The following is a 142619-nucleotide window of genomic DNA, read 5'->3' as shown; positions in this document are numbered from 1 at the left end:
AACTTCCTGCTGAAAAGGCAGAATGCATTAGAAAGAAATTAGTGAAATTACAGTAGCTGGCAGAGGAAAGGAAGCAAAGCTTTCTGACACGGAAAGGAAATTAGAGCTGCAACTTAAGGACAAACTGAATGCTTCTGCCACAGTGGCTAACAGTAGATTAAGTGTCATTATTAAGTTTCAAAGTCAAAAACCCCACTGCCGTAACTGAGGCAATACATACTTAATTGGAAGTTACAGCCTTCGGGCATTAGGCAGCACCTGCCTGAGTCTGCGGGGCTAGTTTCTAGGGAAATTTTTCTTCACAGAACATTTGAATCTAAATCAAAGCAAAGGGACCAGCAGACACTCTGGGTAGTACTCAGACATGCCACTGAACACAAAACACGGTTTTCTTATGAGAAGTTTCCTTATCACAGAATTGTAGGGACTGGAAGGGACCTTCGGAGACCATCTAGTCCAACCCCCCTGCCAAAACAGGTTCACCCAGAGCAGGTTGAACAGGAACGTGTCCAGGCAGGTTTTGAATATCTCCAGAGAAGAAGACTCCACAACCTCTCTGCCCCTTGTCCTGTCACCTGGCACAACTGAGAAGAGCCTGGCCCCATCCTCTTGACACCCACTCTTTAGATATTTATAAGCATTGATAAGATCCCCTCTCAATCTTCTCTACGCTGAACAGAACAGGTCTTTCAGCTTTTCCTCATAAGAGAGGTGCTCTATTCCCTTGATCATCTTTGTAGCCCTCTGCTGGACTCTTTGCAGTAGTTATGCGTGAAAATGTTTAAATGAAGATGACTCCTATGCAACGAGTAGCAAAGGTGGCTTAAATCTGGCCTTTCTCCTGCTCTTTGCATTTTGTGTTCTCAAACATTTGCTACTGTAATATTTATCTGTTCAGATTTAGAGTGCACAGTTCCATCAGAGAGACAAATATAACTAAACCCCTCACCCCAAGAACATACACTGTCAATAGCGAAAATAAAACTCTTTCCATCATTAACAGACATTCAACTAATCACACAAAAGAGATTGATACTCCCTTAGATAGAAACATTTATGAAATACAGATGGTAACTGTTGAGTTTATTAAGGAACTGTTTTGTGGTTGGTGGTTTGTGTTGTGTTTTTTTTTTTTAAATAACCAACATGATACTTCCCCTCCAAATAAAAAAAGTACTAGAAAGAAAAACTCAGCAGAATACAAGAAGAGAAGAGATAGAGGGACAACTCTGGACTGTTCTGACTTAGCAAAGACCTGCAACAACAGATCTCCAAACCCAGCGCCAAAGAGCCGTCACGCTCCAGAGGGCAGGGCCAATTTATCCAGTGACCAAGATGGCAGAGAGAAGTCTCACAGCCCACGCATCCTTGCAAAAAGCTCAAGCTGATGCATCATCAGTTCAGCGAATTGGACGGTGCTAGCACGCCAGTGGTTTCAGTCTTCACAAGTCTCACATTTCATTACTCAGTGGTAATTAGGTTATTTTTCCATACAAAGCCAGTTTAAAGCCAGTGAGCACCATCTCTACCAGTACAGATTCCAGAGATTTCCATGATGTAGTGGTCCCTACCAGCCACTGCTGGGAAATGGGTCTGGACTGGCCAGAGTGCATGGAGTTGAGTGCTTTCTCCAGCCCAACTGATCAGGCCTCGTTCAGGGAAGAAGCAACCCATAAGACCACAATCACCAGTGAGCTTAAGAATTAAGATTTGTCCAATTTGTGTGTGCGCTCATGCCTCCGTAGGGTACCTGACTCGGTGAAGGAATGACCACAGTAATTGCAAGAGTAGGGCTTCTCTCCAGTATGGATGCGGTGATGGCGCTGGAGCGATGCCAGCCGGGTGAACGTCCCCCCACACTCCTCGCAATAGAAGGGACGTTCCCCAGAGTGAGTCTGCTGGTGTCTCTTCAGCCTGAGCAGCTGGACGAACGCCATGCCACATTCCTGACACTTATAGGGCTTGTCTGGCCGGTGGATCACCTTGTGTTTGGAAAGCAGGTTAGGCTTATCGAAACCTTTGCCACACGTTGGACAGGCAAAAGGTTTATAGTCATCTTCCTCAGACTTTTGGTTTTCTGCACAAGGCTGATCAGTATACTCAACAGTGTGTTGGTTACGATGCACTATCGACCACGGGTTCCTAGCCATGCCATTTCCCAAGATCACCATGGAGCGCTCTATCTTGTGCACATTGCGTAGGTGCCTCCAGACATCAGCTGTGCGAATGAAACCCTTGTCACACTCCGGACACTTGTGTGGCCTATCACTAGAATGAATAAGCTTGTGCATCCGCAAATTTGCTGCACGGAAGAACTCTTTGGCACAGACGGGACATCGGTATGAGTTTTCCACAAGATGATTTCGCTTATGTTCCTGCAGCTCACTCATACCCTGGAAAGAGGAACCACACTTCTTGCACCGATACGGCAAAGCTTCCTCACAGACAGGGTCCGGGTCCTCATCAAACACATCAGCAAGAACGGTACTTCCGTTACCGTCACATAGTCTTCTCCATGGCTTCTTGGACCGCTCAGAGGAACAGTGCTCTAAATTTTTACCTTCACACTGCAGGTCAAAGTTGGTACCAGAGGGAACAAATACCCCAGCTGTACTCTCACCTTGCTTCTGGTAGTAGGTCTCATAGGTTTCTTTGTCTTCACACTGCAACTCTGCAGGAAGCTCCTGCTTACTTGAAGGTCTAGCAGAGTTGCAATGAGGACTGCATGTCTGTGAGTAATTCATGTCTACCTCCTTCTGGAGGCTAGATGTGTGCCCCACTTTTCTGGAATAAGTGGTCTTTCTGGAATAATTTGAATGCTTCTCAGCTGTGTCACAAATGCTATTCTCAGAGTGCCAGTCCACACTCACATCCATCTTCTGAGGCATACACTGTGTTCATCTGCAGCTCATTGATGACGTGTATACCAAGAACTTCAGGTCTTTCATGGTGAGCCCCTCTCATTCTCAGCTCTCTTTACAGTTCTGATATTAACGTAAGATCACAGTGAAGATTTTTTTCCTGATTAAAAGAATAGGACAGACTATCAGTTATGCAATAGGAGAAACACAATCATCTGCTGTGATATATCTAGAAAATAGACAGCATACAAAATCCAGACAGACTACGTTTAATGACGTTAAATCCTCTATCATAACCCAGTCTTCACTACAAATATAAATTGATAAATAAGTGAAATTTTAAATCCACCTAAAGACGAGAAATCTTCAGAACTCTGGGGTGTAAATGCTTTAGGCAAAGTCCTACACTATAGCTGCCCCCACCACAGGTCTTTTTCCGAGGACTCATGCATAATCCTTGTTTTGATCTTGCTAAATGCAAACTAGGAGCATCAGTCACAAGGTGTTTTCTTTCAGAAACTAGTTAGATAACACAATGAGACCTAGAAACTGTGTCAGTCAAACAGCCAAATCCAGAAGCAACCTATAGACGGGGGATCCGGAGAGCTCAGGAGTGCCTTTGGCCTCCCATCTTGACCAGCATTATTGTAACTGTCTTGAGGATATTTGGGGTCCCTGTGCCGCTACCAGCCAGCACCATGCAAAGAGGAAACAGCTGTCCAGAAAGCTTACTAATCATCCTCCCAGGCTTCAAAGCACAGCTAGTCATCCTCCAGAGCTGGTCCACTGGAACAGCTTCAAATTCTCTGGGTAACCTCCCTTTGCAGACCAACCCCGCTAGCAGAAAATATAATAATTATATTCAAATAATAATAATAATATTAATAATAATAATAAAAAATCGTAATTGGTCAGAAATACCCGCCTGAGTCACAACCTTTCTTGTGAAGAAGCAGCTTTCATTTACTTCATGCCAAAGCGTGGATTCGCAAGAGGTTTTCTTCATTTGTCCCAGCAGCCCCTGTTGACAGCAGCTCCACGGGGAGCTTTCACTCACCTGGTTTAAACCTGCATTCACACTGAATTGCTACTCTAAGCTCAGAAATTGCATTTTTCCCATCCTGACGGATATCTTGGCTGCTCCTCTGACCCCCACCTTCTCCTTCACGCCTACTTTCATATTCCCTTTATTCCCGCTGTTTCTTCACTTCCTTTTGACTGCTTTTGTCTGGGTGAGACTTCTCTGAATATAAGCATGTAGATATATAAAAGCACACATACGTAAAAATGTACTTATTTCTGTATTTCCATGCATACATAAAGCTTGTCTATTTAGCTTCAGCAGGTTTAAACAGTTATAAAGGCACTAGTGCAACGTGCGTTAAGTGAAAGATCTTATTCACATCTCGGAAAGCCCAGCTTCGGTTCAGACACAAGCTGCGCTTTCTTCTGCCGTGATACAGCAAACAAGCCTGAATCAGTCTTCTTCGTTAGTCACTGCCTGGAACAGACTGGCTCAAGTCACACCCCCCCCCCAACTTCGGCCGTTCCCATCCATTTAATAACGCGTGCATGAGAACCGGGAACTCTTCCTCACCTCCCGCCAGGGGCTGCACCCCTCCAGCAGCGCACCGCCAGGAACTCATCTATTCCCTTTGTTGAAAGAAAAAAAACCCAAACTTTTCAGAGGAGGCTGGCACCGCTTGGCTTCAGAAAACTCCCCGACGACGACCCGTCCGCTTTCCACAAGGGGGGGGATATTTAAATCGCAATGTGGGCTGAAAAATAAAATAAAATAAAATAAAATAAAATAAAATAAAATAAAATAAAATAAAGATAATAAAGATTAAAAAGATTTATTATTCCCTCCCCGGGTACAACGAACCTCCAAACTTTTCCCCGTGGGAAAGTCCCACCCCGCAGCCGCCGGTGCCGCGCCCGCCCCGCCGCAGCGCGGACCGGCACCCCCCCCACCCCTCCCCCGGCGCTCCCCGCCCTACCTGCGGGTCTCCCGCGCCGCGGCCCTCGGCCCCGCCGCCACCGCGCAGCCCCTTGCGCCGGCGCGGAGGCCCCCGGCGGCGGCGGCGGCGCAATCGCAGCCCGGCGCGGCGAGGCCCGCAGCGGCCGGCGGCTGCCAGCAGCGGGGCGGGACCCGGGCAGCCCCTTCCCCTGCGCCGGCCCTCGCTCCGGCACCGCCGACCCGGGGGTGGATCGGGATGGGACCCCCACCACACCCATCCCGGCTCCTGCGCCCGGAGGGGTTGGGAGATGCGGAGGAACGTCCAGGTGGGTCAAGCCGAAAGCGAGCGGGCGCCCTTCATACAATCACGGAATGGTTCCGGTTGGAAGGGACCCTAAAGACCATCCAGTTCCACCCCCCGCCATGGGCAGGGACACCTCCCGCTAGACCAGGTTGCTTAAAGCCCCATCCAGCCTGGCCTTGAACACCTCCAGGGATGGGGCATCCACAGCTTCTTTGGACAACCTGTCCAGTGCCTCACCACCCTCACAGTAAAGAATTTCTTCCTAATATCTAACCTAAATCTCCCCTCTTTCAGTTTAAAACCGTTACCCCTTGTCCTATGGCTCCACTCCTCATAGAGTCCCTCCTCATCTTTCCTGTAGGCCCCCTTTAGGTACTGAAGGGCTGCTACAAGGTCTCCCCAGAGCCTTCTCTTCTCCGGGCTGAACAACCCCAACAGCAATTTGGAGCAGAAATTTCCACCATTTCTCTGCCGCCATTTCTGGAAGACTTCCCATTCTTCCGTGGCTCCGCAGCCCTCCCTCCTGTTCATGCTCCCTGTCAGCACATTTCATTCCCACGCATCCATTCCTACGTTCCCACCATTCTAACTTCAGCAGGAGCCACCCCAAGTCCAGTCCCCATTGGGAACCTCCCAACATCTTCTGTTCAACTACAGCCAGTGGTCCCTGACCCAGTCCCCTCAGTGCTCTGCACCTGTCCCCCCATTTTCCTACTGACCCATTCTGCCCTCCCTTCAGTTGGAGCTACTCCCCCCGTGTCATCTTGCCGAGATTGCTCCTGCTTTTAACGCTGCAGCCACACTGGACCGCTATCTTGCTGTCTTTTCTTAAGAAAACTCCTACAGGTCTTGGAGATGGGTTTCTACAATTAACAGCGAACACAGAACTGTCATTAAAAATGAACAAGAGCGTACATTGCCAGCATGCAAATAGGGTATATAAGAATGCTCCAAGTTCTACATTTTTGTGATCTCACAGACTCTCTCTAAAAATAAACATGGAACCAGAAACTACTCTGCTGGGAGCTGAGGGTGAGGAAGAGAAACGTACCTACTCCTTTCACACGGAAAAGCGAGCCACTTCTGAGAGCACAGTAAGTGGCAGTTCAGTTTCTTCAGATAAGGCAGTTAAAAAATAAACTAGCAGCGTTCCTTTAATGACAGTCCTTGAATCCATGAGAAACCCACAAGCTGCTTAGCATGGCAAGCCTTGCAGAGAAAGAACCATTGTTCCAACTCTCACAGACTAGCAAAAAAACTTCAGATTTTCATTATTTTTATTATCACTTTTCTGAACTTAAAAAATTCTGAGATGTTTCTGACTGCAATGCCGTAGCTGGGCAGCCTAGCGGCTTTCTTCCACCTAGATCCAAGACACACGGAACCACGTACCCCTCCCGTGTCTCTTATGGAAGACAAGCACGTGATCCTCCCCTCATCCATCAGTACTCTTAAGGAAAACTAGTAATATACAAGCACACACAGCACCAGTATCTCCACAGCCAAGTATGTTTGCACAGGGTGCAGATGATTGTGAGAGGATGTATGGAGAGAAGAGATGGATGAGTCCTTCTGGCCAAGTGGGCTGCGCAGCCTCACAGTGGCACTTCTGCAAAACCAGCACCAGAGGTTGGTGACAGTATAGACAAACCCACCCTAACTTAAGAGACTACCTGCACATAAAAGTTCTAGTTTCACATGTCAGTCTTACAAGCGTAGATGCCCAGGTGAGTCCAGCTGGTCCTGATCATATCCAACAACTGCACATCTCTTGTGACTTCAGCCTGATAGAATGGCTGCATTTCCTCTTTGTAGCTGCCAAGAAATAGTATAATGCCAGCAAACAATGGTCTTCCTCATACGGATCATGGAGGAAATGATCAAGGCATCTCCAGATGCTCCAGGTCCTCCTCCTCCTCAAAAAGCATCCATAAAATGATGCTTTCCTCATCCCCACTTATCGTTTCGTGAGGTTCCTCAGAGTGTTCAGAGGAAAAGTATTCTTGACACTGCAGGTCAGAGTTGGTGGACTGGTTGAATTACGCTTCTGGTAGTAGGTTTCAAAGGTCTCCTTCACACTGCACTTCTATATGGATTTCTTGTCAGACAAAGGTCTGGCAGGATGAACCCAGGACTGGAAGGTGGCAAGTAATCTTCCTCCACCTCCAGCAGCAGGCTGGCTTTGCAGTCCACCTTTTCTGAGGTTTGTCTGGAATCACCTGAGTGTTCCTCACCTCCGTGACAACTGTCATTAACAGAAACCAAGTCCATCTCCATCCTATGGTACCATATAGCGCTTACTTGTTAGTAATTGTGGGGACAGGCAGTACAAATTCCTGTCATCCCTCATGGTTGGCTTCTTTCACCTCAGCTTCCTTAGAAAAGAAACAAGAATTTAATTATCTGCCAGGCAAAGTTAGCATTTAAGATGTCAGTTTAATTGAAAATACTTTAGCAGTAATAAATAATGCAGTAGACTCCAAATAATGTCTCATGGGTTAGATCAAGGACCCAGGGCAACTCTGCTCAGTGCACCGTGTCTTCTGTTGTTGGTTCGTGATGAGACAGAAAATTGGGCTTCTAGGGCAAGGTAATAAAACCAGCATGTACACACCCCAACACTTAGACCAACAAAAGTGTCAACACACTCATAAAATTCATGAGCACAGTCCCAAAACTAACCTCTTGCTTTCAGTAATGAAGAACAGGCCACTCTACTCATGTTTCCCTTTTACCTTAAAATAAAAAAAAGAAAATTGGAAGTCTTGTCTCATACTGGTCTTCAGTCCACTATGATCTTCCAACAAATATACTTAGCTCTATCAAGCTTCACATATTTGAATTTTTCCTTCTAATACTGAGGTACTTAAAAGGTACTCTGCTTCTATTTTATATGTTGCATTTATAAGCACATAGTTTCGTTAAATTCTGTATTCTAAGCCTTTCCCTCAGCCTTGATGAGTTATTCCAGACACACAAAAAATAAGCTGTAATCCTCAAGGAGAAGGAGGCAGAAAAATAAGAGAAACTCCTATCTCTTTATAATATGTCATTCCTATTAAAATTACATTATTGGTGCTTTGTACCCATCCTATGTTTATATTTCCAACACACATATATGGATCCAAAATCCTTCTTTTTATTTATGTTACCTCACTTTTATGTGTTTTAAATGTGAAGAATCTGTCAGGACAGATGAGTATCTGTAATCTATTTGTCAGTTAGATCTGCTTTGGAGTAATTTAAAAAAAAATTTTTTTAAAGGATTAGACTCTACACTCCCATGTTTCCATTAAAATTCATTATACAGTGCAAACTTGCTTGCTGTCACAATGGGAGCTTAATATATTTTATGAAGGGTTTAAAATCATATCCCATCAAATTTGAATTTTTAATGGCCAGATAGGTTTCTCCCCTGACACCTGGCTATTTTGTTTTAGGACTGCCATAAACACTTTAAACATCTGAGAGCCTCAGACTGTTCTACAGAAAACACCCTCCCACCCACACACACAAGTTTTCTTCTAAGTAGGAGCTAAATTCAGAGAGACTTAACTGGTATTTGGCTGAAGCTTGAACTTGTAACTCCCCAGGGGAAAGATAGGCTACCTTCAGCACACTGAACTCTGGTGAAAGGCTAGCAATAGCCATTTACGGTTAGAAATATTGAATTTTGCAAGAACACCATTACAGCACCCAACAGCAAGTGTTCTCCTACCAAGCTGATTACACCCCATGCAACGTGCTTACAACCACAGAAGAGAGCAAGCAGCTCCAGTAGTCCCCTGCTCAGAGTGCGACTGAAAGAAGGTTCAGGATCTCTGGTGCTGCCCTCTCTCAGATCACCTGGAGCAAGGAATCGTTCCACCATCTCTAGCCAGCTCCAGCCTGTTATCGTAACATGCTTTTTTTTTCTGTAAAGCTTGCCAGGATCTTCTAGGTCTTTGGGTCCCGGTCAACTGGCATCTCACATACAAGAAGAAACGAGCACATTGAGAAAACAAGTCCTAACTACAGCAAAAGTCAAACACACTTAAAAAATCTAGAGTCAAGCTTTAAAGAACATGGAACAATCAACAGGAAGAAACTAAGCACAGACTGCAAAAAGCAGACTCGTCAAGTAATAGTTTTCTTTCTGGCTTGCTTTGATTTCTCAAACCTGCATTTTCCTTTGCACTTATTTGTACCGTATGAAGGCACGGACCCCGGTTGGAGAATTGTTTATTATAACAAACACGCAGCTTACATAGTACTAAGGATCTTCTTTCCCAACCAACCCGCCCTTGCAACACCCAACTGCCAGACGGGCGGAATTCCCCTCAATCGGTAGGGTCGTTAGGCGCTGTTTATGGGTCCGACCACCACCAGCGTTCCTGCTTCTTCTATTCCTTCCTCTGGCCTTGCTTCTTCCACAATCCTGTTCACCCGCACATATTGATCTATCCAAATTGCTATGCAAAACTATTGCCTGATTGTGCCAACACCCCCAGCCCAGCTGTTGACAGCTCAGTTCAGGTGCTGGACACGCCAGACTGTAAAGGAGTCTGCAAACCAACAACCCGACCCTTCTGGACCTTGCAGGACTGAAGGTGCAAGAACGTTCATACCCGATGGCTTTCTGCAATCACAGGCTGTGGCTTTAGAGGAGGTGTATCTGTTACTTGCACATGTAACTTACACACGCTTAGTTTTGAAAACTCACAAAATGGGTACACGAGCTTGGTAAGCAGTTAAAGGAGAAATCTCTACCTGCTAAATGGTTCTCTCGATACCCTTGAGCTGTACTCATTTGTTTCTTATTGCAACTCTTGGATTAACTCAGAAAAGCATTTGATAATCTATTCAAATAGCCATTCAGCATAAAGGAATTTTACTGGAGTACCTGGTGAGGCATGAGACACTTTTAGCGGTGCCCCAGGAAAAGATACACTCTCTGGGAATTACTTTTTTTAACTAAAAAGCAAACTGAGCGAGCAGCTCTTGCCTAAAACACGGTGCTTCACTGGAGCCACCCCAAAACCCCGCGAAGGGAGCTTCCCAGCCCTCTCCCCCAGGGAGAAGGCCGATGGGCGGGCGAGAAGCTCGCACTGTCAGGCCTAGTCTGACCTGACCTGACCTGACCTGGCCCTCCCCGCAGCAGCCCCCGCCGCCGGCAGTCCCTCACCCTGCGAGGCGGGGCTGGGCCGTTCGCTGCCCTCCGGCGGCGAACGGCCCCGGCCCCGGCCCCGGCCCCGCGGGCGGAGCGGCAGCCGCCGCGCCCCCCGCCCCGGCCGAGGCCACCGGCAACCCCGGCCCGGCCGCCATCTTGTGGCGAGGCCCTCTGTAGGGAGGGGTAAACACACACACACCCCAACCCGGCCTGACGGACAGCTCCCTCCACCAATCGGCGACCGCAGCCCGAATGGCGGCCCGGCGCAGCCCACCGCCGCCCCCGGGGGACCGAGGCCCGCCCCCTCCTCCGCCTCAAACCCTCCAGTGAACGGCACAGGCGGAGGCCGGCCCCCGCCACACCTCCAGAGACCGTCACACCCTCACGGGGCCGACAATCAGAGACCGGCCCCTGTCACACCCTCGTGGGGCCGACACTCAGAGAGCGGCCCCTGTCACACCGCCGGCGGGACTTTCATAGCTGGGGACTGACCCCTGTCACGCCTCCAGTGCGACTGGCACAGCTGGAGGCCAGCTCCCCTTTCTGTGAGTGACATACTCCTGTCACACCTCCAATGTCACTGCCACCACCAGGGACCTCCCCTGTCACACCTCCGATGTGACTGACGTCGCCAGGGTCCTCCCCTGTCACACCCCCATGTGTGACTGACACCGCCAGAGGCTGGCCCCTCTCACCCCCAGTAGAGGGAGTGACACAGGCGTGGACCAGCCCGTGTCACTCCCCCAGTGCGACTGACACCCAGACACCAGTCCCTGGTATTCCCACAGTTTGACTGATACAGCCAGACATCAGCCCCCATCATACCCCCAGTGTGACTGACATCTGGAGACCAGCTGTTGTCACACCCTCAGTAGGACGGACACAGGCACAGGACCCGCTGCTGTCACACCCCCGGTGTGACTGACACCGGCAGGGACTGCCCCTGTCACACCCCAAGTGTGACTGACACCGGGCAAGGACTGCCCCCTTCACACCCCCAGTGTTACTGACACAGCTGGGCACCGCCCCTGTCACTCCCTCAGTGTGACTGACACTGGCAGGGACCAGCCTCATCACACTCTTAGTGTGGCTGAGACTCTGAGACTGCCGTGCTGTCACACACACTTCTGTGACTGACACAGCCAGGGACCAACGCCTGCTCCAACCCCCAACATGCTGTGAGACCACCTGTCCCCTGACCCACACCCTCCCATGAGACTGACACAACCACCCACAGTGAGACTGACACTTGGGGACCAGGCCTTGTCACCCCTCCAAGCAGGACTGACAGCCAGAGTCCAGCTCCTCCTACAGCCCCTCAGTGTGGCTGACTCACCCGGAGACAGGGTCACCTTTCCACAACTACAGTCTGACTGACACCCAGGGCAACCCCCACATTGGCACCCTGTACACAGGCCCAGAAAACCTGATGGCAAAAGATACCAGCACACTTACTGCTCCCCCAGTATGCCTGATGGGAATCAGTCGCCTGTCACAGCCCCGCGTGGCAGTGATGTCCCCCATCCTGGCACAGCCGGCGAGCCCGGGCCACATCCCTCCGTGGGGCTGAGGAAGGCAGAGAGCAGCAGCCTCTGCTCACAGGGGCCTCGCCAGACACAAAAAAAACCCAACAGGAGATGGCACCACCGCACTCACAGGTGGAGCAGACTGTTCTGTAGGGTCCTTAGCCGTGGAAAACACCTTGTCAGAGCATAAAGGACCCCAAAAGTGTCTTATCTCTGTTATGTGTTCGAGCCCAACTGCTCAATCCCTCTCTGAAACACACCTGTGAGATGGGAAGGATATTTGTCTGCTGGAGGTCTTTAAAATAAACACTTAAATGCCCACAAATTCCTCAGCTGCCAGGTGAAAATCATCGACATGCAACTGTAACAGAGTAAGGGATGCTGAGGTGTGGTGTGACACAGCTCCTGTTCCTGCACCTCATCCCTATTTTATGCTGACAACCTGCATCCCAGCTTCTCAAGATTTCTCCCCCCCACCTCCCGCAAGAGTCTTCTGTAAGTTCAACAATTCCAGGGACAACTCGTTCCTAATCAAAAGTCACAGCATGTGGAAGACTGAACACTCTCCTGGGGACATCAGTTCCACCAGTTTATCAGTACAGCCTTCATCACTGCTGTCATACATGTCAACACAAAGGGTTTCACTTAAAATCTTCCGGCTGTACGTTAACACAGGTTTTTTGTTTTTTTTTAAACAATGCAGGATGTCTGGGTGCAGTGTGGAGCTCTGAGAGCAGAGGCCATGCCCCCAAGCCGGGGTCTGCCTACGCCTGGTGCACGCTGTGATTTATTCCCAAACCAGCCCACGGACAAGGGAAAAATGCCCGCACGAGAGAGCGTGAGCGCACAGTGTGTGTGAGCAATCCCCTAAATATACAGGCTACATGGGAGAAGCCTCCAGAGCCAGGACTCTCTGCTAAATCAAGTCAGGGGTATGATGCCTGTGCTATGCAGATGAGCTGTCATATTGTCTCCCACACAAGACCGTCTCCAAAGGAACCTACACCTACTGGAAATATCCTGCAGCATATGGACATTTATAGGTCAACCTGGAAAAAGGGAGATTAATGATTGTCCAAAAAAAGCAGGAACTCAAATAATTTTCCAAAGTAATTTTGGAAAACGCAGACATGGAATAGGCTGAATTACACATACCTGAGAGACATTAGAAAATGTCAGATCGCCTCTAAAATGCATTAGAAGAAAAAAAAAATGCTTCCAGCTCTCTTGTGCAAGAAGAGGATGCAGTATGTAAATAAGATTCCCTAATAAAAAAATAGCACTGGAATGACTTTGCAAATGTATTCTAACCCCCTGCTGTGAGGGGTACAGGGTCTGGGGTCTCACCCTAACAGCCAGAAATATCATCAGGCTGAGACTCCAACAGAAAAGCTTTACCTTCATTGCAGGAGCAACCGTGATGTACGGTAACTCCCGTACATCATGTACAACATGTACGGGTAACTCCCGTATGTTCCTCCCGTAACGATTTCAGAGCAAACCCAGAATGTTTGTTACCCTTCTTGAAATCGAGCTGGAAAAAAAAACCCCAAACTCCTGGTGCCAACTCTGTGACAACACGACATGTGTCTTGACAGCATACTGGCAGAGGATTTAAAAATGAAGAGCAACCAACAATGCAATGTTTGAGGTGCCGGGGGAGGAAGGGGACTGGCAGACCCCAAAGTCCGTTTGCATGTCCAGACTCTCAGAGCTCACCTCTGGCACGTACCTGCTGTATCTCCCAGTTGGATGCACCATCCTCGGTACATTTTTTCCAAAGCTTCAGCCTCTGAAAAGAGCTGAACCCTCTGTTGACTGACGCTTCTGCTGGAGAGGCTAAGATTTCTATAATTAGCATCAGAGAGAATTTGGGGAGGGAGCTGTCTTTTTTTCTCTTTTTTTTTTTTTTTTGGTAAATTTGGATGTTGCACATTTTAAAACAAAACGTTTTACTAAAAACATCAGCACATCAGTTCATAATTGCAGAGTAGGGAAGAGGAGCACGTCAGTAGTTGAAAAAACATTAAATTTGCAGGGAAGTGACTAAAGCGTTTGCACAGAAGGGGGCAAATGGAGATAAGACAGGCAGTCTGCTTGCATTCAGCTGTCGGGAAACTTGTGCAGCAGAGACTTACCCTTTATAAGAGAAGCAAGGGGAAAAAAAAAAAAAAGAAAAACTTCAGAAACACCTGCTCTCTCTTCTCTCCTATGTGTGCAAACTCTCCTTAGATGAATTATTGGACAACAGCTCAATCAGTGGGCACAGTTCCTTGCCAGCAAAACGGATATCTCTCACGTCTCCGCTGGGATCTGTGCCCCCACTTGCAGGACTGTGCTGGGAACCGCCTTCACAAAGGTCGCATCATTCAAAGGGGAGAAATTCTCTGCCCTGAATGTTTTGGTCACCGCTGGGATGACCAACATGTCTGTCTTCGCCCATTTGTATGAATGTCTTTTCATTTGGCTCCTTTTTTAGTTCTCATTGTCATAATCCTCAGGAAGAGTCAAGACTTAAAAGACCCTTGCCAATAGGCAGCTACTGAGCCCAGATTGTCCATTTTTTAGCTGCTGCAGTCTATTGTCTCCCAGGAAAGAGAAACTTGGAGTGGAGATGGTGATGTGGGACTAGGCACACTCAGGACAGAAGAGAAGCTTTGCCTTCAGCCCTGCAAACACTCCACAAGAGCCTTTCTCTGGCAGGGAGCTGAATCTGTGCTGTCCTGTGCATATGAGGTGGCCGTGGCAGTACTGGCAAGGTTCTTGCCAGCGTCATAACATTTTCAGGCTGAACTGCTCCAGCAAAATCCCTTTGCGCTGCCCACAGCTACCGACTGCATCAGAAAGACACCCAACTTATATTAAACCACACAAATATCCCAGCAACCCCCCTCTAACCTATGAGGCACAAAAGGTCTGGTTTGATTTGCATTTAGCAGCCTTCCTGACCTGAAGTATAGCAAGCAAAATATCATCTTCTTACACCGGGGAGGTATCACAGAACACTTACCTGAAATAGAGGCGTCTATTCTCCATCTGGTAGGAAAACAAGCTTAACATTTAAAACTGTCTGCAAGATGGGAGCAAATGAAGTCCTGAATGAGTGCAGAAGGGAACAGAATGTAATAAAACCAAGCAGGTAATCGCAGACAGATTATCTGGAGACACAGGCTAACGCCAAACAAACCAGGAGAGAGAGCTTAAAAATAACTGCTCCAGTGCAGAGCGAGGTAACAGGCAATCGCATTCTTGACATCTCTGTATTTGCTTTTTTGAAATGCTGCTGTTATCCAGATTAAAAAGCATCGCTTGCATGAATCCAGCTAACGTTATTCACATCATTTTACATAGACACACTCGATAAGTGCCTCTGTGACTTCACACAGAAAGTAACTTTACCTTACTTTACCTAAAGCGGTCCCCTTGCCAAGTAAAATACAAATTCTCCTACTTTTTTTTTTTTTCCCAAAAAACTGAAAGTTGAGGTAATGAATCAGAAAATGTAAAACGATCAGAAAACACCTAGAAAAAGAGGTTAAAATAGTTATTCTTGTTCAGTTGAAGACTCTATTGGTTATCTGTCCTAGATTTAATTAGTGAAAACCACAAAGATTGGATAGCTCAGCACAAAATTTCTGACCTGAGCCCATTTCATATTTGACAGGATAAGATACTGCTCCTTAGAAGAGCTAGCTGAACAACACCTACAAAGCGTGCATGCTGATGAGCTTTCAGAGGGGAAATGGCTTTACAAACCCAGCCCCAATTAGAGGAAACACATGTGAGAGCTTCAGCAAGTATGAGGAGTAATCAGGGTGCAGCCTGGGTGCCTTTGGGTACCCAGGACGGCCCCGGGGGTGCGATTCTCACTGCTGTATCCTTTTGGGTGACTTTTACACCAAAGGATCATAAATAACGCAGAGCAGCCAACACAATCAAAGCCATTGTCATAGGAAATAACTTTAAGATTCCCAAATCGCTTATAAGTACACGATACCCATATAAAAATTAATGACCCATTGACTGCAAACAGCAAAGTACAAGGCAAAAACAGATTTGTTGATATATCTATTTGCCATTTGCTGCCTGTCCTCACGCTAAAAGTGTTTCTGGTTATGGTTGCTGTTAATTGCTTTTTATCTAACAGTGGAGCTAAGAGGTTTCAGCTGAGATGAGGTTTCACAGTGTTAGGCAATTACACAAACATTCAGATGCACAAAAATTCCCTGGTTTGTAATCTGGGTAAGGCAGAACACAGTGAGTTATCTCAGGCCAAAAGAGAGGCTTCTGATCTGGAGGAAAAAAAAAAAAAAGTCTGTCTGACCCAGGAAGCATCAGGGAAGGTGAAAAAATGAATCACTGCCTCCTTGTGCTTCATCTGCTATAGCTCACAGATTAAAAATTCAGCCACGGTTGCCTGAATTTTAACTCATCTACAGGAACACACAGAAGCATCCTATTTTCAAACACACCACATCTTCTGAAGACATTCCTCCTAAGGAGGGCTTCCTTGTGTGGTGTCATTTTCTCCGACAGATCTGCTTTGGAAATTTCCTCTCGGGGCCCCTCCAAGTTGACAAGTGAATTCTCTGCATCAGAAATATTTGTTCAGAGGCTGCCAGGCTCATCAGTCACTTCCCCGAGAAGGAGGCGGTCCCGGGGGGGATTCTGCTCTTCCCCCTCCTATTGCCCCTGTAAAAAGGATGTTATGGAGGGGAAAATGACTACTGCCACATACCTGGCCACTTATCTCTTTGTGACACTTGCTTGTTTCTCTGTGTCAGGGCTAGGAGTAAGACTGCTGCCTGGCCTTGGTCCTCACCGCCAAACCACAAACACGCCAAAGGTGAGAGAGTAGCCTGGACTGCCCTGAGTAGGACTTCCAGCCCCTGCTCTGGGGGTTAGGAGGGATAAGACATCTCTGCTGACTGCCATCCACTGACACGGCCCTAATTATTTTAGATGTATCCAGGCAGAAGAGAAAAGCAAATATCCTCCTGCCCCCCTCAGCACGGGATTGTTTAGAACACACCTTTGGTCTGACGGTAATTCTTCATGGTCTGTACAAGTGATTTATGGCATCTCCATGTAGCATCATGCGTGGATGAGGAGAGGATGCCTGGATCTCAGGCAGCATCTAGATAGGTGGGTTACCAAAGTCCTCTGACAGCTCCTGATTTACTTAATGAAGAGCTCCTTCCTACAGCTCTGACTGCCGCTCCATCATTCATCATTAACAAAGCAGTTAGGTGTCTTATCTCTGAACAGAGAGATTTCTTGTGTACACATAAATCAGCTTCTCTCTAGCAAGAAAGCTCAGTTTTCACCTAGCCAGCTCTTTCTGAAAGCGAAGGCTCTGCCACAAGAAGGAAAAACACCTTCCCCTTTTCATTCTCGGACACGCTATATGACAGTCTTTTCTCTTTCAAATGTTATTTACTATTTTTCATGCCATGTTCACCAATTATTAAAATTATTTTGCTTAGACAGAGACAGGCAAAGTACAGCATAGATTCTTCTTGTCGTTTTTTGATCTCCTGTACTTTTTTCACACAAATGAAGATTTTATTTCGTCTCTTTGAAAGATGGCTAAGGACTCAGTTGTCATGATTATTCCACTTTTAAGCTGGTGCTGCTCTGCTACACATCTGAAACCAGATGAACCCAGTGGTGAACATGTCAGGTTTGGAAAGATGTCACAGGAGAAGAAGTGTTATTAGTTCATCCCACTAACAGAGGTATCATGATGGATTTTCAGCCTCAACTGTTACTGCTGTGTCTATGGTTTCTGAAGCCAAAAGATGAAGATTCATTAATTAACAAAGGAAGCTGGAAGATAATCTTGTGATTAAGTTATTGGCGTGGGACCTGGGAGAACTGTGTTGATTTCTCAGCCCTGGACTGGTTGCTATGTGATCTTATTCAAATCACTGCATGGAGATAAGCGCAAAATGTTGGTAGTGCCAGCTCCCCATAGGCTGCAGGCACTGTGGGCAGGGGCTGCCGCACATGGTATTTTTCATTATTACCAGCTGGAGCCTCTCAGTGCTGCTGTAAGACAAATAGAAACGATGTCTTACAGCACTCTTGCCCCCAACTCTAAATGTATTTTGCCTTCTGTAACTGGCCTTTGCTCAAGCTTGCTATTTTTCCAGAATCTCCTATGATTGACTAAATCTATCCTTTTAATGTTTTTCCCCCTTTCTTCTGTTTCCTAGTGAATGTCTTTACCTTCTGTCTGTTGCAAATGTGAACTGTTTTAATTAGGTGCTGTTGAAATGTCTTTTGCAGTTTGGCATCCTGTTTGGTTTCGCTCCTCTCGTTCTCTTTGCAGTTCTGTTTCTTCCCACATTGCTTATGTTTTCTTGTTTGTGGAAGCTCTTCTTTATATGCATAGTTTAACCATGCTGCACTTCAATTTCATCTCTAATAAGCATAAATAGGGAAAAGGGCAGCTGAAGCCCATCTCTCCAGATGCTCCTTAAATAGTCCTCTTTTTCTCTAGCATGTTCCTCAAATGTTATGGGTTTCCAGCTGAACTCACAGACAAAGCACTCGGCTCAGCTCAATGGATTTGTTGTATTTTTAATTATATTCTTAAATGACTTAATTCCTTCTACAACTTCAGAGACAATACTAAGCCTACACCTTGAACCAAGGTCTAGAACGGCAGGGAACTGCTCAAGAAATTCAACAAAAAACCAAAACCCCAGGGGTGGTGCTATTAAAGCCAGTTCCTCATCCCCTCCTTTTCCTGTCCCAGGGCTGAACTACTGGATTTTGGTTTTGCTTAGGTTGTCCTTATTGTGTCAGCAGCAAATCTACGTGGTCTCTTTTCCCCACAGAGATTCGCTACTCGTGTCTTGCCACTCCATCCTCAGTGCTCTCGTCTGTGGGCACTGCATATCGCAAGTCATTTTTCTATATTAACCAGATCGCTGTTGATCTAGTTACATCCAGCTTATCTGGGGAAGTCAGTAATTTCAATTAAGCTGTGTTATGCATTTACTTCTAGTTTTATAAGGGAAGACAGACTTTCCCTTTTATTCTTCCTGATCTCCAACAGCACTACTACAAAAATCATAAAAAATAGGGCTGAAGTGAACTGCAGAGGTCTGGTAGTTCACCTCTCCAACACAAGGGCATGGTCATCTATATCAAAATGTTCTCCAGAAAGAGACTTTTAACAGGCTCCACACACAATCCTTTCAGATGTAGCTTCTCTAATCTCTCCCACGAGCTGCTCCAGCATTTACCTTATACCTATCATGACCATGTTTTCTTTGCCTCCTCAGTCGTGTTCAAACTGCATCTGTTTTGCTATTGTTTAAGCCTACTACTTCTTCTCCCACCCAGAGCGTGTGTGACAAATGCAATTTTTACAAACGTGCAGTCTATTACCAGATCTCCCCGCTTACGTTCCCTCCCTTGGCTGCTGACCTGGGCCAGTTCCCTACAGAAGTGGCAGAGAGAATCACAGAATCTTCATGATTGGAAGGGACCTTTGAGATCATCGAGTCCAACCACACAAAAAAAACCCCAAAACAAAACAAAAACCAACAACAACAAAAAACCAACCAAACAAACAAAAAAACAAACAAAAAAAAAAACCCCAAAACACCACACACCATACCCACCCACAAACAGACACAAACCAACAATCTCAGGCACTAGAGCATGCCCCGAAGTGCCATGTCTACACGTTTCTTAAATACCTCCAGGGATGGCAACTCCACCACCTCCCTGGGCAAGTTGTTCCAGTGCCTGACCAGTCTCAGTAAAGTAATTCTTCCTAATACCTAATCTAAACCTCCCCTGCTGCAACTTCAGACCATTTCCTCTGGTCCTGTCATTATTCCCTTGGGAGAAGAGGCCAACACCCACCTCTCTACAACCTCCTTTCACGGAGTTGTAGAGGGCAATGAGGTCCCCCCTCAGCCTCCTCTTCTCCAAACTAAACATGCCCAGTTCCCTCAGCCTCTCCTCATAGGACTTGTTCTCTAGACCCCTCACCAGCTTGGTGGCTCTCCTCTGGACACGCTCCAGCAGCTCAATGTCCTTCTTGTAGTGAGAGGCCCAGAACTGAACACAGCACTCGAGGTGCAGCCTCACCAGGGCCGAGTACAGAGGCACCATCACTGCCCTACTCCTGCTGGCCACGCTATTCCTGATACAGGCCAGGATGCTGTTGGCCTTCTTGGCCACCTGGGCACACTGCTGGCTCATGTTAAGCCGGCTGTCCACCAATACCCCCAGAGCAAGCAATGCACCCACTGAGCAGCCTAGGGCTTGGCTGAAATCAACCCCACCAAAAAAAAAAAAAAAGGTGTTTGCGAAGTAAGGATTAGCAAGAGGAATTTTATGAGTAGTGGAAAAATTAATAGCGACACTTCTTAAAAATTCATTTTTCTGAGGTTTGACATAAGCCAGTCAGGCAATCGCCTCCTATCATGTTATCAGGGACAACTGCCTTGCTGCAATGAAATCATTTAGCCATGCGTGGAAGAAGAGAGGATTAGACAGAAGACAATTTGGTGTGTGATGAATGGGATTTACAGGCAAACCTGCACACCGCACAGTCGCTGCCCTGCCTCCATCCATGGGAGGGTGACAAATACGGAGCTGATCTCTGGGGCACTTTGTCCTGGTGCTGATGTTGGTCAAAAGGTGAACGACACCATCAGGCTCTCCTTTGTGCTTTGGGCTATAAACAAAACCTTTTGAAGGTGTTCTGGGATGGGATACTCGGCTTTCTCCTGATCTTGGGAAGTACATAGACTTATCCCTTCTTCCACACCTTCCTCGTGGGAGCACACCAGTGTGACTGTCCACAGCTAACTTGGTGCAGCAATTCCACCTCTGCAGTTAGGAGTTCTGTTTTAATGCTTTCTAGCACGGATAAATAAACTATTTTTTATTCTTGAGCCATAAATAAGCTAAATGAGGACACATCCTGTAGCTTTTCCCCCAGTGAACAGCACTTCATTCACTGATTGCTCCCAGCTCGACACCTCTTGAATTCGACTCCTGTCTGCTCTGAACTGCTTATTGGAGAAGCAGCAGCCATGCACTGCAAGCTGAGAGGTCTCTTCTGGGCCCACGGCGAAACCCCAGACCATTAAGAAGTGACCTTTCAGCTACAACGGATGAAATCTGTGCCCTAAAAATCAATTCCTTAAGCTGCATTTTTCAGGCTTCCTTTGGCCACTTTGGAGGATTCAAAGACTTCATCTGACTTGTGGCTTGAGTCCTTTTTTCCAAGCAATACACGTGTCTTTTTCAATTCAGGCTCCAGCCAGAGACGAGAGGGGCCAAACCACCAGGAAAGCCTCTGGGGTTGAGATGGCTCAGGCAGGAGCAAAAGACTTTTCAAGAAACCCTCCTCAGCACAGGTTCCTGCGCAAGTTTTCAAACCCAGCATTGAAGTGACCTCCAGAATTACCCAGCACGCTGTTTAACTAGTGCAGACTCTGACACATTATAGCTCATGCTTAATTGAAGTAGGAGAAGCCCTGCTTAACTTGGCTCTGACAGGCACTGTGACACTTTCTTTTTACAAGGGGAAGCCTCAAAGACGTTCGTGCCTGATAAGGTCTGACTGTTTCCACGGTTCAGATTTACAAAGGAAATAAGTAAAAATATCTACAGCTACTGGAGAAGAAAAGGAAGCCCTTTTGCTGTGTGGAATGGAAACCCTAGCTTCAAAATTAAGGCAGCTAAAATCACTTGTTGCTTTTCAAAATGCTAGCCAAACAGCTGCTGTTTGACATTTGTGTGTGCAAAGTTACTGTACAAAAAAAAGGAAGGAGAGACGTGTTTGGAAGCACAGCGGTAGCTGCATGCAGAAGAAAACACATGGCTCCTTCCAGCCCGGATTGTGTCATTTAACGCGCGTCTGGATGGCAGAGCTGAAGGCATCGCATCCGACGTGCTCGCTGGCTATCGAAAAAACGCTCGGGGTAAAGCAGGTCAGTGGTGGTAACGCCAACAGTGGCACCAACCCTGGCTGCACCGCTGGGCTGCACCAGTTTTTTGGCCATCTCATGCGCCTCCCATCAGTGCAGGAAAGCTCAGTAGAGGATGCTGTGCAATATGGATGCTTTTTTCCTGATCCTGGGTCGAAGCCAGGACTCCTCCAGCCCTCATGGCGGGTCTGTTCAGCATCACCGTGTCTGCAGCACCAACTTCACTGGTGACAGCGAAGACGCAAAGAGTGAGCTCCAGTCTGATGGAGGGCCTGATATGTTGCGCCGTGAGAAAATCAGCAGCCATGGCAGAGAGGAGAAGGATGCCAGGAGCATAAATATAACCATCAGGGAATCCATTACAGATGAAGATGACATAGTTAACTAAATTCAGGGTGGTACTGCAGATTAAGTGCATGCCACTAAGCCGATGAAAGCACAGCCTGTGTTTCAAGAGGGCCTCTCACTGCAGAGTCAGCAATCAGCTCATTTTTGCTGGTCAAGATAACGGTAATGGTGGGGCAGCAATGCCAGAGAGCAAGAAATACTCTGAGAAATGGTGACAGGGGATTTCAGGAGACCCTTAAAATAATGCTAAGACACTACAGCAGGAAAGAAGTGTAGATTAAGCTATAAAAGCTGACCTGTGGGATCAGGCCCGTTCTCCATCAGAGCAGAAAGTCCCATGATCGCCAAGATGTCCAGCTACAACGAAACAAGATTGATAGGCACTTAATTAGAATGACCGATGGGGGAAACAAGTAAAAGATGAAGCCATTTAAATGAATGGACAGCAAACCTCAGTGACCAGGGCCTCTAAACCTACACCCGAGAGAAAAAAGGTAGTGCTGATCTGGCAGCGGAAGAAAAGCCAAGAGGAAAGAGTGCTGGGTGCTCTGGACACACCGTGAGTTACAACGGTACCTGGAGTCAGGCTTCTCCTGCTGCTTGCTCCAGGGACGTCAGGTCTGTCCTCTGGGAATGGGAGGCTCGTCCTGGCCATGGCAGCAGGGTGAAGCTCTGGAGTTCTCCCCTCCCTTCAAAGTTATCCCCTGACTGCCAGCTAGAATCCAGACACTGCAAACTCCTTAGCTTATTCGCCTTCATCAATATTTTAATAGATATCGGTTTTTACTGTAAGAGACATCACTTCTTGTTAATTAGAGTGCTGGAATGGCACTGGCAGGCAGAATACCTTGGCTCCAAACAAACCCTGAGGGGAAAAGGGAAATATATTCCTAAGAACAACAATTGGAAAGAATCTAATTCAATAATAGATTTTGTTTGGTATCATTCTGGCACCAGCAGTCATCTTCCTGTTATTTTTAGGTTCTGATGACGCCAACAGGTTTTGTTTTTTTCTTTATGGGGTTTTATTGTTGCTGTTATGCAAAAAAAAACCCAAGGAGAAAATTTCCATAGTTTAATCACACTAAATGAAATTGCAATTATTTCTAGAATTTAAGACTTTGTACCTCTAGATCCCCAGCAAAATACATAGAAGTTTGCCTGAGTCCAGAGAAGAGGATAAGGACTTCATGGTTGGCTTTTGGGGAAGGATAGAGGGATGGGATGAGGACAGAAAGCAAATACATATTTACCTAGTGAGAGACTGACAGGGTTTTAGATGAAGTATATTACACAGTCCAAGAGGCAGAATTTGTGTTTATAAATACAAAACAAACATCAAAATCATCTTGTTTCATGTGACAGCCTCTTTCTTTGTGTTTTTCTTTCCAGGGGATTAGTCATGGAAGTATTTATTTGGGGATATTAGCTGCAGTAGCTATACAAACCAGGCACCAAATATTACGAATGCCTGGTCCAGTATTGTTTGTGCTTTTCACTAGGTCGTGAAATTCTTGATCCGTAAAAAAATGCGTGTTTTGAAGAGCTTTTCCCCATGATTTCCTTTGCTTTGTGCATCACGAAGACTTATTTTTTTTGCGTGCACTAAGTAAGTGGCTTGATAGCGGGGTGTGGATTGCAAAAGCAGACTAAGTCAGGAGGGGCTCCCGAGGAGAGTGAGGGTGAAAGGAAGCGTACCAGCATCAGCTGTGCGGCCCCGCACTTGGGGCGCTGTGATGGGGAAGAGGTGTACTTGTTGAACCCCCAAGCCCTTACCTTTATTCAGGAGCTGTCGCAGATAGACACCATCAAGTGACCACGACGGGGCCGTGCAATTCCTGAACCATGTTGCCTGACGCAGACACCCACTCACCTAGGTGCAAAGGGATGCTCACCTAGCTGTAAGCACAACCACAGCACAGCTCAGGGTCACAGTCCGGCTGAGATATCTCCATCCTCTTTCCAGTTACTCCAGATTTCTTATTCTTCAGTGGAAAAACCCCTCTTCGCGCATTTCACTACTGTGGAGGAGCAAGCAGGGAAGGGTTTCACTGAACAGACCCATCTCTTCCCAGCACTGCTTGGCCAAAGGAGAAGCAAGAGGGAAGCAAAGACCATCAGATGATTCCCTTGGAGATGCATGACCGATGGTGACAAATTCCAGACCACAAAAGGACATTATTGTTCCAGGGCTGGCCAAAATGAGAGTTAACCAAACCCTTACAAATGAGGGAATTTTTACTTAGGGACAGCAAGATTCATATCCCCTCATTGCATTTACTGCCAGGACTGAGGCATTTTCTGTTCTTGCTTGAGCACTTAGGATGAAGAGACTTTGGTTATAAAACTGCTTGGCTAAAATGAATAAGATGCAAACTATAAATTCACGTTTTCAAGAGTTTGTTCAGCTTAGATGTCACTTCTGCGCTCTGAGTTACACAAGATCCCGTATTTTTAAAGGGTTAATAACTGGGGAATTCTTTCTGGTTTGGGCTTTTTTTTCCCCGCTTTCTTTCTTTCTATTTTCTTTTTTTTTTATTTTTATTTTTACAATTACAAAAAGTATTTGCAAAACATTTTTTTTTCCCCAGATAGCTTCTGGCTGCTTTTAAGTTGAAATCTGGCAGTCGGCATGCATTTCTTATTCAATAATAGACACAGATTCTGCACTTTAAAACTAGTGGTGGGTACAGACCCAAGAGACTTTTTTTCTTTTCCTTCAAATCTGCATTAAAATCACACATGACTTTTTTTTTTTTTTTTTTGTCTTTAAAGCAAAAGCTACAACAGAAAACCCTAGGATGTGTATTAACAACAGCCAATTAGCCACATATTGCCTGGGCGGCTCTTGCAGATTTTTATCAATAATAAAGTCCTGAAAGCTAATGAATTTTACAGCGGGATGATTTAATATTGGGGAACCAGAGTACCTCAGATGCAAAACAGAAATGAGGATGTGTGGCTTTTTGTATTGCTTGGGCACTTGTCCAAAGCCAGCCCCCATCAGGCTTTACTGTTTACCAGTCGGTTGGGGTTTGGCGATGGGTGCCTGTGGGGTGAAGGATTTGGGAAAGGGATGCTCATTAGCATTGCTGGAGGGGAACCCCTTGGCTGATCCGCTCCCTGCAGGCTTTTGCATTCATCACCTCTTTCCCTGGAGGGAGGGACGTCAGAGAAGAGGGAAATGTGCATGTCTAAATTTTAACTTTGAAGTGAGGGAAATATGGCAGTTGTTTTTTCCTGGAGCTCCTTCTTATCCCTCCCTCCCCACCCCAAATATCTGTGCAAACTTTTTAAAACCTAGTTGGTTTGAATATGCACAGGCTTCTTAGAGTTTGCTCAGACCAGTGCCTTCGGGTAGCTTTTTGAAAAACATGAGAAATTAACATTTGAAAAGGTATTCCCACACACTCTTTGAGCAGGAAATGTGGCTTCCTTCTCCACCCACTTTATCACTAAGCAGCTTGGAGATAAATAACGGAGACTTTCATGGCCATTGTGGGTAAAAACCATCACCCGCGCTGGGATAATCTCTCAAGCGTGTCTTTGCTGAGCAGAGAAATTGGACGGGGAGCTGCACCTAAATATCCATGTATTGTCTCAGCCATTGCAGACAGTCGCCCACAGACCTCTGCTTAAAAGAGGCTGAAATGGGAAATGGAGTAAGTCAAGAAAACTACATCCAAAAATACTCACTTTTCAGCCAGTGCTGGCCCTGCCAGGTCTCTGCTGCTGGACACCGCACCAGCCATTGGCACTTGGTGAGGCTGGAGAAGATGCTTACGTTGCCGGTCTTTCTTTTATACGTCCTTGGGTCCAGACACACAACTGAGTTATTGGCAGCTTAAAGCTGCCTCCTGGCATCTGCATGGGCAGGTGGTGCCTGCCCTGGGCAGGACAGCTTGCTTTAAATCACTGTCCCTTAAGGCATCATCTCATGAACATGCTGAGCTTGGGTCTAGGACCTGATTAGTGTCCTTTCTCAGACTGCATGTCTTGTGCTGACAGATCAGCTTGCTTTGGGGGAGCACGGGGAAGGATCTAAAGGCCTTGGAGAAGGGACATATCTTGAGACACAAAGTTCAGGAAAGAATCATGAGAAAGCTTTATGGGTAAAAAGCTAACAAATATTTTAGGTCACCTACTGCACCAAACATGGACACAAAATTTAGACTGTTGGAGTGCAATATCTGTGAGCCAGAGCTCTCCTGAAGGGCACATTGCAATGCAGCCGTAACCAGGTAACTGTGAGCAGCACCTTCACAAAAAATGAAAGAAAAAACAGACCCAGTTTGCCATCCAGGCCTCAGTGTTTTCTTGCCCATTTTTGCATGTGCACCAATCTGCCAAGCCAGATGTACAAATGTGTTGTGTGGGCAAACAGGCACTTGTATGGGCAAACATTGCCTTGACGCGCGTGTTCTTGTGGGCATGAAATCAGGCGGTGCACAGAGGCGGTGAGGAGAAGCGGGGCTGGGTGAAGGCATGAAAAACCCTTCCTCCACTCGCTGACACCAAGAGGCCGGGATAACTAAGCTCAACAAGGCTCAGAAAGGGGGGCAATGCTGCAGGACCTCCTTTTGACCGGTTTCCCCAGCGGGCTGAACCATCCAGCCTTGCTGGCATTGCCATGGGGTTTGACAGGCTCCCAATGCCTACCCGTGAAAGCTGTGCTTGACTGAGTCACATCCAAGGTGATATGATCAGCTTGGATGTGAAATGAATCACCTCAAGGTGCTTACCTCACCTCATGTATGGATTCCTGTCTTCCTCAGGCTAAGAACACTGTTTATCTTCTACTATCTATGAATAACATTGTATAAGGCATTAAAAACAGGTGTGAAGTAATGCATTTGCTATGCTTTCACAAGCTAATTGGGAGTATTACAACAAACGACTAGGTAATTAACCCGTGTTTCAACCCCAGTAATCACGTATTGTAGTCCTAGCAAAACCACAGACTCTGTAATATTGACTCCGTTTGGAAGGAAGCACCATTAGCCTTATCATCTGAATCCCTGTTCTTAAAGCAAATACAATTCTCCCAGAAACAGCAGTGGGAAGGGAGCGTTTTCCACGTTTGGTGCCTTTGGAGCACCTGAAGATGACAATCTCCAAACATCAGCCCTGACAGCTCCAGGGGAGCAGCCCCTGGGCTGTGCCTCTTGGCAAAGTGGGTAGGGGAATGGGTGAGATGGATTTCATCTAGAGCAAGCAATAGCTACAGGGTGGCTACTACACATGGCTGGTTTGGGCTGAACACAAAAGATTACTTAAAGAAAAGTGGTGTGGGGAAGAGAGAGATCTCTTACAGCACATCCTTCCATGCTCCACGGGCTGAGGAGCCTCTGGCCAAAGAGATGGACCAGCTCTCAGAGGGGAGAAGACAGCAGCTTCTGGTCAGGGTGGAAGACTCTCCTTCCAGATCCAGAGGGCCAGGTGCTACCATGCCACTCATCTTTGTGTCAAAGGCCAATTACATCCGATTCAGGGCCCAGCTCACCCTGTCTGGGTGAAAAACAGAAACAGCTTTGAGTGGCCTAAAAACCCCCAGGATATGAGTATTAGTCTACTGCAGGTTGCTTTGGATCTAGTAGCCCCCGCAGCCAGCGCGGACCCTGGAAAGGCCCAGGGTTGCTGGATATCAAGAGTGACTCGCAGCAGAAGGAGCTGACAAACACAGCTCCCTCTTGCAGCTCTGAGCACGCTTTGCTGCGCTGCTCTGTCTGATGCAGAGGATGCCAATCTGGCACTGAATTCCTCCTTTAAAATATTCCTCTCTCAGCTCCTAAAACATCCCCCTCCCTCCCCAAAATAAACAAACAAGTTAGGAAGCTCATGAGCCTGGGAACGGGCTGCAGGCAGGAAGCTCTGCGAGATGATGGAGCTCCAGCGTCCCACGAAGGCGGGGGCTTGTGCATCCTTCTGTCTCGTGGTGGTTTCCGGCCCCTTCACATCACACCCTGCAGCTCCCGCTCCCCCCGCACCATAGCTAGTGCGGAGGTGGCTCACATGGACCCCGTAGCAATGTCACAATGGGTGCTGTCAGGACACAGAGACAGGACTAGCATTGGATGACCTTCCAGAGAGCCAGGGTGCTTGTAGGGCTGGTAGCTCACTGAGGAGACATGAAATCTGTGTTATTAACTCTCGGCAAGAACGATTTACCCCCCCATTCAACAATACAGTGCTCCTCTGGTGCAACTGGGACAGGAAGAAGGGCTGTGTAAGCCAGGCATTGAGTCCTCGCCAAAACTGAGGGAGCCAAGAAGGGTTGTGGTTGAGCTCAGCCTCTGTCTCCCATGAGTGAGGGCAGGACCAAGGGATGTTAAGGCTGCTCCCATCTGTGCCAAGAGCCAAGGCAGCTGAAATGTCTCTCCCTGCCTAAACCTCATCTGCCCTTTGCAGGTCTCTGCCTGCCTCCTTCCTTGACAGCAGTGAAGCAAAGTAAAAAAACAGAGGCTTTATTACAAACAGTACCTGTTTCCATAGAGATTTGCTTAGAAAAATACACGAGACAAAGATGGAGGCTAGTGAGGAAAACACAAGGGCTTGTCTTTGTGCATCACAGGAGATGTCTCACCCGCCTGTGGCATTCAGCAGCCTCCAATCTCCTGGATGGGGCTGAGTGCGGGTGCGTGGCAGCCCATCCCCACTGGACACAGGAGCTGGTGTCCTCTGCCACAGCAGATCTTCTGGCAGCTTCTGGCACTCCCAGCCAATCTTCTCCAGAGCTCAGGGGTAAATAAGAGGATCCTGGCGGTAAAACAGCAAGAAGATTAAAGGCAGTAATGACATCTTCTTAAGGGAGAGGCTGAAAGTGCGAGGCAGAAAGCTGCCATCCTCCCACTGCCTGCGAGGGGCACGGGCGGCTCAAGGCCTGCCTGTCCAGCAGACACAACATCCCACCCCACCACTGCGACATCACCCTGCCGCAGGGCACCTGCTGGGATAAACCATCCTGCATCCCTGTCGATGCTGAGCGATGCTCAGCCTGTGATTCACCAGCTGTAGTTGCTCTTCCCTGTGGGACAGGCCAGCATAGCCCCAGCATCGGTGGCTGCCTCTGCCCCGCTCTCCCTTTGATGGGTGTCTGCTGAGAAGAGCCTTGCCCATCTCTTCTCACGTGCTTGACACAAGCCGGGCCACATGCACCCCGGGTACAACTACTGACACCAACGGTGTTATCAGCACAGTGAGAGCTGCGACTTCTGTTTAACAAGGGAGATTAGAGAAGTTTCCTTAACCCTGCAGAATCCAGGATTTTCTTGTTCTCCAGGCAAATCATGATGCCTCAGGAGGAGACAAAAGCACGCATGCAATTAGATTCTCTCCTATTCACCTTTAATCAGCTCTCTGAGGAAACAGGCTCTGTAGAAAATTGTTGCAAACACTTGATTATTCCCACAGCTTTCCAGAGTAAGGAAAGAGTTGCAAGACAGACAGGCAGGAGGGAGGAAAAAAGCGGGAAGGAGCAGGCTTGCAGGATTCTACAGCAGTTCTCACCATAAGTAGGTGATACTGGCTTAAACCGAAGTACTAAGAAGTAGCTATTCCCCTCACCAGGTAAAGGGGTGGAGAAATGCTGGTCCCACACATTTGGTAAAGTACCTAAGGGGATGCAAACAAGGAATTAAATAGATGAGACTTTCTTAGACTATGGGATGTTGTCTTGAGGAAAGGTAAACAAAACCCAAGAGCCTTGCCAGGGCAAGGGCAGTGGGATCAGGCTTGGGGATGCTGGCACCCAGCTAGCGAGGGTGGACTGCCAGGGCACGTGTCTGAGCCAAGGGCAAGGGGTGCTCACACCAGGATGTGGTCACAACCTGCACTGCTTTTGTCTGCATGCCTGCTCCACCGAAAGCAGAGCTCCTTCCCCTGCACGTAGCTTGAACATTTGGGAGCCCATGGGATGACTCCAGGCCTCGAGGAGTGCCTGTTTCTCTGATGGGGAGCCAAAGATGGGTTTTATTCCCACACTCAGAATCATGTACTGGGCTGACCCACGAACGAAGGTGTAACATTGCCTCCTAACAGAACGTCCCCAGAGAAAATTGGTTGTTTTTAGGGAACAGGGATATATGAATGGCAAACAAATTCCTCAGCTAAAGAAACCCACGGATTCACAAGAAGAAAATTACAGCAGTCTCAAGAGGGACACAGGCTTTGCCGCAATGGGAGACAGACCGTTTGGGGGCAAACGAACCTTCTCCTTGAAGAACAGCAATGACTCAGCTCCACCAGCCGGGAAAAACAACCAGACGGAGCTGGGCACTGTCTCAGCACAGGAAAGCCTCGCTGGGGAGGGGGCAGGAGGCGGCCGCCGCTCGCATCCAGCCTCTGTGAAGCACACAAAGAAGAGGAGCCAAGCATCCTGCCGCACCTTCCAGCCAGTGGGTCAGCCTTCACTGCCACAACACTAACTCTCCTGGCCACCCTGGAGCCCTCGATATCACTTTGATCCCACTCCTCCTGGCAGACAGAGCGGCAGCCAGGGTTAAGCCCAACTGCTACTAGTGCTACACTCCAACAAGTGTGTTTGCAGGCACACACCGCCCACGGAGGGGGAGAACAGTGGTGTATCAGCTTTTCCAGACAGGGCCGGGGAAATTAAAATGCAAACAAGATTATTTGGTATTATCTTAGCTGGGCACATTGAGAAATCATCTGGCTTTTGCATTCCTGCAAAACAAGAGATTCTCTCCACTGGCAGGGCCTCACAACTGCCTCTGCATAGCCCCTCCTTAAAAAGAAAGAAATTCATCCACCCTTGGCTCGGTCTGCAAGATCAGCACCCAAGTAGACACACAGCAACAGATACCTACAGAGCGATAGAGCATCACTGCAGAAAGGGCGAGGACAAACCACTCTGCACATCCCTCCAGGCTTATGATGCCCACACAGATGCGGCATCCCAAAGAACAGACCAGAAACTCGGGCCACTTGGCCCTCCAGGCAGTGGCTGGTACTCCCGGGGAATGAGAGCCGTGAGTCTGGGTCATCTATCCGTGACAGTCCTAGCACTTAGCAGACACATGGGGACAGCTGGAAGTGCAGTAGACCGAAGGGAAGAAGGAGCAGGTTTCATTTATAAAACACAGACACTGTATTCACTTGAATGCTTCAGTTGAAGTGACCAAAGCCCAGTAGAACCCACACCTGGATGAGCAGGTTGTCAGGCACACGCTGTGATTGCTGGTGCGTGATTCAGCCCAGAGAGCTCCTCTTCCTGACTCAGCGCTGAAAGATCACTGCCGAAGAGCCATTGGGGTCTCTGCAGGAGAGGCTGTTACGAGACACTCATGGCTATAGCTGCTGGAGAGCTTAGAAAATGCCAGAATCCCCTTTTATAGAGGGTCTTTGCCCTGCTGCTCCATGAATCCCCGGCTGGGTGAGCTCACACGGCTGCTGGAGCCTCAGGGAGTACCTTGAGTCATCTTTTTCAGCTGCAGCTGCAAAGCCATTGTCATGTAGCCTCTCTTGTTGACTGGGGAAGCCACGCAAACTTCCATGTGGCAGAAAAGCTACACCGGGCTTTTCTGACTGGAACGTGCTATGTGAATCTCCTGAAATGCAGTCCCTTGTGACATCCCAGATTTGACCAAGTCACAGAGCATGGGCCGATTGCCGGGCACACTTTGATTATCTGTGGAAGGATTTTTAGGTTTCATCAAAATAGCTGCAGGCGTCCTTGCCCTGGGGAGCATCACACCAGCCAGCACGAGGCACAGGCAGCCAACCAGGCATGCAACCAACCAGTCTGCAGGGAGCCAGCCTCGTGCCAGGCGAGCTCAATCTGCGATGGGCAGGCAACCGCTGCCTCTACAGCGAGTGAGCAAGCTGCCCGCAAGCATCTGCTCTCACCAAGGCATGCTCTGGTCTCTCTGCAGCTGAGACCTCACATCATCAGGCAACTCGTGCTTGGAGCCAGAGCCCGGATGCTCAGGACCCAATAACCACCTCTAGTTAAAACCTCCTTCTTCCATCCACGAAGCCATTCGTGCCTCCATAAAATAAGATTTGCCTCTCCCACCCTGAGCTGACATGTTTCAGGGAGCAAAGGTTGTCTCCTCCTGTGCGTCCAGATGGCACCACCCCCAGGAGCCCCATCTCCGCTGAGAGGCAGGCTGTTACAGCAGCAGCGAGCCCGGGGCTTCTTGACAGGGCTGGAGGAGCACTGAGAGAGCTTTTGGTGCAAAAGTGACAGCGCCTTGCAGACATCTGTCATCTACGCACAAGCATCGTGACCACGCGAGCTCTACGCACGAGCATCGCAGCTCTGTGAAGGAGTGTGAAAGAGCAGCTGTTAGGCGGCAGCTCCCTCCTCTTATTTCCTCTAGGAGGAGTTCTTCCTCAAGTTCCTGGAGACCGTGTTTCCTAGTCCAGGGTCCGCATGGATCACCTTCAGCCCTGCTGCTCTCTCCCCTCCATTTTGCTTTTGCCCTCCCTTTCTTCCTACACCCGTCGCCCATTTGATTGCACAGTGACATTTAATCCTGCGTTGCAGTCTCTTCACCCAGTGGCACCGAAGAAGTGAAGCAAGGCTGAGATTTGGATTAATAGACCAAAACCCACTAAAAAAAAAAAAATAAAATCCCACCAGCTGGTCCACCCCCCAGTTCCCAAGCCACCGACTGCAACCAGCACTGCTGTGTTAACACCAGGAGAGCTATCGGGTCTGCCAACTGCCCAGATTGCCCCAGCAGGTCAGCGATACAGAAACTCATGGCCACTTAGTGCAGCCACTGCTGAGTACACCACAGGACTCAGGCTTCTGCCAGAGCCCTAGAAATGCAAATTAAAACATGGCTGTTGAAGGGAGATTTTGCTGTTCCCAGGCTCTAAACAGAGCCACATTTCACATCTCTCCCCACATGCCGCACGTCAGGCACAAAGCACAGGGATAGGCATGAGCTAAAATTCCAGCTGCATTTTGAAATAAATCTATCTGCAGTTTTACCACTCACCTCTCAGCTGTCCCCTTGGTCCTGCCATCGTCTGTCTCACTTCTCCAAGGAGCGGTGGTGGATGCTGCCAGGGAACGACCTTGTTTAAAGTAAATCCTTTCTCTGGGAGCGCAGGAGGGCTGCTGGAGAAAATAGTGAGAAACAAGGGGAAAGAAACTACTTGAGGAAAAGGGGCTACAGGAACGGAGCTGAGCTGAGCAGGGGGAGGACACCAAGGAGGGTCCCCCTCAGTGACCCTGGCAAAAAGCAGCCCTCCCTCCTCCCCGCAGCACATCCTGGCAGGGGCCCACGGCATTGACACTGGGGTGGGGAGGTTGGTGGCTTGGCCAGCAACAGTACTGCATGTCCTCTCAGCTTTATGGCATCAAGAAAAGGCTCCAGGCTGTAGGACCACACAGCACTAGGCCCATCCAGTCCAGGTGCCTTATGGGAATATCTCTGCCATCCTCTGTGCCTGCCTGCATCTGCATGTTGAGGATGCTAACACACCATTGCTTGCCTTCCTCTTCTGCAGGACTCAGTCTACAAGTAATGGGGCTTGTTCCTGCATCTCTGTTGTGCATGTGGGAGCCCAGGCTTTGGTCTGGGTTTCTAGAAGTTCTTATCATCTACAGAGAAACATGAATTTGTGGAAAAATAAACACTGAATAAGCTCCCCCTGCCTAAGCCCCTGCTTTATATTCAAGCTATCATGACAGGCATTTGTCAAGAACAGAGGATACAGCGTTCTCCGTCTGCAACATGTCTCCTTATGGCAGCATTGGCAAAATCAACAACTTGTTCTACTCATGGCTGTGAAATTCAGCCTGGGAGGTCTGTGTAGTCCTCTTGACCTCCAATTTTCCAGCTAAAATAACTTTTTGTTGCTGGGAGAAGAGCCATACTCCCTTCCTGGCACTGCTGGAGCTCCTCCACTGCCCCAGTCTGTTTGTGGGACAGCATCCTCCCAGCTCCCCATCACCCACAGCACTATGCAGGGGTGGCAGAGCCATCCCCCTGCACCATGAGCCAAGGGAAGGGGCAGAATATGGAAAAAAGCATTTTTTCTGGCCTGATTTCAGCCAGCAGATGATTGCAGACCATCACTTATCTACTTCCTTCCCAGACTGAAACCTGACCTGTTTTCATGGCTTGTAATAACATCTCTGAGTTAATTCACTGGAGCTGTAGTTATTTATGTCCAAAAATATGCCTTAATGCTTTTCCCTGGATGCAGAGGCTGGCCCAAGGAGTAGGTTAGAGCCCTGGTGGCAACAGAGGACATCAGGTCAGCCCAAATAAGCACAGTGCCGGCTGAAAGCCTTCTGATCCCCCACCAGGTAACCTTTGTGAGTGGAGCAGAAAGGGGTTTTTACAGAAGGAAACTTTAAGAAACATGATTAAAGCGTTCAGGCAGTGAGCACCAGCTCCTGCCAAGACCAGAGGAGCAATGCCCAACCCACTAGGAACTGCTATTCTCAGCCCTATGATCTTGTGCCTCGGTTTCCTCACCTGAGAGCAGGACTGGGCTCAGAGAAAATGGAAGCCTGTCCTGGCCAAAGCACAGACCCATCTCTGCAGTGGTTGCCTGCAGCTCCCCCGGGAGAAGGGCACGGAGAGCCCCTCAGCCTCATCACCACTGTTTAAGAGGCGGCTTATAGGCCAAACCTGGGGACTGTAGTATCTGGGAACAGGCATCTGCACAGCTGAGAACAAGTATCTGAGTTTGGAGCTGGCCCCAAACCCTCTGCAGAGCATTTCACAGGAAGCCTGGAGGCACACTTAGTGGCAGCAGCTCTGCTTCCAAACCACATGAGCCTTGTGGTGGCACGTGTGTGTTGGCAGAAGGTGTGTGTGTGCATGCAGCAAGTGCAAACAACAGGGTTTGGGAACAGCTAATCCCAGCAGGGGTTTCACATTTTATTTCCAAAATCTCCTTCTGCTACAGTCTCCTACAGTCCACTTGCTTTGGCTGAATATTTTGAAGGGTTTCCTCTAGCACAGGGATGTGGTGGAGGCAGAGGTCCAGGGGGCAGCAACAGCTTTACATCCAGAGGTGATAAGTAATCATAGAACAAGCCTGTGTTGGTATTAATTGGTGTGCAGCACCCAGAGTTGGCAGCTAACCCCAGCTTTGGGCCAGCCATCTCTATCACCCCTTTTCCTTGAGCAGGTGTGCTCAGGGAGCACACATGAAGGAGAAGGAGGTCTGGCAAAAGCTGCCCTGCTGTGGCTGAGATGATTTCCCAACCATCAGCTGCTGTCACCAGGGTGTATCTCTAAAGCTCTTCCTAGAGCAAGGATCGCTAAATACTGGAGCAAAGAGAATGATGCACGAGAGGGGAAAACTAGCAAAGGTGGTGAGGCAGGTCAGCCTCTTTTTGTCATGCAGATGGTGGGGGGGCTGCATCTGGGACAGCATAAACCCGGGTGGGAGTGGGCAAACAAGCTGCAAAAGGCCTTTCCCCTGCGAGCTGCTGGGCTCTCCAGCGCCCAGGGAGGCTTTCCTGCTGGGATGCTCCTGGGGTGTGATGCGGAGGAAGGCCAGCCTTGTTCAGAAGTGTCCCGTTGGGTATGTTTAAACACCCACCAGCATCTCACAGACAGCGGGAAGAAGCCGATTGTGTCAAGCGTCAAATCGCTGTCGCTAGCACAGGCTGAAAACCCACTCGGGGAGTTAATACAGGAAAAAAAGAGGCTAAAACAAGAGGAGAGTGGTGGCACATGTGACTGATAATCCCATCTGCCTGTTTCTCTGTCAGCCGTAGGTCTTCATCCCTGCCAGCGCTGCTGAGATGTTGCAGGCACAGAAAAGCAAGTTGGTTCTCTGCAGCACCAGTCCACTCAGTGCAGGGTGGGAAGATGTCCCTCCTCCCAAACCAGCACCAGGTGAAGCACGGATTTGCCAACGCTTGTCACATAAACGTCCTCAAGCAGCAAAGAGGAGCAGGTGGGCATGGTTGGCTTTCTCTGCCTGTTTTGCACCCTCTTTTGCTCTCCTTCCCTGCTACCTGACCCACATCTTCCACCCCTAAGTGATCACTGAGAGCTGGGGACAAGGCTATTTGTCCTTCCAGTGGGCTGGTACACCCACCGTGGGACACAAATGGCTGGAAACACTGGGCATTTAGGGATGTGGAGATCACAGCAAAGCCCCTGTTTCCAGGACTGGTGCGGGTAGCCTGGGCTGTGGGTGGCAGATTGGCTGTGACCTGAGGCTGTGTCCTTGAGAAGATGCAAGGATTCATGGCCTGTCCCATTGCCTCCTCCCCGCCCCCCCCAACATCGCACCCCCTCTGCTCTCACTTCTGCTGCAGAAAGCAGCTGTAGCTATTCCTGCCAGGAGGTGTAAGACAAGGCTTTGCCAAGGGGCAGGGGAGGCTTTGCTAATTCGCAGATCCTTCGCGCAGCTCACGCTGGTTTCCTAATGTACTCCTAGCTGCTAAAGGGGGTGAGACTTGCTGATACAGCACAGTATCACATGCTGGAGGAACAGGGGCTCAAGCTGGGACAGGCCCTTAAAAAATTATGCCTGTGTAAATGAAGCCCACCCTTTGAACAGTGAGAAAAACCTAAAAAAAGCTTGACTGCACTTCCCCCCTCCCCTAAAATAAATTAGCAATGAAATGATAAGGCCATCTGCAAGCCCCTGTCAACACTTCAGGGGCCAAGGGAAGGGGGTAGCTGGGAGCTGTGGCTCTGGCTGATGTCCTACACACTTCATGCTTTGCCCAGAGGACCCAGAGGTGCAACACCATGGCCTGAAGTCCTTGTGTTTTCCAAGGTGCCTCTTGCTGAGTTTAGCATAGGATTAAACTCCACTGGGAGGTATAACCCTCGGATTTATTTCCTTCCTCTGCTCCTCCCCTTTTGGAAAGGAAGAAAACCCCCATCATTTATGATGCCCATCATGCAGATCTGTGAAAATCAATCTGCAAATCACATCAGCTATGGCAGATTGCTCCATAAATTGACTGACTGGGTCCCAGGGGAGGGTGTGTGGGAGGGGGAGAGAGTCTAGCTTAGGCCTGGCTTTACCAAATAACTTCACATTTTTAACCCTTACTCCTTACTTCCCTCTCCCTTGCACCCCAAGTGGCACTGGTACCTCCGCTGAAGTCCGTTGGGATGGTGGAGCAGCCTGCCGGGTGCATCACATCCGTACCCCGGTCCCTACGCCAGCTTGTTCGTGCACTGGACTGCTGCAGAGACATCCAGCTCTCAGCCCTGCAACAGCTTCGAGCTGAGGGCACCAGCTGATTCTGGCTGCAGATCACTGCTGCTGGGTTTCCATCCGCTCGCCCAGCCCTCCCAGCACTCAACTGTTTGTTGCCAGTGGTGCCTGGCACCTGGAGAGCCCTGTTGAGGTGAGAGGAAGATGCCAGCTGGGGAAAGAGAGCAATTAATGCTTTTTGCGTTCATTTAGAAGGCAGAATTGTTTTGGTTTGTGTTTTTTAATTATCTACACAGAAATAGCAAAGGCAAATGGACAGCAGGCTCTTTTCTGCTCTGTGGCATTTAACCAGGAGATAGGACAGCAGGTACCAAGACAAGACAAGCCCACGGGAACAGCCATCCCATCACTCCCTGTCACCTTTGAAGCCAAAGGTGACACAAAGCAGCTCCCAAAAAACTCTTGGGAGCTTTTGCCAGCTCACTCTTCCTTGCACTGGTAGGGGCCAGCTTCCAGGACAGTCCACATTATTTCACCTGCTCACATGGGGTCTGTCAAACACAGCCAGTGGGGATGCGCAGCACTACATCACTGGGCAAGAAAGATCCTTGTTAAGACATAAATAAATGAGAAGAATAACAAATAGAGATGCTGAACCAGGCCAGGCTGTTCAAGCCCTTTGGGGAGGACAACACTGGTGAGAGCACCTCATTTCCCTGGGGAGCCAGGATGTGCAAGAAAGGAGCAGTGATTGCATGTGCTTGCCCGCGGGGAAAGGATGCTCACCCGTGGGGGGGATGCTCACCCGTGGAACTGTCAGCGCTGCCAGCCGGCGAGCCAGAAACGCCACGTGGCTCCCGGCATGAGTAAGCACCAGCCCCACTTCAGAGCCCACACACATCCTTGGCACCAGGAGAGCACGCTGTAAGTACCACCGGAGTAATGAAAAGGAAGCGGGGGGACAAGAGCCGCCCCCGAAGTCTCCCCTCTGAGCCATCAGCTGTGTCCCCAGAGGGAGCAAACCCCTGCCCACTCAGCCTTGTACATGTGGATTTTAAAAACTTTGCTGGGACTAGAAAAAGAAAGACAAAAGTTTCATTCTTTCAAGTTTCCCTGTCCCTTCCTCCTACCAGGGGCTTGGGTTTGACTCCAGCAGCCTCACATCCAAGTTTCCCTTGTTTTGCTGGAGATTCTGGAGGGCAACACCACAGCTTCATGAAAGGAGTGAGTGTGGTCATGGCCAGGCGTTTGACCAAGGGGGTGTCTGAGTGCTCAAGGACTGGAGCCAGGGTTCCCTCACATCCCCCCAGGGTTGCACAATTGCTGGCATCCTGCTGTAAAAATAATCTGGGGAGTCTTTGTGGAAAAGCCAGTGTCCTGTGGAATTACAGATGCAATCAGTGCCCTGTGGCTTCTTTCGGCTTTGCAGGGGGCAAAAGCCGAAAAGAGAGATACAGAGAGAAAAAAAATCTAACAAAATAATGCCACTTCCCAGGAAGGACCTTTTTCCAGGAAGAAGAGCCAGGTTACAGGGTGATGATTTGCAGCAGTCCCAGAAAATGGTCTGTTAATGTCAGTCAGACACCTGGATGCAAGACTAGCTGTGCACAACACTCACTGTGATGATGCTGCTGCAGACAGGGGCTGCTCCCACGTTCCAGGAACCCACAAGCCACCAGGGCAGCTCTGCCGGGACCTGGGGCTGGAAAGGCCCTGCAGCACCCATGGATGAGGCGAGAGGAGCACACATAGGCCAGGTTTTGGTGCTTCTGGTGGCCCTGCCCCCCGCAGCTCCCCATCGCCCAGCAAGGAGGAGAAGCCCCAGCACTTCTGCCAGCCACACGCCAGCAGCATCTGTTTCTGGGGTACTTTTGTTCCCGATTTATCCCCTGTCTCCTGGAGCTATTATAAGCAGGTACAATCTGCATTGCCATTGTTATTCAGATGATGTACAGATAATTTTAACCTTTCTGTTCCATTTGTCAAGGGGCTTTTTTTAGCCTCTGCGCCTGCCAGGCAGAGCACTGGCTCTCCAACAGCGAAGGTTCCCCGTTTTGCAGCAGCAGTTTCTCTTGCCTTCTCTGCATTGATCCAGGTATCATTGTCATGGCCCCAGATACGTTAGGAGATTTGGGGAAAGGCAGAAGAGGAGGTTAAGCACTCAGCTAGCTATAGCCATCACTCATCCTGGCACCAGCCTGCCAGGCAGGGCTCCATGGGATGTCCATCAGAGACCTGCACACTCAGTCCCGTTTTCAAAGCATTTGAGGCAGTTCATACTTAAGACACTTCAAAAAATGCTAATGTAGGACTTCTGGCCCAAACAGGAGGGGCTCCTCTCCTTAAACTGCTTCCAGTGCCATTGCAAAGCCCTCCATGATGAAGTCATCACCGCCCTGCAGAGCCTTCCCCACAATCAGGGGTGCAGACCACTTTTTGGGCTATAAAATAGAAATGTGCTCTTTAGCCTGAAAAATACAGGGCTTTGCCTCCAGCCCCTGGCTGTCACCGCATCCATCACCTGGGCAAGTGCCCTCAAAGGTGGGCCATCTCCTGGGAGGTGTCCTTACCTAGCCTGTACACCTCCTGCTGAAAACATGCTTTTTTAGCACGTCATGACCAGAAGAATTGAAAACCAAACTTGACAGCATTAGGGAAATAAAGGGAAAGATGCAGAAAGTGAAAGGCAACATATAACCAGTTCCTATGTCACGAGGTTTGGGCTTCATCCCTGGTGGCACATGCAGAGAGGGGCAGCAGCATGTGGGGGACACACAAGTTAAGTTCAGCTCAAAGTGGTCTTCATCCTTCCCTGAGCTCTTCTTGGCACAGCACCCTCCCGCTGCTGGGAAAAAAAGAAAAAAAAAGAAGAGTCTTGTTGAAAAGCCATAAAATATCCCTGTCACCCATGCTCAGCCTGCAGACTGCCGCAGGCTGCTGACTCGTCTCTGCTGGAGAACTTTTTGTGCTTTAAACAGCTCTGCAAAAGAAAAATATAAAACCTGACTTCAGCATCTTTGCTTGACAACTCACCCGTGAGCTTTGGACCAGGCAACAGCATCTGAATCCACTTGACATCTCCCAAGCACAGGCGTGGAGGGATGGCCAAGCTGTTGGAATCCCCCAAAGCCCTGGATCCCAGCAGGTTTTCCAAGCCCTACGTTTTACAGGCTGGTTCTCCCTTGCATTTATCCGGTGATACGATGTCACCACGATGCTCTCAGCTTCCTCCAACCAGTTTGCTGCAGTGCCGCTGTTAACAGCTCCTCAGGCTCCTGGCCCCAGTCACCCCCTGCAGTGCCACCAGCCCCCCAGTACTCCTCAGCCTGTGTGTCTGGAAGCAGCCAGGCACGAGCCACAGCTCCCCCAGGGTGACAACATTCTCCAAACATGCTCCCTGCCTCTCTCCTTCACAGTCCCCACCCTGCCTGGGGACCATAGGGATGCCAGGGCAGCACTGGCAGTGGATGTCCCCTGTGCCCATGCTGGGGGACACCTCATCTCATATGATGGGGCTGCCCAGCACAGGCTGTGTGCCACTCCCTCCCTGCCATGGGGACCTTTTGTAGGGGTCCAGCCTCTCACCTGGGGTCCCCGCAGCCCCACCAGCATAGGGGGAATCCCAATGAGACGGGGTCCATGGTGGTTCTTTACAACAAGGTTTTATTTTTCTTTCCTTTTGACAAAAAACATTAAAGATGTACATCGCCATCAGTCAGTTCGGTTCCCCATTTGGGTCCGAACGCGCATGTTATGTTACAACATTCCGCCCCAGTGCCTGGGGGATAAAGGCAGAGCATCTCCCACCCACCCTCCCTCAGCCCCAGGAGCCACCAGCCCCACACTGCGGGGGCTCTGCCCTCCGAGCCCTCACAGGGGGACAGGAGGATGGGGTTGGGGTGGCCAGCCTGGAGGCGACAGTGGGGCTTCATGCTCTGGGGCTGCCTTATCTCCCTGCACGCCCTCCACAGTTTTCCCAGGAGCTTTGCAGGGCTTCAAGCCCAGTCCCAGCACCAAGCTGGGAACCAGTTGCGTGCTACTGATGAATTCCTGCCTGGGCAGGGGCTTGTCCCGTGCAAGCAGAGGTTGAAACACATCCCCTGCTTTCTCAACATCCCTCCCATGGTCAAGCATGGCCAGCAGCCACCGACAACATAGTGGCAGATCCCTGCTGTCCAGGAGGTGAAGAGGATGTCCAAAAAGCCACAGACGAGAGATCGTACAGCAGCAAAGTGAGTCCAGCGCCTTGAAAAGCGAGACGCAGGCTGCAATGGTGCCTCAGGGCTGCTTTTCCTTCCCCCTCGGCACAGTCTTTTCCATGGTTCTCCTGGGGGTTGTTTTTGGTTTCAGAGGCGTGCTTTGGAGGTGCCACCCTTGTCCCCGCAGATCCCTGCCTGCCCTCTCACCACGGGAGCAAGGCTGCGGCTATTGCAGGAGAGAGAGGAGCCGGCCGTTTTTGCCCCCTCCCTCCCTCCCCCGAGGTAAAAGGGGCTCTGGTTTGCTTCACACAGTTTCTGTACCGTAGTAAAACACAGGTCTTACATGCCTAAGAGCTCAGATTTGGATGCCACCGCCCACTGCCATGCGTGGGTGCACCCCGAGGGGCTCTGCCCCAGCCCACACCACCAGTGCAGAGCATTGCCACACACCGCTGGCTGGCCCCATTCTGTGGCCGAGGAAAGAAACATGCCCAAAGCCCGAAGTCTGCATGAAACGTGCCCCCTCCACCCTCCCCCCCAACCCCTGCTTTGAGAGCATCCCTCCCTCCCACCCAACAGGCACAGACACAAAAAGCCGCCTCCTTCCCTCCCCACGGGTTGTTACTCAGAACCCGGAGTATTGTCAGACACCTTTCTGCATTTAGAAGTAGTCGATGCCAGCACCTATATTTAGAGCACGTACGGCATTGCCTCCCCCGGCCCCCAGCACCACCGCATCCCTGGCCACAGCCCCCATATGGTCCCACGCTGCCCCTCAGGCCTGCCTCCCCCAAACTCTGGCACAGGTAGCAACATTCCAGCAGCTTCAGGTTGAAGCCACAAACTACTCGTGGCTGGCCAGAAGGTGACAGGCAATGCCCAGAAGGGGACAGGAGATGCCCATGCCACCAGCCAGAACCAGGGACCTTCCCCACAGCTGCATGGGGCACAGCTTGCCCCCAAGCACCAAGATGGGGGATGCAGCAGCTGAGCCAGAGTGATGGAGAGGGCTTCCTGGAGAATTTTTTGTTCCTTTGGCAGCTGGAAGTATCTGTTCAGGAAGTGCAGAGCAGGCAGGGACAGCAGAGGTGCCACCCACCAGCAGGAACCAATCAAGGCAGTAGGAAGTTTTTGGCCCCATAAGTGAAACCTGCTCCTTGGGTTTGCAGCGGGCAGTTTGACCATTACAAAGAGGGGGTTTAGTCCACGACCAAACCCGGGAGCAGGCAGCCTTTGGAGCTGGTGGGATTTGCTTCTTGGAAAGCAGAGCTCCTCTTGGGGAGCTCACAAAGCGATCAGGGCAGGGGCTGATCTGCACATGCAGGAGCAGGGCAGTTTGTGCCCATAGCATCTTTTGGTCAGGAGAAGTCACGGATTATCCAGGACAAAAGCAAAGCCTGGCCAGAGCTGCTGCTTGGCCAGACAGAGGGGCTGGAGAACAGCCCCAAGGACCTGGACCACAGCAACTCACAGCAGAGGGAAGCCATGGGCAGGAGGAAGGGCACCACTTCCCCCTGCCCAGCCCAGCGGGCCGAAGACCACATCCCATCTCCACACACATGGCCATGCCTGGTCCAACCACATCGACCAGACCCCCATCCCATGGAGCAAGCCCTTCCCTGAGGCTCCAAAGGCACACAGCACCCTCTGGCTCCTCAGGACCACGCTCTGGCTGACAAGGGATGCAACTCAGCAGAAACACACCATGATCGCCAGAGTGAGCCACCCATCACCACAAAGCCACCAGCATCACCCCAGGCTGGCAAGGAAAGCGTTGCACCCACAGCCAAGGGTGCAATCGTTAGAGCCGACAGCACATAATTTCCAGATTAATTAATGACCGGCACTGGAAGGTGGCTCTGTACTGCATGTTCAGTATTTGCAGAAGTTGTGAGCCACACTGCTCACCCTCAGGACCATGCTCCTCTCCCAAAGCCCCACCAGCTCTCAGTCACCCACCTGCCCCCAAGCCAGGGCCATGGGGTTTACAAACCCAGCCTGCCCCCATGGCAGCCCCGCTCTGAAGGGGGTGCCAGGCCCCAGGAGCAGGCAGGGGCCATGGCTGTTGGGGAAACCGAAGCAGGGGAGGTGCCGAAGTCTGGGAGGACAGATCTTAGGGTACCGTCACGCACACACATCTTCTCTCCCCTGCAGATGCTGGAATCTTCTTTTCCTGGGAAAACACAGCAAAGAGGCCTCTGAGAGGTTTGCCATCACCCCTTCGGCACCGCTGGCACCAAGCAAGCCATACCTCCAGGGACAGCCCCATCCTCGTGTCCCTTGGGCATCCCACTCCTGCAGGGACCGCAAAGCACGGATGGCAACAGGGCTGCCTGAAGACCCCTTGCCATGGCCGCCTCTAATGGAGAAAATGCAATTCCCATTGCTGGAAACATCTGGGATAGGGCGAGGGGAGCAGGGTGACATTCCCAATGCTCTGCTACAGCAACGGGTGCACAGCAGCCCCCCCAGGGAGGCTTGGTCCTGCTCCTGCCAAATGGGGTACGGGCAGTAAAAAAATCCAAGGAGCTCCCCAGCATTGTCAGATGACTAAAACAAATCCATGTATGTGTATATCTTTATATATACAGCATATAAATATATATACACACACATACCGTATATACACACAGGCACACCTAGAGTTCTCCGTATATAAATAAATATATGTCAGTGGGAGGCAGCATACATTCAGCAGCACTGAGCCCCCCTGCTCTGCTCCCGCCTAGCCCAGTACAAACCAGTTGGCTTTGGTTTTGCTCCCGCTGGCAGGCAGAGCCGCTCTGGTTGCCCGACCCCTCGTTGCCCCACACCCCGCCATCACACCTCACACCCCTTTTCCAGGCTGGATGAGACCCTCGGGGAGGGAAATTCAAAGCCATAGCAGCACAAGCCTGAGTGACAGAGCAAAGGGGGGCCTGGTACCCCCTTCCTGGGACTCTCCGGCCTCAGGGAGCGGAAAACCACTGGGATGAGACTTCCCAGGGGTCCAGCTCAGGGAAGGGAGCAGGGCTGCGGCCGGGGGGGGCTCTCACTCGCCCCCCAGCACACATGCCCGCCCGGGCCACTCCGCCGCCCATCAAATGCTTCTCTGTGCAGAAAAAAAAAGTGATAGTAATAAATGAAAGTCGACAGATTTTAATTTTTTTTTTGCACAAAGACTTTTTTTTCTTCTTCTTCTTCTTCTTCTTCTTTTTTTTTTTTTTTTTTTTTTCCCCCTCCTTTCCAGTCGGTTTTGGTTTTCTCCTTTTCCCCTGCGTTTGGTTTTGGTTTGGTTTCATTCCCAGGCGTGGCGAAGAGCATGCATTGGAGAGGGGCAGGGCGGCGGCGGGAGGGGATTGGGGGGCGGGGGGGGGAGCCGAGACGGGGCCGGGGTAAGGGTCGGGGTGGGGAGGGGGGGATTGGGGGGGGGGGGGCAGCTTCTAGCACTTGTCGTCTTCCTCGGTGTCGCTGAGCACGTCGATGCTGGCCCCGCACATCACGCCCTGCCCTGCCCCTCGCCTCCGCCGCCGGTAGTGCCCGTTGGGCATCTGCCAGCTGTGCCGCAGCGGCGGGGCCGAGCCGATGGTGTTGGAGCGGCCGAGGCTGGTGGCGACGGCCGCCTCGAAGGTGAGGGTCTCCTCCTCACCGCAGTCTGAGGCGTGCGAGTCGTCGTGCAGGGCCAGGTAGGGCTCCGAGATGTAGCGCTGCGGGGTGGACTGTCGGCTCTGCTTCCCTGCCGGGGAGCTGGAAGACTCGGTCAGGCCGGCGACGTTGGGCTCCAGGGTGGAGGAGAGGAGCGGGGAGCCCCCCTCGCTCTCCTCGGCGGGTGGCGAGGCGTCTCCGGTGTGCCGCAGCATGGAGGCGTAGGAGAGGAGGGGACGTGGCTTGGGGGGCACCGGCGGGAGCTGGCGACGACCTCGCCGGGGGGTGCTGGTGTCCGAGATGGAGGGGATGGAGCTTTCACTCAGGGAGCCGGTTCCCTGCAACGCACCAAGACATGCTGGGCAATACAGGGGCGACGGGCATCACCCTGCACTCACTGTCCCCCCCCGAGTCTGTGGTCCCTGGAGCATCCTCACACTCGGATGAGGCTCCACTGCATCCTCGCCTGCCCCATCCCTGCCTCGAGGTCTTCTCCAGGGACAAGGATGGTGTCTGCTCTTGGTGGTCAAAAGTAAAAACACCTGCAAAAATGCTGCAGGAAGAGCTAATGGCTCGCCAGCTGCTGGTCTCTATGGGCAGCATCTCTGTGGGCTTCAAGCACACTCAAGCACTGGCATTTCCAGGCTTGTGTATCCGGGACACCTAGACCTTTGCATGGAGCGGATGCCACAGTGGTGAGAGGATCAGTGTGGAGATCCACCCCTCTCCCCAAACGCTGTGCAGGGTGACTGAGTAGCGCCAACCTGCTCAGCTCACAGGGGACACAGAGATGCCACCATAGGGAGGAAAGATGGCGCAGAGCTCCCAGAATTGGGGCTTATCTTCCGCGTTTTGACAAGGAGCTGTTTCTGCACCTCCCTCTATGCTTAGGAAGGGGTTTCTTGTCACCCACCTGCCTGTTGGGTGTCTGTGACCTGCCCTCGCTGGGTGACCGGGACTCACGCTGCCGCTCTGGTGACTTGTCGTGTGCCTGGGGACTCCTCTCCTCAGAGTTGCAGCGGGAGATATCGGGGGACAGCAAGTGTTTGCGCTCTTTGGATCGGCCCCGCTCCCTGCCGCCCGAGCGATGTCCATCCGACCGGTGGCCTGCAGGACACCCCCATCAGTCCTCACCGTCCCCCCCCAGGAGCGGGGGACGCTCGGCTGAGGTTTTTTGGCACTGGTGTGGGATCGGGCCACCCGCCCTTGCTCACCCGAGTCGGCATTGAGGCGCCGGGCTGAGAGCTGGAGCGAGGAGTGGTAGCTGCGCCGGCGGGACTTGTAGGTGTTGTCGCTGCTGCGCTCCATGGAGAACTCATCCAGCCAGGAGCTGTTGGTGCGCTTGTCCCGGATGGTGGAAAACGATCGCCGCATCGAGCTGGTGTCTGTCACCACCTGCAAGCAACCCCGGCCAGCCGGGGAGGGGGTCAGCGCTGGGCAGGGATGGGGGGGACGGTGGTCGAGCAATTAGTAGTTCACCCACCATCACTGGCCCACCAGCCACCAGGATGGGGAGAGCCAGGGCAGGGTCGCCATCCCAAGCACAGCCCCACCAAATAATCTCTGCACAAATTGGGGGTGGGAGGAAAGTGGAGTTTAGCTTTTGTGCTTGTGAGCTCCTCTGGCCCAGCCAGCTGGGAACTGTGCTCCACAAGCAAAGCCAGTGGCTGTGGTTCAAGCCAAGGCACTGCGTGTCAGGGGAAGAGCAGCAGCACCCCACCCCAGGTGTGGGGACATGAGGGGTACCAGGCCATTGCCCCCAGGCTGTCTCAGCATCCCTCCCCGCCTTGAAAACAGGACCGGGTGGAGCAAACAGAGAAATCAAAGAAGAAATCATTGAGAGAGGGGGGATCCTCCAGTGCCCCTTGCTTGGTGTTTATTTTCCTGGCTGCTGCCACTTTTCCAGTAGCAGCACTGGCCCTCCTTGGTCCTCCTTTATTTCCACATCCCCTTCCCCTGCACTCGTTCCCTCTCTCCCCACTCATGCTGCTGTTTTATCATCCCTCTCCTCTCCTTTCCTTTCTCCTTTACTTGCTTCATCTTTCTACCTTCTCCCCTCATTCTAGGTTGAGTTCTCACATGTTTTGTGGAAAACATCACCTCCTATATTTTCCTTTGCTTTATTCTAGCAGCTTTTTGCCTCTGCAGCCTAAGGCCATTCTCCCTGTCTCCCCACCTCGCACCATACTCTTTCTGCTCCCATCCCCTCCTTCTAATCATCCCCCCCACTGCCAAATGGTCAATAAAACCCACAAGGCATGGCCTCCCTTCCTCTTCACGCCCCCCCAAAGTACCACAACATATCACACTAGCACACTAGGACCTCTGTGAGAAAGCAGACCCAGAGACTTCACAGCAAAACCAAACCCCATAAGAGTGTCTATGTCTTGGTGGAGGCTGAGTACAAGACAGAACGACAGAGAAACCGGGCAGACAAACGAGGTGAGATGTGGCCTGGGTTCCCCTGGACAGACAGAGAAGCGCGTGTGTTGGGACAACGGGAAAGAAAGGAAAAGGTATTTCATCACCTGGGAGATCATCTGACAGCTGGGCTGGCACCCCTCAAACTTCAACCAGTGCCCACGGCTGGAGGAAAGCAGGGGTGTCCCACTGAGAGGGGACCTTGCAACCTCCTGGTATGGCCCTGCTCCACCATGGACCTCCCACATGAGCCAGGAAATCATTACCCCAGCTGTTCTCTGCTGCTGGTGCCCCCCATGTAGGGGAACAGCAGCTCTCCTACTTGTGCAGCACCCCAAAGATGGGGAGATGCTCCAGTATCAGGGCACTGGGGAAGCTGTGGGACTCATGGGACTTGCTCAGTGCGGAGAGAAGCCCTCAGTGTTACCTGGTAGGCTTTTCTTGGACCCGGCACCCATGGGGGCTTTGCTTGGTTTTACCTGGGGATCCACAGTGAGACGAGGCATGGAGGAGGCCCTCCCAGAGACAGCGTGGTCCTGAGTGTCCACGGGAAGGTAGTTGCCACGGTTAGAGGGCTGCACTCTTTGAAACTCCCTAACCTCTGGTTCCTGGAAATAAACACACAGCCAAGCTCTTGGGATGGGGTTGGAGCATTTGCAGGGGACAGCCCTGCTCGCTCAACTGGGGACAGAATTTAAGTGGGCCAGAAAGGGAGTCTAAGGATATATCATCTGTCACGTTGCCACTGAAAAATAATGTCCAATTGACAATCCATTGCAGGTGAGCCCAGACGTGGTGCTCCAGGCTTGCCTGATGGCCAATTCATCTTGCACCTCTTCAGTGGCAGTGGAAACCCTGCCTGGATCTGGTGATGCCCTGACTGCCTGGGCTTTAACTCTTCCTTTTGCCAGAAGGGGACAAACATACGGGATTTTCTCCCTGATCCTGCTTTAGAGGCTTTCTTTTAATAAAAGAAAATTAATAAAAAGAAAGAGAAAATTAATAAAATTATTTCTTTTAATAAAGAAAGCACAGCACCTGTGGCACCTTGGCACTTTGGTTAATTCCCAATTTAGGGGGCTCTTTTGTACAGGACGTGGTGTCAAGGAGATGAGCAGGGAGTGATCCCGGAGATCTACTAGAAGGCGACTTTATGGGGAAGGGGGAGTCTCATCTGCCACCTCCCTGCCAGCAGGACAGTGGTGTGATCGGGGTGGCCAGGGCAGGGGATGCCCACCTGCGCGGTAGACAGCTCACACAGAGTACTACGGACCCCAGGGACACGGACCGGGCTGGAGATGCACAGTGGTACAACACTGCATCCGACAAGCGCCGGGGTGGTGCGCGAACGCACACACACAGACATGGAGAGAGATATATATAGATATGTATATATATATATACACACACACACAGACAGACACTGCTGCTGCCGGCCGGCATGTGTGTGAGGCCGGAGGGGTGTGCTCCCATTGGAGACAGTTTGACAGATCAGTTTGGGATCAGGGACACCAGCACTTGACAACAAAATGAACATGAATCCGAAAACATCAGATACCATCACTCAGCACGGGGTAACCCACTGAAATGAGCGCTCAGTGGAAAAAAGTACCGCCTGTGAAGAGAAGGATATTTTACTGCAGGACATTGGACCCTGTTCACAGCTCTCACCCCAAAAGCACTTGCCACTGCCTGGCCCCACTGACCAGGGCTGGTCCAGGGCTGGCTGTGTCCTCAGTGCCTGGACAGAGGTGAGGGGCCAGAGCCCCAGCTGGGGGACACTCAGGGACATGCCTGACCCAGTGGCTGCCATCTCCCTGCTGTGCTCGCTGCCACAGGGGCAGGGAGCAGCTTTTCACCGCTGTGCCAGCAGCCCCACACCTCCCCATGCCCACCAGCATACTCTCTGGGACTACAGGTGAGCACCCGCCAGGCAGTGTGTGACTTTACCAGAGACTGGTGCTCCTGGAACTGCCCATGGGCCGGATCCATGCACGCCAGCTGGAAGATCTCCTGTGGCGAGAGTGGGCTCAGCGAGGGGAACCCACTCCGGCTGCTCCTGCAAAGATGGTCCAGCTTCAGAGAGGCCACAAGCCAGCTGCTGCTGTCACTGGGTATCACCTCTCCAGTGGCTCAGAGCTGGAGAGCCCCTGTGCTTGCCCCTGAGGCTGTCAAGGCTGAGACCTCCAGGACAAACGTCATGTTCCTTAGACTTCTGAAGTGGTGCCCAGGCAGGAGAGGACACCAGTGCCCCAGGTCCTGCAGCAGCAGTGGGACATACCAAGTGCAGTGCCAGCAACTTCCACCATCTCATTCCCACCAGCCAGGGTGCTGGGATCCCCCACTGACCCTGCACCACCCAGGGACCCACTGTTCAACTGCTCTGGAGGTTCAGGTCCATCCCAAGTGCCTCCAGTAAAAGAATTTGCACTTAGTGCCGGGATGGTCCTGCAAGAAGAATATCCATGCAGATACCTGGATGTCCCCCTTGGCCACCTCTGCTGCTGTTGGTGATGCTGATGTACACCAGCTACCTGGAATCCAGTAAAAGCTTTGTGCCGGGAGCTTTCTGCCCCGGGCTGGGTTTCCACTGCTCTTGGCAGTTCTTTAACCCTCTGTGCATCCCAGTGCCAGCTCCAGAGAACAAAAAGATGGCTGCAGAAACAGGAAAATGACAGGAATACCTCCCTTTTTCTCACAGCAATACTCACAGGCCCGAGAGGGTGTCCTGCTGGAGGTAAGGCAGAGCCTTCGCGTTCGAGATGATTTCCTGTGGCAAGGAGGATGGCTCCATGCGCTGGAACATGGGGGCGTTTTTCTGTATGGAAGAAAGGAAGGAACTGAGCCTGTAGGAAATGCAGATGAACATCCAGTGCTTCACCAACCAAACCTCCACTGCTTGAGAAGGTGATGGCATGCTCATTTTCACTGTCAGGGGCTGAGGATGCAGGTAAGTATGTCTTGTAGTCACCAAACCCCACCCTGTACTACCACCTTCATCCCTCAGCTGCATCTCATGCAGCTGGCTGCAGATTTGGTTGGGACATGGTAGGAAGCAGTGAGGGTGTTCTGAACATCCCCATTCTGCCCACCGTGTGCCCTCACTAAGCCTCACCTGCTCCTCCAGCTGCTGCCGCTGCTTCTTTGCTTTGCTCTGCTTGTAGTAATCCATGATCATCATGGCTGCATATATTTTGCCAACAGTCAGGTCAGAGGCTGAGAGCACAAGAGGGAATAAAGTGGAGACACTTGTGTGTTAACAGAAACAGCAGGTCTGAAGGCACCAGCATGGATCTCAGGATGAGCACTGCTGTGGAATACCCTGATGACCTTCAAACTCTGCTCACTGCTCCAGAGAAAGAGATGAATACCCAGACACTCCATGTGGAGATAAAATGGATGGAGATGGCTTGAAAGCATCATCATAAACCACCAAAACACACATCTTCATCACATCATCATATGTAACGGAGCAAGTGATCCTCAGTCTCCTGCCCTTATATTCTCCAGAGATGATTTACAGGAGACTGGTTTTGGCAGCAGTAGATCACTGCAAACTGGGCAATTTTCAAGAAGGTTCCCAAGCAGCCAGGCAGAGCAAGGCAGAAGCCAGCCTGTAGCAACACAAACCCTTTTCCCACTTCTCCACCAGCTGGGGATGGGTCTCACCGGTCCCCACATCCCTTTGGGAAGAATTCTGCTGCAGGTATAATGGAAACTTGGCAGCGATGACAGCCCCCACAAAGACTCACTTTTTGGCATGGGTACCAACAGGTCAAGCATCTTCTGGGACAGGTGAGGCCAAATGGTCAGGATCTCCTTTTGAAGCTCAGAGTCTAACTGCTGCCAATCTGCACCACCTTGAACAGCGGGGGGAAAAAAATGGTCCACATACATCAAGACCTGGCACCAGGGTCCAATGAAAAACACTCCTTTCCCATCCTGAAGTGAGGTTCACAAGCAGCAACTAGCTCTCTTTGGGCTGGAAGAGCCATCTTGCATCAGCGAGCCTGGTCTCCTGCTCTCGCAGGGAAACTTTCCTACCATCCCTTCCATATGTGCCTCCATCTCCCCATCCTCTGCCCTCCCACTCAAAGCTGCCATCTTCAAGCTCGCCTTGGGTCCGTTTCTCCTACTCCAGCCCACACACACCTGCTGCTGCCCCACTTTCTCTTTGCTGGTGAGTGGATCATGTGTTGGTGAAAGAGCAGCTCCACTTGGTTGAAGTCCTTAAACACTCAGCAACGTTGTGCAAGGAGAGCAGAGCTCTCTGGACAGTGGTGAAGGGATTTGCTGAGCTTAGGAAGACTGAGGCTCAAAGGGAGCCGTCAACACATGCCAACCAGAGACACCTGAGCCTGGGGCAACTCTGCTGAGCTGTAGGAGACCCGGGTTCAAATCTGTGCTTTATATAGAGAGGCTTGAACCCAAGGAGCTGTCACAGTACTGGGCCTTCGCTGCTATCTTGCCCTGGGTTGGGTTTTCTTCCAACAGCTGAGCTGTTCCCAGAGGACATTGTATTGAAAATGGCATGTTTCTGCAGAAAGCTTTTGATCTGATGAATTAGAGTGTTTCCAGCAACAACAACAAAGCAGGTTTTCCTGCTCTGAATGTTTTATCTTCTCTGAGAGAGGGATTTCTGTTCCCCAGCCTTAGGAAGCCAAGCACGTGCGATTTTTTTCCCTCCTTGGTTTGGTTTTGTACATGGGGAGGAAGGGGAATTCTCTCTCTCCCCCTTCACACAGTGGACATGAAGCTGTTTCTGCTCTCTAGAAGCAACTTCTAGTAGAAAACTGGCCACCTCTCCCCTAAAGAAATGGATTTTTTTATAGAGAGGGGCAGAAATCTGCCTGCTCAAGGTAATCGCTTCCATCCACAAGCCAGGCTCTGGGCAGCCAACCCCAATTTGGCTGTGATGTTGTCAGCCTGCCCAAAGGATGAGTGCTAGTCACTCTGAAACCCTCCTGGCTCTGTCGCCTCTCTCCTCCACTGACCTTACCTTTGGCAATTTTGATGTCCAAGGCTGTGCGTATCAGCGCCATCAAGGTGGAGGTAAAATGGACTGTCATGTCCTCGGCCACAGGCATGTTCATCAGCACCAGTCTCTGCGCAAGAGAGAGAAGAAAACAGCGGACGGAAAACAATATCGAAAAACACATCGACCAGGCTGGAGGAAAAGAAATTAAACATTAAACAAAAGGGAAAAAAAAAAATTAAAAAATAAAAAGCAACAAAGAGTGTCAAAACAGCACAGCCAAAAAAGAAGGGCAAGGATCACCCCGCCACCCCACCCTGGCTCCTTCCACCCCAGGACACCGGCTCACTGCCTTCCAGGGCTCCTCCTGCACCCCAGGAATGGCCCCTGAGCCCCCCTCCCCATGGCACCGGGGCTGCCACGGCAGCTCCCAGCACTTTTGGGAAGACACACCTGATGCATCAGGGGGAATGCTCAGAGAAGGGAGAGGGGGCTTAGGTTTCCATTCCTGGGTGATTTGGCTTTCCAGCTCTCAACCCTTCCCACCTGGGGCAGGGGAGAGGAGGGTCCCTAACCTTCAGGGACTTCAGATCGGCTGGATTCCTCTAGCATGCTACATCCTGGCGCTCCCTTTTTGCGTCTTTGATAGATGAAGTTTGCCAGCACATGCACAGGGTCCAAATTATCCAAGGGTGAAGAAGGGAAGGAGGGGTAGAAAAAGTGCAGAAGGAAAGAGAGAAGGGCAACCAAGGCAGGTTAGACACGCCATGCTCCTTCCCACCCTGGGCAGGCGGGGTGCAAACCGAAGTGACCAGATCCACTTTCCAGAGAGTATATTTTGCTTTGTGAATACCTTGGGTCATCCCTTCCCTGCCCATTCCTTTTCACCCGGCTTCTCATGTCCTTTCCCTGCCTTCAGGCCTCCTATTTTCTCCTGGAAAAGTGTGATGGTGGATGTATGTATGCGTGAACTAAGTCATGAGAGCTGGAGAAGGTGGCAGCACGTTTGCAAGTGTGCAGAAATCCCCCCTTTGCCAGCCCTGAATGCTGCTGAAGGGGGCTGCGGGCAGCAGTCAGTGGCCAAGAAAAGCTTCAGTTTGCTCCAGACCTGGGCAACACATTGTTTTGTAGCTCTAGCTCTTGTCCTAACAGCTGCTGCCCTCAGCAAAGCCATGTAGCTCCCACCCCATGTTCTTCAGGGCTTCCTGTGCTCCTGCTCCATGCCTATGCAGCCAGGAGCATGCTGTGCCTGTGCTGTGAACCAACTGCCGGCCACCACCCCAGGAGGAAAAATGGGGTAAAACTCAGAGACACCTTTTGAAGGCATCTGGCTTTGCCTTGCATAAGCCACCTTTGGAATAGCTCATGCCGATGTGCTTGTCTCCTGCGCTTCAGAGCTGCTCCTACAGGATACATCCTTGCTGCCCACCTGTTTTCCATCTCCATGGGCTTTAGCTCTGTTTTTGCACTGGCCGGGACAAGGATGGTTCCAAGCCCACAGGATGAGCTTGGGTCACTGAGCTCCTAAGGACATCTCACTCTCCTAACTGTGCTTCAGGGTTGCTCCTCACCTCACCTTCTCTAACCCTCCCACTTCCACACTATTGCTGATCCTGCCCCTTTTCTTTCACTGGGGTCTTCCACCCCAGAGCTCCTTGGGCTTGCGAGTGACCACAGCAGCATCGCATGTGTGGGCAGTGAAGACCAGCCAGCGTGGCCAGGACTCTTCTGAGCAAACCATGCTCCCCAGGAGTGAGCTAAACACGCGTTGGATGCCCCAACGCCTCCCCAGCTTCCCCCAGCCCCACCTCCCACAGCTCCCTTGAGCCCCAGCTCCTGCTCAGCTCTAGCCCCCGTAGAAGGAAGGGTTGATCTACCTTATAGGCCACTTTGGAAGGACATCTCTTGCCGAGGCCTAGCGGTGGTGACATAAGAGTCAGCATTTCATACATCTCAGTGTAATGGATTCGGCCACTGCTCATGAAGGGGTAAGGGGAGGGAGGGAGATGCAGAGAGAGAGGAGGCATTCCCAGAGAGCAGAAAAACGTACAAACAAAAATAGTACAGGAAAACAGGAGAGAAAAAACAAACGGACAAACAGGAAAAGAACAGGAAACCCGTTAATCAAGGCAAATCATACATGAGAGACTGTCCTGATGTGGATTTATAGCACTGCTCACACAGACCCAGGAATGCTGGCAGAAAGCAACTCACCCCTCTCCTCTCTGCTGCTGGCCTCAAGCGCCTGCCTCGCTAGCAGTCTGGGAGTCCTTCTCTGGTCTCAAACCCTTTCCTAAAGCCCTCCAGCAGCCCCCAACTTGTCCCACAGGTTCCAGGGCTGTGTGCGAGTGGTATAAATCAGATACACGGCACTCGAGCCATGGGTTATTCGAGTTAACGGTGCTTTGCACCACAGTCCTGTGTGGCCTCCGTAGCGTCTTCCCTCCCGGGGCGGGGGGACCGGGGTATTGCTTTGCACGGCCACCTAACCCATAGCCGGAAGGCTGTGTATCCCCAGCTCATAAGGTCTATGCAATTGGGAGGCAGCATCTTGCATAGAAGGCAGTGGGCCAGGGTCACTTGTCAAAGGAAGATGCCCAGTTGCTTCCGTCTGGCTCTGCGGATGGACCACTTTCCCACCATGCACCAGTGCAAAAGGCATGCTGAATTGGCTGAAAAAACAAAACCGGGAGGAAAAGTTGTACATGCCATGCTCCCGCCCTGGCTCTCTCCCACATGCGGCTGCAAGTTCCACCAGGTTGGAGTTTAAAGAGTCTCAGCAGAGGCAGCTGTTTGGGCCTTCCAACATTGGGGTTCATTTGGGTTTCCCAAGGGAGGCAGCTAGGTCGGACCCCCACCTCGCGCTCTTCGGCTCCATGAGGACCTGCCTGGGATTGCTGCAGTGAGGAATGCTACCGAAAACAGGCCACCTGATGACACCTTGAGCCCTCTGCCAGGCTGAGATATTTGGGCTGGGGCTCCCTCTCTCTGCACACCCAGGAGGCTGCTCAAGTACATTTCCCAGTGATCCTGGGCTCGGCTACCTCTTCTTCCCCTCGTGCCAGGCTTCTGTCCTGCTCTGCAACGTTCAGGGTGATTAATGGGCAAGGGCAACCTCACAACAGCAAAGGCATTGACCCTTACAGCTGGGCTGGGAGGATGCTGCTGGAGAGGAACCTATCTCAGGCAGGGTGGCCTGGGACAGAGGGCACTGCCGAAAAATTAAGGACTCCCCTCGGTATCCTGGCCTTTTCCCTACCCACGTGCTCAGAGCAGCATGGAATGGGGAGAAGAAGATAACTCCTCTTCTAAGGGCATACCACTGGTTTGGAAGCAGACCCCTGGCCAAAGAGGCCCCCACAAAGATAGGTCCTGAGGCATGGAACATGCTGGGCAAGCCATCCCCTTTGAGACCTGACACACCTGAACGGGTTGGAAAGAGGATTGATAACAACACTGGGGACTATTAAGTGGGATGATCAAGAGGAAATATCCAGGTCCAGAAGTCCGTAAGCAGCATCTTGGCAGAGCACTGACTCGAGGTGTCTGAAGGGGAGAAGATGACTTCAAAATTTACATGCTCAAGAACTTTGTACAAAAAGGAAGCAAGACAGTGATCTTCCACCCATCCTTCCTGGCAGGGGGAATTTTAGCATGCCCAGCAGCCATCAGAGACTGTCTTTTATACTGAGATTCTCTGCACAGTGAAGGAGGAATGGATTCCTTTGAAAGGAAGAATTCACATCAGTAAGCAAGAAGGACTACGTGAGAACCATGCTATTCTCACAGTCAGGCTGTGCACTTTGCTGCTTCTCAGAGCAGAGATCTTAAAGCATTTTGAGCAGCACAGCAGTTTCCAGAAACCATATCCCCATGGACTGAAGCACAGGAAAGCATATGTAATGACATCCATCTGAACAGGATGGCTCCCACGAGCTGGACCCAGCATGGGCACATCCTTGATGGGAGAGTTGGCCATCTGTCCTGTGTCTGGACGGAGATGTGCCCTGTGGCTATGGCACAGGGTGGCCTGTAAAACTGCCAGGCAGTAATGGCTTGCTCCTGGTGCTCTAAGAGAACCCTGTGAGAGATGGAGGAGGAATCTGGGGGACATCTGTCCTCATGTGGTTAGGAAATAAGTGCTGTGCCTTACCAGGCTGTTAGAAACAGAGCACCAGAATAGCAAGTGATGTGAGAGAAGATTTAGGAATAAGAGATGTCCACAGAGACATAAAATGAATGTCAGTGGAGCATTTGCCTGACCCATGACCATCTCAAGGGCTACTTTTAGGGGGCAAAGGTAATGCCCACCTCCTTGGCTCGCTTTTGCATGACTGCTAGAAGCAGATGGGTTGAGGAAAGGCAGAGAAAGCCCCAAGGAGTAGAGCTGGCTGCAAGGACACAGTCCCAGCAAGATGTGATTACAAGACCTGCTCTCCCCAGCATAAGGACAGAGTGTGCTGGACTTCCACAGGAAGTCTTCCTGCATCAATGCCCCGTTGTTATCCCACCTGTGGATGGCTTAGCAGGTATGCTTCCATACCAAGCTGCACCCCTATGAAGCATCCTGAACTTGCTCAAGCACCATCTCTTCTAGAGCAGGCTGTCCACCACTCCATAAACACGTTGGAATGTTTGTTTCTGCAAGTCATCGTTGTCGCATTGCCTGGAAGGATAGGGGTATGGGCTCCAGAAAGGCGAACTTGTGCACTGTGATGTGCAGGGTAGGCTCACCAAGTGGAAAGATTAGCAAGTTGGGTTGGCATTTGGGATCTGGACCATGGTGGCAACATGAAACAACCATGTGGGTTTTCTTTCTTCATCAGTTGCCTTTTGGGAATTGTGCCGGGCAGTAGGAATCCCTGAAAATCTCTTACATCCTTGAAATATCCCAGGCACAGGGAGGAGGAGGCTGAAGTAAGACAAGGAAGAGATGGGTATGGTCTCCCTCACATGGCAGCAGAAACTGGTCTCACTCTCTCTGCCTCCCCCTCCCCCTAAGTCTATCCACTTTCACTGCTCTGTCCATCCCGCAGAGTCAGCAGAAAGCCCAGAATGCTGCAGAGCTCCCTCTTCCCAGGAGACATTACAGGTACCCTTCTGAGCACCAGGTGATCCAGCTTAGGAGAGCAGCGTTTCCCAGTGAAGCCCCGATGTCAATCAAGCAAGATTAGAAATTCCTCCTAAAGGTCTCTTCTGTCTGCAGGGACCTGAGCAAGTGTCCTCAGCAAAGCCGCCATCCTTTGCCAACAGAGAAGAGTTGGAAGATTGCAATGAGCCCCTCCTTGAACAAATGAGCCATCTGAGATTCTTGCAAGAAATCTCCTATCCCTAAATACCATTTCATAAATATGATGACCGAGCATCCAAGATCTTGTCTTGCTTGCTCTGCCTTACTTCTGGTGGTCTACTTCAAGATTTCAAATGTGTGCATCATCCCTACGACCAGGTGTGGAGGGTGACAGACCCGTTCCACGGATGCTGGCTGGAAGAAGCATTTCTGATGTGGTATGAAGGACATGGTGGCTACACCATGCTGCACCAAGGAACCCTCTTCCTTTGCAAGGACTGGGGGTGTCTGAGCTTCGCTCATACATCTCCTCAGATCCTGGGAGGGATGCAGAGGGAAGAACAATCTCTGTGGTTCATCCTTTCATGCCATGGACACAGATATAGGCACCATGGCACTTTGGAGAAGGTGGCAGGCACAGGATTTTGATCAGTTGTCACCAGAAAATAAAATAAATTTTAAAAAAGTGCAAGCCAGAGAGGCACAAGGAGGCCAAATTGTTGCTGTGGACTCATGGCCAGCAGCTGGGAGCTTGGCTCAAGCAGAGGGAGAGGAGCTGTTGAGCTCCATAGATGTGCCCAGTTGCCACCACCTCCCAAGAAGATCTGGCAAGCTACGGAAAAGACTAGCAAGAGTCCTGCTCCCCAGAGATGTTGTTGCATGTCCTCCAAGGGCCTCACTTGAGGAAAAGTCTGTTGGGTACAGCACAGTGTTCCCCAGGGAGAAGGTCACCCTGGCCTCCTCATCCTCCCTCCAGTCCTCACTCTCCAAAACAACAGCAAAGCCCCCCAACATCCTCCTACCTTTGCTCTCCACTTTCCTCTCCAGGAACAAACCACATCTAAGTCCTCAAAAAACCTCCTGCTCCCATGTGAGGTCACTCTGAGACAGAGGGATGGTGACATTTGGCCTGGGACCCTTTGGGGGCTCTCTGCACTGATGGTGACTGGGGCAAGGGGCTGGCTGGAGGACGCAATTTGTCAAAACCCACCCCAGGAGGCTCTGAGCCCCCCCTGGCCCCACTCATGCCTCCCCTTGAGGGGGACAGCTGCTGGCTCTGGGAGGCCGCGGACCTCTTTAAACTCAAAGGAAAGCAACGTCAGGGTTCCCTCAGGAGGCGCGGTGGTGGTGGAGCAGGGGGGGGGAAGGAGGGGTGGATGGTGCGTCCCGTGGCCAGGTTGTGGCGGAGGACTGGGAGGCAAACCTTGCACGCCACCCTGTAGGGGCAGTTCTCTCCTAGGCCCAGAGGAGGCGAGATCACCCGAACTAATTTGTACATATCCTTATACGAGATCCTGCCGCTGCAAAGGAAGCACAGGTGGGTTAATAGGACACTGAGAGAGTGGAGGGGAGGATGGAGAGCTTAACCAGGGGATGCTGGGGCCATCTGTGGGGCAAGACCCCCGGGGGTGCATGGCTCTTCTTCTTCTGTCTCTGTCAGGCCCAGAGAGGTGAAAGCTGTGAGCATCAGCTACTGCCTTCTCCACCATGAGTCAGCTCATACCTCCTCACAATGATCCATCTTGACCCTGGAGGAGGACAGTTTTGGTGGTGAACACCAGCCCATCACCCTTCCTCATCGTGCCCCTGGCCGCCTATGCCTGGTGGGAGAGGGCTGGGATTTTAGATGGGGTGAGCCTGCAGCTTGGTTGGGTTCTAGCCATCGTGAGCCCTTTTGATGGAGTTGTCACAACACCAGAGAGCCTGCCCTCACACGGCCAACTCTCTGGTCCCTACAAGGTCCCAGGGAGCTTGGCAGCTGAGTCACTTGTATCTCCAATGTCTGGCGAACCTGAGATGGTGAGAGATAATGTGACCAGCTGGTGACCAGTGGCTGCAGCACTAGCACCTAGGTCTCTCATGGTCCAGCCCTGTGCTCTGACCACCAGACCACATTCTGCCAAGGGTACACATTATTAGAAGCAAACTCGCCCATACACACACCACTTCTTGCCCACAGAAGCACACCTCCCTAGGCCTGGGCACAGTCATTGCAGGAAACAGCCCGTGTCCCTCCTGCACCGGCTGAAATAACAAAGCAGTCGAGGCGGAGAGCTGGCAGGAGAGGGTGTAGGGGCCGTTGAATGCTGAGCTCCCTGCTCCACTCCAGACCAGAGCCCTTTGGGAAGTGGGACCGTTTGGGGTGGAAGTGCTGAGGTGCAGCATGCTGCAGCCTCCTGGGCATCCTCAGACAAGCTTGAAGGGAAACCACATGAGAAAGCAAAGACCAGCGTTACCATCCTACCCAGTGCCTTTGCCTCTGGTTTCTCCTTGCTCTTCTCCCACCACCTCTCCATCGCAGGCCAGAGCTAACCCAACCACCTGGGCAAAACCCATCCCCTGAGCCCCCTGGTGCTGGGTGGTCTCCCCATGAGACCTTCACGTGATGGTCCCGGTGTCAGGATACAGAACTGCTGCCCCACTCAGGTGGTGGGACCCGTTCAGATGTACTCACCCGTTCCTCACCCAGCAACCGGGGCCAGGGCTGCCCCCACGGGCTCAGCACCACCGGCTCCTGTGCACATCTCCTAACCACTGGTTACATATCATGATGAAAGAGCAGGGCTTGCTCAGAATCAGAGGGGTACATGGCATTGACAGGACAGTTCAGGCATACTTTTTTAGTGACTGTCCTGGAGACCCAGGCCACCAACACTGGGGATGAGAGTCAATGAAGCACCTGGTGTGAAGAAATCCTTCCCAAAAACCATGGGTGAGAAGCCCCACACCAAGCAGATGGATGTTTCACTGCTCTCACCTCCTCTCCCCTTCTCTAGTTGTCCATCAGGACATCTACTCACCCGTACTGACCTCTCCCCCTTGCACAAGGCACAGTCACCCATGGGGATCTTGCACAGCAGCAAGAGTGCTGGAGGAGGCCACACAGGGAGGAACCTGGCCAGCACTGAGCTGCACAGGGTTGGACAGAAATGGTGAAGGAAACTGTGCCAGGAGCCGATTATATTAGGCATTAAAAAATATCTTGTCTGGAGTTGGTCTCTTGAGGGGTAGGACATTAGCAGCGGAGGTGAAGAGTCTCCAAAGGGAGTGCGTGTGGCTGTCAAGGGCTCTTGAACTAAGATCGCCCACGTTCCCCGGCACAATGGTGGTGGGTCATGGCTCCAGAGAGGCTGTCGCTGGGCTGGGGGAGGGAAGAAGGGGCCACACAAGATGCCCTTGTAGCGCTGGGGATGAGTGGAGGGCAAACATGCTCCCAGAGGTGCTGCGTGCTCCACACTGCCCTAGGGATACTCCAGACCACCCCGTGAGGAGCAGTGGAGAACAGCTCCTCTGCAGCAGCAGCGGGAGCAGAGCCAAAGCCCGGCCACCAGGAGTATGAACGGTTGCTGTGAACTTGTCCCATTGCTGGGAACATGCTGCTGGCAAACGGGAGTCCTGTTTGCTGGCGTCCTCATCAGCAAAGGCGTGAGTGCAGGAAAAAAAGTCCTCCCAGTGTAATAACACAATTGCCCAAACCCATCAAACACACTCCCAACAAGGTCCTCCAGAGGTGACTTGGCAGGAGCCCAGCAGACCCCCAGCACCCTCCCCATTCTTGGGAACAAGCCACACTCAGCCCTGCTCTGACAGGGAGCTGTGGGTACTTGGGACTAGGTGATGGAGCCAGTCTCAGGACAGAGGCGCCTAGCTGGTGGAGGGGGACAAAGAGGGAGGCTGAGGGGGACTTGCCCACTGGCCAGAGAGGAGAGAAAGAGTAGGAACCTCCAGCACTCAGGATAACCACCATGGCAAACTGTGAATATCACTCAAGATGCCTGTAACACCAGGCGTTGTAGGAACCAGCTGCTATCCGTGTAACGACTATGAGTGAGACCAGCCCTTCCCTGACCGTCCCAGGCATCGCAGCCGGTTTCCAACAAAAGAACACAGAGATGCCTGTTTAAAACCAACTCTGAGAGGTTGCTCAGGAGAGAAGGAGCTGACTACATACCACGCTGCTCTGTCATACTCTGCCCAGATCCGGACAAACTCATCTAGATGGTGAGGTCCCAGGATGGAGGAATCCCGAGTCAGGTATTCAAAATTGTCCATGATGACCGCCACGAACAGGTTGAGCATCTAAGTGAAAGGAAAAAAGGCAGAGAGAAAGGAAAGTAGGGATAGGGGGAGCAGAGATGACCCTACGGCTGGGGTGCAGGTTTGGGGTGGTGGGGGAGGCTGATGAGAGGAGCCCCCAGGGCTCTCAGGGATGGGGAACTCACCAGGAAAGAGCAGAAGAAGATGAAGGAGACAAAGTAAACGTAGGCCAGGTCAGTGCCACAGCGCTCATTCTCGTTCTGCCCAGATGTTGCCGTTGTGTCCGGCTCACAGCCTTTGCCCTCCAGGCAGGACAGCATGATCTCCTGCCATGCCTCTCCCGTGGCACTCCTGCACCCAACACAGCTGTGCTCAGCAGGTTGTGGTGGCACAGGATGGACCCAGGACAGGATGCCCCCAGAAGAAACCTCACAAGAAGCTGTGCAACCCCCCCGGCCAAATTAAATACATCTCCAGCATGCAGAGGAGCGAGGCACTGGATCAGCAGCGACTGAGCTGGACCCACACAAGCGCAGCCATGACAGGGTGTAGCTCCTGGCACACGGGGCCAACTTCCCCCAGCCAGCCAGTCCAAAGAGCTGGGAGAAAGACATCCTTTTTGCGGCAAGGTAGGGAAAAAAAGGAGCTCAGGAAACCTCATGTGTTTGCCCAGCTGGTCGCTTGCACCAAAAGCTGATGTCCACCTAACAGCCTGCTGCGAGAACCTGCCCAGCCTGGCTCCTGGCATGCCTGCACCCAAAAATGCTGCCAAAGGAGTATTCTATGGCTACGTACCTGAAGAGGAGCATGAGGGAACCCAGGAAGCTGCGGAAGTTGTTGTGCCGGTTAATGTGGCTTTCCTCATCTAATTTGATATTGCCAAAAACCTACAGGAGGGAGAAAAAGGGCTCAGTTATTCAGGCAAGAGCTTGGCGGCCGGGGAAGTGGCTGCATGGTCATCTTCACTGCAGGGACTGATCCTGCCCCAGGTCCATCACCATCAGCACAGCCAGCCCCCAAAGCAGCCAACAGCCACCCTCTCTTTGCAAGCCCCCATGGAAAAGCACCCCAGCAAACGCATGCTGGTGCACAGCCAGCACACCGAGGAGCCAGCGCCGAGCAGCCAGCAGGGAAGGAGACTCTCCTCTCCTCGGCAGGGATCTGTGGTGGGTGGCAAAGGCTGCGATAGGCCAAGCTGCCATGGAAACAGGAGCACAGAGGACCTGGGATCAACTGACTCCAATCACTCCACGTCCATCCCTCTGCTGCGCCACGGGTGGCATCCGAGCACCACACGGCAGCCAGCGGTCTCGAGCACGCTGGAGGCACAGGCACAAGGGGCACCACCCTGGGTTGGTGCTGGGTCCTGGTCCTGGAAACTCCCAGGAGTTTTTCCCTTGGTGGGGAAACGGTCCGTGATGCTAAGGTCAGGCACAATGGTGCAAAGAGGGTGGGCTCAGTGAGGGAGGGACAGACTGACTGCTGACCCACCATGGATAGCCAGACACCTGGGACTACTGTCCACAGGGCCAAAAGAGGCAACGAGACCCCAAACACGGGCAACATCCTAATAGCGATCCACCACTAAAGCCGTGGTAGGACATAACGAATGTTCATAAAGTGCCTCAAATAGGAAAAATGTGCTGTTATTACTGTTAAATATTTATTCCACTTTCCGTGAGCCTAAAAATACACTAACTGCAGAGTATTTTTTTCCCTGTACAGGTTTTTTGGAATGTGTAATTGTAGAATATTTTCTGCCTCCAGCTATTTTGCTCAAATAACGCCCACAGACTTTACTGCTTGGGGATTTGTTCACAATGGTGTTAAAAAAAATAAATAATAAAATAAATCAAATACTACCACACGGCAGGGAGGGGGGCTGAGTCAGATGGTGGTTGTTTAGCGCAGAGAACACCTGGAGCCGGTGCCGAGATGTGTAGGACAGAGCGGCCAAACCCAGCCACGCGACTTTCTCGGGGCGGGAGAGAGGGGGTGGAAGAGACTAAACACCAGCGCTGCCAAGCAGCCCAAGCAGGGGGCCACTGCGCTGCCTGCTGCCTCCCCAAAATCTGCCTGTCCAGGCAATGGTGTTGGGAACTGCAGCAGCTCACTCAGCAGGCGGCTCCATATCCTGAGCGCTCGTCGTCAAAGATGCTTTGTCAGATCCTCAGCATGGGGTTTAGTCACCACAGAACTGAGCCAGCCCCACGGCAGGTGTGGAGCTGAGGGTTTTAAGCTCACGTGCTTCTTATTTCCCAGCTGGAGCCTGGAAAGCTAACTTCTCCCCATGCTCTACAGACCTCCCACCATCTGGTAGGTCATCACAGATCCCTAAGCACAAGAGCCCAAGTAGACCATCAGTAGCACGGCTACAACATAAAACTTCTGCAGAGGGAGACAAGGTGGACGGCGGGCTGCAGGGATCACTGCCATGATCCAGCCATTCAGATGGGAAAGGCAGCAGGCTGCTCACCAGACCCCTCAGGCGTGAAATCAATCACTTGGGGCTGCTAGGGAGTTGGAGATAGGGTGTAATTTCTAAGCAAAGGGGGGGGGGGGCATGATTTGAAAACAGCCACCACACAGGATGCCCAGCTGAGTCCCCAAGGCCACATATCTCCAAGGGCACGAGTTGGGAAGGCAGCTGTGCACCTTGACTGAACAAGCCCGTGGCACCTCCTCAAGGGAGTGTGGCTCTGCAGCTCCCAAACAAGCTGTTCCACCCTTGGGACCTTCATGGACACCGTGATGGAGTGAAGCAATGACAGGCAGGCATAAGGCTGGTGCTGTGCATAACGCTGAGGACATGCTAGTCCAGCCCGTCCGAGCCAGAGGGATGCACGCTGAGATGTCTGTGCTCACCTGCATCCCAATGATTGCGTAGATGAAGAAAAGCATGGCGATCAAGAGGCAGACGTAGGGGAGGGCCTGCAAGATAAGCAGATGAGTCATCTCATTTAGCACAGGTCCAGGTCCAGAGGAGTACAAAAAGCACAGCAAGCAGGTAAGCTGTGCCAATCTATCTCTCCTACAAGCCAACAAGTTAGCAAGACCTTGGGAACAGCTTGCATTTGGGAACAGCACCCCAGCACCATGGCCTGGGAGGAGACCAGGGCACATGTGATTTACCTTGAAGGACTGCACAAACGTCCAGAGCAAGATGCGGATGGTGTAACCCTGGCGCAGCAGCTTGATGAGCCGAGCAGCCCGGAAAAGCTTCAGGAAGCTCATGTTGAAGCTGCTGGTGTTCACCAGCTGGGAGAAGAAAAGAGGGTCAGAGGGAGGCGGGAGCCCCCCACCCCACGCGGTACGCCCCGCTGCTCCCAGCCCCCGCTTCACCTTGGTGTCCGTCAGGATGATCTCTGTAATGCTGCCAATGACAGTGATGAAGTCAAAGATGTTCCAGGTGTCCCGGAAATAATTCTGCAAAAGGAAGAAGAGAGAGAACATGGATTTGAGCTCAGGGATCGCAGGCCTGAAAGGCGCTGGCCCGTGGCCAAGGCTGCTCATGGACAATGGTGGCGGTGGCAAAGACCTTGGTGCCCATTTGTATGGAGCCACGGTCTGGAGTACTGTCCTGCATCTGAGATGGTAGCACACCTGAGCATGTCTGCAGTGAGCAGCTTCTCCTGGGAGATGACTCATGCAACCAACAGGCCACCCTGGTGAACGGGAGTGGAAAAAGCAGCCACAGCCAGCCTTGGTCAAGCTGCGACAGCTCATCACACTGACTTTCCTAGTCATGAGGCTGCTTTGCCCTCCTCTTCATGGGCACCCGGACACATCTCAGCCCGTGCTGCTTGTGCAGCAGCTGGTGCAAGACCAGACTTGACCATGGCTGGCACCACTGGGAGCAAGGAGGGTGGCTAGAAACCCTCCTGCTAGTGGATCTCATCTCCCAGTATGGATTAGGAACAGGAAAGAAACTGTAAAAGATCAGATGCGACAGTTGCTCATAAGTAGCAAAGAGTAGCTGAAGAAAAGGCAGTCCAGGGCTTCAAATCTTAAATGACCAGCTGGGGATTTGAGGACTGTTAATTAGGCAGGGAGGTCTCACGGCTGGTCAGGTCTGGTCCAACTGATACAACCCAAGGACAGCAATGCACCAGCCTCTCCCAGGGACAACGGACTGCAACCACCAGCATGATTGCAGCAGCAGTTGACTTTATCAGAGTGGCTGCACAGCACATAACATGGTCCAGGCATCAGAATACCACAGAAACGACGCAAAAACTAAAGCAATGTTGTGGCTTCCCCCACCAGGATCCATCAGCAGCAAGTTTAATGAGAACTAAAGGAGCGATTCCAACCTAAAAGCAGCTTTCAGGCTGGGACCCAAAATAAATAGCAACAACCTCACGTTATTAACACCTTCCCTCTGTGATCTGTGTGCTGCCAAAGTCCAAATTAACACCCTTGTCAAGAACAGGAGCAGCCACTCACCAGGAAGCCGAAAGCGATGATCTTGAGGACACACTCCAAGGAGAACACCATGGTGAATGCAATGTTCAGGTACTTCAGGGCCAGCTCATAGGTGTACGGAGCAGAGTAGTACTGATGGAAAGAGAGAGACATTGCTAGCCAGGAGGGGGCCTGCCAGCCTCTTGGCTGATGATTGTCCCAAGGAAGATCTGTGGTGGTCTGTGTTCCTTGCCCTGGGTGCTTCAAGACCATCTCCTCCTTCCCCTCTCCACCCCTGTCCCAGGACAGCTGCCACTCCTTCTAAGAAGGAAGCACAGAGTAAATCCAGATCTTTCTGCAGTACTTAGGAAGTCCAGAGTGTTTGGGTCCTCTCATTTAGGGAAGATCTCGTCTCCAGTTTGGGGTGCATGGTGTTTCAAGTGACTATGCCCAGGGAATACATGCTCAGATTCTGTCTCAAACCATCTCCTAGAAACAACCAAAATATCCCCCGGTTCTATCCTGACGGATTCTCCTTCTCCCCACTGCCCCAGACAGGACAGGCTCACTCTAACCAGCTCACCTTCATCATCAGCACCACGGTGTTCAATGCTATCATGGCCATGATGGTGTACTCGAAGGATGGAGAGACCACAAAGTGCCAGACCCGGTACTGGAAGGTGTGCCGGTTCTGGGGCATGTACCGTGTGAGGGGCTTGGCGCTGATGGCAAAGTCAATACAGGCCCTCTGGAATAAAACAATGTGGATCAGACCCTGGCTGATCATGTCCCTGGTAACATGGGGGACAGTGGCTGCCACACTTCTTTCCTTCATGAGCTGAGCAGGCAGGTGGCTCATGGGTTTCTTACACCTTTTCAACATCTAGGGAGCTCCAAGCTCACAAACTGCAGAAAACCCATGGAAACGTCCTCTTTCCCCCTCCCTAGACCATACCTCATTCTTCTCCAGACTGCACTCCTCCATCATTTTGTCTCCTTGCTCTTGGAATGTAATGATGATGAGAGCCACGAAAATGTTGACGAAGAAGAAAGGGAAGACCACAAAATAGACAACATAAAAAATGGACATCTCCATGCGGTTGCTGCGGCTCGGCCCACGGTCTTCCTCCGTCACGTCCACCGAATGCTGCAGCACCCTGTGGGCAGACAGGTGAAGAAAAGCAACCAGAGATATGCCCATCAGGACTGCCACCATGTGGCATTTCTCACGGGACCCACTTTGTACAGCCAGCTCCGCCTATCCACAGTTGTAACGATGATAATACAAATCTCTCTCTTAATCTGCTCTACAAGGACAACCCTTCTAAGTGCCTACAGCTTGTTTTATGGTGCTTTGCCTGTGTCTCTGAAGGAAAATGGATTTTCCAGTGCTTCACATACAGAGGAAAAAATTGCCCAAGCTCACATCAGCATGAAGAAAGGGTTAATCCTATGGTCATCTCTAAACTTGGGCTAAGATATACCACAGGGCCACACAGGAGAACGGATTATTTATAATTCACTCCCTAAGGAAGAGTCTAACCTCAGCCACAATCCCAGCTCTTTTTTCCTGACATAATTACCCATCCTTCCTCTCCTCTAGAAGATCCCTTCCAACTCCAACAATTCCGCGATTCCTCCCTGCCCAGCAGTTTCTCTCTCAAACCTGCCTGGCTGTAGCCAGTTATTAACCCAATCAACCCAATGGGGACATCTTCACTCTAATTCAAGGATGGAGCAGAATACTCACTGGGGCCAACCCTCGCCAGTAGAGACTGTGAACAGGGTGAGCAAAGCCCAGATGATATTGTCATAGTGAAACTCATGGCGTTTCCATTCTCGGCACTTCACTTCCATCTTGTTCTTCTCATGGTCCACATAGTTCCCTCTGCAAGGTTGGGAGAGAGCAGTGACCTTGCTTTTTACACTGACAGACTATGAGACAGTGGTTTTGAACCCTGGGGTCAGCGTGTGTGTGCAGTGGGAGGGGGGCGCCTCTCCTCCTGCAGGGCTGGAGGCAGAAATGGGGAGAGGCTAGATAAGAGCTAAGGGGAAGGGGAGAAGGGGACAGCAAAAGGGAAGAGAGAAGGAGGAAAGAGAACAGAAGCAAAATATAGGGCTCTGCATCCCACACAAGGATGCACAGCGCTGACTCAGCAATGGGGATGGGGCTCAGCCCATGCCATCCACCCCAAGAGACTACGTCCAAGAGAGAGTCATGACCAAGGACTTAACTGGGAACCACAGAAGACATTACCCAGCACCCTGCCTTTGCCAGAGGTGTCAGCAGCATCGGACCTACTGAACAGGGCACCTACATGCAGTCCTTCTCTGTGTCCTTAGAGCTGTCAGTGCAGTAGAAAAACTTCCCCTTGAAGAGCTGGACAGCAATGACAGCAAAGATGAACATAAAGAGCTTGTAGACGATGAGGATGTTGAAGACATTCTTGAGGGAAGTCACGACACAGTCGAAGACAGCCTGCAGGAGAGGGCATAGCTCACCTTGGGGAACCGACAGCCTTGGCAAAGGGCAGGACCAAAACCTTCCTCAAGACTGCCATGGGGAAAGGAGGAAAGAGCTGGGCCTTCTCCCAGGCAAAGGGCTATTTTATGAATGAGTTTAACACTTGGAGTACCCCCTCAGCACACACATAGACACCGAGCAGCCCCTAAGGCAGCAGCAGGGTTACATATTTATATCCTGCAACGTTCCCTGCAACCAGGGCAGCGGACAGGGGACAGCCCCAATTACACAATTAGCAGCACTCAAGACCAATTAGTAAACACTTCCCTGTTTCAAATCATCATGAATAACAAGGTAGAGCGAATACCTCTGCCTGCAATAGCAGCACCTGCAGAGGCTGAGCTTTCAGCCCTAGTTCTCAAAGCACTTTAAGAAAGAGAGGAAAGTCCTTATCCCTGCTTCATGGTGAAGACAGAGGTGTCCAGAAGTGAACTGACATGGGCTGAATCCATCCACTGATCGGGAAGAAAAGCTGGGGTTAAAACCCATGTCTCTGGGATGCCACCCTGGGCCTCATCCACCAGCCAAATAAGCCCTTGTGAGAAAAACTCGGGGTTTTCTCAGTCTCTAACTCCTTTCTGGCTCTATACCCCATTGGCTGAAATAGGGAAATCCATAATCCTACCTGTGCTGCATAAATAATCCCTGTATTCAGATGGGAAATCCCCTTTTGGTGCAACACCACAACAGCACAGCACACAAAAATCCCAAGTTGTTTGCAAGCTGGTCTGGTAGGAAAGACAATCAACTTTGGAAAGAGATTTGAGCTCTCCCAAAGCCAGGGCAGCCTATTTTATCAGGAGAGCGTCTGGGATTTGCTGCCTCGTGTCCTCTCCAGCCCCATGTTCCCTGGCAGAGGAACTAACCCTGACACCTTGCAGAGATCCAGGCTTGCTTTTAATAACCCATTGCACCTCCAGATATGAGGCAGCCTGAAGGGTGTTGTGTTTGAAAACAGGGCTCCTAAAACACAGCACATGCTTTGGAAACTACTTGTTCATCGCTCACAAGCAAATCGATGCGTGTGGTCCCTGCACCCAACGGTCTACGTTGGAGAAGACAGATATAAGGCAGGAGATGAGTATCATTACCTTCAGCTTGGGCAGTCGCTTGATGGTTTTCAGAGGCCTCAAGACCCGTAGCACACGGAGAGACTTGATGGTCTTGATATCTCGACCCTTGTTGGTCCTACCATGTCGGAGGGAGGCACATGCACCCAAAAATGAAACAGAGAGACAATAAACTTGCAGACCCGGGCTGGATGCTCAAGGGGTTTTCAACAGCTGACACACCACACCACACCAACCCCCCCTCCCCAGCATGTGTGAGGACGGGAATGGGAGGGCCACATGCCATCGTGGGGGCCAGCACTCACAAACGTGTGACTGCTGAGTGCGCAGCCCGCCTAAACGAGTCTCCTCCAACACACACGCTGACAGCTGGCAGAGACGAAAAATAAAGCAACTCCCTCCTCCTCGGGATTAGCACCCTTTGCTGGGGAGCAGCGAACCTCAACAAATCCCCTCGTTGTGAGAAGCAGTGGGATGCCAGGGCTGGGGCAGGGGATGCAACGCTCTCCCCAAGCAAAGGCGGCTGCCCGAAGGGTGCTGTGGCACTCTGCCCTCCCCTGTGTCCCCAAGCCACGCTGCTCAACAGGGGCAGGAGGTTTGCTTCCCTACTGCAGACACGTGGTGTTTGCAGACGGGGCTTGTAAAAGGCCCTCACCATGGCGTCTACGTGCAGGTCTCTCACCAAGGGTTTTTCACCCTGGTTTAAACTCAAGATTCCTAGTCCTTACATTCACCGGGGGAAGCACCTGCTCTGTGCTCGGTTTCTTGGCACAAACGCTGTCTTACGGCATTCTGCCTTATTCCATCAGCGCTACCCAGCCTGGTCTTGTACCTCACAACATCACACCCCTCTCTTCCCTCTCCAGATCAGGGCTGCACTTGTCTCCACTCCAATTCAGCTGAGGGAGGCAGAGCTTACTATTAGATTCTTTAGAAAAGCAGCAATAAGACTCCTCATGACCCTAATTTCTTGAATATGGTGATTAATCCCAACCAAAATACAAGGGTTTTTTTCTTGTCTTTTAACTAAAGCCCATGGGCTGGATCCCAGGTGGAGCAGAGAGGTCCTAGTGAAGGTGGTACAGTTTGTATCCTCTGGGCACCCTCAAAAAACCTCAAGGAAATGACTTACAACAACAGACGGTCCAAATTACACGGCCCCTTTGCAAAGGTTAATGCAACAGGGAGCACAATAATGGGCTTAATCATTAAGAGAGGTAAACAAAACCACTAATTAATTGTCCTCCCTAGGAGCACAGCCCCACAAATTTACCAGAAGCAACTGTACAAATAGCCCTGGGACCCACTTCACACCTCCCATCTCCTGCTTTGCTCAGGGTCAGGGCCTGGGTAATTGGCTGGGGCATCCTACTCAGGGTTGGGGCATCCCACTCGGGGCTGGGGTGAGGATCTGAGGGCAGTGCGCAGCTGATACAAGCTGCCACCAAGGTCAACTCAACTGCAGTGGTTTACATCTGTTGAGGAGGGACCTCTTCGGACCTCAGGCAACCTCCTGTGGTTTTGCTCGGGATCCAACATGGATAGGATAGGGCTGGATAACGTTTGGAGGAAAGCCTGGCCTTGCTGTGTCTACAGTGGAGGCTGAGCTTGGCATGAGCCACATCCCATGCCCTTGGAGGACATCCACAATAAAACTACCCTCCTCCAAAGGCAAGGGATTGCATTGCTTGCAAAGAAAATCCCTCCTGCACTTTCCCGGAGCACACCACCTTTAATGCACCCCGGGGCAATACAGGGGTTCATGCGGAGCAGGATGCTCCAGTCTCTGTAAATGCAGCTAAGGGTCAGCATAGGTGTCGGACAGACAATCAGCCGCCTGTCCTGTGCCTGTCCCACCACGCTCCCCAGGGCACCACCCCGCGGCGACCCAAACGGCATAGTTACCCCAAAGCATTCCTGTCGGTGATCCAGCCCAGCAGCCACCAAACAGCACCAAGAGAAAAAAAAGAGAAGAGAGGAAGAAGGTAAGAAATGCACTGGGAATGACTGCAGCCACTCAGGTGAGGGACCCTGCAGCATCCCTTCACTGCCCCACGCCTGGGTTGAAAGGCACGATGAGTAGACCACATTGTGTCCTCCAGGATGGGGCTTATCTCCAGGGAGAGACTTCCTGGTGGAGGTTTGGGAGGGGGCCATGTAGTGAAACCTCTGCTGCAAGAAGAACCCGTGGAGAGCAGGACGGTGGGCGACAGTGGGTGGGCACGTGGTACTCCTCGGCCAGGAGTCAGGGGAGGACCTCAACGCTCGGCCCCAACCAGCCAAAGGCAGGTGCCTCTGAGGGAACCTACCTGCAAGGCCACAATAATTTCCATCCAAACAGGCTAACTCTGCTAAATTGCCTCCATCAAGAAATCCACTGATTAAGAGCCTGAGCTGCAGTGTGGGATCTCCTGCAAGCCAGCAGGAGACACCTACTCAGACAAGCCAAGGTGGTCTACAAGGTCCCTAGTTGTAACCAAACCTCTGTCCTTGCTTGAGCTATGCCCCTGCTATGTGCACACAAAAGGCTCAGCACTGGGGCCAAAGCCTATGAAGTAAAACATTTCTTAAAAACCATAAAAATAACCCCAGACCCTCGCTGCATGTTAGTGAAGCAAGTGGAAGGTGTGTTGAAAAGGTGATAGTTTAACTCTGCAGCACTTCTGTGATGGGATATCAGACCTCTGTCCTGACCAGCATTGTGCTGACAAGCACAAGATGATGCTGCTTAGCAAAGAAAGAGGCACCTCTGCTGGGTACCTCTGGGTGGAGAAACTCCTGCCCTTGATCACCAGGCAAGACAGCAAGGGCTATGCACTGACCACCACTCAACCTTTCCACCAGCCTTTCCATTGCTCAACCTTTCCCGCTGCTGCAAGCCCACAGGCGTAGGCAACGCCACCTCTCTGCAAAGCCACAAGCGAGCGCTGCTCCTCTGCACAATGCCTCCTCGGAGGGTGCCACCAGAGGCAAAAGCAAGCAGCGTCTTTAGTTATGGTTCTGGTTATTTCAGCTAATTTAATTTGAACTCTTTGGAGATTTATGGTTTTATATTGGGCTTTTTATTTAGGCTGCGTTTGGATTGGCATATTAACTTTCCATGCAGAGAGCTACAAATAAACCAAGATGACCTCTTGCTTGGCATGTACAGGCTCTGAGGGGGCAGTGGACAAGCCGCAGTGGCACACGGGGAGATGGCTTTATGGGTGGACACTTGTTTATTGGTGATTTTGATGTAACACTGACAGCTGGCAGATGATGGTAGTACCACTGGACCAGCTCAGAGACCTCCAGCTGCACCCACGGCTACCCAGGACCACCATGAGCAAAACTAAACACAGATGGGAAGCAAAAAGGGGCAGAAAACCCAAATGGCATGCCATGTCCCAGCACTTCTTCAAAAAGGAAGTGCTGGACCCGGTCATCAGCTGCTCTCAGCCACATAATTGTGGCAGCCACTCCGTGGGCATTGTTTTGCCTATTCAGCGCCATGGAGGTAAGGAAGGGGAGAGGGAGGACACATTCCCCCATCCCCACATCAAAGAGTTCATGGAGGGAGAAGAAAAGGAGAGGGATTTAAACATCATGGCCAGAGTTCTTCTCTTGAGACCAGGATGGAGGGATGGAGAGAGGGAGGGCGGCGGGTTGTGACATATATAGCTGGCAAACATTCTGCAGCTCCCGGGGCTGTGGCAGTGACGGGCTGCCAACGGGAGAGGCAGGTGTCCTTATAAATGCTTTATAATGTATACAACCATCAGAAATTGCTGCGGTTCCTTTGTTCCCTTCACCCCCGAAGCCATGAGATCATCTCCTCCAGCAGGAGCCACCATCAGAAGTGGGGGAGAGGGACATTCCTGCAGGTTTACATTATAAAGAGCCCTCGTCCATGACACAAGCAACTCGGTATCTACCCAGCTACAGCTACAAGAGTAGGCAGGTGACACAGATGCTTGCTGCAAACGTATGTGGAGGTGCAAAGACCTTCCTTCTCTGTGGGAGGGGGTTTGGTACTGCAGTCGATGGGGGTGCTCGCCCTCGAGAATTCAGCTGTCCCATGCCCAAAGGGTCCTGTCCTTCCCTTAAGAGGCTGGGTAAAGGCAGGCAGGTGTCAAGCAGGGCTGGAAGGGGCACGGCAGCTTCCCCACATGCTCGGCGCTGGTACATGGGGACCCTGCCAGCTACAGGGTGCACCCCAGGAACCATGCCACTTCTGTGGGATGGGAGCAAGGGGACAGTAAGCACAGATTACGGTACTGTTAGTGGCAGTGAGGACACCTGTTCATCCAGGTTGAGCCATCAACCTGCCCTCCTTCAGCCACCAAAAAGTCTTGATGAAAGATGCCTTGGAAGGAAAAGGCTCTGTTGTCCTCCTAAAACCACCCAAAGCACCTTCAGGCTGTTGATGCCCTTGAGCCTCACCTCCAGACATGCTCTGAAGGGTTGCCCTGGCAGAGGGTATATCAGCCAGACCCTGGAAATGCTCCATCTATCCTCATGGTGGCCTGGGTGGCCTTCCAGGGGCTCAGGGCAATGTCACCAGCCAGTGGCCCTGCCCCGTGCCCCTTCCCCATGCCAGGGTCTGAAGTCAGCCCCCTGCCCTGGCCAGGGGTCAGTTCATCCCTGTGCTGAGCAAGCTGAATTCTCCCATGCTCTCCCAAGGAGAGAGCAGCAGATGAAAGCACCAGGTGAGGAAGAGGGTGAGGACGGTGAGAGGAAGGCAAAAGCAAGGAGTCAGGGAGGGTGCAAGTGGACGAGAGTGAGGGGAAGGAGCTACTGCCCGGCCAGGGATGAAATGGGAGGGATGGATTACAGGCTGTAATCCATCAAGTGACCTTGGGTCTCAGACCCAGCCACCCCAAGAGCCTCGCACGGTACCTGAGCTGTGGACAAGGACAGAGCTCCAGTCTGCGCCGCTGCCAGGCCCTCACCTCTCACCAGCACTAATGCCACCGCCGCCAGTGTCAAAGGCACAAAGAGAGAACAACAGCGTGACAAAGGAGCGCGAGCCTCTCCTCTCCTCTCCCTCCTCAGGCACCAATGGGGTGCCATGGCCCCCAGGGGCCAGGGGGTGCCCCTTGCCTGTGAGCATCACATTGGCACCCACTCATCATTCCTCAAGCTTACACTGCACTGCCTGCCCCTGCCGGCAGCACAGAGGAGGGAAAAGCAGCACAAAACTCATCTCTGGACACTTCTCCCCTCTGTGGCATGGGTACTGCAGACATTGAGCCCCTGCACCCACCTGCGGAGGAGGACACAGAGGTGCCACAAGCTCAGTACCAGAGCCCAAATGCAAGGCAATGCTCAGCAGGGACACAATTTCACCACCAAACCCTTCATAGCGTCTCCAGCTTTCCTTGCCTTGTCCCCTGCCTGCTTGCTCACCAGCATTTGACAAACAAGGAGAAACCCGTCTCTGGAGCTATACTGGTTTCAGGTGCCAGCGGCACAGCTGGGCTTTGAAGTCAGCCACACACTGCTGCCAGGAGCCATCCCAGAAGCAGAGCAGAAGGGTGCAGAGAAATCAAAAAAAAAAAAATCAGGAGCTAGTTGCCATAACACACGGTTGCACCCTCCTCCCACCCTAGCCAAGAGAAGGCAAAGAGATGACAAGGATGATAGCCACTTACGCCAAGGCAAAAGCCACCAGCGCTCCCACCACCACGATGAAATCCAGGATGTTCCAGAGGTCTCGGAAGTAGGAGCCATCCTGCAGGATCAAGCCCTGATCGATCATCTGCGGGGGGAATATGGTGATAAAAACCGACAGGGAATGAGCGGCTCGGCCACCAAGTGGAAGCAGCCACAAGGCAGAGTGTGCTGGGGACAGGAACATCGCCAGGGAGCAGTGGGTCTGTCTCAGGTATATGTCTCAGGTATATATCAAGGAGCATCATATTTTGGGAGCCTGGAAACTGATAAAAGAGGTCCTGAGCATTCTCAACTCCCACTGCTAAGAACCAGGCTTTAAAGTCTCCACCACCCAAATTTAGGACCAGAACTACTGAAAAACAGCAATTTCCCACCCACTGCAAGGATGCTGCGGGACACAGCATCTCCAGCACAGCCAGCCCGCAAGGCCTCTTACCTTGATAACCATCTCAAAGGTGAAGACACCAGTGAAGACATAGTCAAAATACCTCAGGACCTGCAGAGAGAGGGCAGGGGTGCTCTGCAGCTGCTGCCAAGCAAAAGGGCTCACTGGTGCCCACCCAGACCCCGCACTGGGACTCGCTCAGCTCAGGTGCAGAGGGTCGGTTTGCTTGCCCCAAACTCAGCCTGTTCCCTAAGACTTCGGGACAGCCATAAACCCAGCCTGCGTAGGCAGGAGAGAAACATTTCCCATGCATGGTGCAAGCGGCTCTGAAATGAAGCTGCATGCCAGAATCATGCTCCCCCACACCAGTTCCTGTGCACCTCCAGCACAGCTCACAGATCAGCATCTCCCCAATTTAAGCTACTTTACAGTTGACACACTGCCCTGGTCTGCTCCCCAGGATCCAAACCCTGCATGTGGGAGGGCTGAGAGTGATTTCCAGGGTTTATAAAGGAAGGTGATGGGGAAGAAGTCAGATCCCACAGCACAGTGCAGGTGCTGCCACCGGCTGCCTTGATCTGTGTCCCACGTGTGCCCCACCATGGAAGCTAAAATCCTACAGGACATCTCCCTGCATTGCCTGTGGGATGGAGGGGAGCAGGAGGGGGTTTGCAATCACTTTGTTGCGGTCGGAGTTGGTGAGGACGGGATCCTCTGCCGCGAGGGCGATGCTGCTGGCGGCGATCACCAGGAGGATGCACATCTCGAAGTAACGCAGATTCACGATGTAGTGGCAAGCCCTCCGCACCCTGCGGGGAGACAGTCCGCACCCCGACCTGTGAGCCCCTGGCAATGCCCCAGGCATGGCCCACGTGCAAAACCCATCCCACATCACCAGCTTCCAGAGGAGAAAAATGGGCAGCAAAGTCTGAGGAGCAGAACAAGGGAGCCCAAGGGTGGTTTGGGCTTGCTGACCCCTTTGGTCAGCTGTCCCAGCCCTCCAGACACCCCATGTATGGCCAAGAAGAGTCCCTGAGGAACTGGGGGACTTATTCTTCCAGGCTGCTGGAGCTGGGCAAGAGCTATGGGGGAGCAGACAACTGCAGAATAATGCAACAAACACTGAATAATAATCACAGCTAGCAATCAGCAGCCAGGAGAGAAAGCCACCAGTGCAGCTGGCACAGAGGAAGAGTCCTGCCGGGGCTTGGGGAGCACCGTGGCTGGTTATCCAGGCTGTTTGGGAGATATTCAGCCCCCTTCCCAAGGGGATCCCCTGTTTTCAGTGATGTCTAGGAGTTCTTCCCCTTGCAGCCCTCCCCAGCCCCAGGCTCCTACAGTTCAAAAAATGTCTCACGGGTTGGTGGTGCTGAAGATGAACATGGAGCTGTGTGGCACCATTGCTTTGCCCGTCTCACTTTTCTCCTTCTTCCGCTTCTTCTTCTCCATCTCCTCCTCGTCCTCTTTGCTCTCAGCCTCCTTTAAGGGGCTGGCTTCGCCGTCTGTCTTGTTGCTAACTGCAGGAAAGCGAGAGCCTTTGCCCGGCCTTGCACCCAGAGAGCACCCCGGGGTGTCCCTGCCACCCACGCACGTGCAACACCCCCCGCTTTGCATCCCCATGCCGTTACGCGGAGAGGGACCAGAAGGGAAGAAAGGACATGAGCTGCTGGGATGAAGCAGGCAAAAGGGGTTTTAACGAGGCCAGCTTTCACGGTGTTGTTTAATTAATAACACCATTTAAAGCAGCTCACCTTGACAGCGAGGATGCTGTTAAGGGGGTTTGAGCGGCAGCGTGTTGGGCGGAGGCTGCGGATGTGTTAGGAAAAACAGGGGATGCAAGTGTTTTGCCCGGGCAGAGAGGAAGGGAGAAGGAGGGATCAGGCGAAGGGGCGGGTGGGAAGGAGGTGAGAAAGGGAAAAGCTCCCAGGGGACGGTGGCACATCAGCATCGCTTTTGGGCTCCCCTGCAAAACTGGGGTGCTGGAGGGAGATGCTGCAAGGAGCAGACAGGGATATCCCCCCCCCTCCCAAGTTGATGGATGTGGACAGGAAAAGCCGTGCAAGCGGCTCTCCATCCCTGCAGGGTCGCTGAGGGCTGGGAGAGGGTCTCAGGAAAGAGAGACGGGTCCTCACTCTGTACCACAGTGGAGTCGTGGACATCGATCATGATGGTGGTGCTCTCCGTGGCCTTCTCCGTGTTGGGGGTGATGGAGGAGAGGTCAGGCTCGCTTCGGCTGACGGTGTGGCTGGCCTCCAGCAGTGCTTGTTCGCTGGTGTCCAGGCTGCTGCAATCCCGCTCTGTCAAGCTGCCCATCTTCTCTCGGGGGTGCTCAGGTGCTGCTTGCAGGGCACTCCCCTCCTCTGCAGTCCCAACCATCTCAGCTTCACTAGTAGGGACCCCGTTTGTCCTGCAAGGGGGATGTGGGAGAAAAGGAGGTGCGAGAAGATAAGGGGAGAGGACAAGGAGCTGTGGGAACTGCAAGATGCCCTCTCTGGGTACCAACCTGACAGGCTCCTCGCTTTCCTCTGTCTCCCCCTGAATCAGTGCCTCTGCTGCAGCCACATCCCCATGCCGGTCCCCATCCTGGGCCCCTTCTGTGGGGCTGGCCTCCTCCAGGCCCAGCTCCTGGCTGGCTGAGCGACTCCCCAGGGTGCCAGCTGACTCCTTGCCCTCCATCCGGGCTCTCCGGTGCCGGCTGCGCCGCTGGCTCTGCCTCATCCTGGCCCTATCCTCGATGCTGCCTCCTGCCCCATCCTGCTCGCCTGGCTCACAGTTCCCATGGCATGATTTCTGGTGCCATGACTCTTTGTCTCGCTTGGCCCGGGGCGATGGGCTCTTCCTGTCCTCAGCACTGCCAGGGTTGGCCCCCGGGGCTGGCTCGGGTCCCTCGCCTGGTGGCCGCTCAACCTTGCCACCCTGCTCCTCAGCACATTTCTCCAGGGTGACGCCATCCCCCGGTTTCTTCCTGCGGAAGATGCTGGCATGGGGGTTGATGAGGTGTGGCTCATCCTTGTTGATGCCCTCCTGGCTGGACATCTGCATGTGCCGGCGCAGCTGGCTGGTACGCTGCTCCCACACCGACATGTGGTGCCGCCGGCGACGCTCCCGCCTGCAACAGGGGAGAGTGAGCAGTCGGCATCCTGGACACCCTCCCTGCTTCTGGTGCTTCACCCCTCCCCAGTGAAGCACCCACCCTGGATTTAATTTGGGAATCCCAGAGAGAAGGAAATGCCATCCCCAGGGCCATGGGCTGGGCTCCTGCTTCATCCCCAGCCTTCCAGCATCCCTCTGGGTGCTGGCAGAGGCTGGAAATGGGGTTGAAACTGTACTTTTGCCCCTTCAAGACAGGTCAGGCTGATGAAGGACCAGCCCCAGTAGCCTCACAGCTGCCCTGAAGCTTTCAGACAGCACGCCCAGCTTGCTGGGAGCACCAGCACCCTGGCATGCCCTATCTCAGCCAGGTCGTGACCACCTTCCTCTTGCATGATTGCCCGGGGACACCTTAAATATAGGCAATGCCCTCTCATTGCAACTGGGGATCCCTCCTTCCACTGGGGATGTCTTTCCATCGCCAGCTCCTTGGAGCCAGGCTCCTTTTCAGCACAGTGCTGCCCTAATGGTACAAATGAAGGTGCAGGGGATGCTGGCTTGGCCAGCTTGCTGGCAAGGGTGGCAGTCCTGATGGGATGGGGAGAGTAAGAGGGGAAAAAAGATGGCTGTTCCAAGAACTTGCCTTTCTCAATGAGAGATGGCTCTCTGAGACATTTGCCACAGAGATTGTCACTGGGCACAGAAGGCCCCCACCCTCCCTGTGCTCAGCTATGCTTGGCTAGGACAGCCCCTCAACCCAGCACATCCCTGAGCCTTGGGGAGCAGCGGTTTCGGCTGCTGGTGGGGGAAGGAGCTGTACTGGGCTTCTCTAAGTTCCTGCAGGTGTGTTCTAGGGAGGGCTGGGCTACGCCATGAAACCTTTGTAGTGCCGTAAACACACACACAAACACTCTGGAGAAGACAGACATGCCCTTCCCAACACACCGAGGCACACAGAAACACCCACGAGCACGCACGTGTACATACGCTGCTCACCCCCGGAGCACACACGGCTGCACATCCACGGGTAGCGGCACACACCGACACACACACACACGCACAAAACCACGAGTGCACGCACAAAACCACGAAGGCGCACACACACACACGCGCACACAAACAGGGGTGCAAAGGAGGACACTGAGTAGAGGCACAGGCACACAACCCCCCTGCCGAGGAGGCCGGAGGGCAGCGCTGTGTGCCCCCGGCCCCACGGATGCACAGAAAACACAGGAGCCACAGACGACACGCGCCCCCGCGGCCCACATACAGGTGGCTGCTGCGTGGCTCCCACATCGACATGTGGTGTCTCCTTCGCCTGTCTCTTCTGGGGAGGAAAAACAAACGGGTTCAATCCCCCCTTCACCCCTCCTTCGACTCATGTGGGCAATGTGGAGAGGTGTCTCCCCCCCGGCATCTCTCCAGCTGCTGGGATGCCGGAGCGTGACAGCCAGCAGCGAACCCCCTGCACGTCTCCTGCTCGCGCACCGGCAATGAGCCGCCCGTGCTTACACTCACACGCTGCACCCAGATCCCCACACCCCACTGCACGTCGCTGCCATCCAGGAAGATGCCTGCAGCAATGCTCACGCTAGAGATGCGGACCCGTTTCATGGGGGCCACGGAGCCTTCCCCGCACCGGCCAGCCATGCAGCAGCGAGGCAGGGCGAGCGGTGAAGTCTGCAGTCCATCAGAAGTCCTAATACATCCTTGGATATTTAACAGCTCTTTCAAACAGCTCCAAATTCACTTTTCTCAAGCAGCACATGGCAACTTTTTGTGTCAGGGCAGCCCCGAGCCACCCAGAGCCGTCACCGTGGGTTAATGCTGCCCTGAGACCACAGAGGGGAACACAAAGCTCCCCAGCGAAACCAAGGCACAAGCTGAGACGCTGCTGAGCCCCTTTCACTCGAGTAGCCCCAACACAGGGAAGCCCAACAGGGCTGTCAGTGCCCTCCAGCCCTGCCAAATTCAGGCAGCCAGGGAGATTCAAGGCTTTATCCTTTGTACTAGCACAGAGAAGATCCAGATATGCACAGCTCTAAGCAAACAGCCATGAGCATATACAGGAGGGATGGGATACGTCTCGCTGCCATCCTGCGCGTGCAATGATACCCTCTGCCCCTGAGTGAGCCACGTTGGCAATTTCCTCCTTATGGCCTCCTTAAAGTCACCTGCATGGGAACAGCCCAGCGCCACGCTCAAGGCAGGGGGTGAACTGCACAGCCGAGCCACGCAGGCAGGACCTGCAGGCAGGGATCCACCACCGACCCCGCAGCGAGTGGCCGAACCTTCAAAGGCATCCACGCACCACGTTAAGCACCAACACATGACAGCACCCGCATGCGTCCATCTGGCCACCCACTCATCAAACAGCCCCGAGCCATCTGCACCAACGGCGCCCGTGTACAAATACAATACTCCGATCGGCACCGCAGCCGCCCACGCCAACCTGGCCACGTGGGAGCACTCATCCCCGAGCGCTACCGGACCTCTCCGCAGGCAGGAACGCGTGTACCAAACCTGCCTGCGCTGGGTACCCACATAGAAATGAAGCCATCTGTGTCTGCGCACACCCAAACGCAGGCTCTGGCTTGGCTTCACCGGCCCGAGTTCCCAACAGCTCTTTGGTACCGGCTCTGCTCTGGCTTGTCCCTTGCTGTGATGTCCCCACTGTCCCTCCCTGGCTGCTGGCATCAGTGTAGCACCACTGAAGGCGCATCAGACCAGTCGCTGGAGATGGTCACCCCCCCACGGCATCACATCTCCTTCCTGCCCCTAACACTATCCATCCTGATGAGGGGGACGAGCTGGAAAAAAGATCTGCAAATATCAATACTTCCCATTTCAATGCCACTAAAACAACAACAAAACGTTAAAGAGATCTGTTCTCCTAACCAGCTATATCTGGCAGTGGCTAGAAAAATCTAGAAGGGATGTGCAGAGTGGGCAAATCTTTTCATGCCCTGATACAGTCCATCTCCCCCTCTTCCTCTCTCTTATCTGTCCATTCTCCCGACCAAATCCCTCTATTCCCTTGGTTTATCCAACACATTCCCACTGGTAGCCAGAGATGCTCACAACACACAGACTCTGCCATCTCACCCATAAACCCCCCCAGCACTTGGCCAGGCACAGATTTATTATGAACATCCCATCACCCCCAAACCAGGGTGATATCTGTGGCTGCTGGGAGACCGGGCAGGGCTTACAAGTACCCCCAGCTCCTGCTGCCCCTAAAACCACAGGTCATGCAGGTATGATGGGGAACCATCTCATCCCACCACTGCCAAGCAAGGGAGGGGACGGTTGCCTCTGAACCCCAAAGATCAGTGCTCGCCTGAAGACAGCGGTTTCTCTCAGCAAATCTGGAAGAGATTCTGACATGTACAAGCTTGGCTGGGTTTCAAAGCACAATGAAACCAAAAATTCCCTGGGAAGGGATTCTATAAAAAAAAGGAAAAAAAAAAATTCCCTTCAGCCATACCAAAATGTACTGTTTTGGGAAACAAATCAAAACGCCTTGTTCCAATGTTGACTTTGAAAGTTTTATGTGATTTAGACCATATGACACTGCAAAATAAAGGGGAGAAAAACACGTCTACAAAGGAAAAAACAGAATTTTCTTCTGCTGAAATATAGAGACAAGGCTCCTTAACACCATGCCAAGGGTTTCCATCATTTAGGGCATTTTTTCTTGCCCAAATCAAATTTCTGTACAATCAAACATGGTTTCACAAACCTGCTTCATCTCTCATAACTGCATTCACTACCAGTAGAGGAGCTCGGGGGAGATTTGTGACACCACTGCTCCCTTCTCTTCCAGCCCTAGCTGGAGGCTGCAATCCCACAGCTCCGTCACAAAGAAACACTCCCTGGGAATAAATATCACCCCTCCTCAAGAAAAAGCTGAGATACCTTCTTCCTCCCCAGCCTCCTTCCCCACCCCTCGCAGCAGCCCTGACTGTTTGAGCTGTACATTTGGGGCAGAAAGCCTCTTTTAGCGGATTTCTGCCATGCCCAAGCTTTCAAGCTGCTGCCTGAGGCAGGGGTGGCCAACCCCAGGTCCTGCAGAGTGAGCTAGTCCCCACTCTGACACCTCTCTGGAGGCGCTGCTGCTCACGGGGTGCACGCTCCTAGATCTCCATCCATCCTCAGGAAGACAGCCGGAGAGTGAGTCACCCCATGCGGGGACCCCTTTTTACTGTGGCAGCCCCACAAGCAGCCGTCCCAGGGTTCCACATCAGCTCTCCACCCTGCTGAGAAGCCCCACTGGGCACGGGGTGGGAGGCACCAGGGTAGCAGTTGGGGGGGGTGTGTCACTCACTCGATAGCAGGCATGTTTGGGGCAGACATGGGGCTGACTTCTTTGGCTTTCTGAAGGGCGTGCTTCTGGTTAAAAGCCTCTTCTTCCTCCTGCTCATCCTGTGGAGGAAAGAGGGGAGTTGCTTAGTGGGATGCTGGGGTTTCAAGGAAAGGTTCGACCATCAGAGGCAGCAAGGGATGCACGGGGCTACCTCAGATGCCAAGGCGTGTGGGAGAAAAGGGGAGTGGGCACCTATATTTCCAGATACAACCTTTATTTTATTATGGGGACACCACTTCCCCAGTACGCCAGATCTTAATGAAGGCGTCGGCGCTACTTAAATAAGTGAACCCAGCCCACTCTGGGCAAGAGCTGGGCTGTGCATGCTAGAACAGCCCCAGACAGAGTAGACCAGCTCAGCCCTCCCTTCTTCACAGCCACAGGGGCGAGACAGGCATCCCCCCGATGGAGTGGGAGGCAAGGCATTCCTGAATGACCCCAGCAGAGACCATATTGCTTTAATGAGTATGGTTGTGTGTCTCTGGAGCAAAAAATGTCATTAGGAGTCATTAGTGCACATTCAGCCTTTTCAGAAACTCAGCACTCCCTTAATTGATGCTGCTGGTACACCACAGGGCTCTCCACTCCTCTCACCCCAGCAGCAGCCAGCAGCCCCTGGAAGTGCCACCTCCACCCACCGCAGGAGGACAGGGACCCATGCACGCATCCCTCAGGCAAATGAACACCGTGCCCCATTTCATTTGCCGCTAAGGTTTACACCAGCACGGAAACCTCTTAGTAAATCCCAAGGACGTGAGCAATAGGCAAAATGGGCACCACGAGATCACTGGTCCCCTCTGAAAAGCATCAATGACCCTTGCAGCTCTCGCCTAGTAACCGTCATCCAGATGGTGCCCCAACATTTTAGCACTCCCCAAATATTTCCCAGCACGGTCTTAAAAACAGCTAAGCCCAATAATCTTTTCAAGCACCATGCTAAATTGCATCCTAAATCACTTCCACTGCCCTGTGGGCTCATGGGGAATAAATACTGATGCCACTGGAAAGCGCTTCCCAATCCACATCTCCAGAGTACTCGGGCAAATAAACATCTCTGCATCAGACCCCATCAGACAGTTGAGGGTTATCTCGACCTGACTGGAGGCAAATGAAGCTGGGGAACTTAAATGCAGAAACAGTTAAACCACACTTGATGAGAAGCGTGGCTGTTCCCAGAGAGACCCAGCAGGGTTAAGCACTTTCCTAAACCAAAGTCTAAACAGCTTTGCCCTGTGACAGGGGTTTGTGTTTCAGGGTAGCACCCTGTATACTTTCCTGAGGAAGAGATGCCACGTCCAATTTGACCCAACCTCTTTTCAAGGCAAGCTGAGCAAAGGGACAAGGCAACCCAGGCTCTGGAGTGAGGACAGCCACAGGCGCTGCTCCCAGTGCCTTTCCTGCTGGCCCCATCCTTCACTCTTTTCACACCGGCAAGATAAGAAAAAGGAGCAACTGAAACGTACCTTTGTGAGCTCCTGAGCGTTGGCCAGATTGTCCACCGCGATGGCCAAGAACACATTCAGCAGAGTATCTGCGAGCAGCTAAGGATGCACAAGGTACATGTTAAGGACATGGGTGTCTGCAGCCACCACGGGAGAGTGGCCCCGATGGCTCCTCACCAGCTCAGTGAGGAGCAGCCAAAGGGACAAACTCCTCACCCATCCCATATATACAGCCCTCAGTGCTCCTCCAGACAGCTCCTTCTCTGTGTCTGGGACATCCAGGGCTGTTGCACGTGTTATAGGACTCCCTCAATTGGGAGAGGAAGAAGGAGCAGTGAGTGGGAAGGGGGGGTGCCCCCAGAGAGGGAGATGAGACAGGGTTGTCTCCACTAAAAGCACAGCAGCCAGGTGGATACAGTTTCCAAACAAGGTAAGGACGATGAAATAGATGGAGGACCACATGCCTGAGCGAACACCTCCCTGGGAGCGGATGCCGTTGTACATCACCTCGTTCCAGTCCTCACCTGTCAGGATCTGCAGGAAAGCAAGCCAGCATCTCTGTCACCTGCACCTTCTCATCCCCTGGACGTCCCCCTCAGTCTATCCCACCAACACGCAGGAGACAAGTAGAGAGACCCTCTGCAGTGAATAAACCAGCTCTCCAGCTGCAGCACTTGAGGGACATGTTGGACAGTGCTGAGGATTTAGGCCTCCTCAGAAGAGTTTTGAAACTTTTCCACCTTGCATAACAGAGGTGGAAGTGTTTCCATCTCTTGCCATCCACTTTGTTATACAGGAGGAGAGGGAGGAAGCAAGTTCCCAAGAGCTGATGGAGGTGAACTTATTTGGTTTAAGAAGCCCCTTCCAGCCAGCAGGGAGTGATCAGGTGGTCCCAAGTCCCTCAGATTGTGTTCCCTTGCAGCCCAGCTCCTACCTGGAACACTGTCATGATGGCTGCAGGGAAAGTGTCAAAGTTGGCTGATGGCGTCCCATCGATGAAGTTAAATCTGGAAGTGGAACAGGGAGGACATAAATGGGCTGCAGTACCAAGGTGATCAACCCCCTGACTGCTGTGCTATCAGCTCTCTTTCACTTAGGAGGACCTCTCCCCACTCTAAGGAGAGTCTCCTGAGCATTTGGTGCTAGAACCCAAAAGGTGTCCTGGCCAGAAGGACCCACACAGCCCAGAGGCACTTGCCCAAGCAGGGACTTTTGTATGGGAAATGTACTACTGTTAGTAGCAGGCTGAGGGGCAAGACTACAATCTCCCTGGTCACTTAAGAGGGTGTCATCACTTGGTTTTGACACCAAGAAATTCCTTTCCCCACACTTGAAATGACCTACCTGCCTCCAAACAGCTGCATTCCCAGCAGGGCAAAGACTACAATGAAGAGGAAGAGGAGGAAGAGCAAGCTGATAATAGACTTCATGGAGCTCATCAGTGAGACCACCAAATTCCTCAGGGATGCCCAGTACCTAGAAAACAGAGACAGTACTGGAGCACTCACAGTCATACTGACAGGAGAGCAGGAGTGACTGAATACGGGCTGCAGCCACAGTCCAAGACAGAGGGTGACAGGCACAGATAGTCGGCACATACTTGGTTATTTTAAATATTCGCAGGAGACGAAGGGCTCGTAGGACACTGATCCCAAAAGAGGTTCCTGGTCTGAAGATAGCCCAAACCACTTCAAAGATGCTTCCCACCGTGACCTGAGAAGCAGACACAGCCATGAGTCAAGGATAGGCTGTTGCAGGAAATCTTCACAGGCCTGAAGACGAGGCACCCACCACCCTGCCCAAGACCTGGTGTCTTGGTCTGGCATGGGCAGGCTGTCCCGGCAGAAAGGGTTACCTTGGCCACTGCAAGGGCTGTCCCATTCTTCTCCCCCTTGGTGCCTTGCACTGCAGACACCTGCCAAACATCTCCCCACACACTCACAGCATCTTTGGGGCTGCTTACCCCACAGTCGAAGCAGTTGAAGGAAGAATGGAAGTAAAGGCGTGGCCCCATCCCATACATCTTTAAGGACATCTCCAGGAGGAAGAGTCCAAGAAACAGGAACTCTGCATAGTCTGAAAGAGAAAACCCAGATGCGCTACCCTTGGGCCACTGAGCTGCATGGAGAACCCTGCATGCACCCACCTGTAGCCCATGTAGCACACCACAGAGATGAGACAAGTTAAGGACCACGCACTGCTTCACCAAGCCCTCGGGGTTTGGGATGAGGGAAGCTTGTCTATGAGGAGCTAAATTGTGTATAACTAGTGGGGTTGGTGCGCTGTTAATCTTTCAGAGTAGGTGCACTGGTGTCCCAAGGGTTTGAGAAGACCAGAGATGGCTGGCATGGAGTGGAGCAGCTCTTTAACATTATACAACAGTGGCTGAGGCGTCTGCAAAGACATTAACCACATGACACTGTAGGGGAATATTAGCAACCTGGATTTAAATCATTGCATGGCTGGAACTTGGCCAGGGTAATTGAGCTGAACAGCCAAGAGCCAGTGAAAAGCTTCTCCAGCTATTTCATGAACATTAGCAGGCAACAGTCTGGCTCCTCACCTTGTCCAAAAGATGCTTCTCACCACGACCAGCTGCCATACCACACCGTGGCATGCAGGGATCCCGGCAGGCCTGAGCATGCTAATGCAGATTTGAGTAGGCCCAGTGCTTCATGGGGACATTTTCAAGGTGAGTAAGAATAACACAGGTGAGAAAGCAGCACTGTCCCTACTGCAGCAGCTCAGGAGTATCACATGGCTGCTGTGGGGTTGATCACGCTGTTCTGCAGTTAGCACCATGCAAGAATGGACATAGTTGCGCTGTCTCTGAGACCTGACCTTGTACCATGGCCTACAGTGGGCTGGGGGATGCTCCAGTAACTTATTTCAAGTTTGGGATCTCCATGCTTTGCACCAAAACTTTAACCAGGGGCTTCCCCCATGACTGGTCCCATCCCTGCAAACTCACGCCTTTCCTGCAATTGCTTGTGAGCATTCAAAGATGGATCTCTAGCAAGCTTTCCATCACCACTGTTCAAAATTTTAGGATAAACCCAACCAAGACCTCTGTTTTTCTCTCTTGACAAGAGCATAGGACCTGAAGGGCATGAGGCCTGTAGAACTCCTCCACATTTGCTCACAGGGCTGAGACAGCCATCAGTGGCCATGAGGACAAGGCCAAAGTTGAATGAAATGGCTGTACACGGTCCTTTGTTATCAACAGTGAATGTAGTTCAGGTTAGTCCCCACCCAGCTCCATACCAGCATGACTCTGGTGGGATTCATCCCCACATGCCCTGAGACAAGGAGCAAAGGCTTACTGCAGCCTCCAGCCATTGAGATAAGAAGGTTGCAGGAGGTTTTATTTGCCCATGCAGTGCTCTCACACCTATACAAAGCCCATGGACTCACAGAGGAAGTGGGTGAGCCAGGCTGGCTGGTTGTGATGGACAATGGCCACGCAGGCAGTATTGAGAGCCACCAGGCTCAAGACAATCCAGTAGAAGACCTGGGATTTCACCATGTGGCGAACGGAGATGCGCAGGAGTCGCTCCTTGTGCCGTAAGTAGGAGGCACCATCCACTCTGGCGCCTTTGAGGCCAGAGTGACTCATGGGGTTACCTGAAGGAAAAGAGTGGGGAGAAGAAGTTGGGTGCTCCAGTCAAGGTGAGAGAAGGAGTTGGGTATTCCAGCCTTCCCCGCAACATGAGACAAGACAGACAGCTCACAGACATTGCTCTTGTGGGACATGACTTAATCACACAGTTTTTAAATACTACAGGGGGCAGCAGACGTTTTGCCCCCTTTGCTGTCAAACTAGCAGAGATGGCTGATCTGTGACAACATCCATGTGATAGGTGTGACACTCGCAACTCAATAATCTGGCAGAGGTTTTGAGAAGGAAAGCTTCAAACTGCACCAACCCAAGGTTGGATGAAGACGTCTTCTCTGCGCCAACCTCCGCTCGCCCACGGACGCGATATCGACGCAGTGCTCATCGCTCGAGTCACGGTTCATGGCATCTGTCCGGTTCCTTTTGATGGTGGCTCGCCTGAGCACTAGGAAAGGAAGAGGAAGGGGTGTTGCTGGCCTAACTCTGCCAGGAGCCAGCTCATTGGACCAGGACCTGGTGACCAGAACTTGACTAACTCAGGTCTGGTAACAGGAGGGAGATACCTAGGTGACCCTAGTCCAGAGCTATACCTGTGCAACCAGACATCTCTTGGTCTCCATGCTCTCTTAGAATTTATACTGTCAATCTATTTCTTCACACCCTTCTGTCAGGCCACAGACGCCACTGGGGCATCCCCAAACCTCCCACCTCTCCTTGCAGATAGAGGGTTTCAACCTCCAGCTGCGGGCAGGCAGAATGAAGGGTAGACAGGTGCTTAGGCAGGGCACTGCTTGTCTTACCTTCTAAGGCTGAGGTCCCAGAATTTTTGTTCTCTTCAGCCAGCATGACTTCCTCTACGCAAAACACAGAGTTTAGCATCAGGAGACAAGACACAGTTGGATGAGCACATCAGACTTCACTGCCTTACTGACCTAAGCACTTTACCCAGCCTGGAGGTGGTTGCTCTACCTTGCAAACTCTTTTCAAGTATTGGTTAAGCGTCCAAAAGTAAATTCTGGAAGGTGGCAAGTGACAGCTACCACACATTGCATCAGAAAGAAAAATTACTGGTAATTAACCCGACTAAAGAAGTTGAACATCGTAGACAGGTCTGAGGCTCAACATCCCAACCCAGAATCAAAGCTGAGGTCTGGAGCTCAGACCTTGATTCAAGTTACCATCATTTTTCAAGTCTGAAAGCTGGACGAAAGTGTAAACCTTCCCTTCCCAGAGCTGAATACACTGAACCGATCCCTAAGAGGTGCAAGCAAGGACAGGGACTGCGGCAGTTTAGGGACCAGGGCTAGAGCTTTTGCACATGGCTGGGTGTCAGCAGGAAGCCTGGAAAACTCCACCATCCCTAGCCCTCACCCAGGTCTGGACGACTGCCACCCAGCAGACTAGATGGCATGCACTCACTAGTTCTCATCTTAGGGCTCCCACCTAGTCTGCTCCAGGAGCAAGTTTAACTGGAAAACCACTGTCACCATTCACTGCTCTACTTTCCCCCTGCCCACCTCTGCAGGGAACTCCAGCAAACATCAAGAGAAAGGAAACCATGGCAGAGTAAAGCTCGCAGCAGTGATGCTCACAGCCTTCCCTGGAGATGTAATATGCTTCATGTTCAAAATATGACAGTTTCATGCCACAGAAGATGAGGCTTCATCAGCTGTTGGCAATGTCCTTGCTTGCAGCCTGGCCACCACCTGGGGCTGAGCTCACTCATGCACCCAACACCACCATGTGAGCACCTGTGCAACTTTGGGGTTGCACTGGATGATGCTCAGGGATCCCTTCCCATTCCCACCACTCTGCATGACCAGCCCCCTCCAGTGCCCACTACCCCCCTGGAAGACTCCCCAGCCCACCAGCCTTTACCCGCTTTGTCTATCCAAGCCCGGTAGCCATTGAGCTCCCGCTCGATCTGCTGCTGGCGCCGCAGCTTCATGAAGGCCCGGCGGTTCTCCACTCGCTCACGTTCTTTGGCAAACTCCCTGAGGAAGGGGAGAGGGGGTGGTGAGAGCGTGGCAAGGGGGGAAGTGGGGTACATGGGGAGCTAGGGACACCATAGGGCCAGAAGGTGAGGCTGGGACCAAGGGCGAGCCCAAGCCAAGGGCTGCTGGAGCATGCTGGGGCAAAGATGCACATGAGCAAAAACCCTGCTCAGTCACCCAGCATCACATGTCCCAGCTGGGAGAAGCTGCTGTTTGTGGATGATGCTCCCAGCATCACTTGACTGCAGAACTAGCTGAGCTTCTGGCTGTCCCTTCAGGGAATAAAAACCGGGCACCATGAGGAGGCAGCAAGGGGGTGGAGAAGGGCAGGTCCTGTCCCCTGTCTTCACTACCTCTTTGTCTGAATCCTTTCCCTTTCCAGCCTCTCCTTGGGAGGGTTTTCCCAGGGCTTGAGACATCCCTGTTGTCCTTCTCTGGACTTCAGTGTCTCACACAAACTGTCCAGGCACTATGACCAGTCCAGAAAAGGACAATAGCTTGGCACTGCATTAGGCAGGAGGGCAGGCAGCACCACACAGGCTCTGCTCAGGCAAGGGCATGTCCAATGCTGAGCAACATCAGCCAGAGCTAATGCCGTGCCCACTGCTCATGCAGCCTCTAACACACATGGTGCACAGATCACAGAATCACATGGGGTTGGAAGGGACCTCTAGAGATCATCTAGTCCAACCCCCCTGCCATAGCAGGTCCACCTAGAGCAGGTTGCACAGGAACATATCCAGGTGGGTTTTGCATGTCTCTAGAGAAGGCGGCTCCACCACCTCTCTGGGCAGCCTATTCCAGATGCACTATAGCATCCATAGATGCACATATAGCTCTCACATGCACTCCTAGGCACAATCATAAACACTCTCCTCAGCACATAAGATATATGATTTCACCTATAGCCCAGCCCAGAGTCGTGCAAAGACACCTATATGCAGCTAGGTCTATAAACACCTTCTCACATGCAGTTAAAACACAAGACCATGCAGGCATGCATGGTCTGCTTCCTGGTATACACATGCTCGTGGCCAGACCCAGAAGGCCCATGCCAACTGCATTCCTGAGGTTTTCACCCACCCTGTATGAAGAAGCACCCTAAGCATGTATGTAAAGGCCTTCACACACAGAGCAATTAAAATATTTGGCAGGACACGCAGGGGTGGCAATGTAGGTAACCTCCCACCCATGACGTGGTTTATATGTGAGACGCCACAGCAGGACCTCTTTCTAGGAGGTCCCAGACCCCATGCTCACACACACCACATATATGGGGCATCCCGAGTCGCAAGCTATACCCATATTCACAACCGTATTTGCACACAAGGAACATCCCTCACACCAGACATGCCCCCAGCACACCCTCCCTTCCTTGCAACACGACCACAGGGATGCAATCTGCTGGCTGCCGCTCCATATCCCATCCCTGAGCCCCGGTGGCTGCAGAGCCTCAGGCTGCATGGAGGAACCTAGCCCGTGCCCTCAGCCCCCTCCCGGTCCCACACGGCTCCGAGGGAAGCGTCATTGCGAAGAACAAATGGCACCGTTCTCTCTGCAAGACAAACGTCTCTCTCCCCAGAGACTAGCAGCAATCTCCAGCCTCAAAAAAAAAAAAACCAACCACATTCAAAAGAACTGAAAGAATCGGTCTGTCTGCTGCAGAGAGAGTTCAAGTGCATTACCCCAGCTGAGCTATTACACCCTTAATGCTGTGTGGGCTTTTGCATGTGTGTGTGTGTGAGCGCGTGTGTTTGTGTGAAAAGCCCTGAATGTTCCCTGCATCTCTTGTTTAAGATCCCGAGACAATTCAAGCGTTTTTAATTCCACCCCAGGAAGGTGAAGTTTCCTGCCGCTCTGGCATTAAGCATCAAATGACTCTCCCCCTCCATCACTGGCTTTCAGACTGAAATGAGACTTTCTTCCTATGGCAAGGAAGGGGGAGAGAACAAAAGGCAAGGAAGAGAAAAGCAGCCTAAGTGGAGGGAAGGAGGGCGGGAGGAGACGGGGGAGAAGGAAGGACCTCCCACAGCCAACAGCAAAACACACTCTCAGTTTTGGGCATGCCATGCCAAAAATCTCCTTGCCCTAGCTGGAGGAAAGGCAGGACCATTTTCGTTGTGCCACCATCCCTCACTGGCCTTTGTTAGCAAATCTGGAGTGGCAAGAGATGAGAAGATGTCATTTGCAGCCAGAGTTAGTGGGGAAATTGTCTCTGTCCGTCTGGTTTGGTCCACTGGTCCTCCCACGTGCTGAACCTCTGCCTCACGGGCCATAACCCCATGCCAGCCAGCACCTTGGCAGAACTTTTGCCAGCCGAATGCTGCAGAAATATTCTGCAACCAGGAGCACATGGAAAGCTTCCCCTGATTTACACCAGCTGGGAATCTGGCCCCTCTCTGCTGCCTCCTGCTTGCCCATCCCTCTGTCTTCCAGCACCTCCGCTGCTGAGGCTAGTGTCTCCATTTGCTGCATGGTGAGGAGCCTTCATCATGCGTCCACAATGAAACCCAGCCAGAAGTACCAGGTGAGCCTCAAATCACCTTTTCCCAGAGAAGGGAATGGGAGCACCTTTTCCAGCATCCCCCTCATCAAGCAACGTTTCCCCCTACCCAACTGTTTGCTCACGGAGCCCTAATTTGCAAGAAGCTGGTGCCACACACATCCAGGGACAAGGTCCATGCGACTGCCGCAGCGTCTCCGAGGGAGACACTTCCCACACGCTTGATCCTTAATGGAGCTTAATTGCTTTTGTCCATTAGAAGGAGGAAGGGGTGGCAGAGAGGGGAAGGGAAAAAAAGAAAAAGTTAAGATCAACTTAATGAATTATTACATTTCAGAGAGACACGTTACCGAGCAGGGCAGCAGCGGGGGCTGGTGACATCTGAGAGTGGGTAGGCGATGCTGACAGATCAAGGATTGCTCAGAGCCAATTTGCAGCAGCGGGTAGAGATAATACTGTATGTGAGTGAGAACAGGGCCAGCGCCGGTGACTGACAGCCGCTTGGGAAGGCTCCAAGTCACAGGCAGGGCAGCACCGCATCGCCAAGAGAGCCAGGTGCCTGCCTCCCATTGAAGGGCTCTGCTCCCTGGCGTGTTTGGGTTACGTTGCCAAGGATGGCCCAATTTTGCCTTGCAAAGAGCCAGGGGCTGTGCTGGCTGATGGGGTCCCTGCAAGAGGTGCAGAAGACCCCAGCAGAAAGCTCAGTTCCCACCAGCAACACCTCTGCTGCCCACCTGGGTCTCCTTGCCCCAAATCCTGATGTCTCCAGCATGAAAACGTCCACCCATGACAGCTGAGGTCCAGTTATGCCGACATCGTGCCATGGCAGGCCTTTCTCCATCCAGCCTGGTAAAGCCGAAGGCATGCAGCAAACGATGGAGATGAATGCTGAAGGTCATGGTGGGAGCTGGGGAGCAGTGTGCCATCTGTCCTCCTGCACACAAGGGCACCATCTATTCGCACACTGTGCCCAGCCTGCCGGGGCGATTGGAGCACAGATGGTTTATTCCTCCTCTGCCTGCAAATTCTCCTCTACAGCCTCGGCATTCCCTTCACGTGGCCTGAGAGCATCTCTGCTCCCAGCAGGAGACCTCTGGGGTCACTGCCGCGCTCATCCACTTTCCTCCCCAGCCCCTCACACCTTCGCTTACACCACGGCAGTGATGCTTTTACTACATCGGTGTGCTCTGCTCAAAGGACTGGAAAGCCCAGGTCTCATTTTAATGGAAGAAGAACCCACATGAATGCACGCAGCTTGAAAATGGGCCCCCTTTTACGGAAAAAAAAAAAGAAAAAAAAAGTTCATCCCCTATGTGAGAAACTGGACGTGAGAACTGTAATACTGCTTCTCTTTTCCTTCTTTTCTATACCTCTGCCTTTCCTCTATCACCATTTAGCATTATTTTAAGGTAGCAGTAGTAAAGCTACAGCAAAAAGCATCTGACCTCGTTTGTGTCTTAATCGCACCCACGAAATCATTACAAACCCCTCCCGGGCCAATTGGACTGGGACTGTACACCCTTTTGCCACTGTTAAAAATGCCTCTAACAAATCAGTTATCAAACAGGTCTTAAAACAATACAAGGCAACAGAAAGGATGGGGTGGGAAGAGAAGAAATAGTGGATTACACACGGAGGATGAGGTAACAGTACCGTGCTGCTGTGAAAAAAAACATATATAACAGGATGTATAACAAGGAACACCATCTGTAAGACAGCAGGTAATACTGCTGCTCTCCTCAGCACTCGTGAGGTCTCAGCTCATGGCTCCGACTCAGCTTTGAGCACCACAATTTGAGGAAAAACCGCCTTCGACTCCAAGAGGGCGTCAGGGAAGGTTATGGGACAGAACCGACAACAGACGGTTTGGAAAACACGGATGAGACAGTTGCAAACCAGGGGGATCAGATGGTATTTACCCAAGAGGTGTAAAGGAACTAAAGCAGGAGTGTTGAACTAACTGTGCAGTCTGTAACCTGGTGCTTCAACTTAAACAGACGGTGGCAAGCAGGCACAGCAGAACTGGCATTGCAGCCCGGGATTATTGCACTGAACCGACAGCAAAGGCTAGAGCAGGGAGTCCAAAAGGTACAAAAACCTCTGCAGGGGGACGATGTGCTTCATAGGTCTGCTTTGAGGAGGCAACAAGCCTTCCGGGATAAGGGTAACTGCTTGATTTAAGTTCACTCGAATTGCCAGAAGTCAGAAAAGGTCGGACAGGGCTCTGAGCAACCGCATTTAGTTGAAGATGTCCCTGCCAATTGCAGGGGGGTTGGAGCAGAGGACCTTTAAAGGTCCCTTCCAACCCAAACCATTTTACGATTCTATGATTCCTTAACAAAGTTGGATTGTCTTGAGAAAGTTTTCCCATGAAATACTAACTGGTGAAAAGAATAACAAAAAAAAAAACAAACCAGAAACATCCTATTTCTTGTATTCCTATTTAGTGGTGGCTGTTAGCTTTTGATCAGCCCTGTGTACTTCGGTGAGAGTTACGTGTTCCCAGCGTTGTGACAAAGCTGCAGCAAGAAGCAGAGCGTACAGCTGACGATGCTAAAGAGAGCACATTTATAGAGCGCCAGCAGACACATGAGTTGGGGAATGAAAAGCTGACAAGCTGTTGGCGACATCGAATGGTAAAACGGGAAGGAGCTGGGAGATACCAGCCCTGAGATTACCCATTACATCACTGTCCCATTTAAGAAGGGGCAGATGCTGATGGTTACCTTCTACTTTGGAGAAAGGTTGTGATTTAAATCAGATTTTCTTATAGGTCTGTCACTTCAACCATGTCCTAAAGGGGCTCGTATTAGACAGGATTGATACCAAGCAGCACGAACAATTCAGAAAGACCTCATCATGCCAGTTTGCATTGACACCCCACGCTAAGAGGAGAAATGAACAAAAATAGAGGCAGAAAGGAAAGGCAATGACAACATGAAGACATAGGGAGAAGGCAATCCAAATGGGAAACTGCTTCCACAAGTGGGGACCAGACAGAGCGGCTCCAGATGAGGTGCCACCAGAAGCAAAATCAAGACTCCCAGCACTAAAGAGCTCCTTTTATAAGCTGGTCCCTCAAAGACATATGAGCCATCGTGGCTCCACATAGGGCCTAAAGCAGCAGGGACAGGGTCACCGTTGGCCAGCTGCATAACAGGATCCCCCAGGTCCAGGCTTTGGGCAGCTTTGAAGATGAAGTTCAAGAATTCAAATAATTGGTATTTGATGGAGAGCCAGAGCAGCAATGGAGATACTGAAATGACTCAAAGCAGTGAAGAACACAAGAGAACTTAAACTTTGCATCTGCTGATGGGGAACACAGCCCACTGAACAGCAAGAACTTTAAATACCTCCCCTCTTCTCTCCAGTAATCCCCATTTCTTGTCTACAGTTAGCTTCAGTCAACAGGCTCCCATTCAACCAGGAGCAGGATCATTGCTTGGGAACATGGTTGGGCATCAGCTGTACCTTGCTGCAAAGCCTGTCCCTCACCAATGGATCCCAGCAGAGGTGCAGGTGTCCAGTCCAGCCTCTGCGTTTCAAGGTGGGATCAGCCCCTCTCTACACACTTCATGCATGCTCTCCAAGAATAAGAATTATTTCATGGTCAAAGCGAGAAAACCACACGTGAATGCTTGCTTTGTGTTCAGCTCAACCCTGCTGTGACCTTTAAAAAAAAAAAAAAAAGACAGGTTTTCCACGACACTTGTTTTGTGCTCAGAGCAGCCAACAGTTTATAGAGACCTTATGGTTTTGAAGCAGAGAAAAATAAATGGCAAAGAGAAGAAACATCACCGGGAGAAGGGAGCCACTGACATTCCAGTTACAGTGTCTCAGCTTCAACATTTTTCCAAGGGTAACAATGCTGGGGTTTGCATCTCTGTCTCCATTGCTCAGAGAAGCCTGTTGTTCACAATTTTGCCCCAAAGACAGCAACAACATGACCAACCCATGATACAAGAAAGCTACACAGAGGTGGCAGAGGGTCTGTTAGCCCCACAGCAGCAAGAAGCAGAGATTCAAGCTCTGGATTTTATTTCCCTCTTATCAGACAGGGTTGGTATGAGCAGCGCAGCTTCACTGCTTCAAGAGCCCCGGGCTTTGTTCGCAATCACTCCCACTGGCTCATGCAGCGCTGGGAAAATGTCACTCCTCCCCTTCCCTGCTATGCTCCAGTTTTTATCCTCTGTAAGCAGAGAACAGTTTTATAGTGCCCCTTCACAAGTGATAACGATCTGCAGATGAAAGGTGCGGGGCTAGTACTGCAGGTGAGTTACAGCATGGAAAAAAATCACAGATTTTCAACATTTCATCACGTTAACTTCCCAGGAACTTCCAAGCAGTCTAATTGACACCTTCAACACACAAATACAATGAATTCAGAACCGACCATCAAGTGTGAAACACAGAATGCAACTGCTAGATATGTCACTCCACCACTGCAAAACAAACAAACAGCCGCCTACATGATACAAAGAACTGATAACGCTACATGATTCATTCAGGGCATCCTGTCTACTTCACCCAACAGAAGTGCCCAGCACCCCCTTGCAAAGTTAGACTTGGTCATGGAGCAACTGGGCATCTCCAAAGCCATCTGCCAAGTCAAACAGCTGCAGCCACGGCCGTACGATTGCTGTCATTAACCAACATGATGGAAATTATAACTATTTGGAACAAACAATTCCAAAAGCAATCTGTAAGCAAGAACTATCTGCTGAGTGCTTTGTTGAGAGGATCAAAACCGAGTCTTTTCACCCACAGCCTGCGGACAACGGGCAGTCCACAGAGCAGATTTGCAGGGAGGCACGAATAAGAGGAAATTTGAAGCATTTGAGACACGCTGGCAAATAATTTGCAAAGAGAACTCAAATTGGAAAGTCACTGAGTCGTCGCTTTGTTGTGGATTTTTATTTTTTTTTTTTATCCTGTCCGGCTGGCTGTAAGCAGAGTCATTATTCCCTGTAACACCAGGGGATACAGCACACCAGACACGCATGTCTCTTGTCAGGCAGCTTGTTTGCAAAGGGCTTGGAGGCCCTCCGCAGAAAGGTGGTACAGCAGAGCAAGGCAGAGAGGCACTCATTGAATATGGATGCCCACCTGGCTGCTGAATATAGATGAAGATCTCAAAGGCTCCTTTGCTTCACTCATGTTCAAATACCACGTCGTTGACACAAGAGCTTCCCCAGAACAAAGTGACAAGCATAGCCATTTCTCACCAAGCGTGGCCCCACCAACACGCATCTCATGATGGTGCTGGGGGACCTGGCAGGAGGCATCACAGCCCCCCCCTCCCCATTACACCCACACCTCCATTCAAAAGCAGTTCCAGCTGGTGAATCCACACACACACAATGGGCACAGCCATTTTTACATCTCATCCGAGCCACTCCCTGAGATGCTACAATCATTAAAGAGAAAACCCAACGTTGCTTCCAAGCTTTCATGCTTCCGGTGCAGTATTTCTCAGGCATGTTTGTTGGCATCTTGCTGTCCCTCATGATCTCCCCACAAGCCTTCCCGCATTGTGGCAACGCGTCTCCCTGCTTTCCCCTCCACAAACCGCCTACCTCCAAGACATTAATCCTCTTTCCCAGAGTTTCTGGCTTCAAACCACCTGATCCAGGCTTGAACGCACGGTGCCCAAGTTTTGTGTAGAGCCGGCAAAACTCCCCCTGCCTCCATTGAAAATGTACACTTGTTCCTTCAACGCCCTTATTATTAATTGCTATAAAGCTGAATTTTATTCATCATTTGTTATGCCTCAAAATTGGATGAGAAAAAAATTCAAATTAACTGAAGTGAAAAGATTTCAGAGATGGTACAGAAGGCTCCTGAAGGAGCTGAAGAAAACTCTCCGGAGACTGGGAACGCAGCGCTAACCCAACCTGAAAGAAAGATGATCTTAAGACAAAGAAATCTTGCCAAATTGATCCTTTAATTATAACATTAGTCGTTTCTTTCAAAGGCTTAATGCAAGAGCTGGGGGTGGGGGGCAGAAAAGACTCAAAGGGAGAAAAGACTTAACATCACCAGGATGAGTGGAAGCAATTAGGAGGATTTAAATTACTCTCTTGTTTGGTACAAGGCAGATAGATTTCATTTTTCTTGCCATCATAGAATCATAGAATCATCTAGGTTGGCTCAACTTCTTGCTCTGCCAGCAGCTTCCAAAGGTCTTCTCCTTGGCAGACCCAAGGACCCAGCCTTCCCAGGTTGGCCAGCATCCCCTTCCACTCTGCACCCACTCAGCTATTGCTGCAGACCACAAATTCTGGTGATTATAGGAAGCTTTGTCACCCTGGAAAGGGGATGGAAGTACAAGATTGGATAGGGGAAAGGAGTTCACCACAGCTACAGGTCTACCTCAACAGGAGGACATGCTTCAATGAATAGAGGAGGACTTTACTGCAAGAACTGAGGAAAAGATGATAGAAAAGAGTCAAAACATAGCCTGTCTGGTATCAGAAACTCTGTGTGAGTCCTCAACATTATACCTCCAAGCATGGCTTATTTTTCAGCTTCACTTTCATCTTCTTGCTCCCAGCGACAAGCTAGACATAAGCCATCTTCTTGCCAGGAGGAGGGGCAAAGCAGGCAGGATCTCTGCAGTGGCTAGAACAGGAGAGCAGTGGTCATCACCGGGATGGCATTACTGCTGCCACGGCACCATGCATGCCACAGGCAGTGGGGACCAGCCAGCACAGCTTTAACCTGGTCTCTGCTGCTCTGGAGATGCAGCATGGACACACAAATCCAAATTCTTTTACATGAGAAGCAACCGAATAAAAAACCCACAACGTTTCACAAAGAAGGGAGAGCAGATCTTTGCAAATCTCTGGTATGGGGCACGTGCAGCTTTTGCATCCCCTTGACACAAAGCCAACCGACCCCAGGGCACTGCACACAACAGGCCATCAGCCAGAGGGTGGAAGGAGGTCTCATCCACTCCTCCTACCCATCCCACAGCAGAGATGGCTGCAGCATGCAATCCTCTCTCTGCACTGCAGCAGTTCTCCCTGGGAAGAGGTGCAGAGCTGCAGGTGCATCCTGCCCCACCGCAGCAAAGTGCTAGATGACACCAACCTGGGGACACAGGACAGCAGCAGGCAACACTTGATACGAGTCTCAGGATCTTCCCGAGCTCCCAAATCCACCAGCTGCCACGTGGCAGAAAACACAGCATTTCAGCTGATGCTCCATCCTCGCTTGCTCCCACTGACTCTCTTCTGCCAGGATTATTTCGGTAGCCTGTGTAGCTTTAAAAGCTGAGCAGTCACATCTCCTTGGGCTTCATACCTGCAAAATGCTCTCAAAGAGGAACAGGGCCAATTTTTTTTTTTCCTTCCTGCTTTCAGTTGGAATTAATTGATCCGTAATTGCACCCATAGAGGGGGAAAGTTAATAGACACAGTAATAAATGCCAAAGCCCCAGAAGAACTGGCTCTCCAAGCCCCTGCCTGGAGCGACTCCATCTCCTCTTAATAGCGTTGCATGCAATTCCAGTTCATGTGTGCGTGTTAGTATTTAGAGAGAAAAATCGAGGAGCCTCGGTGTGATGGAAATCATTTCTTTTCCTCTCCCACATACTTTGTGCTTAGGAGCAGATGGATCCAGGCTGTTTACATCACGGAGGTCATGCCTCAGCTTAACAGTTGGGGAACTGACTGTTGGGAGAGATGCGCATCGCAACCAGAAGATTGCTAAATCTGGGCTCTAGCAAACTTCTGATGGTGTTAAACATACAAATGTCCTCCTGCAGCCTCTTCGCATTCAGGACCAGCCTCGCGTGTGTGACTGTTTCCCCAAAGAAAACCACTGCCAAGATGAAGCGAGGGCAGAGAGGCAGCTCTGCAGCAGCTCACGAGCGTGAACTTTGAGAAGAAGTCTAGAAAGCCCAAGCGGATTTTGTTATTTGCCAGTGTAGATGGTGCAGTTTGTCACCGACGTGTGTCCAGGTTTCTGTAAGTGAGCTACCAGGACTCACCGCTGTGCCCCGAGTTAACAGAGCAACCGCGACTTCAGCAAGCCGGGAATGGCTGCCTGTCTTCCTCACATCAGTGCCGTAGTGCCGGGGGAAAGGTCTCTTTCGCATGGAGTTGTTTCCATGGAGCTCATCCTCAAAGTGACCTTCCCCTCCCAGCTCAGCTCAGCTCAGCCTCAGAGCAGGCAGGGGGATCCAGCCGGACGCTGGCTCCTCATCCAGCTCAGAGACTGGGGGATGGAAAGGTCACCTTCCCTCCCCCGCAGCACAGCCAAAGTGCTCTCTTCCAGCACAAGAGGATTGTGAGAAGTGTTATAAACAATAAAAACTGAGCAAGCAAAGCGAGGAACGAAGCCCTTCTTGTTGCACTCAAGGGCGGGCGTTGTCTGCATGCAGAAGTACCTTCTCCCGCCTGGCATTGCACCCTCTGTGGCTCTGACAGCAGCTCTGGCAAGAGGAAGCTTTGCCGCTGTCGAGCTACTGCATCCGCTCGGCCAGAGGGGATGTCTGTTGCTGTGGCCATGCAGGAGGGCACCTGAGGTGGCCTTGCCATTGGGTGGCAAAGCCCAGCTTGCCACCTCCACTCACCTCGCTCAGCCCTCCAGGGAGCTGAGCAGTCATGCTTTTCCCTAGGTATCTGGCACGCCATGAGAGCATCTCCATTGCCAATTAGGCCACCCACCCACTTGCATCCTTCCCCAATACAAACCCTATTAGCAATAAACAAACAGTCGAAATGCCAGCCGGCGCCTGGGAAGAGCCCTAGACAACTGCATCCAATTCAGCGGGCGCAGGATCAGCTGCCTCGCACAGTCCTGGCACAGGAAAGCACTGAGCACAGACCAGGGCATGAGCTGGGCTTCCCACCAACCACCCTGTGGTCCTCCTGCCAGTGGCTGGCTTGCAAGCCAGAGCAGTGCTACCTTGCTGTATCCCAAGGCTGTTTTCAGCATCTTATCAGCACCAAAAGTGTCAGTGTCCACACAACAGGCTACGTTGACACATTTCAACACCGAAATAAGAGGCTTCCAGCTGCCTAGCCCTGAGCTTCCTAACTACCCTTCTCTGGGCTTTTGTAGGAAAGTTCCTACTTGACACTGACACCCAGTTGGACTTTGCTCAAATCCCCAAGCTGGATGTGGCATAAGAAATACAAAAGCCACCCAACACTGTTTGGATGACTTTATCTTCTGTAAGAGCTCCCTCCCCACAAGGCAGCATGAATCCCTTCCTGCAGCCTGTCCCCAGAGCCCCTGGACTCAGTCAGACCACAGACAGAGAGCTGGGGAAACTCAACCCACCAACAGACCCCCCAAAGCCCAACCTGCCTCTTCAGAAGCACTTCTGAAACCACCACTACTGCAGCTGAACTCACAGGGACACTTAGGACAATGAGAGAGATGACCAGGGCCAGTCTCCACATTGATCCCTGCATCTAAGGGCTTTCCAGCTGACCAAACCAGTGCTACAGTGGCGCGTTTTTTTTGCCATGATGGGCAATTAGGAAAAAATTACCTGTTGCTGGGCACAGGGTCCCTGCTGCCACCTGCAGCAAGGGCATAGGAGCCCACATCCCCCTCCCAGTGCAGGAGAGGGCATGCTCTCCCCATGCACCAACCCCTGCCAGCGGTTGAGGATGTGCTGATGCAACCACAGTTCATTGTCATGGAGACAAGAAGCCTTTTTCTCTCCAAACCCAGCTTAATGGCTTGGATTAAAACCTCCTTCCCCCTGGGAAGAGCACAATAGGGACAGATGTGTTGTCCCTGTGTTCCTGGCTTGTCCACATGCACGCCAGGCACCCTCACCAGTGCGTATCCCCCACTGGTGCTGGCCACATCCCACATAGAGTGGAGGTGCCCCGCATCGCTCCCATATGTGCCCCAAACCCATTCCAATCCACACCTACCACACTCCATCAGCCAGCAAATGTGCACCCCACTACAAACACATTCCAGACTCAAACACGTTTCCATAAGGCCTCCCCAAGCCTCTCCCCTCCAGCAGGTCCCAAGCAGCCAAAAGATCGACACTGACCATTTCTCACAGGTGACTAAAACCACGAGCTCTCAGCCAGGAGAAACAACACGAAAGCATCTTCAGGGCTGCTCCTTTCCCAGCTCCCCAGGAAGCAGAGGAGCTAAGCAGAGCCAGGGAGCGATCCCTTGCTGTGGGACAGGCAAGGGTGGAGGGGACAGGGGGAACCAGCTACTGGCTTCCTGGGGGTCATGGCAGTACCAGGGGCCAACCTCAGGGCTCAGAGATGGGGGATGGCTCGGAGGCAAAGGACAGCATCTCGCTTACCCTGACAGCACTCCCAGGACAAGGTTGAGGACAAAGAACGATCCAATGATGATGAGGGGGATGAAGTACAGCCAGTTCCACGTGGCTCCTAAGGCATCATTGGTCTGGAGGGGAAAGAAAAAACACATGTGACGTTATCTTCAACACCAGCACCTGTGGCAGAGGGAGGGTGCGTTAGCTTCAGGGTGGTAGTAATTCTCCCTCCAGGCTGATCGCACCAGGCTCCTCAGGGTGATGTGACCATGCCTGCCAAGCCTTGATGGGCACGGGGCACTGCTTGTGCAGGGGAGCTCACAACCAGTAGTGCCCTGATGCCCCTCAGCATCCTACCCCATTCACACCGTCCTCCGTGGTCTCCAACCCTCATCGGGCAAGACCACTCTCCTCTGCCTCCTCCTACCATCCCTGCAGGGACACAGGGGCTGTAAGACAGTGCTACAGGCTCCCAGTGGTGGGCAGGCAGAGGTCCAGGGGTGTGCAGCCCAAAATCATGGTGTTGAGGGCGCAGAGACCACCCTGAGCATGCCTCCCCCAGCAGCTTGATTTAGTGCTCCCCCTGCACATCCCACCGAGACAGGGGAAAGCAGCCCTGCAGCAGCAGCACTGGCTGAGCACGGCGCCAGTTAAGAGGGAAAGATTTATAAGGTGCCTTAGGGCCAGGGAAGATGGCGGCTAAAGAAGAGGCAGCCAGTGCTTGTCCTTCCGTGCACAGGGGGAAAGGGACTTGTGTGGACAAGCTCCACACCTTCACACGGGCATTTTGCTGATGGCATCATTGGTAATAAATCACAGACACCCTCCCACCCTGGGTGTGCTACCCCAACCCCAAGGAGCTGAGAGCGGAGGGGAGCTCTAACCGCAGGGCAAAGCCCGACAGCTGAAAAGCCTGCTGGCAAGCCCTGCTCTATACCTCCAGACGTTTATTCACTGAGGCTTTTAATAAAGCAGTGCCCCTCTGTACCTCACAGCCGCTTCCCAGGCCCCATTTGTTCTCCAGTGTCAGGCACGGCGCACATGACGCCGGGCTGGAGGGTGATGCGGCAGAACGTGACTGTCTGGGGGAGGTGGTATCAATCTTGTTGCAATGAAAGGCTCTTTCTCTTTTCTCTCTCTTCCCCCCTCTCCCCGTGCTAATTAAGCCCTCATCTTCGTCTGAGTCATTGTCACCACATCTCCCGGTCAGCCAGTGCAGGAGCCGAGATGAGGCTCTGCAAGGGGAGAAGCTCATCTCCGACGAGGGAGAGAAAGTCAACGTGCCGGAGTCTTCCTCTGGTGACCGAGACGTCAGCAGGAATCTCAGCTGGGCATCCCCACCACCCTGACATTGAGCTCAAGGCAGGAAGGGCGATGCCAACACATCCCACTGGAGGGATCGACCACAGCACCAGGTAGGGGGATGCTGTGACCCCAGTGCCGAGGAGTGCCTGGCAGCCAGCAGCAATAAGGACTTTGAGATTGGGGAAAGCATCTGGAAAGACTCAATGCCCACCTCCCAGGGAGACCACACAAATCTTCTCAAAGTCCTGCACCTTTCAAGAGCCCCAGCCCACCACCAGCCCCCTTCTTCAGAGCCGTGGGAGAAGCAAGTGCAGGGAGGTGGGAATGATGCATGAGAGTCCTGTATAGCCAATGCTCATCACCACCCTCCAGAGACACCCAGGCCACCGTGCTCTGTTCTAACAGTACTCTTTGCCATGGCATCAGCTTCCAAGGCATCATGCAACCCCTTGGCCCAAGTCTGGCTGGGCTTCAGCTCCCTGCCCAGATACCATTGGGTACCTGCCACCTGTGCCAGGATTGCTCGCCTTTGAAACTGGCTCCTGCCCAAAAATCATGGGCTTTCCCCAAGGTCCTTGGCACAGGGGATGCAAAACAGATGAGCTCCTTTCCTACAGGTGAAGGAGACATCTTCTCCCATGGGCGGCCATTGCCACCCCTCCTTTGGCATTCTCCCCTTTGAGAGAGAGACGTGCATTGATGTGCAGCAGGAGATAGAGTGGGAGACAGGAATGAGATGATGGAGCAGAGGGCAATTTCCCAGGGTTATCAGGCAGTAACAGCAGCAGCAGCACCCAGGCTGCCTCTTCCCACTGCAGTTTGTGGACATGGTCATAGCTGGTGGCACCAGGGACACTCAGGTGGGAAAGCTGAGGCAGAGGCTTAGCAGGGACCTGCCAGAACAGGCTATCTGTGATCTCCACCTCTACGTGCATTTGTGTACCCAGCTCCCATGGGGGTGGAGGTAAAGGGGAGGATTAGAGAGATTTTAGAGTTTTTCCGAGGTTACATGTCCAGCACTGCTAGCCGCCAGTGGCTCCCACATACCCAAGAACACACTACTGACCACAGCAAGCTCAGGAATGGTCCCAGCCACCCAGGACGATGCCAGCAGCCCCAGGAACAGTCCTGCCCTGAGCAGCCATGGGGGTTCCCTGGCTGGTGCTAGCTTTGCCAGGACCCTCCAGCACCAAGATAAAATTTCCCAGGGCACATCCCAATGCTCCCTACAAACCCAGGAGCTGGTGATACCCAGCCAGGCTGTGGTGGCTCCAGCCTCTCATCTGGTACCTGCTCAGCCACTCCAACTGCAAAATTTGCCCTTTTATTCCCCAATAAGCTGGAAGAGTTGCTCCAGTACCTTTGCAGGACCCAAGCTGCAGAGGGCCCAGCTGGGGGCACAAGGAGGCTTGTTTGGGAAACACAAGGGGCTTGGCATTTCACAGGCTTTGCATCTTCCCCTGCTTCTCTAGCTTCTCTAGCCCGTGGCATAAAGCATGACCACAAAGCATCCAGTGCAGCACAGCATCAGCACACAGAAGAGCATGCGTGCGTGCATATGTGTGCACACACACACGAGCATTCCCATCTTTCCACTCCCAAAGCTGAAGAACATCTGCCAGCGAAACCAAAGAAAGCGCCACACCTGGCTGCATTTGCCTCAAAGAGGTCGCAGACTGCCAGGGTGTCACACAACTGCTGACCCCCTCACATCATGTAAACCCTCCCCTCGATGTCTGTCAACTCAACCTTAAAAAGTTACTATTCCCACTGGAAGGCTCCTCAAGCAGACTCTCTAATGGCTGCTCTAATTTTCAACCTAAATTTATTTGTGGTCATTTTATGTATGCATCTGTTCTTTTACCAGCATTGGCCTTTGGCTGAAATACTGTTTCCCATCCTGATGTATTTATAGATAGCTATCATGGCCAACCCCAGCTTCTGCTTTGCTAGCCAAAGCAAGGTTCCTCAAGTTCTCTCTTGTATGACTGGCTCTCCCTCCCTGTTTAATCCAGCGGCCCCTTCCCTGCTCCAGTCTGGGCTCAGTTCATCTTCCCTGGACACAGGAGATCCGAGTGAGTGATTCTGATGGGTCCCACTCCATTCCTGCATGACACTACCAAGGCTTTGCCATCCTGCCTGCAAGCCTCCCTGCTTCTCCAGGGCACTGATGGCCTGTAGTCACCCCGTGCTCACTCGTTCATTCCCTCCTCCTCCTCCACACTGCTACTTCCCAATCAGCAAGACCTGGGCTCCTAGGAGATATCTTTGCTGTTACTCAACAAGCACATGGCTTTCCATTTCTCACAGCATCCCACATCTCTTCCTCCAGCCCTCAAACTCCTCCAGCCCAGGGTGGCTGCCTCTGTCCCCTCAGCTCTAGGAAACCAGTCAATGCTGTAAGGTGGAAGCAGAAAAACCTGTGACTCATCCCCAACGAGCCCTGCCGGTCACTGCCAGCCACTACGTCCCCTCACCACCACCCAGCACCATCCCAGCACTGCTCGCTTCCCTGCCAGCCTTGAAGAGCTCCTCTTCTCCTTCCCCTCTTTTCCAGTTCATTAACACTTTCCCATAGCAAAAGCTTTACTACTACAAAGAGCAGCTCTACACATTTCCAGGTCTCTGATGCCAGGTTAGCCTGGAGTGACCTACCTTTGGCAAACCCATGATTCATTTTCATCTTTTCCCTTCCAAACCTGCTCCTAAATGGCATGCGATCGAGGTCAGGCTTACAGTCCTATTCCTGCCTGCCTTACTTTTTTTCCCCTCCTCCCCCCACTTTTAAATATAGGCATCGCATTCGCTATTCTCCAGTCAGATGGTGCCTCCCCCAACTCGATGGAGTTGTTAAAAATACTTGTTACCAGACCTGCCATTTCATGTGCCAGCTCCCTCCAAGCATGGGGAGGGGAAGCTATCCTGAGCGCCGGGCTGATGGATGCGATGATCTCGGCGCTTGGCTTCCACATCAGCTGCACTCATGCCTGTGTCCTCATTCCCACTATCCAGCCCTTTATGTTGCCTCTGTCTTGGTGTTGACCAAAAGTCAGGGTGAAATCACCATCTGTGTCCAAATATCCCCAGCCGTCATTTCACCGTGCCTTGCTTCCATCTGCAGAATCAAGGACCGCTCGCTGCCCCTTTGAGCATCCTTCATGAGGTCTGTGTCAGTGTGACTTTTGGCAGCTCCCGTAGCACTTCTTAACTTCTTTTGCACCTAGGTGTAGTTGTCTTGGCTGAGCAGCCCCTTTTCCCATCCCTTTGGGGCACCATTTGTTCTTAATATCCCTCCATAGGCAGTGGTTCATTGCCTTGGTCTGCTGCGCCTTCCCACCATTTTTTTCCCCTTTGCTGAAGGTACCAGGAGACCCTCATGCGCAGAGGTCAGGGTAGACACAGGAAGTTCAATCCCCAAATTACATGAACGCTGTAACTCCTTTAATGAAGAAATTCCTCTCTCCCATCCCTGGTTCCCTGTGCTGGAGAGGAGATCCCATCGCTCAGCCAAGCCCTTTAGGAGACAGAGAAGCTGCCTCATGGCTAATCTTTGTTGCTTTTTCCCTTCCCTTTCAGACAACCACCTTTTCGACATGCACCCCACCAGCCTAAACCACCCAAGCTCTCCCATGGCCACCAGACTGAGAAATGTGTTTGTTGCTGTTTCCAGGTATACATGACACATCAACATAACCAAAATGAGCTTGTTGGTGAAGACTAGGGAGCCACAGCTTCCCCAAAGGGTGGAAGGTGCCCCTTCCTCCCTTTGCACCTACGCACCCAAGGGTGTTTCTCATGCCAAGGCGTTGGTGGAGACCCCCAGCCGGAGCTGAACCACCACACTCACATCTTGGACACAACCCATCCCACTGCCAGCAAAGCCTCCAAGCCTATAAATGACACCACCAAGGAGTGGGAGCAGGACCTTCATGGGGGAATGGAGCCGACACGGTGGGTCCCTACCTGGCAAAGGAGCCCCCGCCGGCTCCCGCTTCTTAACCCCCAGCACGGGGTTATTGTTTCAGCAGCTCTTATGTTGTTTTTTTGGTGTGTGTTGGTTTTTTTTTTTCCTCAAAGGGCGGGAAAAGGCGCAGGGAGCTGCAAAAGCTGGTCTCACTCAGGGGGCCAGAAATCTAAAGAAATCTAAATATATACCCAAGCCGAATGCAAAGCACAAGCTCGCAGCCCACACGTACCCTCCCTCGGGCTGCGTTCACATGGGAAACTTTAGGATTTCTTTGCTATGGGGAAAGCGGGGGGAAATAACAATAATAAAAAGACGACCTACAAATTCAGTCTCTCCTACCTAAAAATAAACAGAAAGCGAGTTCTGGCTGTACAGGGCTCCTTTAATGGCCACTCATTGCCCACCAGCTCGGGGAGGGGAACTGGAGAGTGAGGCTGTGCGCACTCAATTCATTTGGGGAACAGCAGGACATGGGGAGCCACCGGACTTCATTCACACAGCGATCTGCCTTCGTTGACTCTCCAGTGTCTAGTAACAGGGCTGGGATCCCACTTCAGGTCCTACAGACCTCCATGACCAGTTTGGCCAACATCAACTGCCCATGCTGATGCCCCATAGGCAGTCAAGCCCCCTGTCAAAATCCATCTGCATTAGGAGAGAGTCTCTGTGATTTCTGTTTGAATCCAGACCAAAACAGCACATAATTAGATTGGGGTAATATACATTCATTACCGTAACCAACTGGCCATGACGTGCTCGCGCGATATGGCAGTGATGTGCTGTAGGGGAGGAGAAAGATCCACGGGACCTCCAGCAGCATGGGTGGCCCCATCCTGCTCTCATTGTAGTCCTCTGCTGAGGATCTCCCACTCCATGGAGAGGTCCCACAGGGATCTGTGGCTTTGCCTGTATTGCAGGCAGGCTTTAATGAGCAGGGACAGGGTGATCAAACTGTCTCAACCACCACAGCCAGGCAGGAGAGGTCTGCCTGTCCCCCAAAGCAGAAGGCTTTGCCCTGGGTGCATTTCCTGCCTTCCCCAGCACTTCCTGATGGCTTGGGCAGCAGAGCAGACCTGCTGGGACAGCGGGTGTGAAAACACCGCAGCTCTCATGATTTGTATGCCAAATCCTCGGCTTGGCAACTCTTGATGGGCTTTGCCTCATGGTGACACGCACCATGCCCCCATCACGGCTGATGCCATCCCCCCAGCATCACTTCCGCAGCCCCCAACCTGATCTTCCCTGCAAACCACGGCTGCATCCAGCTGAGAAACACACGCAGGCCAGCAGGAACAGCCTCGAAATCTCCATACCCCAGCAAAAAGGAGGAGAGAAAAATGAAAAAAACCCACCTTATAGCAGATTCCCTGGCCTAACCAGTTCCCTCAAGACCTTGACACCCGCTGCTGCTCTCTCCAGCGCAGTAACAGATCTCTTTCTTCCCTTTAATAGCAGTAATTTAATAGCCCTCCTGCATGCAGGGCCATGCTTCGCTCCCCGCCAGCCCTGCCTGGTATCCATCAGCGACCCCGGCGCTGGACAAGATCTGAATGAAAATGCTTTGCTTTTCCAAATCAGGTTAATGAGGAAATTGGTACATTTCCTTTGCAGGGCCGGGGCTGACCCACAGTGGGATGCATCCTGCCATGGCCCTATGGTGGGGTCTCCAGGCAGGGTGGGCACCTCCTGCCCGATGCCCTGCCTGCAGCGCTGCCTTTTGCTGGTCCTGGGGATGCTCTGAGGTGCTGAGGGCAGGCAGAAGTCCCTGCAAAGGGATGCACAAAGCTCAGCAAAGCCTGGCAGCAGGTGGGCACACTCGTGTCTGTGCGTGTGTGCGTGGAAGGGGAAGGAGTGGGGAGACAGGAAAAAACCCAATATATTTCATTTTTCTAAGTGGAATGCAAAAAAACGCGTTGCTAGAAGCGTTACTAAAAATCAAGTGTTTTCAAAACATTTGAAATAGGCATGGAGACCAATTTTTGTTCTGTTCTCTGAACCACCAAGTAATTGCACCCAGATGGCTTAGCATCGATCCGTAGACCCTGTCCCAATGCGTGCCACCACCGCCTCCTCCTCCTCCTTTCCCCCCACCCATCCCTGGCTGTGACCCCTCGGCTGCCCCCACTTCTGCTCCCGAACCCCCACCTTCCTCGACCCCTCCTGCACCTTCCCCAGCCCCAGATGAGGGCAGTCCCCTAACTGCCCCGCAGGCAGCGTGAACTGTTCCTGATGGAGGATTTGCAAAGCTCGGTAGCCTTCCTTAGACCCAGTGCTCAGCTAAGGCAGTGCCGGCATTCCCAGTGCAGATCCTCAGCATTGGGTTCGGACACCTGCCAGCGCTGCTGCCTCTCTGGCTGGACCCGAGCCTGCATGCTTCAGCGGGACATGGTTTTCATGGGATCATGATTTTGGGGTGTTTTTTCAACGGGGCTTGGTGATTGCCAGGCTGGATCCCTGCTTTGTTTTGAGCACACCGCAAGCCCGGAGAGGCAGCTCGAACCCCATGATATGTTTCCTATATTCAGGAACATCCCCAGCTCCAGTTGTGATGCTCTGGAGCAACAGACCCACGTGCGACCTCACTGAGGACCCCAGTTCACCCCAATACACCCACAATCCAGCCCTGATGCACAGCAGCACACGCACCACCAGAGAGGCGCGAAAGCAGCTTTGCGAAGCCAGGACAATTTCCAGCGCCAAACCCACTAATGAAATTACAGATCCTGGGCTTAACAAAGATGAGCAATAGGGGGGCCAGGCAGCACTGAGACACATCCCCCCCCGCCACCTCCCCTCCTCGAGGCTGGAGTTGTTCAGCAGCGTGGGGCATCGGTGCTGGAGCATCGGTGCCTCCACCAGCCCTTCGGCTCCTCCACTCCTGCCAGCAGACGGTCTAGGAACAAGACTTTCCCGTGCGGGCAGGGAGGAGGGTGTGGGCAGGGAGCTTTTGATAGAACATGCCTGCAAAGCTGGGGATCCAGCAGACACAGTTTGTTTCTTGCTGTGTCATTTCAGCACACACACACACAGAGAGGGAAAAGGGGGGAAAAAAAAAAAAAAAAAAAGAAAAAAAAAAAGTCAGGAACATTTGGCAAGCTGGTGAGGGTCTGGCTTTGCTGAGTGTGGAGAAAGAGCCATTCCTTCCAAAGGGAGAAGAGGGTAAAGCAGGCTGGCTGCCGAACACGTGTGCCTGCTGGGGTTGGGCTCCAGCACCCACGGCTGGCAGCACACGAGCTGCCAGCTCAGGCACCAACAGGAGCCTTTTGGGGGAAAATAGCTCATTTCGTTAAAAGTTAGGAAGGTTTTAAATCTTTAGGGTGGAACTTAAAGTCTCCTCTCTGAAGTCCTCGCTAACTTAATCGCACTTAAACCAGCCAGCATTTAACATTTCAGAGGAAGAGGTGGGAAGGGGCTCTGTCCTGCAGTGCCACAAGCACCGGGGACTTTTTGGCAGCCCCTGTCCCCCCCACAGAACACCTCACTTCGCCCGCATGGCCGGGAGCTGCCAGGAATAGCTGCAGAGGCATTAAGATCTGTGCTTGCTGCTGAGCTGCTAAGAGCACTGGGTGTTGATTAAATTTTCATACCTCCCCGACAGGATATTTTTTGTGTTGCATTTTAATTTAAAACACACAAGAAGGGACTCCTTTTTCCCTTTGCAAGCATTCCAGCTCGAGAGCCTGGCATCGTCCCAGGGCACAGAGGGCTAAAAAGCCAAGCGGTTTCCCCCTTTTGCCATTCCTCCCACCTCCTCTGCTCTCCAGCCTCTCTCCGTCCTCTTCCCAGACGCCAGCTCTAGCTAGCACCACTCCTTGCTAGGAGCCACCATTATCCATCACACTCCCAGCTTCATCCTCCACAGTGCCCAAAGGAGCAGCAGGGCAGACTCAGCCTCCAGACGTAACACCACTGCTGTACTGAGCTCCTCCAGTGCTCTGCCCATCACCGTGGTGTCAGGGCAGATGCTGGTTTGGTGGGTCTTTGCACCACTGGCCCTCGCTGCAGAGTCCCTACAACCTTTGGGATGTGGCTGGCACCACTGCAGCTCTCACCTTGGCAGCAGAGACCTCAGGGGACCAGCACCGATGTCCAAAGGAGCTGCACCAGCTCCTGGAAGCACCAGGGCTCAAGGAGGCTTCCCAGCTCAGCTCCAGGTCCAAGCAAAAACCAACAGGAGCAAACTCCTCTCTGGTCAAGTCATTATTTTCTCTGGCCCCTGGCTGCACATAAAGCCAGGCAGTGCCTTCACTCTCCAAAAGGCAAGAGGAGAAGCACACCAAGACCTGCATGATGCTCAGGTCCTGCTCACACTGTTCGCACATGGGTGCTTTGGGAAGGGCAGCTGAGTGCTGAGCATCCCAAGGGACAACTATGACACCCCAGGAATTTATGCCAACAAGCAATGAGCAATTTTGTACACACACACGGAAAAATAACTGGTTTGCACCACATTCCTCCTCTGAGCCGAACCAAGGCCACTCAAATAGTGCAGCTAGGGACCTGGCAGGGAGCAGGACAGACAATCCTTGCACCCATTTCCAACCCATGTGCTCCAGCACAGCCAGTGGTTTAACACATCTCCCTTTATCAGGGAGCCCCAAATCAGGGCTGTCTGAACAGTCTCTGTATCAAAAAAGGATGGATGTTTCACATTTGAAAATCTGGCTCCAGTAGAAGATCTCAGGTTTGGTGCTTCATGGTCAAAACTGGCTCAAGGCAACTTTTGAAAACCCAGTCCCACGCTCAGCAGCAAGAAACCCCGACCCGTGCACGTGGTGAGATTCCTCTCGCATGTGGTGAGGTTCACCTTGGCCTTTTTGCACCCCACATTTAGAGGAGAGCCCCAAACACCAGGGTGACACCGGTCCCTGGTCAGCGCTCCCGCAGGGTCTCCTCCCCTTGCATCCTCCCGGCCACAGCACCTCAGGCATGCAGGAAGCACGTGGCGCCTGAGTCACGCTTGCTGCAAACCCCCTTCCTTGCAGCAGCTTGGTGTTTTACAGCTGCTCTTGCGGGTGTAAAGTCTCTGCCGCCAGTCTCCACACACAGGGCTCATGCTTCACACCCAAGGAGCGTGTTCGCAGCCACAGGGTGGTTTGCAGGCGGCTGTTCGGCTCTGCACGGGGCTGCGAGACCCGCACACCCCATCTCCCCTGAGGCTACGGCACACACATCTGCCCACAAGCACTGCCTTTCAGGAGGTGCTTTGGAAGCTGCCAAGGACTTGATTCTCTTCCCCCCCCCCCCCCCCCCAAAATGCTCTCCTCCTACTGCAAAAGCACCCAGAAGGCTCCCAGCACCTAACCCTGGTATCTCCTAAGGCTCCTGGCATCTTTTTGCCCTCCTGCTTCCCTACAGTCCTAATCCCTTGTGCCACAAGATGCCTTTGGGTTTATAGCAAGCAACTGTGGCCGACTAGCTCCCATTAGGCCTTGCCAAGCATTTTTAATTAGCAGCATGGATGCTCTGCCAGTGCTGCTTTAATGCGTGTGCTTAGGAGGCAAATTGTTTTCACTCGTGGCTGCTAATAGCCATGGCCCTGTGCAAAGTCAAGTTGGCTCTTTGCATGACCCAGCTGCAGCTTGGTTATCACTGCCGTGCAGGTACTCCTGCCTGTCTGCAGGTTGCTCCGACTCTCAGGACTTTACTGGGGCCACAACATTAGGATCGGGAGTTCAAGCTGACGGCCAGATCCATGCAGGGAAACAGGCTTTCCCTTCACAGCAGGCTCTGGTTCTCTACACTGGCCGTGCGCTTGGAGCCTCTCCCAGCATGAGCAGGGTTGCCCGGAGCCATGGGTGGACATGTGCCCAACGCTTGTATCTGTGACCCCCTGCAACCTCAGCAACCACTTGCAACTGCCACCACTTGTACCTTGTGGCAGCCACAGTCCCCCATGAGCAACGCTGTGCAGGAGGTGCAGGCAACCCTGGCTCCCCTGCCTGCATCCATCCACATTCCCATCGCTCCCACAGCTACAAACAGCAGCTTTCTCCATGTGCTTGTGTTTTCCTTTGTCCTGAACTAACCAATTCCCAACATGGTTCCCGTGCCACGTGGCTGGTGTTCCGGGCTCCGGAGAACATAGAGCAGTGCTCTGGGCAAGGGACAGAGCCGGGACAGGCAGGGCTGACCCTTCTCACCTCAGAGCCCACCAGGCCCCAGCACGTGTTTGCCACGGGTGTGTTTTTCTTCCTGTCTCGGCTTCTGGCAGCGCCGGGGGGAAGAGGAGAGTGGCAGCTCCCGGCAAGCCAGGCTCCTCCTCGCTACCTGCAAGCACAGCGGCTGAGCACTTCCAAATGGGAAAACAAATAAACAATCTCAGTGAATAAATACAGCCTCTCAAGCTGGCATTTCAGAGGAAATCACGACTTCGCACTCCCCTCTTGTTAGCTCCCTAGGATGGGGGGATCCAGGCTGAGCATCTGGTTGGATGGACTTGATGATCTTAAAGGTCTTTTCTAACCCAAACAATTCTACATGAAGCCACCAGCACCACCGAGCGCCTGTGCTGTGCCAGGTCAGCCCCGGTGCTCAGCACCCCACGGCATGGCCCTGCCACTTTCCCCCCCCCAGGCCCCAGCATCGCTGTTTAAAGACAAAACCGCAACCCAGCTCCTGACCCGTGCCGGCACACCAGCAGAGGCGGAGAAGTAGGACAGCAAGTCTCTTCGCCAGCATTATTTTTCCCTCTGGTCCCAACAGAAACCTGGTTTCCCAACAGAAACCAGGTCTCAAGCCAGCCCAGGGAAGGGGCGTCTGCTCTAGTATAAAAAGAAAAGCAAAATACTCCTTAGCCCCTGTTTCGGACAGCAGAGACAGCCAGAGGAATCACAAAGCCAAAACCCTCCTCTAAAAGAAATTAAAGTCCTTAAGGCTTCCAGCGACAGGAGCTGGAAAAGCTCTAACAGCCCACAGTTTAAGTCTTTTTCTCTCTTTTTTTTTTTTTTTCTTTTTTAACCTCTACTGTGATTTCTGCCTACCAAGACCGGCATTGCACGCAGGCAAGGCTGATAAAAACAAGGCAAAAGGCAAGCACATCCATGAAACAACACACGTGGAAAGTACCACAGGGCCAATTAGCTTTTCGTGAAGCTATCTACAAATTCCAGGAGCGCACTTCTAGACCTGGTACAATTGTGGAAAAATGGATCTTAAAATCACGATACAGTTACACGGGGGAATTCTATAGTAAGCAATTTTCTTGAGATACGGCTCAAGTGGTTTTCTTGCAATCTCCACCTCCTCTGCAAGGCTGCGGCGTTAACCTGCAAGGACGCAGCCTCCCACCGCTGTACTCTGGTGGGAAAGCAGACAGTCCCCCACCAACCTACCCCAACCTGAGGCACGTGCTGGGCAAGGTCCATGCTGGTTAGTAGTGGGAGCCTGCTCTGTTTTGCTGCTCCAAATGATGAAGGTGATGGTAGAGCATCCCAGTGGCTTTTGACCCCCTGCCCAGCCCTACTCCAGCATCCCCTGAAGACCACATTTCTCATATGTACCCCCATTTTTCTATTAAAAAAAAAATAATAAAAAAAGCAGAAGCCCATTTCGCTGCCTCCAGGCTGAGCGTCCATATCCTTTGCAACCCAGAGGCACCCTGTGAGACAGCCCACGTCCCTGGGGAGGGCGGGAGGTGCAGCCTGACAGTGCTGGGAACAGTGTCCGTCCCTCGCCGCCTCCCAAAGTGAATCAGCAGCATTTTACTATACCAAGGCCCCAACCCTCATTCAATTAAAAACCAAATAAGGTCCCTAATCCTTTCCATTATAGGTAAGTAATAACTGGTTCTTTGCAAAGGAGCAGGAATGGGAGGCACCTTACGGGCCTGGCCATCAGGGACACAGTGACTGAGCACCTCTGCCCGGCATTGCGACTGGTGCTGGGAAGAGTATTCAGATACCAGGGCTGTGGCTCCCCAGGTGACCCAGAGAGCTCCTGATTTAGCGGCTATGGTGGTAAATAAGAGAACCCACAGAGTAGGTCCTGCAGAGCATGGTTATCAGTGCTCCCAACAGCATCTCCCACCTTTACCCCCCCCGTAAGATCTAGATGGTGGATCAGCACATCCCAGGTATCGAATGGATCAGCTCCAGCCTTCCCAGTAAGGACACCCTAAATGGCAGGAAAACAGAATATTTTGGGAACTGCTGGTACAAACCTTCAAGGTTGATCAGACCACAAATTGCCCATCTATGTAGCTCACCAGCTCTTTGCACACTGCAACTGGAGCTCCAGCACAGGCTGCTATTTGCCGCAGATGCCAAAGGACGGAGAGGAGGGGACATGGGGAGCACTGGTGGAACCGACCTCTGGCTTTTGCAGAGAGCCAGACATTAATACAAGAGAGAAGGTTCATGGCAGTTTGCCGGTGCCAGGCATGGGCAGTGGCACAGCGGTGCGAGCAGGCAGGAATTGCCCAGGAATTGTTCAAGGCAGAGGAACCACACCACCAGGCAGGAAGAATCACCTTTCCCACTATACTCAATTATGCCTGGACAATAAGGATTGTAGTTAAGTCTCTAATCCCATTGATACACCAGAAGCAGCCTAGAAATGTTCTTTTTTTTGGTCTGAACTCCCAGGTGGTTCAATCCCGCCTAAATCCCCCAGCAAAGCAGCAAGATCTTGACAGCACCATCTCCTTTCAGGACAAGGAAAACCCAATCCTCGTGGCACAGTTAAGCCCTTGATATGAACTCTCCCCTTTCTACCCTAGTCTGGGTTTCATGGTCCGTCTGCTGGCGCACACCAGCCTGCACTCCCAGAAGGACCCTGGGATGGGCCGAGCGGGAGGGGGACCCCAAGGCTGGCAACACAGTGCCCTCGCCTGGGGTTAAAAACCAGTGTTTCTGCTCACAACCAAGTAACTTTCAAGGCATGTTTCCCCATTGCAAGCCATCCAATTTGCCTCCCGCAGAGCAATGCCACTCTGCAACTCTCCCAGCACTATGGGACCAGGGTATAAAAACATTCCCAGTGCAATGACGCCAAAATTGATGCTGAAATTAGACTGGGAACAGAACTGGCATGGTTGCTTCTAGCTCATAAACTAAAACTTATGTATATGGCCAATCGCCCACAAATACATTGCACTTTGTGATTGCCTGTAGCTTTTTTCCTGCTTCCAGCTTTGCCCCCAGGTTGCTCCCTGGGCACCTCAAGGGCTCGGGCATTGGCAAATTCAAGCAGCTACAAACCACAGGAACCCAGCCCAGTCATTCCCTCCTTCGTCAGCACTGACAGATATTTGCAGCACAAATACCAAAGATCTCAGCTCCCTGTCGGACACCGAAATGCCACCCCTGACCCAGTGAAGGGGTCTGAGTCCAGCTCTGAGGCTTCTCAAGGCCACCACAGGGCTGCAGGCACATCCGCTGCCTGGTCTGCAGGGAGAGTGGATGCACAGTGCCCAGAAACCACGTCCACTCTTACAGAGCTGTCCTAGGGAGTGCAGGAAGAAGAGGAGGGAAGGAAGGATGCCTCCCCAGGGACAGCCCTCAAGCAGGAGGCTTGCTGCAGCCTATGCCCACAAGGCTTTACTCTCCGCAATGAGTTGCACAGCCAGCCCAGAGATGGGGGACAAGTCCTTAGAGCTCCCTTTGCCCAGAGACATGTACCACACACCCCTCTATCCCCCATCTCCTGCCCAAATGGGAAGGACCGGCCTCATCCCCATCACAAAGGAAACTCAGGATCTTATTGGTTTCCAGCACACTAAAATACCGGCTCCAACTCCCCATCCCCAGCTGCCCAAAGAGACCACAGAGCAGGGCTACTCACATTGTACAGGACTGTGGTCCACCCTTCCATGGTGATGCACTGGAAGACGGTCAACACAGCAAAGAGGATGTTGTCGAACTGCGTGATCCCGTCATTGGGACCGATCCACTCCCGGCATTCGTAGCCCGGGGGGCAACCCTGCACCCCACATGGATGAGGGGGGTCCAGCTCCTCTAGTTCACCTGCAAGCACACAGCAGAGAGCCAAAGGAGGCAGAGGTAAGAGAGAGGCAGGGGACTGGCGAGGCAAAGAGCCTGAATGCAGATGCACTTGGGGCAAAGTAGGGGGCCCTGCTGGGACTAGCCCTGGCTGCACACAAACTGCTCCCATAAGAAACTGGGACATCCTGAACACAACCAGGTGATTAAAATGCAGGATATTCTCAGCCCTGGGCTTCCCATGACAGCAACATGTGCTCGTCCTAGCTGTTTTCCACCCATGGGATGCAAAGGGGGTGCAGAGCCCTTCTCCCCACCTGAATTGTTTGTGTAGCAGGCTCGGTGCAGCTTCCCACTGTAGAACTCCAGGCCGATGATGGCAAACATGAGGATAGCAAAAAAGAGCAGCAAGCCAATCTGGAGGAGAGGCACCATGGCCTTCATGATGGATTTCAGCACAATCTGCAGACCTGGGAGGGGAGAGAAAGAGCACAGCTCAGCCTAGTGATGCAACCCCCCTGGCCTGGGGCATGTCCATCCCACCTCTGGCAAGAGGAGGACAGTGAACTGAGAGGACAGACAATCATCAGACAGATGCAAGAGGTCAGCACAGCCTGGACCATCCCTTTGGGCAGCTGAGGAAAGCACCATCCCCGGTGGAACAGGCGGGACAGGCTGCAGAGCAAGACTCCAGGAGGACTGGTTTCTGGATCTGGTCCCCCCTCTGGTATCCTGTCTGTCCTTGTCTCACCTGGACTTGGTGAGACATGATCTGTGCAGCTGCTCTGTCCCCTTGCTGCCCCCAAGGCACAGATCCAGCACACCACCCAGCCGGTGCCCAGGGCAGGAAGGATGGGAGGACTGGTGCCGGCAGCAGCCTAGTTTCTTTATTTATCCCCGTGCCTGCAGATGAAATCTTGCAAAAAAAAAAGATGAAAACTCCCCTGAATAAACCTCAGTCCTGAAAGGATCCACCCACTGCCTTCTGGCCAGGGAAGCAGAGCCGCTGGTGGGCCCTGGTGAGCCGCTGAGCTCAGCCTTGTACCAGCACAGAACAGGCTGGGTGGGGGAAAATGCCACCCAGGGACACCAAACACTGCCATCCAAGAGTCCCCTCCCCTACAGGCTACCCAAGGGCTGGCTGGGAAAATGGCACGTGAGATCCCTGCTCCGTGGGAAGGTTTGTCCCCCTCTTCCCTGATTGCACCCCACATCTCTGAGATAGCATGAGGACCCCTCTTACTATGAAGGACCTCAGGGATGGATGTGGACACCCTGGGAGGAGCACCCAACTTACTGGGAATGCCCGAGACAAGCTTCAGAGGTCTGAGCACTCGCACGGCCCTCAGTGTCCGCAGGTCCACATGAGTGTTGAAGTGTGTCCCAGCGGTGGCAAGGATGCTGCGGGCAGACAGGGAGAAAGCAGAGTTAGCCCAGGCAAAGCCCTCGGCCACCCCAGTGCCAAAAGCCATGTTCTCACACCAGGCTAGGGGAAGTAACGAGGACAACCGTGTCCCTAGGCAAGTACAGAGATTCAGTGCCTCCCAAAGCCCACATGCCAGTGAGCCCCATTTGATTCTGGCACCAAAGCTCACGGGCCACTATGGTCAGCCAAAGCCACCCAGGGGCCACCCAGCCCTGGCAGCCCTGCATGGATGCCCCCCATATGCCATGATGGCTGGGGACATCCCCATGCCACAGCGCTGGCCATCACCCATGCCGTGCAAACACACTCTGGGGTCTCAACACTGCCAACACCATGCTCATCACAGCTGCATGGGTTTAACCTCCCTTGCAGGCAGGGGGTACATGGACCAGAGATGGTGCCCCAGACATGGGGGTCGTTCCCCTGATGGTCACCCATGCTTCTCTGGCAACACCTACAGCCATCAGCTGCTCTGGCTTTTTCCACACATGGAGCTTCCTTAGAGTCCTACCTCTGGGATTGCCGAGAAGGAGCTGAGAACCTTACACGCATTCAAAAATCTACAGTAATGAAAGTTTGATGACCTTGGAAGGCAACCGGCAGGCACAGGAAGGACTCCAGAGATTTTCTTTTAAAACACAAAGATTTTTTTCAAGCCCATCTCTGGAAAACAAACTGGGGCAGAAGGGAGCTGGTGCACACCGAGTCCAGTAGTGGAAACACTCGGGGGAAATGAGATGCTGCAGCTCAGGGATGCCGGCAGAACCACAGGAGCACAGATGGCAGTGCCAGAGCTCATGGACTCCTCTCCCATCTGGGCTCAGTCCCTAGGTGCTGGGTGAGGAGGACGAGGGGGAGTTGCAGTAGAGAAGCAGGGGACGGGAGAGGAGGGGATGGGGAGGAGAGCGGGACAGAGGGAGGCAGCAACCTCAGGGTTGTTTGCAGCAATCCAAAAACCAAGGGAAATTGGGTCATTGTTCCACTAATTCATCTAATTACAGGCCAGAACAGCTCTCTGGCGCGCTGAGCAATTAGCACTCTTTCTCTCCCCCTCTCCCTGAGGTACTGCAGGTACCAACCTGCCCCTCCAGAAAGGCGGCTGGGTTTCCTAGGATACCCCAGCCACAAAAATGCTCTCACATCAGCAAACCTCTCACATCGACTCCTTTTCCTAGCCTCCTCTTCTTCCCTACCCCGGCACAAGTGGTCAGCTGCAAAGCCTGGCTCCAGCAGCAGTTGGGATGCATCATCCCAGCATCACACACAAATCCCTGTGTATCAGGCTGCTTATCCCCAATATATATGGGCATCTTTTACCCTTTTTTACCCTTGATGGCACTTTCGCTTTCCCCTGTCGCCCTTCAGCATGGTCCCTGTGCCCCAGCACATGACCAGCCACCCCTACCCACGGGGCTGAGGGGAGAGCAGAAAAGGGATTTAAGTCAGGAACACCCAGAGGCTGGGGAGAGCTGTGTTGTTGAATTGGTTATAAGATCAAAATCAATAAGTATGATAAAGCACGGCCACTCAGCAGCACGTGAGAGAGAGAATAGCATGGGTACTTTCATCTCTTTCATGCAACCTGCCAGCGAAAGCAAACCCAGTGCTTCCCAAAATACCAGCGCAGAGGACATGCTGCACCCAACGCTGCTTTGGAGACCCCGAGACCCTCCTTCAGCTTTTTCTCCTCACACCCCAGTGCCTGGTGTCCAACCAGCCTCCCAAAGGGACAGGGGAAAGGCACTTGCAGCCCCTGTGCTGACTCCAGCTGGGGCTGAGCATCTCCAGGAGACCAGGGATGTTCCTAGGCTGGATGCGGGCTCCAGCCCTTCTGCCGAAGGCTTGCCAATGCAAGCCCAGCACTGTGAAAAGCCCAGCTGGAAGGCTTCTGACAGCAGAGCGGGATCGACAGCTCTCTCCTACCACCACAGAGCAGTACGAACAGTGGTCCTACACAACCAGGCGGAGTGCTGGAGGTGGAGCCATCACTGCTCCTAGCCCCACCACACATCTCCTCCCCAGGGCAGGACCATCACTGGCTGCCCATTGCGGCGGAGGGTAGCAGAGCACCCTGGCTGCAAAGTCCTCCGCTAACCCAGATTTGTTTGAAGGGCTCGGGAGCTGTCGCGCCGAGCCTTCAGGCAAGGTTCAGGCGATTTCAGGGCACTACTTCCCAGCGCTCTAAATTAGCTGCTAAGAATGGGACTCCTCTGTGGCAAGGTGACATGCTCCTTGTCCTCGCTGGGGGACAAGGGACATCACGAGCTCTTTTGGAAGGAGGTTTGGACAGATCACCAGAGCAAGGTGGTTGCACTGGAGACATGTCTCCTGACTGACAACAAAAAGATGACCCAGAGCTACAAAATAGGTGCCTGTGCATCCTTTTGCAGACACAGCCATGGCTCCCAGCAAGGGTGGATGCACTGGGAGCACGCATTGCTGGAGCTGCTCTTGGGAAACTCATCCACCTCAGAGCACCAAGGCGCACCAGAGTCTCTGAGCAGGGTCTGAGCAGCCCTGGACCACCTTTAGGCCAATTGAGGTGGCTGGATAAAGCCAAGCAAGCTTCCAGGCATGCAAGGATGGCTTCTGTCTGCCTTTCCTAAGCCTTTCAGCGGCTCTAAATAACAGACACCACCTCTCCCTAACAGCCAGGCTTCACTAGTACGGACAGACACCACCACCACATTACTGCTAATAATAAATTCAACACTTAAAACACACCCTTCTGCTTTGGACTTCAGCATCTCACCTGTTAATTGCTTATTAACCCTCTAAACATGCCTTTTTTTTTTTTTTTTTTAATCTTCAGAGAGCCACCCATACCACGCAGCTCAACCCATTTCTGATTTATCTCCTGGTGCACATTAGGATTTCTTACAGCTCCTCAGGATGGACAGCACAGAGATGGGACTCGGGCTATGACAGACCTTTGTGCTGATACAGGGCGGCAGCTCCGTTATCTGTAGAACAATTTAAACCCTTTTCGAACACTTACAATATCCACGTCTGATGTGCTAATAATTATTCTTTATTTTTAGGCAAGGACCCAAACTAAAATTACATCTCACCATCCAAGTTATTTGAAAAAGCTGCCAGATTGGGCTATAAAAATCCCAATGAGCTCATGCTTTTCATCATATGTACCGGAGAAAAAAAGAAGAAGGAAAAAAAAAAAAGTGAAGGCGTTTTTATAGGTCACCCAGGCAAAGGGGTTAGTTTTACTTCTTCACAGGAAAGGGGGAAGAGACTTCAGGTGGAGAAAAGAGCGGAGAGGAGCTATTGGAAGAATGCAAATGAGAGAGGAGGCAGGATGGGAAATATATGCTAATCCCCAAAGTATAATTGAATAGTGAGCAATCACCGGCAGACAAAAACATGCTTTCTGGGGAAAAAAAAAAAATAAAAAAATTCCAATGCTTTGTGTTTGCAACCAGGATGATTATTTTATTTTATTTATTTACAGGCTGTGGAGCAAAGGGCGAGCTCCCGCTGGGCCAGCTGCACCTGCAGGCTCTTGGGCTGGCTGCCGGCGGAGAGATGCTCAGCCCCCGGGCGCCGCTCCAGCTCGCAGCAGCTGAGCAAGGCGCACGCCCTCGCCTCCAGCTGAAGACCTGCACCTATGGATTTCTTTTCCCAAGGGGGGAAACAAAAACAAACAAACAAACAAAAAAAAACAAAACCCCCAAAAAACCCCCAAACAAACAAAAAAAAGAGAATAATCACATTTTAAATGACTGTCCACTCTTTGGGACTTAGCAGAATAAAGCATGAGCGATGCTCGATGCCCCTGACACACAGAGGCCTTTTACTAGCACAGATCCAGCACTAAATCAGGGCACTATCACACACTACAGCATCCACTGTGCCTCCACTGCCCATGCCAGGGGCTGTGCATCGTACCCCCTCCCATCCCCATCATCCCACCAGGAGTGGCACCAACAGACCTGACGCCTCAGCCCTTGGGGACAGCACACACAGCTCGGGGCAAGCTGCAAAGGGCTTCACGCTGAAGACCCCAAGCAAAGGCTGAACACCCGAGTAGTCACTCTCAATTCATCCCCCCCACCCCAAACTGAGCATCGCTCGACCATTTCCATCAGGGACCACTGCAGGAGCACATGCAGACAAGCCGTCCTAGCAAAGGGCAGCTCCAGGGTGTAGTGGGTGGAGGGAGGGATCGTCTCAGACAGACTAATCTCAGCTCAAAATCTGGGGCAGAGAGGGTTCTGGCTGGCTGGCTGACACGCAAATTAATATTTATAATTAAGTGGAAAGGCCCCTGAAGGCTTGCACTGCCACCTGACTCTACGAGGGAGACTACTTCATAATTAATACACTGGTCAAACTGCTCACGGAAAGTAAGTTACCTGATGAATTTACCCCATTCTTGCCCTTTTCTGCAGGTGAATCAACCTCTCCTCTCTCTGCAGACAGCATCACAAGTAGCAGGATGGACTCTAGGCTCTTGGGTCCAAACCCCACTCACGGGCCAGCAGGATCAGGTCGCCCACGCTGAGGATGTCCCAGCAGAGTGCAGTGGTCCTTCTTTGGGGATGCCAAGGGACCAAGTCCAAGTCCTGCCCTTGGCACAGTTCAGAGCAACCTTAAAGCCTCCATCATCTTTGCTTTCTCTTTCTAGGTTTTGGGGCCGTGACACAAGTAGATTGCAAAACTGCTGATCCTGTCTTTCCTGGCAGCTTTGAGAGCCCTGAACTGGGCACCAATGACTCCCTGCAAGGTGTGATGAGGGTGAACACAAAAATCTGCCTTCACCAGCCTTCAGTCTGGGGGAAATGAAATGATCCCCCAAGGTCACCTCTTCCTAGAGAGAACCCCAGGATTTTGTGCATAGAAGGAGCATCCCCTCTGCACCCCACGAGCTGGCCAAACCCCACGCCTCCTTCCTGCCTCCGGCCCCGGCACTGTCACTCGATAGAGGCAGGATTTAGAAGGGCAAGAAGATGTTGGTCAAACTGTTTCCACAAATGGGACCTGATGGAAACCTAAAGTCATTGCCAAGAGGCTGGAGAGGTGGCCCCGCAAAGAGAAACACATCACAGGCATACAAGTACCATAGCAAGAGCTGTCTGAACTCATGCCAAAGGAGAATTCCAAGGTCCCAGGGATATTTACCCAAGCCAAGGTGATGCCACCTCCCCACACAAGGATGTGGTAGAAAATAACCCCCCTCCCCTTCCCTCAAGCCAGGCTTTTACCTCACAACCCCTCTCCTGGAGTGAGGTCCATGGCAGCACAAAGGAATGGCACATAGGGACTTTGCAGCTTGGCCCAAGGCTTTACCCCGGGGAGGACGAGGGCTTCACCCTGGTCCAGGAGCTCTGCAAGGGTGTTGGGGCTGTGGAAGGAGTCCCCGAGGACCACACAGGGCAGAGGGGTGCCTGGGAGGGGATGCAATGCCGATGCCCCCCGGGACGAGCAGCCACGTGGGAGGGACTGGCTCACTCCACAGTGCAGCAGCTGCAGGAAACCAGCCACCCGGGGAAGAGGAGCTGGGAAGGATGGGGCAAAGCATGTGAGCAGCCCCAGGGCTGGATCCTGCACCCAGAGAAGGCGGGGTGCCTGTCTCCCCCAAAGCCAGAGCCATGGGTCTCCCTGTTCAGGGGTCACCCCATGTCCTGCCACCACCCATACACCACAGCGCAAAGCCTTTTCCCTCACCTATCCCACCCCCTTGCCAGGCTGGGGAAACAGTGCTGCCCTTTGTGCGAGGTGCCGATGTCAGGCACGTCCCATCGCTGTGGCATATGGCACATGAATCATTCACAAAGCTGGGGAATTAATTATTCATTCAAACGAAAGACCAAACACTTTACTAATTGTCCTGGAAGGAAAGAGCTGGGAAGGGGGTGGGAGATGGGGCAGACATCAGGTTGGAGACCGGCACCATTCATGAAAAGAAAGGAAGAGGAAGAAAAAGCCTTGGCTGATGTGATCAAAGCATTGCTCCACTTTTGCACTTGAGGCTGTTTCTTTACTGGTTTACGCTATCGGACAACACTCCTTGCAATGGTACAGGCTCCAGCAGAATAATCCTGTTGGGATGCTGCACTTGTGCTCTGATTTAATGCTTTTTCTCCAAGCCTTGTATCCACTCCCCCGAACTTTCTTGCCTGGAGGTGCGCTATGCTCACTTGGTTAGGAAATTGCAGGTGTCAGTGCTGTGGCAAGAGCCTGTTCCCAGCCCTGGTGTGCACATGCACACATGTGCGCTCTCAAACTTGCATGGGGTGCCAGCATCCCAAACCACAAGGAGACGGAGCATATGAATATTCCTACACAGAGCTTCTGCCAGCGCCCATTCAAGGTCTCACCGCTCTCCATCTCTGGACCTCTGAGACCAAAAATACCACTTAAGACACATAGAACTTGCATTGTGCGAGGTGCACTAAATACCAGAAAGCAAAGCACCCTCATGTCAGCCATGGGGGATACCAGGGGAATTGCAAAAAGGGCACTGGGCACTTTCCAGGACAGTCATCCCAAAATCCAGGCAGCACCACAACCTGCAACAGCCTGCCCTCCTCGTCCCCATGCTCATGTTGCAACCCTGCAGCAAAGAGGAAAGCAGCCTCCTAGGAACCACTCTCTCCTGCTTCACCCCAGCCACAGCTGAAAAACAGGGCACAAGTGTGCGGAGGATTTCACCAGGAGGTCAGAGGGACAGGCTCGTGACTGCCGCTTGCCTTTGCAGGGAGAGGACTTGGGTTTTCAGGCCAGCCATCTGGGCTTGGAGTGCCAGGCTTTCCTCCGCTGGCACGGGGTGGTGTCCCTCCGGTTGGCTCCGAGTTTGCTAAAGGCATGGATCACTACCGGTGATCCTTCATTCCTGCCTTCCCTTGGCCAGGCTCCACCCCACAAAATCCCTTAATGAAAATCACTGTGCCCAAGGGCTTCACAAAAGGCATCCAGGTGTAGCGGCTGTTATTAAAACCTCCAAAAAACCCTGACACCAGCTCTTGCTTTTAGTGACCCCAGCGTATCTACCCTGGTTTTATAGCGGCTGCTTCCCCGGCTCCTGAGCAGCACAGCTTCACAAGGGCCTTTTGATTTCCATCTGGATTTTTTTCCCTGTTGTTAGAAGTGTTTCCCCACCCCTTCACCTCTCACATAACGTGTTATTGTATTACCACTGCAACTGCTATAAAAAAAGCCAGCGCAGTGCTATGATGCTCAGGCTTTGGAGTGTGTGAAGCACACACCCACCTGGATATTTTCAGAGGGAGTTTAACCCTTCTTTTTCCATGAGCTCCTTCATATACAATGTTGGACAAGGCAGGCTGGTGTAGGGTCCTCATTCTCTTTTCATTATGCTAACAGCACCCAGGGAGCACAGAGCTGATGCTCCAGTTGCTGATGGCTGAAGGTCCTTCAACCTCTCCTTCTTGAGACCACCAATTAAGAGGTCACCAAGGTCCCGCTGCCCCTTCTGACCATTTCTGAGCAGTTTTCCCCTTTTTGGTCCAGGATATGCAGCATCGAGCAAGTCACAAGTCCACCTTCAGCGCCCAGCCAGCTCTGGCTCGTGCATGGGCAAGGCGAGCATCCCCAAGCCCCAGGCGAAACACAAACACTCCCCTCCCCAGCTCTGCCTCAGAACCAATGAAGGTATTTTATGCACGTTTTCGGAGAAAAATATTTTTAGCTGGGGGAGAACAGGCTGTTTTTTTCAGGCAGCAATGATGATTTGGAAACCACAGGTTATAAACAGAGCAGGTTTACAAATGTGACTATTAGTTCCCCAGTGGAAGCTTTAGCATCAGGGAGTTTTACGTGGGTGTTGATTTCCACCGAGATGAAAAAATCTGGATTTATTGACATAAGAAGCAAACACCAGTTGAACCCAAGTCAGTGCCATCCATTCCTGCACAGGGTCCCAGGAGACCACTCACGGTAGCAGCCCCTCATTAGGCTAATTTACGCCAGGGAAACCACGCCCAGGAAATCCTGCAGCTCATGGAAGCCCAAACACCATGATGCCATCTCACCCAGTGGACACATGGCAAAAAAAAAAAAAAAAGGTCCAGAAAGGAAGAGTAATACCCTGTGTCACCTCAGAGGGACAAGGGACAACAAGTGTGATGCCTGGTCCCTCTAGGTCCATTAGGGATGGATCCTGGGGTGAGTTCTGCTCATGCGGATATCCTCTCTGGTCCACCCTCATGGGATGCATCAGCATCCCAAACTGGTCAGCAGATCCCAAGGTGAGCACTACCCTACACCTCTGATGCTCACAATGTCCCCCCCACCAGAGCCACTGCCTCTTGCTAAGTCGTGACGAGATCCCAATGACCATGAATTCTCCCAAGTTCAACAGTCTCCATCCATACTCTCACATATTAATCAAGCATAAATTTTTAGCCCTCAAAGATAATCCTGAACCTGCCGGTCACCCGCACACACCCTCCGTGCAGACTTCACCACCCGCCTCACGCAACCAACACAGCATGAACAGCCAAGTGCAAACCCTCTCCCGCAAGCTGTTTGCGAGTCATTTGCCAGCCAAGGATTATCTGCTGACGAAAATTGCCAATAATTCAGCTGATCAAACAGGCAAGAGTTTCTTGCAAGGGAGGCACAACCATGGCACTGAAGAACAGCAGCTTTGTCAGCACCACACGGCAAAAGCAAGAGCTGAGCAGCACAGAGGAGCCCATGACCTGGTCCAGCTGTTTCCCTGGGGACCCGATCATCCCCAAAACTACTCCAGGAAGAAGAACTGCAGGTTGCCTCCTCCACCCATCATACAAATAGAATTCACCCCAAAAGCCTAGCGAGCCCGTGCCAGCAGGTGCTGGGGCAAAGCTGGTGGGCACCCAGGCATTTCTTGAAGAGGGTTTCATCCTGCTGGAGCAAACATTAGGGTGCAAGGGGGTGACAGCGGTGAAGAAGACCCTGGAGGGCTGTGTCCTGTAACCGGCAGTGTCAGGGGGACCCGGGCACCTCCTGGCAGGGCGGCCGGCACGGCACTTACAGCCCTTCACGGACAATTGATTCCCTGGCACGGGGCCCGGTGCGGCGCGGCACTGAAAGGAGCTGGCGAGGCTTTTGCGAGTGAGTAATTGCCGAGCGCTGACTCAGCACCGACTTGGTTACAGTCAGCTCACCCAGAGCCACGGGGAGGGCAAGGAGAGGTCCCCAGCGAATTCCCCCTCCCAGCCCCGTGCTTCCCCTTGGCCCTGGCCCCAAAGGATGTCCAGGCCAGGAGATGGCCAATGGGCATTTCCCAGCCACCCGCCCGCTTTCTGCACATTCAGCCCAGCACTGCAGCTGCACAGTGAGGATGAGACATCCCCTCTTGTTGCAACCAGGGGTGACATGTGTCCTACGTTGTCCCCAGAGACGTGACTACCTTTGCCCAGCCCAGAAGCTGTGCCCCACTGCTCTCCCTGCAGCAGCAAGCCCACCTGGTCACAGAGTCCTCCCCTGAGAGTCGCTTTGCAGATGCAGAAGAGCCAGCGGCATCCTGTGCAATGGCTGCACTGCCCACAGGCAGCCTGTTTGCTGTCCACCGAGAAGCATCACCCCACCACCAGCACACTGAGACACCCTTCCTTCACACAGACAGAGATGGCCCCACTCCCCAGCAAGGCCATCCAGGTCCACATTGGACCAAGGCAGTCAAAACGTTCCCAGTAGTGTTCTCCTCAAGCCTTCTCTCAAGCACAGTCCCAACCCGCACCTCTCCACCATGGACAAGCAGCACCCATCACCACATCCCTGGCAGCACCAGGCTCAGCATCCTCCTTCCTCCTCCAAACACCCAAATGTGTGTCATGTCCCATGTGGTGCCACCACCCTGTAAGCCAAGAGACAGGACTATGCAGCAAGCAATTCAGGAGAGATTCTAGGTATCTTGCCTGGCTCCCGTGCCTCAGTTTCCCAGCCAGACCTGCAGCTGATCTCCACCCAGTAGAGCTCATTAAGTGCTTAGAGAACCACAGACACCATCTGTTTGTATGCATCAAACCAGCTCCTCTGAACATGGCATTTCCATTGGCATGCAAAAACCAGTGACCATAATCCAGGCACCCCTTTCTTGAGACTCCTTGGTGGCTGCAGGCACCCACCTGCCCTCCACACAGCAAGGGGCTAGCGGGTCACCATAGGAGGCTTCTGCTCAAGCCAACTGCTACCATTAGCTAGCACTAGTCCAAACATTTCTGTTCATTTCTATCTCGCCAGCACAGACCATCACACAGCAAGCAGGACTCAAACCTGGGCCACATCCCCAACAGGTGACACCACCAGTGACACACCAGCACCCATGAAGCTCCGTGCACTAGCACCCCCAGCACCGCGGCTGCGCACCGGGATGCTGAGTGAGCATCACCCAGGAACAAGGCCCCACCCAGATCTCATTCCCAAACCCCCAGGTCCAGACCAAGGCTGGAAAGTGCTTGGGAAGGCAAGAGGAGAAGAGATTTTCTCCCTCCCCATGTAGGGTTTGACCAAAACCTCTCCCAGACCACGTCCAGATGCTTTGCTTATCAGACCATGCTCCTACTTTGTCCTCACCTCACCCCAGGCCCAGATGCGTGACATATGCCTGGCCACCAGCCAAGGAAAGCTAGACATGATGCCTTCAGAGCCAGCTCTCCTCGCCTGATGGGGAACCTTGTCCCACCATCATCAGCCCCTAGCAAAGCCAACACAGGAGCTTCCAGTGCGGGGAACCATCCTCCACTCCCTCAGGATGATGAAACACCACCGACAACAGCAAACCAGGGCCTTGCCCCACGTCCTGGAGCTTATGTCCCCACTGGGACAAGCCCCCATGCCCCGCTGCCCGACCCCACCAAGGGCTTCACACAGCCTGACTCACCCGCTAAGGACCACAATGAAGTCCATGACGTTCCAGCCATTGCGCAGGTACGAACCCTTGTGGAAAACAAATCCCAGAGCCACAATCTTAATCCCAGCCTCGAAGCAGAAAATCCCGATGAAGTAGGGCTCCGTCTTCTCCTGCCAGAGGGGAATCAGTGACACAATCAGAGGGGGAGGACGGAGATGGAGAAAACACAGCACCAGCCATTTCACATTGACCCAACTGATATCCAATCCCACCTTCCCCAGCCACATCCTCCCCTTTGGGAGCTTTCCCTGTCATTCCTCAGCCAGCATTAACCTTGGAAACAAAAAGTTGGGGCTACAACCCACTCAAGTTGCCCAGTCCCCCTTCCCTACCCCACTTTTTAAGGGACTTAAACCTTCCTTAACCCTTTCCAGGGAGGAGGACTATGTGACAGCAACCCCAGGAAAGCAGGAGGGACTGATCCCAGAGGAAATGTCTTACCCTACCCCCTAAAACCAGCAGAAATTGGCTGGTAGGATGGGGTGGCTCCCCTCAGCTGGTGGCCCCGCTCACCCGCCGGAACCCCCAACAAAGGGTGGAGAGCGATGGATGCGGGGTACTTACTAATCTCCGTGACATGGGCGTCTTGTCATCCTCAGGGAGGTGCTGCTCGAGGGCGAGCACGATGCAGTTGGCAATGATGGTTGCCAGGATCATGTACTCGAAGGGAGTGGAGGGGAGTTAAGGAGCAGAGAAGAAGTGGATGATGTCCCCCAACCTGCCAGCCCGCCCCTGCCCACCTCTTGTTTCACCTGCTCATTACCCACCTCCACTGTTTTTGCCACAGGAAAATGCACACACAGAGCCTGGTTTTCACCTCCCGCTGCCCCCAGGCAGGAGGGTGAAACTTACCTAGTACTGTTATAAATGAGAGGAGTGACAAGAACTGAGAAGCCCCCAGGACCTTCCTCACTAGAGATCTGCTGAGCATCATCACCTCCTTCCCAAGGCAACGGGACATTTAACCATCGGCCTTTGCTCAGCTGTAAACTCTCTTAGGATAGCGATACTGCTTATGGTGGAAGCCTAGAAGACAGACACAACTATGAAGATGGACAACCAGGCTCTGACCAGGTTGGGCTTCATCTGGAAGAGTGCTTGGCATGGTCCCTGGCAGTGTCAGGGAGGCTCTCCCCAGCATGGCATCCTGGTGGCTGGGGTTGGCATGTCCCTGCACACTGTGGCCCAGCTGCTTGTCTTCTCTCTTCCATCACAAAGCAGCAGGAGATGGGGCTCAGGGAGGGGGGGGGTGGGGTGGGTGGGGTGTATCAGAGGCTACCAGCAGCCCCAGTCCTAAAGCAACCCCATGGAAGGGACCATCCGTATGCCCCAAGGAGGATGGGACATCCCTGGCAGGTCCTGGGATTCCAACCTGGATTAGCCCACCCTATGCCCTGCCTTGGCAAGGTGGATGTGCCCTGGGAACTGAGGGTCCCTTGCCAAGCAACCCGCAGGTGGCAGGATGAGCCCAGGCAGCGTTGGGAGCTGCAGAACACCAGGCTGAGCATTCGCAGCTCGAGACACTGATGGTGTCTGGGTCTGAACTCCAGTTCAGGCAGGGTTGAAACTCCCTACAGAGTCATCCCAGCTCAGCCACACTTCGGTGAGGCCCTGAGGGGTAGCAGCACCTTATCAACACAATCTGGTTGAACCTTACAAGTATCTGAAATCCTACAGCCACGTCTAGGGCTTACACACCCTTCTCCAGGAGCAACCCCACACCAGGACAAGTGGCAGCAGATGCTGGCATCTGAGGACCTGAGTGAGTCGGGGAGGGAGGCAGAGGAAAGGGCAGGCTGATGCCCAGGAAAGCACCCCAAACTCAGCTCCCTCCTGCCTTTTGATTCACAGGGTCTGCCAGGAGCAAGGTGGGGGTACAGAGTTCCCTCCTCTCACCTGGCCTACTGCCAAGCCCTGAAAACAAAGCACTTCCAAAAGACAGGACGGCCACATCTTTCCGACTTCCCATCCATCTTTACCACATCATTGCAATAAAAGCCTTATTGTGCTCAATAACAAAATGAGGTGAGACTCATCAGCAGGCAGCACACCCCCTTCTCTGCTCCCTCCTTGCCAAAAACCCACAGCTATATTACTGTCACCACCAGCATCAGCAGCCACCCTGGGAAGGGACTGCCACCTTCCCAAGGCTCGTGTCTATGGAAAGGGGATGTAACCCCACTTGAGATGGATTTGCCCATAAATCATCCATGTTCCTGCTGTCCCAAGCCAGCACAGGGACCAGCACTCTGGCTGAGCCTTTCCCTACCACACTGGGCTTCTCCAGACCCAGCGGTTTCAGGTTTGCACCACTCAGGGCAGGAGGTGCCAAACACCCATGCTATCAGCCCTGGGAAAAGGGATGATTTTCTCTTTTGCAACCTCTGCTTTTGGCCGACAAAGCCACTGGCAACAGCAAGATGCTTTAAACCAGTGGCTCTGAGCCCATGGGCAAGAGAAGACATCCTAGTGCTGGCCATGAGCATGGGTAAGTGGAAACCATGAATTAACACCAGTGGCACGCGGCAAGGTGAGAGCGGGACTGGGCATCAGAGTAGGTCCCCAGCGAGCTGGCCAGGAGAGCCAGCCAAGGAGAGCCTGCAGGAGCCGGGATGTATTTAGCCCAGTAGGGACAAGAGCCAAGGAAGATTCAGCCAAGGCATTTAAAAGGCCACTCAGTGAAATTAATGGTTGCTAAGTTAAAGGAAAACCAAGAGAGACCACTGCAGAGCTCACTGCTGTGGGCTCAGACCTCAGTGCCAGCTGGGCACGAGTCATGAGCAGCTCCCCATGCTTCGGGGAAAGCCAGACCCTGAAAGTTTTCATCTGAGGCTTCATACAAGTGAGGATTTCATTGCACGGCTCCTGCAAAAGCCACATACTTTCTCTGCTTCCCACCTCTGGCCACACACTTCAGCTAATACACAGGCTGCGACGCTTGGCCCGGAGCCATCGGCCTATTTGGGGTCTTTTGTTTCATTTTCTTGAAAGTCTGGGAGCAATTAGCACAGGCTTAAAAGAAAACAGTGCGTTAGCAGGGCGGTGCAGCCAGGTCCCCAGGCACTAGGCACATTTGCCTAGATGAGAAGTGTGGGAACAGTGCGTCGAGTCCTTCTGTCCGCCCCAGCATGGCTAACCCTGCCGAGCATCCCGCGCTCCTCCCCACCACGCCAAGCATTTAGCACTGCCTCCTCCCTCCTGAGGCCGCTAGTCCCACGGGGGAAACACCCAGGTAGGAAAATTCCCAAATTTTCCAAAGCTAGCAGTGTGGGAGCCCTGCCCAGCAGTGGCTGGTGGGGCTCAAGACACCCTCTAATGGCCCAGTTTGCCCCTGTATTTCCTTGCTGGCTCCAACATCTGGCTCAGCTGCACAAGGACAGTGCACATCTGTCACAGCCCCAGCACGGGACTGCATCCCTGCTACACCTCTGGCAAGCACATGGCATGTGGGTCAGCAGATATTAAGTCTAAGAAAAACAGGGCAATCACTACCCTAAGCAGTGACCTAAGCATGAGGTGACACTCCAAACCCCACTGGCCCAGTTTTCTTGGGACTCAAGCCTCGGTTATCACATCTGGAGCTAGGTGAGAGCTCCAAGGCATCAAGCATGTGGAAACAAGCCCCTGTAGCTCCAGCTGTGCCAGGTTTTGAGAGGCCAAGGGAAAGAAAACCCTCCCCAAAATCTGGCTGAACTGGGGGAAATTTTATCCACACGTTTGACTTCTTCCAAGCAAGTATCCTCCCAGCTCAAGGCTGAAGCCCACTGGACATACTCTGTTACTCGTTTCCTCTCTCATTAGATGTCTAATTACACAACCTTCCAGCCACCCAACACACAGAGTAGCACTTGCCTCCCTCCAAGCCCAGTAATGAAAGCCCATCTCCCTCCAGTCTTCTCCTCCTCCTTCGTCTGGCTTCTCCTGGAGGATCATTAGGGAGCTGATAAAAATAGGTTTTCTTATTGATTTATCTCCTTTACCCAATGCTCTCTCCCCTGCACCGTTGACTTGTTTCCTTAGCAACTCGGCCGATCCCAGAGCACGCCACACCTGCAGCTCCACACTTCTGTCCCGGTGCATTTGAGGTGGGGAAGGTGCCCCCAGGCCATGCAGACACCCCCTCCAGACCCATGCCCCAGCCCACCCAGAGTAGGCACTGCAGGCTAATCCCATGCCTGGAGCTGGGGCTCCTTGGCTGGTCTGGCAGAAGCAGGCAAGGGAGCACCAGGGAGATGTCCAGCCACTGGTGATTCCACCAGTGTCCAGCTCTGACTCCCCTCTTCACCTCACTCCCTCCCCAAATGGGAGGCAAAACCGGCCCAACCCAGAACATCTATATTGCTACGGCAGGCAGTCTGCCCAGCTCTCAGCCCTGAAGATGGATTTATGGTGCTGATGGTATAATGATGCAACCTCCCCAAGAGGCTGTGTGCAAGACAAATCCCTCCCCGGATGTGGGCAAGGGTCAGGAGCTGTGGGGAGCCCACCTCCATCTTTCCATTTTGGTGACTGTGCCTTCTCGCTGCCGCTGGGCAGGCAGGTAGGCAAGAGGCAGAAGCGCCAGAGGACTGAGGCCACTTGGGCATCTCCAAAAGGGCTCTTGAAGAAGCCTGCCTCAGAGGGGAAGCCCACCTCAGAGGGCCAACGAGAAGACCAGGAATGATTTAACCCCTTTCCCTGTCTGTATCACACAGCCCAGCTCCAACATCTCCTGGAAACTTAAGTCTCCATTTCCCACCACTCCCCAGGCTTCCCTCAGGACCTACTGCACTGAGGAGCTTTCCCTGCTTGCCAGGAGTCAATGAGAGGGAGTTTCAGCTCCTACATCTGTGGGCTTCGTCTTGCTGGTCCCACTCTACCATTACTGCCTGCCCCCACACAGACCTTCCTACACCCCTTTCACCCAAAGCACGACAGGAACAAAGATACACCTTCTCAACATCCAGTCCCTAGGATGCCCCAACCCTCCTGGCTCCATACCCCAGCAGGAAAGTGAGTACCTCCTCTCCAAGGCTGCTTTCCAAGAGAAACCCAAAATGCCATATGGAGTGAAGACCAAATGGGGCAAAGTCCTACTTCAACTCTGGGGTTCCCCAGCCCTACAGCACCTCCCTGGCTTGTCCCCTATGAGGGATCTTCCCCCAGTACATAAGGCTATCAAACAGCTGTAGAGCCACAGCCCCTCATAGCTGTCCCCATCCCTGCACTCCACCACCCAGAGCTCCCAGGCCATCCATGCTTTGCTGGGGTTGACAGAAATTGATGTCCAGAGGGACAAGGTGCCAACAAATCCCCAAATGCCACGCTTGGGATGTGAGCCAGCTCCTGCGTGCCCGTTGTGCACAGCAAAACAGGCTCAGGAGAGCGAGCGTGGGCTCCGAGCTGTGCTTGTATCTCTGCGCAGCTCACAGGGAGCACCCAGGCGAGGTGCTCAGCCTGCCTGAATCTCACTCACTACACGGAGACCTGCCTCAACTGGGGACACTCCGCTTGCTATCTGCAGCCATAGGTATTGTTGCTTTTGACTCTAAAATGTGGCAGTCTGGTCTCTGTCAGGGGCTCAACCAAAGGCAGTATCAGCCAGGAGGGGGTCGGGGCAGAGCTGCCCACGCTGCTGCTACTCCCATAGGGATACAGGGTGCCTGCCTTCCACGTGCAAACAGCTCCATGGAGAAGCGCCTCCTTCTCCCCCACCTCACCCTGCACTTAAAAACTGAAAATCAAACATCTCTCTCCATTTTTTTTTTTTTTTTTAAACAAAAAGGAACCACATCATGTGATTTTCCTGCCTTAACATCAGTTTTTTAACTTTGGTTGCCACAGCAACAGGATGCAACTTGGCGTCACCATGACAACAGCTGCCTCTGTTTAAATTCACCATCTGACAGGCAGCCTTGCTCTCTCCGGCTGTCAAAAAGATGGACCTGCCATTACACCTACTCGCCCCTCCCCAAAAAAAACATTTTTAAAATCTGATGAATGGAAGGGCACAGAAAACAGCCTTGGAGGAGAAAAAAAAAAAAAAAAAAGATATGTTCTTGGGTAGTGGAAGGAGGGAGGTGCTCAAGAACAGCACGACATGGTGCAGCTCTTCCTGCAAGGAGGCGAGACCTGCCAAAAACTTGGTTGGGCAAAAGCGAAGGTGCAGAAGATGCTTGCTTAGATGTGGCATAACACTACCAGGGTCCCCAAGGGGCAGTGCCCACGTAGCATCAGAGACGTCTGGGTAAAATGGGAGCGATCACGAGCAAAATGGTTCAAGCACACATGGGTGTATATCCCATGGAGCAAAATCCTTGTGTGTCTTGGACCAGAGATACGTACCAGGGCTTTGCAGACACCCTGGCTGCTCTTGGCCAGCCCAACACCAGATCTGGTCCTCAAAAGGGCTGAGATAAGAGAAAGCCCTTGCTGCAGGGAACAGAAAGGTCCCCAAAGGACTGATGGACATCCCTCTCCCCTGCCAAACCAGGAGGACAGGTACAACGGCTGCTGTGCACCTATAGCCAGAGGCTGTCCTTGGGGACACAGCCAGAGCTACACAATGTCATCTGGCCTTTCTGGAGCGGGAGAGGGATCTTATCCAGGTCAAATGTGATTAAGCAGACGAAGAACTGAGCAGATATAGATGAGTTGCAGCCCATCTCATGTGCTAACTGAATTGCAGCTTTCCAGGCAGCCAAACAAATGAAATCAGGGCTAAAGGCCTGGCCATCAGCAGAAGGAGAACAGGCAGGACAAGGCTTTGTTTCCGAAGGAGGAGTAGATGTTCCTACAGCCATACCAGCATCTGCCTCACATTTTGAGCAGGACCAGTAAAAAGAGCAGCTGCAGCAAAGGTAAAGCACTGGGCTTTCCAGCAAGGAACTCAGCAAAGACTCGTCTTTCCACAAAGCTGCATCCCAATCCCAGTTGCTCATATTTCTCCTCCTTCCCCTCCATGCATCATCCCTATTTACACTGGGAAGCCAAACTGCAGAGGCTGCTGGTTATAATTATACAGTTACCCAGCAGATATACAGGCCTGAATCACCAGTTATTTTTAGCCCTATTACCTAGTCAACTGAAGCTGGATGAAGAGCCTCCACTCCTCCCTGCACTCCACCCCAGCCCCCTTGGCTTTCCTTGGTGCCATGCGCACTCCGACTCGCAGCGCCAGGAACCAGACCATCTCCCTCCCGAGGCCAGCAGCCCTCACTGACTGTGGCCAAAATTCAATGCTCACCTCTCCAAACCACCCTTGCCCAGGAGTGATGCCATGGGCGCCAGGCCAGGCAGCTGAGATGCTCGCATGTTTTCCCTGGCCCTACTGAAAGGCAGTGGCTGCATGTGCCAGGCTACAATTACAAGGATGGGAACAACCTGCCTGGCTAAAGTCACCAAACTCATCACCAAAACACTTTGACCATCCCCAAGCCCTCCAGAGCTCAAGCAGAGCAGAGGAGCTCTGGGGTGGATGAATTTCCTGGAAAGAGATGGCAGCTAGGCAGGCGATAGCCAGGGATGCTCAGCTCCCGCACCTGGAGCATGCCTGTTCCCAGCACTCACATACGTCACTTCTGGAAAAAAAATATAAAATAAGCCCATCTCCCTCATCCATTGTCAATTCCAAGAAAAAATAATGTTGGGGAGTTTTTACCGCGCAGTGGTGAAGCTCCAGTCTCTAGGAAACAGCGGCTGCCTAGAGATGAGACATCACACCGCACCAGCACGGGACCCCAGCCCACGCCGGGAGCGCTGGGCCAGCAGCAGCACCCCAGATCCTTCTTGCTTTAAATGAAAGCTGAAGGGGTGAGGGCCATCCCATACCACACTGAAAAAAGCACATGAATAATGTGGCATATTCTGGAAAAGCAGGCAGGCTGGTCTGGCCGCTGCCCTGCAGGGCTCTGAGCTGAGCTGCCGCGTTCCCATCCTTGCTACCACACCAATGCTCCTGCAGCCGCCCACCCAGCGGACACTGCCAGCAGAGGCAGATTTAGGGATACCATGGGGAGCACAGCCTCCTCGAGCTGTCCCTTCACCCCCAGCTGACCCCCCAACGCTGGGGGCTTTGTGGCTCCCCAGCTCCTGCCTGGCAGAAGCTCAACCTGACGTGTCGGAGCTGCAATGGGACTATTTTCCCAATGATGCTGAGCAGGGTGAGTGAGCTGTCCTGCATCCCTGTGCCTCGCTGGAGGGTTTCCTTAAGGTACCTGTTGCACCAGACCAAGGCATTGCTGCTTGGCACACGGACAAGCTCTCCTGCGCCCGCCGGAGGAGCCGGCAAGTTAACCAACAAGTTGCAGGGAGAGAAAGCAGCAGCGGCAAGAGCTGCATGTAATCACCACTGCAGAAAACGGCACAGGGAGGGTCCTAAAGCCAAAGCGTGCCCACACTCAAGTTTTCAGGTTCAGGTCCTTGGCAGGGTTAAAGCCCAGGAGGGGTCTCAGAGGGCAGGGTGCCGAACCCAGGCTGATGGGGAGCTGCATGCTGAGGTGCTGGGCACTGACCAGGGAGCCTGGGGGCATCCGCAGGGAGGGTGGGAGGGGAGAGAAGCGCATGGGGGTGAATGAAAGGATGGAGGAGCAGGGGAAGGAGTGGGGGGATCTGCATCCCCCACCTAGCCCTAGGAGTAGGGTCCCTGGGATAAACCTCAGTCCCCTGCGCCAGCCCCCCAAGGGGCCATGGGGCACAGCCAGAGGTTTTCAGCATTTCCCCTCTGCTGCAGGGAGGGGGCAACCAGTTCCCAGAGCGACACAGGCCAGGGGCTGTAGGGTGAGGGTGGCTGTGCCCCTGCCAGATGTGATCAGCAGCAAAAGGGGGCACAGCAGGCAAGCGCAGGAGGAGACAAAGCCACCATTCAGCAGGGACTGGAGATTTGTGAGCTTCCAGAGGTCCATCCTCAACAGGATGGGCAGCTCTAGGCAGGGTGGGGAGGCAAAACTACAGCAAGACATTGAGACATATAGGAAAGGCCATGACCCTGCCCCAGCCACACACACAAACAGATCACCCTAAAGCATGCAGGGTTTAACCAGGATCAGAGCCCCTCTCCTGGCCAGCATAGGGGGCATCCAAATCCAAGCCTAAGGAGGGTCTGGGGGGCTCCCCACAGGAAGAGAGGGCTCAGCTCCGCACCAGGCACCGAGCAGAGCACAGGAGGGGAAGCAGCAACAGGGTGAGGAGAGCATCCCTTGGGGACCTGGGAACAGAGCACCCCTCTCCACATGCTGAAGAAGAGCGAAAGGCAGGTCCTTACCTGCCAGCTAATGCCACATGCACGTGTCCTGAGTGGCCACCAAGGCAAATCCAGGGAGCAAGGTGGGGGCTCGCAGGGGGTGCAGAAAGGATATGGCCAGTCGATGAGCTTCTTGGCGTATTTCCTTACTATGTTCTCTTCCCCAAAGAGGAAGAGCGATCTGTTGACGGTGAAGCAGTTCTGTCGGACAGGGATAGGGTTGTACAGAGCCATAGTCCGGGCTCTCTGTGCTTTGGTTTGCTTGAAGCCTCCCGGGGTCCCTCCAGCAGGGGCAGGAGGTCCTTGCCGGCTCCTGTTCTGGTCGGAGCCCCCATCTCCAGAGCCCAGCCTGCCGGCCACCGCCTCCCCAAAACGAGCCATCCTGGAAGAAAACACACAGGTGAGCCGAAGCAGCACCACCGAGGCGGGGGGGGGGGTGGGGGGGTAGAGGGAAGGGGGTTGCGGGGCGCAGTCCCAACCACAGCCCCCTCCTCCTCTCCGGGTGATGCTCAGCTCCGTCTCTCCTGCATCCCTCCGGGGGAGCGGGGACCCGCGTGGAGAGAGATGACAACGCGCGACACCGGCTCAGTGGCACGGCATGGTGGGCATCTGGCTGCCTCTCCTCCCCCCCGAACAGCCACACGGGCAGCGGGGAGGACAGGGACCTGTCCTGCGTGCTCGGCAGAGGCCGCAGCAGCTCAGTTCCTAAGCACCTTCCGCCACCGAGCAAGGGGTTAAACCCAGCCACATCCTTCCCAGCGCTCTGCCTGCAAGCCCAAACCAGACCCTTTTAACCCCCCCCTCCAACAAGGCGAGCCCGGGGGACTGTCTGCCGGCAGAGATCAGGCAGGGAAAAGGCTGGGATCCAAGTCCTTCCATCCGCCCCGTCGTAAAGGAAGACGCAATTTGGTACAGCACCCAGCGCAGCGGAGGGGCGGCCAGGGGAACAGGTTGCAGCGTGGTCCAGCCTAGTTGGAGCCAAGTGTCCAACTCCCTCCTCCCGGCTCCATCTTCAGCAGCCCGCAGGAGCCCGGCCACCCATCCGCTGGCTCCCCGGGGCAGCGGGCGGGGATGGCGGGCAGAGCCCCCAGGCAGGCACCGGCGGCGGCAGGGATGCTCAGCCCCTTCGCTGCCAGGGCAGGAGCATGCAAAGGCGATGCCGGCTTCCCGCAGGATCCGGGGCCAGGGAATTAAAGGCTGCCGGCGCCTCTGCAGCTCGGGGACAGCTTGCTTTAATGAAGTCAGTGGCAACACAGGCGCACAGAAGCGCGCACACACGCACGCACGCCCGGCTCGCTCCCTCGCTCCATCCAGTGCATTCTTTTGGCAAGCACGGGAGCTGCCGCAAAGGAAAGTCAGAGGCGAGGGGAGGGTCTGAAGGGAACAAAGGCAATGGGGGAGGCCCCCACCCTGCAAGAAGCTCCCCACCTTGCAAGGAGCCCTCACCGCCACCACCCCCTGCCCCGGCTGCAGAGGGCTTTCCAGCACATGGGTGTTCCTAGGTGAGTGGCTAAATTGGGGGGCAATAGGGGAAAAAGGAGGGGGGGGGGGTGTCTGCCTCCCCCCTGCCTGCAGGGGTGGCAAGAGGCTCACCCCATTTCAGCCTGCACCGAGCATCTCTCCAGCCACATACACCCATCCTTGGGAAACTTCAGGGCTCCCGGTTCCCCGCCGGAGCCGCCCTGATGCCAGCGGCTGCCCGGGGAGAGCCCTCCTGCTCACTCGCATACAGATCAGCCTCCTTAGCATCCCTCGCCTCCGTATTCTCTTTTTGATGCTTGATGTTGGCCAGAAGAAGCAGCAGATCATTAAAGAGGTGTAAACAACCCAGTCTGGATATGTCCCTGCAGCAGCTGCCACGGGGGAAGGGAGAGTGGGGGGTGGCTCTGGAGCCAGTCTGGCATTGACCCTGCTCCCCCCAGCCATCCCACGGGCAGAGAACCAAGGACTTGGCCGTGGAGACGAGGGCAAGTGCCAAGGTCACCCAGAGATGCTCAGGGTCCCTTGGGCTCTGGTGTGGGTATTGCCTGCCCACCCGACTTTGGGAGAACCCACCCTGCCCTCTTGCACACACAGGGGACATGCAGTGCCCCGGGGACATCCCCAATGTCCTCCCTACCCAACAGGCAGGGCACCAGCCTCACCACTCGGCACACCCTGCGAGCTGTTCACACATAGGATCCCCCACCCTCCCCTTTCAACCCTGCATCCAAAGGGCTCCCCAGGGTCTTTGGCACTCATTACCTGGCCTTCCGGCAGGAAGAGCACCCACAGCTCCAGTCTGTGTCATGAGACACCCTACATCCCCACAGTGCTCTTCCCCTGTCCACCTCACCACCAGTAACCAGCTCTGTAAACAGCAGCTGCTGCCCTGTCCCCCACACCTGCTGTGCAGCCGCCAGGAACACTTGGGGCAGCTCAAAAAAAAAAAAAAATTAACAAAAATAGTCAAGCCCTTAATCACATAAATCATTAACTCATTTGGGCAAGGGTTGCTCCCTCAGTGTAGCCTGGCAGCACCTCACCACAGTCTTTCCCACCCTGCAGGCACTACTGTAACCAAACAGCCATGGAGCTCACTTTTTGGCCCAGGCTCTGCTGGGTGCATTGCCGGGAGCCCTTGGGATGGCTGGGTGAGGAAGAGGATGGATTAGGCCCTCCTCAGCAAGATAACAGAGGAGTGTTTGCAAAAGAGGTTGAAGGATCATTCCCCCCCTCGGCCAGACACCGAGAGCCCACCGGCTCACCACAATGCCCATATTCTGTGCATCCCCACTTGACTTTCCTA

General features: G+C 52.5%; 2 protein-coding genes across 2 annotated transcripts; both read right to left on the bottom strand.

Annotated features, from left to right (window-relative positions):
* Nucleotides 1–1703: 1703 nt before the first annotated feature.
* Nucleotides 1704–2876, bottom strand: LOC141467950 (uncharacterized). The gene has a single exon (XM_074152688.1). The coding sequence runs from the start codon at nucleotides 2874–2876 to the stop codon at nucleotides 1704–1706; it is 1173 nt and encodes a 390-aa protein (XP_074008789.1).
* Nucleotides 2877–44555: 41679 nt separating this feature from the next.
* On the bottom strand, nucleotides 44556–140212 carry CACNA1E (calcium voltage-gated channel subunit alpha1 E). Its single transcript, XM_074151770.1, has 48 exons — nucleotides 139947–140212; nucleotides 131176–131281; nucleotides 130582–130721; nucleotides 119607–119710; nucleotides 118627–118779; nucleotides 118152–118333; nucleotides 103124–103227; nucleotides 90211–90326; nucleotides 89133–89186; nucleotides 88688–88777; nucleotides 88131–88340; nucleotides 86680–86792; nucleotides 86317–86429; nucleotides 86061–86192; nucleotides 85651–85723; nucleotides 85133–85250; nucleotides 84738–84805; nucleotides 83236–83333; nucleotides 80179–80235; nucleotides 78322–78927; nucleotides 77951–78225; nucleotides 77176–77335; nucleotides 76498–76627; nucleotides 75870–75929; nucleotides 75412–75518; nucleotides 71684–71695; nucleotides 69800–69896; nucleotides 68503–68663; nucleotides 67935–68072; nucleotides 67140–67341; nucleotides 66768–66932; nucleotides 66227–66337; nucleotides 65123–65206; nucleotides 64913–65038; nucleotides 64646–64711; nucleotides 62576–62667; nucleotides 61966–62131; nucleotides 61695–61822; nucleotides 54330–54426; nucleotides 52477–52582; nucleotides 51230–51337; nucleotides 50593–50693; nucleotides 50189–50295; nucleotides 49428–49536; nucleotides 47957–48085; nucleotides 46271–46451; nucleotides 45970–46163; nucleotides 44556–45394 (listed from the first exon to the last, which is right to left on the bottom strand). The coding sequence occupies exons 1-48, from the start codon at nucleotides 140210–140212 to the stop codon at nucleotides 44855–44857; spliced, it is 6855 nt and encodes a 2284-aa protein (XP_074007871.1). The 3' UTR covers nucleotides 44556–44854.
* Nucleotides 140213–142619: the final 2407 nt, after the last annotated feature.

This window comes from Numenius arquata, chromosome 8 (assembly GCF_964106895.1).
Source record: "Numenius arquata chromosome 8, bNumArq3.hap1.1, whole genome shotgun sequence".
Taxonomy (NCBI): Eukaryota; Metazoa; Chordata; class Aves; order Charadriiformes; family Scolopacidae; genus Numenius; species Numenius arquata.
Note: the sequence above shows the minus strand (reverse complement) of the source record. Positions and strands in the feature narration are given on the sequence as shown.

What these genes read in the sequence shown, in the direction of transcription:
- CACNA1E (XM_074151770.1), bottom strand. Translation starts at nt 140,212, where the DNA reads ATGGCTCGTTTTGGGGAGGCGGTGGCCGGCAGGCTGGGCTCTGGAGAT. An exon ending in GCAGTCTGGAGAAGAATGAG is followed by an intron (nt 66,933 to 67,139) that starts GTATGGTCTAGG and finishes GTTTTATTCCAG; the next exon opens with AGGGCCTGTATTGACTTTGC. An exon ending in CTTCCAAAGTGGCCTATAAG is followed by an intron (nt 52,583 to 54,329) that starts GTAGATCAACCC and finishes TCTCTTGCGCAG; the next exon opens with AGACTGGTGCTGATGAACAT.
- LOC141467950 (XM_074152688.1), bottom strand. Translation starts at nt 2,876, where the DNA reads ATGGATGTGAGTGTGGACTGGCACTCTGAGAATAGCATTTGTGACACA.